Below are 123,062 nucleotides of genomic sequence, written 5' to 3'. Positions count from 1 at the left end.
ATATACCAACATTGTTTGTCAGGATCTTTCGTCCAGAACATATACCACCATTGTTTGTCGGGATCTTTCGTCCAGAACATATACCAACATTGTTTGTCAGGATCTTTCGTTCAGAACATATACCACCATTGTTTGTCAGGATCTTTCGTCCAGAACATATACCATCATTGTTTCTCGGGATCTGTCATCCAGAACATATACCACCATTGTTTCTCAGGATCTTTCGTTCAGAACATACACCATCATTGTTTGTCGGGATCTTTCGTCCAGAACATATACCACCATTGTTTGTCAGGATTTTTCGTCCAGAACATATACCACCATTGTTTGTCGGGATCTGTCGTCCAGAACATATACCACCATTGTTTGTCAGGATCTTTCGTTCAGAACATACACCACCATTGTTTGTCAGGTTCTTTCGTTCAGAACATATACCACCATTGTTTGTCAGGATCTTTCGTTCAGAACATATACCATCATTGTTTGTCAGGATCTTTCGTTCAGTACATATACCACCATTGTTTGTCGGGATCTTTCGTCCAGAACATACACCATCATTGTTTGTCAGGATCTGTCGTCCAGAACATATATCACCATTGTTTGTCAGGATCTTTCGTTCAGAACATATACCATCATTGTTTGTCAGGTTCTTTCGTTCAGAACATATACCACCATTGTTTGTCGGGATCTTTCGTCCAGAACATACACCATCATTGTTTGTCGGGATCTGTCGTCCAGAACATACACCATCATTGTTTGTCAGGATCTGTCGTCCAGAACATACACCATCATTGTTTGTCAGGTTCTTTCGTCCAGAACATACACCATCATTGTTTGTCAGGATCTGTCGTCCAGAACATATACCATCATTGTTTGTCAGGTTCTTTCGTCCAGAACATACACCATCATTGTTTGCCGGGATCTTTCGTCCAGAACATATACCATCATTGTGTGTCAGGATCTGTCGTTCAGAACATATATCACCATTGTTTGTCAGGATCTGTCGTCCAGAACATACACCATCATTGTTTGTCAGGATCTGTCGTCCAGAACATATACCACCATTGTTTGTCGGGATCTTTCGTCCAGAACATACACCATCATTGTTTGTCAGGATCTGTCGTCCAGAACATATATGACCATTGTTTGTCATGATCTTTCGTTCAGAACATATACCATCATTGTTTGTCAGGTTCTTTCGTTCATAACATATACCACCATTGTTTGTCGGGATCTTTCGTCCAGAACATACACCATCATTGTTTGTCGGGATCTTTCGTCCAGAACATACACCATCATTGTTTGTCAGGTTCTTTCGTCCAGAACATACACCATCATTGTTTGTCAGGATCTGTCGTCCAGAACATACACCATCATTGTTTGTCGGGATCTTTCGTCCAGAACAAATACCATCATTGTTTGTCAGGATCTGTCGTTCAGAACATATATCACCATTGTTTGTCAGGATCTGTCGTCCAGAACATACACCATCATTGTTTGTCAGGATCTGTCGTCCAGAACATATACCACCATTGTTTGTCGGGATCTGTCGTCCAGAACATACACCATCATTGTTTGTCGGGATCTGTCGTCCAGAACATACACCATCATTGTTTGTCGGGATCTTTCGTCCAGAACATACACCATCATTGTTTGTCAGGTTCTTTCGTCCAGAACATACACCATCATTGTTTGTCAGGATCTGTCGTCCAGAACATATACCACCATTGTTTGTCAGGTTCTTTCGTCCAGAACATATACCATCATTGTTTGTCGGGATCTTTCGTCCAGAACATATACCATCATTGTTTGTCAGGATCTGTCGTTCAGAACATATATCACCATTGTTTGTCGGGATCTTTCGTCCAGAACATACACCATCATTGTTTGTCGGGATCTTTCGTCCAGAACATATACCATCATTGTTTGTCAGGATCTGTCGTTCAGAACATATATCACCATTGTTCGTCAGGATCTTTCGTCCAGAACATACACCATCATTGTTTGTCAGGATCTGTCGTCCAGAACATACACCATCATTGTTTGTCAGGATCTGTCGTCCAGAACATATACCACCATTGTTTGTCAGGATCTGTCGTTCAGAACATATATCACCATTGTTTGTCAGGATCTGTCGTCCAGAACATACACCATCATTGTTTGTCAGGATCTGTCGTCCAGAACATATACCACCATTGTGTGTCAGGATCTTTCGTTCAGAACATACACCATCATTGTTTGTCAGGATCTGTCGTCCAGAACATATACCACCATTGTGTGTCAGGATCTTTCGTCCAGAACATATACCATCATTGTTTTTCAGGTTCTTTCGTTCAGAACATATACCACCATTGTTTGTCGGGATCTTTCGTCCAGAACATATACCATCATTGTTTGTCAGGATCTTTCGTTCAGAACATATACCATCATTGTTTGTCAGGATCTGTCGTCCAGAACATACTCCATCATTGTTTGTCGGGATCTTTCGTCCAGAACATACACCATCATTGTTTGTCGGGATCTGTCGTCCAGAACATACACCATCATTGTTTGTCAGGATCTGTCGTCCAGAACATATACCACCATTGTTTGTCAGGTTCTTTGGTTCAGAACATATACCACCATTGTTTTTCGGGATCTTTCCTCCAGAACATATATCACCATTGTTTGTCAGGTTCTTTCGTTCAGAACATATACCATCATTGTTTGTCAGGATCTTTGGTTCAGAACATATACCATCATTGTTTGTCAGGTTCTTTGGTTCAGAACATATACCACCATTGTTTGTCAGGATCTTTCGTCCAGAACATATATCACCATTGTTTGTCAGGTTCTTTCGTTCAGAACATATACCATCATTGTTTGTCAGGTTCTTTCGTTCAGAACATATACCACCATTGTTTTTCGGGATCTTTCGTCCAGAACATATATCACCATTGTTTGTCAGGTTCTTTCGTTCAGAACATACACCACCATTGTTTGTCAGGATCTGTCGTTCAGAACATACACCATCATTGTTTGTCAGGATCTGTCGTCCAGAACATATATCACCATTGTTTGTCAGGTTCTTTCGTTCAGAACATATACCATCATTGTTTGTCAGGATCTGTCGTCCAGAACATATATCACCATTGTTTGTCAGGTTCTTTCGTTCAGAACATATACCATCATTGTTTGTCAGGATCTGTCGTTCAGAACATATACCATCATTGTTTGTCAGGATCTGTCGTCCAGAACATATACCATCATTGTTTGTCGGGATCTGTCGTCCAGAACATATATCACCATTGTTTGTCAGGTTCTTTCGTTCAGAACATATACCATCATTGTTTGTCAGGATCTGTCGTCCAGAACATACACCATCATTGTTTGTCAGGATCTGTCGTCCAGAACATATACCACCATTGTTTGTCGGGGTCTGTCGTCCAGAACATACACCATCATTGTTTGTCGGGATCTGTCGTCCAGAACATACACCATCATTGTTTGTCGGGATCTTTCGTCCAGAACATACACCATCATTGTTTGTCAGGTTCTTTCGTCCAGAACATACACCATCATTGTTTGTCAGGATCTGTCGTCCAGAACATATATCACCATTGTTTGTCAGGATCTGTCGTTCAGAACATATACCATTATTGTTTGTCAGGATCTGTCGTCCAGAACATACACCATCATTGTTTGTCAGGATCTGTCGTCCAGAACATATACCATCATTGTTTGTCAGGATCTGTCGTCCAGAACATATATCACAATTGTTTGTCAGGATCTGTCGTTCAGAACATATACCATCATTGTTTGTCAGGATCTTTCGTCCAGAACATATACCATCATTGTTTGTCAGGATCTGTCGTCCAGAACATATATCACCATTGTTTGTCAGGTTCTTTCGTTCAGAACATATACCATCATTGTTTGTCAGGATCTGTCGTCCAGAACATATATCACCATTGTTTGTCAGGTTCTTTCGTTCAGAACATATACCATCATTGTTTGTCAGGATCTGTCGTTCAGAACATATACCATCATTGTTTGTCAGGATCTGTCGTCCAGAACATATACCATCATTGTTTGTCGGGATCTGTCGTACAGAACATATATCACCATTGTTTGTCAGGTTCTTTCGTTAAGAACATATACCATCATTGTTTGTCAGGATCTGTCATCCAGAACATACACCATCATTGTTTGTCAGGATCTGTCGTCCAGAACATATACCACCATTGTTTGTCGGGATCTGTCGTGCAGAACATACACCATCATTGTTTGTCGGGATCTGTCGTCCAGAACATACACCATCATTGTTTGTCGGGATCTTTCGTCCAGAACATACACCATCATTGTTTGTCAGGTTCTTTCGTCCAGAACATACACCATCATTGTTTGTCAGGATCTGTCGTCCAGAACATATACCACCATTGTTTGTCAGGTTCTTTCGTCCAGAACATATACCATCATTGTTTGTCAGGATCTTTCGTCCAGAACATACACATCATTGTTTGTCGGGATCTGTCGTCCAGAACATACACCATCTTTGTTTGTCGGGATCTGTCGTCCAGAACATACACCATCATTGTTTGTCAGGATCTGTCGTCCAGAACATATACCACCATTGTTTGTCGGTATCTGTCGTCCAGAACATACACCATCATTGTTTGTCGGGATCTTTCGTCCAGAACATACACCATCATTGTTTGTCAGGTTCTTTCGTCCAGAACATACACCATCATTGTTTGTCAGGATCTGTCGTCCAGAACATATACCACCATTGTTTGTCTGGTTCTTTCGTCCAGAACATATACCATCATTGTTTGTCAGGATCTTTCATCCAGAACACACACCATCATTGTTTGTCGGGATCTTTCGTCCAGAACATATACCATCATTGTTTGTCAGGATCTGTCGTTCAGAACATATATCACCATTGTTCATCAGGATCTTTCGTCCAGAACATACACCGTCATTGTTTGTCAGGATCTGTCGTCCAGAACATACACCATCATTGTTTGTCAGGATCTGTCGTCCAGAACATATACCACCATTGTTTGTCAGGATCTGTCGTTCAGAACATATACCACCATTGTTAGTCGGGATCTTTCGTCCAGAACATATACCATCATTGTTTGTCAGGATCTTTCGTTCAGAACATATACCATCATTGTTTGTCAGGATCTGTCGTCCAGAACATACACCATCATTGTTTGTCGGGATCTTTCGTCCAGAACATACACCATCATTGTTTGTCGGGATCTGTCGTCCAGAACATACACCACCATTGTTTGTCAGGATCTGTTGTCCAGAACATATACCACCATTGTTTGTCAGGTTCTTTGGTTCAGAACATATACCACCATTATTTTTCGGGATCTTTCGTCCAGAACATATATCACCATTGTTTGTCAGGTTCTTTCGTTCAGAACATATACCATCATTGTTTGTCAGGTTCTTTTGTTCAGAACATATACCATCATTGTTTGTCAGGATCTGTCGTCCAGAACATATACCAGCATTGTTTGTCAGGTTCTTTCGTTCAGAACATATACCACCATTGTTTGTCAGGATCTGACGTTCAGAACATATACCATCATTGTTTGTCAGGATCTGTCGTCCAGAACATATATCACCATTGTTTGTCAGGTTCTTTCGTTCAGAACATATACCATCATTGTTTGTCAGGATCTGTCGTCCAGAACATATATCACCATTGTTTGTCAGGATCTTTCGTCCAGAACATATACCATCATTGTTTGTCAGGATCTGTCGTCCAGAACATATATCACCATTGTTTGTCAGGTTCTTTCGTTCAGAACATATATCACCATTGTTTGTCAGGTTCTTTCGTTCAGAACATATACCATCATTGTTTGTCAGGATCTGTCGTTCAGAACATATACCATCATTGTTTGTCAGGATCTGTCGTCCAGAACATATACCATCATTGTTTGTCGGGATCTGTCGTCCAGAACATATATCACCATTGTTTGTCAGGTTCTTTCGTTCAGAAAATATACCATCATTGTTTGTCAGGATCTGTCGTCCAGAACATATATCACCATTGTTTGTCAGGTTCTTTCGTTCAGAACATATACCACCATTGTTTTTCGGGATCTTTCGTCCAGAACATATACCATCATTGTTTGTTGGAATCTTTCATCCAGAACATTTACCACCATTGTTTGTCGGGATCTTTCATCCAGAACATTTACCACCATTGTGTGTCAGGATCTGTCGTTCAGAACATATACCACCATTGTTTGTCGGGATCTTTCGTTCAGAACATACACCACCATTGTTTGTCAGGATCTGTCGTTCAGAACATATACCACCATTGTTTGTCGGGATCTTTCGTCCAGAACATACAACATCATTGTTTGTCAGGATCTGTCGTTCAGAACATATACCACCATTGTTTGTCGGGATCTGTCGTTCAGAACATACACCACCATTGTTTTTCGGGATCTTTCGTCCAGAACATATACCACCATTGTTTGTTGGAATCTTTCGTCCAGAACATATACCACCATTGTTTGTCAGGTTCTTTCGTTCAGAACATACACCATCATTGTTTGTCGGGATCTGTCGTCCAGATCATATATACCACCATTGTTTGTCAGGATCTGTCGTTCAGAACATATACCATCATTTTTTGTCGGGATCTGTCGTCCAGATCATATATACCACCATTGTGTGTCAGGATCTGTCGTTCAGAACATATACCACCATTGGTTGTCGGGATGTTTCGTTCAGAACATACACCATCATTGTTTGTCAGGATCTTTCGTTCAGAACATATACCACCATTGTTTGTCGGGATCTGTCGTTCAGAACATATACCATCATTGTTTGTCGGGATCTGTCGTTCAGAACATACACCACCATTGTTTGTCGGGATCTTTCGTTCAGAACATATATCACCATTGTTTGTCAGGATCTGTCGTTCAGAACATATACCATTATTGTTTGTCAGGATCTGTCGTCCAGAACATACACCATCATTGTTTGTCAGGATCTGTCGTCCAGAACATATACCATCATTGTTTGTCAGGATCTGTCGTCCAGAACATACACCATCATTGTTTGTCAGGATCTGTCGTCCAGAACATATATCACCATTGTTTGTCAGGATCTGTCGTTCAGAACATATACCATTATTGTTTGTCAGGATCTGTCGTCCAGAACATACACCATCATTGTTTGTCAGGATCTGTCGTCCAGAACATATACCATCATTGTTTGTCAGGATCTGTCGTCCAGAACATATATCACAATTGTTTGTCAGGATCTGTCGTTCAGAACATATACCATCATTGTTTGTCAGGATCTTTCGTCCAGAACATATACCATCATTGTTTGTCAGGATCTGTCGTCCAGAACATATATCACCATTGTTTGTCAGGTTCTTTCGTTCAGAACATATACCATCATTGTTTGTCAGGATCTGTCGTCCAGAACATATATCACCATTGTTTGTCAGGTTCTTTCGTTCAGAACATATACCATCATTGTTTGTCAGGATCTGTCGTTCAGAACATATACCATCATTGTTTGTCAGGATCTGTCGTCCAGAACATATACCATCATTGTTTGTCGGGATCTGTCGTACAGAACATATATCACCATTGTTTGTCAGGTTCTTTCGTTAAGAACATATACCATCATTGTTTGTCAGGATCTGTCATCCAGAACATACACCATCATTGTTTGTCAGGATCTGTCGTCCAGAACATATACCACCATTGTTTGTCGGGATCTGTCGTGCAGAACATACACCATCATTGTTTGTCGGGATCTGTCGTCCAGAACATACACCATCATTGTTTGTCGGGATCTTTCGTCCAGAACATACACCATCATTGTTTGTCAGGTTCTTTCGTCCAGAACATACACCATCATTGTTTGTCAGGATCTGTCGTCCAGAACATATACCACCATTGTTTGTCAGGTTCTTTCGTCCAGAACATATACCATCATTGTTTGTCAGGATCTTTCGTCCAGAACATACACATCATTGTTTGTCGGGATCTGTCGTTCAGAACATACACCATCTTTGTTTGTCGGGATCTGTCGTCCAGAACATACACCATCATTGTTTGTCAGGATCTGTCGTCCAGAACATATACCACCATTGTTTGTCGGTATCTGTCGTCCAGAACATACACCATCATTGTTTGTCGGGATCTTTCGTCCAGAACATACACCATCATTGTTTGTCAGGTTCTTTCGTCCAGAACATACACCATCATTGTTTGTCAGGATCTGTCGTCCAGAACATATACCACCATTGTTTGTCTGGTTCTTTCGTCCAGAACATATACCATCATTGTTTGTCAGGATCTTTCGTCCAGACCACACACCATCATTGTTTGTCGGGATCTTTCGTCCAGAACATATACCATCATTGTTTGTCAGGATCTGTCGTTCAGAACATATATCACCATTGTTCATCAGGATCTTTCGTCCAGAACATACACCGTCATTGTTTGTCAGGATCTGTCGTCCAGAACATACACCATCATTGTTTGTCAGGATCTGTCGTCCAGAACATATACCACCATTGTTTGTCAGGATCTGTCGTTCAGAACATATACCACCATTGTTAGTCGGGATCTTTCGTCCAGAACATATACCATCATTGTTTGTCAGGATCTTTCGTTCAGAACATATACCATCATTGTTTGTCAGGATCTGTCGTCCAGAACATACACCATCATTGTTTGTCGGGATCTTTCGTCCAGAACATACACCATCATTGTTTGTCGGGATCTGTCGTCCAGAACATACACCACCATTGTTTGTCAGGATCTGTTGTCCAGAACATATACCACCATTGTTTGTCAGGTTCTTTGGTTCAGAACATATACCACCATTATTTTTCGGGATCTTTCGTCCAGAACATATATCACCATTGTTTGTCAGGTTCTTTCGTTCAGAACATATACCATCATTGTTTGTCAGGTTCTTTCGTTCAGAACATATACCATCATTGTTTGTCAGGATCTGTCGTCCAGAACATATACCAGCATTGTTTGTCAGGTTCTTTCGTTCAGAACATATACCACCATTGTTTGTCAGGATCTGACGTTCAGAACATATACCATCATTGTTTGTCAGGATCTGTCGTCCAGAACATATATCACCATTGTTTGTCAGGTTCTTTCGTTCAGAACATATACCATCATTGTTTGTCAGGATCTGTCGTCCAGAACATATATCACCATTGTTTGTCAGGATCTTTCGTCCAGAACATATACCATCATTGTTTGTCAGGATCTGTCGTCCAGAACATATATCACCATTGTTTGTCAGGTTCTTTCGTTCAGAACATATATCACCATTGTTTGTCAGGTTCTTTCGTTCAGAACATATACCATCATTGTTTGTCAGGATCTGTCGTTCAGAACATATACCATCATTGTTTGTCAGGATCTGTCGTCCAGAACATATACCATCATTGTTTGTCGGGATCTGTCGTCCAGAACATATATCACCATTGTTTGTCAGGTTCTTTCGTTCAGAAAATATACCATCATTGTTTGTCAGGATCTGTCGTCCAGAACATATATCACCATTGTTTGTCAGGTTCTTTCGTTCAGAACATATACCACCATTGTTTTTCGGGATCTTTCGTCCAGAACATATACCATCATTGTTTGTTGGAATCTTTCATCCAGAACATTTACCACCATTGTTTGTCGGGATCTTTCGTCCAGAACATATACCACCATTGTTTGTCAGGTTCTTTCGTTCAGAACATACACCATCATTGTTTGTCGGGATCTGTCGTCGAGATCATATATACCACCATTGTGTGTCAGGATCTGTCGTTCAGAACATATACCACCATTGTTTGTCGGGATCTTTCGTTCAGAACATACACCACCATTGTTTGTCAGGATCTGTCGTTCAGAACATATACCACCATTGTTTGTCGGGATCTTTCGTCCAGAACATACAACATCATTGTTTGTCAGGATCTGTCGTTCAGAACATATACCACCATTGTTTGTCGGGATCTGTCGTTCAGAACATACACCACCATTGTTTTTCGGGATCTTTCGTCCAGAACATATACCACCATTGTTTGTTGGAATCTTTCGTCCAGAACATATACCACCATTGTTTGTCAGGTTCTTTCGTTCAGAACATACACCATCATTGTTTGTCGGGATCTGTCGTCCAGATCATATATACCACCATTGTTTGTCAGGATCTGTCGTTCAGAACATATACCATCATTTTTTGTCGGGATCTGTCGTCCAGATCATATATACCACCATTGTGTGTCAGGATCTGTCGTTCAGAACATATACCACCATTGGTTGTCGGGATCTTTCGTTCAGAACATACACCATCATTGTTTGTCAGGATCTGTCGTTCAAAACATATACCACCATTGTTTGTCGGGATCTGTCGTTCAGAACATATACCATCATTGTTTGTCGGGATCTGTCGTTCAGAACATACACCACCATTGTTTGTCGGGATCTTTCGTTCAGAACATATACCACAATTGTTTGTCAGGATCTTTCGTTCAGAACATACACCACCATTGTTTGTCGGGATCTTTCGTTCAGAACATATACCACCATTGTTTGTCAGGTTCTTTCGTTCAGAACATATATCACCATTGTTTGTCGGGATCTTTCGTTCAGAACATATACCACCATTGTTTGTCAGGATCTTTCGTTCAGAACATACACCACCATTGTTTGTCGGGATTTTTCGTTCAGAACATACACCATCATTGTTTGTCAGGATCTTTCGTTCAGAACATATATCACCATTGTTTGTCAGGTTCTTTCGTTCAGAACATATACCACCATTGTTTTTCGGGATCTTTCGTCCAGAACATATACCACCATTGTTTGTTGGAATCTTTCGTCCAGAACATATACCATCATTGTTTGTCAGGATCTGTCGTCCAGAACATACACCATCATTGTTTGTCAGGATCTGTCGTCCAGAACATATATCACCATTGTTTGTCAGGATCTGTCGTCCAGAACATATATCACCATTGTTTGTCAGGATCTTTCGTTCAGAACATATACCATCATTGTTTGTCAGGATCTGTCGTCCAGAACATACACCATCATTGTTTGTCAGGATCTGTCGTCCAGAACATATATCACCATTGTTTGTCAGGATCTGTCGTTCAGAACATATACCATCATTGTTTGTCAGGATCTTTCGTCCAGAACATATACCATCATTGTTTGTCAGGATCTGTCGTCCAGAACATATATCACCATTGTTTGTCAGGTTCTTTCGTTCAGAACATATACCATCATTGTTTGTCAGGATCTGTCGTCCAGAACATATACCACCATTGTTTGTCAGGATCTGTCGTTCAGAACATATACCACCATTGTTAGTCGGGATCCTTCGTCCAGAACATATACCATCATTGTTTGTCAGGATCTTTCGTTCAGAACATATACCATCATTGTTTGTCAGGATCTGTCGTCCAGAACATACACCATCATTGTTTGTCGGGATCTTTCGTCCAGAACATACACCATCATTGTTTGTCGGGATCTGTCGTCCAGAACATACACCACCATTGTTTGTCAGGATCTGTTGTCCAGAACATATACCACCATTGTTTGTCAGGTTCTTTGGTTCAGAACATATACCACCATTATTTTTCGGGATCTTTCGTCCAGAACATATATCACCATTGTTTGTCAGGTTCTTTCGTTCAGAACATATACCATCATTGTTTGTCAGGTTCTTTCGTTCAGAACATATACCATCATTGTTTGTCAGGATCTGTCGTCCAGAACATATACCAGCATTGTTTGTCAGGTTCTTTCGTTCAGAACATATACCACCATTGTTTGTCAGGATCTGACGTTCAGAACATATACCATCATTGTTTGTCAGGATCTGTCGTCCAGAACATATATCACCATTGTTTGTCAGGTTCTTTCGTTCAGAACATATACCATCATTGTTTGTCAGGATCTGTCGTCCAGAACATATATCACCATTGTTTGTCAGGATCTTTCGTCCAGAACATATACCATCATTGTTTGTCAGGATCTGTCGTCCAGAACATATATCACCATTGTTTGTCAGGTTCTTTCGTTCAGAACATATATCACCATTGTTTGTCAGGTTCTTTCGTTCAGAACATATACCATCATTGTTTGTCAGGATCTGTCGTTCAGAACATATACCATCATTGTTTGTCAGGATCTGTCGTCCAGAACATATACCATCATTGTTTGTCGGGATCTGTCGTCCAGAACATATATCACCATTGTTTGTCAAGTTCTTTCGTTCAGAAAATATACCATCATTGTTTGTCAGGATCTGTCGTCCAGAACATATATCACCATTGTTTGTCAGGTTCTTTCGTTCAGAACATATACCACCATTGTTTTTCGGGATCTTTCGTCCAGAACATATACCATCATTGTTTGTTGGAATCTTTCATCCAGAACATTTACCACCATTGTTTGTCGGGATCTTTCGTCCAGAACATATACCACCATTGTTTGTCAGGTTCTTTCGTTCAGAACATACACCATCATTGTTTGTCGGGATCTGTCGTCGAGATCATATATACCACCATTGTGTGTCAGGATCTGTCGTTCAGAACATATACCACCATTGTTTGTCGGGATCTTTCGTTCAGAACATACACCACCATTGTTTGTCAGGATCTGTCGTTCAGAACATATACCACCATTGTTTGTCGGGATCTTTCGTCCAGAACATACAACATCATTGTTTGTCAGGATCTGTCGTTCAGAACATATACCACCATTGTTTGTCGGGATCTGTCGTTCAGAACATACACCACCATTGTTTTTCGGGATCTTTCGTCCAGAACATATACCACCATTGTTTGTTGGAATCTTTCGTCCAGAACATATACCACCATTGTTTGTCAGGTTCTTTCGTTCAGAACATACACCATCATTGTTTGTCGGGATCTGTCGTCCAGATCATATATACCACCATTGTTTGTCAGGATCTGTCGTTCAGAACATATACCATCATTTTTTGTCGGGATCTGTCGTCCAGATCATATATACCACCATTGTGTGTCAGGATCTGTCGTTCAGAACATATACCACCATTGGTTGTCGGGATCTTTCGTTCAGAACATACACCATCATTGTTTGTCAGGATCTGTCGTTCAAAACATATACCACCATTGTTTGTCGGGATCTGTCGTTCAGAACATATACCATCATTGTTTGTCGGGATCTGTCGTTCAGAACATACACCACCATTGTTTGTCGGGATCTTTCGTTCAGAACATATACCACAATTGTTTGTCAGGATCTTTCGTTCAGAACATACACCACCATTGTTTGTCGGGATCTTTCGTTCAGAACATATACCACCATTGTTTGTCAGGTTCTTTCGTTCAGAACATATATCACCATTGTTTGTCGGGATCTTTCGTTCAGAACATATATCACCATTGTTTGTCAGGATCTTTCGTTCAGAACATACACCACCATTGTTTGTCGGGATTTTTCGTTCAGAACATACACCATCATTGTTTGTCAGGATCTTTCGTTCAGAACATATATCACCATTGTTTGTCAGGTTCTTTCGTTCAGAACATATACCACCATTGTTTTTCGGGATCTTTCGTCCAGAACATATACCACCATTGTTTGTTGGAATCTTTCGTCCAGAACATATACCATCATTGTTTGTCAGGATCTGTCGTCCAGAACATACACCATCATTGTTTGTCAGGATCTGTCGTCCAGAACATATATCACCATTGTTTGTCAGGATCTGTCGTCCAGAACATATATCACCATTGTTTGTCAGGATCTTTCGTTCAGAACATATACCATCATTGTTTGTCAGGATCTGTCGTCCAGAACATACACCATCATTGTTTGTCAGGATCTGTCGTCCAGAACATATATCACCATTGTTTGTCAGGATCTGTCGTTCAGAACATATACCATCATTGTTTGTCAGGATCTTTCGTCCAGAACATATACCATCATTGTTTGTCAGGATCTGTCGTCCAGAACATATATCACCATTGTTTGTCAGGTTCTTTCGTTCAGAACATATACCATCATTGTTTGTCAGGATCTGTCGTCCAGAACATATATCACCATTGTTTGTCAGGTTCTTTCGTTCAGAACATATACCATCATTGTTTGTCAGGATCTGTCGTCCAGAACATATACCATCATTGTTTGTCGGGATCTGTCGTCCAGAACATATATCACCATTGTTTGTCAGGTTCTTTCGTTCAGAACATATACCATCATTGTTTGTCAGGATCTGTCGTCCAGAACATACACCATCATTGTTTGTCAGGATCTGTCGTCCAGAACATATACCACCATTGTTTGTCGGGGTCTGTCGTCCAGAACATACACCATCATTGTTTGTCGGGATCTGTCGTCCAGAACATACACCATCATTGTTTGTCGGGATCTTTCGTCCAGAACATACACCATCATTGTTTGTCAGGTTCTTTCGTCCAGAACATACACCATCATTGTTTGTCAGGATCTGTCGTCCAGAACATATATCACCATTGTTTGTCAGGATCTGTCGTTCAGAACATATACCATTATTGTTTGTCAGGATCTGTCGTCCAGAACATACACCATCATTGTTTGTCAGGATCTGTCGTCCAGAACATATATCACAATTGTTTGTCAGGATCTGTCGTTCAGAACATATACCATCATTGTTTGTCAGGATCTTTCGTCCAGAACATATACCATCATTGTTTGTCAGGATCTGTCGTCCAGAACATATATCACCATTGTTTGTCAGGTTCTTTCGTTCAGAACATATACCATCATTGTTTGTCAGGATCTGTCGTCCAGAACATATATCACCATTGTTTGTCAGGTTCTTTCGTTCAGAACATATACCATCATTGTTTGTCAGGATCTGTCGTTCAGAACATATACCATCATTGTTTGTCAGGATCTGTCGTCCAGAACATATACCATCATTGTTTGTCGGGATCTGTCGTCCAGAACATATATCACCATTGTTTGTCAGGTTCTTTCGTTCAGAACATATACCATCATTGTTTGTCAGGATCTGTCGTCCAGAACATACACCATCATTGTTTGTCAGGATCTGTCGTCCAGAACATATACCACCATTGTTTGTCGGGATCTGTCGTGCAGAACATACACCATCATTGTTTGTCGGGATCTGTCGTCCAGAACATACACCATCATTGTTTGTCGGGATCTTTCGTCCAGAACATACACCATCATTGTTTGTCAGGTTCTTTCGTCCAGAACATACACCATCATTGTTTGTCAGGATCTGTCGTCCAGAACATATACCACCATTGTTTGTCAGGTTCTTTCGTCCAGAACATATACCATCATTGTTTGTCAGGATCTTTCGTCCAGAACATACACATCATTGTTTGTCGGGATCTGTCGTCCAGAACATACACCATCTTTGTTTGTCGGGATCTGTCGTCCAGAACATACACCATCATTGTTTGTCAGGATCTGTCGTCCAGAACATATACCACCATTGTTTGTCGGGATCTGTCGTCCAGAACATACACCATCATTGTTTGTCGGTATCTGTCGTCCAGAACATACACCATCATTGTTTGTCGGGATCTTTCGTCCAGAACATACACCATCATTGTTTGTCAGGTTCTTTCGTCCAGAACATACACCATCATTGTTTGTCAGGATCTGTCGTCCAGAACATATACCACCATTGTTTGTCTGGTTCTTTCGTCCAGAACATATACCATCATTGTTTGTCAGGATCTTTCGTCCAGAACACACACCATCATTGTTTGTCGGGATCTTTCGTCCAGAACATATACCATCATTGTTTGTCAGGATCTGTCGTTCAGAACATATATCACCATTGTTCATCAGGATCTTTCGTCCAGAACATACACCGTCATTGTTTGTCAGGATCTGTCGTCCAGAACATACACCATCATTGTTTGTCAGGATCTGTCGTCCAGAACATATACCACCATTGTTTGTCAGGATCTGTCGTTCAGAACATATATCACCATTGTTTGTCAGGATCTGTCGTCCAGAACATACACCATCATTGTTTGTCAGGATCTGTCGTCCAGAACATATACCACCATTGTGTGTCAGGATCTTTCGTTCAGAACATACACCATCATTGTTTGTCAGGATCTGTCGTCCAGAACATATACCACCATTGTGTGTCAGGATCTGTCGTCCAGAACATATACCATCATTGTTTGTCAGGTTCTTTCGTTCAGAACATATACCACCATTGTTAGTCGGGATCTTTCGTCCAGAACATATACCATCATTGTTTGTCAGGATCTTTCGTTCAGAACATATACCATCATTGTTTGTCAGGATCTGTCGTCCAGAACATACACCATCATTGTTTGTCGGGATCTTTCGTCCAGAACATACACCATCATTGTTTGTCGGGATCTGTCGTCCAGAACATACACCACCATTGTTTGTCAGGATCTGTTGTCCAGAACATATACCACCATTGTTTGTCAGGTTCTTTGGTTCAGAACATATACCACCATTATTTTTCGGGATCTTTCGTCCAGAACATATATCACCATTGTTTGTCAGGTTCTTTCGTTCAGAACATATACCATCATTGTTTGTCAGGTTCTTTCGTTCAGAACATATACCATCATTGTTTGTCAGGATCTGTCGTCCAGAACATATACCAGCATTGTTTGTCAGGTTCTTTCGTTCAGAACATATACCACCATTGTTTGTCAGGATCTGACGTTCAGAACATATACCATCATTGTTTGTCAGGATCTGTCGTCCAGAACATATATCACCATTGTTTGTCAGGTTCTTTCGTTCAGAACATATACCATCATTGTTTGTCAGGATCTGTCGTCCAGAACATATATCACCATTGTTTGTCAGGATCTTTCGTCCAGAACATATACCATCATTGTTTGTCAGGATCTGTCGTCCAGAACATATATCACCATTGTTTGTCAGGTTCTTTCGTTCAGAACATATACCATCATTGTTTGTCAGGATCTGTCGTTCAGAACATATACCATCATTGTTTGTCAGGATCTGTCGTTCAGAACATATACCATCATTGTTTGTCGGGATCTGTCGTCCAGAACATATATCACCATTGTTTGTCAGGTTCTTTCGTTCAGAAAATATACCATCATTGTTTGTCAGGATCTGTCGTCCAGAACATATATCACCATTGTTTGTCAGGTTCTTTCGTTCAGAACATATACCACCATTGTTTTTCGGGATCTTTCGTCCAGAACATATACCATCATTGTTTGTTGGAATCTTTCATCCAGAACATTTACCACCATTGTTTGTCGGGATCTTTCGTCCAGAACATATACCACCATTGTTTGTCAGGTTCTTTCGTTCAGAACATACACCATCATTGTTTGTCGGGATCTGTCGTCGAGATCATATATACCACCATTGTGTGTCAGGATCTGTCGTTCAGAACATATACCACCATTGTTTGTCGGGATCTTTCGTTCAGAACATACACCACCATTGTTTGTCAGGATCTGTCGTTCAGAACATATACCACCATTGTTTGTCGGGATCTTTCGTCCAGAACATACAACATCATTGTTTGTCAGGATCTGTCGTTCAGAACATATACCACCATTGTTTGTCGGGATCTGTCGTTCAGAACATACACCACCATTGTTTTTCGGGATCTTTCGTCCAGAACATATACCACCATTGTTTGTTGGAATCTTTCGTCCAGAACATATACCACCATTGTTTGTCAGGTTCTTTCGTTCAGAACATACACCATCATTGTTTGTCGGGATCTGTCGTCCAGATCATATATACCACCATTGTTTGTCAGGATCTGTCGTTCAGAACATATACCATCATTTTTTGTCGGGATCTGTCGTCCAGATCATATATACCACCATTGTGTGTCAGGATCTGTCGTTCAGAACATATACCACCATTGGTTGTCGGGATCTTTCGTTCAGAACATACACCATCATTGTTTGTCAGGATCTGTCGTTCAGAACATATACCACCATTGTTTGTCGGGATCTGTCGTTCAGAACATATACCATCATTGTTTGTCGGGATCTGTCGTTCAGAACATACACCACCATTGTTTGTCGGGATCTTTCGTTCAGAACATATACCACAATTGTTTGTCAGGATCTTTCGTTCAGAACATACACCACCATTGTTTGTCGGGATCTTTCGTTCAGAACATATACCACCATTGTTTGTCAGGTTCTTTCGTTCAGAACATATATCACCATTGTTTGTCGGGATCTTTCGTTCAGAACATATACCACCATTGTTTGTCAGGATCTTTCGTTCAGAACATACACCACCATTGTTTGTCGGGATTTTTCGTTCAGAACATACACCATCATTGTTTGTCAGGATCTTTCGTTCAGAACATATATCACCATTGTTTGTCAGGTTCTTTCGTTCAGAACATATACCACCATTGTTTTTCGGGATCTTTCGTCCAGAACATATACCACCATTGTTTGTTGGAATCTTTCGTCCAGAACATATACCACCATTGTTTGTCGGGATCTTTCGTCCAGAACATATACCACCATTGTTTGTCAGGATCTTTCGTTCAGAACATACACCATCATTGTTTGTCAGGATCTGTCGTTCAGAACATATACCACCATTGTTTGTCGGGATCTGTCGTTCAGAACATACACCACCATTGTTTGTCAGGTTCTTTCGTCCAGAACATACACCATCATTGTTTGTCAGGATCTTTCGTTCAGAACATACACCACCATTGTTTGTCAGGTTCTTTCGTTCAGAACATATACCACCATTGTTTGTCAGGAGCTTTCGTTCAGAACATATACCATCATTGTTTGTCAGGATCTTTCGTTCAGAACATATACCACCATTGTTTGTCGGGAACTTTCGTCCAGAACATACACCATCATTGTTTGTCAGGATCTTTCGTTCAGAACATATACCACCATTGTTTGTCGGGAACTTTCGTCCAGAACATACACCATCATTGTTTGTCAGGTTCTTTCGTTCAGAACATATACCACCATTGTTTGTCGGGAACTTTCGTTCAGAACATACACCATCATTGTTTGTCGGGATCTTTCGTCCAGAACATACACCATCATTGTTTGTCAGGATCTGTCGTCCAGAACATATATCACCATTGTTTGTCAGGATGTTTCGTTCAGAACATATACCATCATTGTTTATCAGGTTCTTTCGTTCAGAACATATACCACCATTGTTTGTCGGGATCTTTCGTCCAGAACATACACCATCATTGTTTGTCAGGATCTGTCGTCCAGAATATATACCACCATTGTGTGTCAGGATCTTTCGTCCAGAACATATACCATCATTGTTTGTCAGGATCTGTCGTCCAGAACATATATCACCATTGTTTGTCAGGATCTTTCGTCCAGAACATATACCATCATTGTTTGTCAGGTTCTTTCGTTCAGAAAATATACCACCATTGTTTGTCAGGATCTTTCGTTCAGAACATACACCATCATTGTTTGTCAGGATCTGTCGTCCAGAACATATACCATCATTGTTTGTCAGGTTCTTTCGTTCAGAACATATACCACCATTGTTTGTCGGGATCTTTCGTCCAGAACATACACCATCATTGTTTGTCAGGATCTGTCGTCCAGAACATATATCACCATTGTTTGTCGGGATCTTTCGTTCAGAACATATACCATCATTGTTTATCAGGTTCTTTCGTTCAGAACATATACCACCATTGTTTGTCGGGATCTTTCGTCCAGAACATACACCATCATTGTTTTATCAGGATCTGTCGTCCAGAACATATACCGCCATTGTGTGTCAGGATCTTTCGTTCAGAACATATACCATCATTGCTTGTCAGGATCTGTCGTCAAGAACATATATCACCATTGTTTGTCAGGATCTTTCGTCCAGAACATATACCATCATTGTTTGTCAGGTTCTTTCGTTCAGAAAATATACCACCATTGTTTGTCAGGATCTTTCGTTCAGAACATACACCATCATTGTTTGTCAGGATCTGTCGTCCAGAACATATACCATCATTGTTTGTCAGGTTCTTTCGTTCAGAACATATACCACCATTGTTTGTCGGGATCTTTCGTCCAGAACATACACCATCATTGTTTGTCAGGTTCTTTCGTTCAGAAAATATACCACCATTTGATGTCAGGATCTTTCGTCCAGAACATAAAATGGCCACCATTGTTTGTCGGGATCTGTCGTCCAGAACATATTCTGCTGTGTTGGGCGATTATCCCACCTCACACAATCTGGGTCAAATGTGAAAGGAACAAATGACCTATCCACAACAGCGTACATCGATGACGTATATACAATGTATCATTAACGTTCAAGTGTGTAAGCGGCCTGCAGGGATGTATGGAAGGTTCCTGAACGTATTTTGTTTCAATATCAATGTAACGGTACATCATGGCGACTAACGGGATCGGGTGGTCAGCCTCGCTGACATGGATGAAACTCAGGATGTCAATCACTGGATTGTCTGGATTGCCAGCAATATTCCAGCTAAATGACGGCGGTCTAGACCAGACAATCGAGTGATTGGCCGCATGATCATCGATCCACGTAATTGGGATACGATGACATACATCAACCAAGTCAGCGAGCCTGACCACCCGATCCCGTTAGTCGCCTCTTACGACCAATTCTGAGCTCAGAAGAGTCGTGTGATTTGGATACCACATAGTGTAAACGTTTCATATAACACCGTATACGGCAACTAAAGACACCAATACTCTTAAAATATCTAGATAAATAATTTAAGTCATTTACGCGACTTGTAGCAAAGAAATACTAGTAAGTGCTTTCACTTTATCACCTCTGTCAGCAGGAGAGCTGTACTAAAGGTTGTTTATGTATTTGGTAACACTGGACGTTCGTTGCGCCGTTGTGAAATTTGTGTCACCAAATGTGTTGCACTGCACTCTTGTAACTCACATACATGTTCGATTGTCTTTAAAACCTTCAAATTTATGTTAAAGGGGCTTTAATCTCTGGCTTCTCCTTGGCTGTCTGACACTGCCCGCTGGGTCTCACTAGCTGCGATTTGCTCGCAACTGTGCGTGACAAGAGACTGGGCTGCGGTCTGTAAGGACAGCGTAAATATACTTCGAAACAATATTTTTTTACGCATTTTGAACACAGATTGGATACCCGTGATGTATGAAGATGTCGAAAAAGGGTGCATGTTAATTAATTTCTTGAGCCTACACAAACATACAAAAACTCATCGGATGTCCTCATTTTGGAAATACCCTGATGGTTATAGTTTAATAATAATAAAACGTATCCCTGATGTGAAAGCATTTTCGGATTTCGGATTGCCTGGATAATACGGTTACTACGCTCTTGTTGTCACGCATGTTTCCTGGTATAACCCCACGCCTGTGTATGTGTTGTCATTGACTGAAAGCTTAGTTAATTAATTTATTACAGGTATAATTAGTGGTAGCTCCACTCGGATTACCAGACAAATGTTCCCATTTGGCATTTGGTAATTATTTAATCTGTATCCCGGTCTGAAGTGGGGTGAAATATATGTTATGTGCTATGCACGTGGCAGCCCAGCAAGAGGAGTTATGAGATGGTTTACTCTTTTGGTAAATCAACTGATCATTCCTTCCCATTTAAGGATCAGCAGAAAATACGTTGATTGAATAATCACTGTTATTTTGCACAGTGGATTTGTTAATAGTAAGTGTTTACATGTCTAGGTTTACGAAAGCAGACGGAATACCCCCATATCTGGGCGTGAAGCGACGATGCAAAAACAACATACTTAGTTCAAAGGATTAGCCGATAAAACGTTTATTGATTGTTCATTGTTATCTAACGCTATGTTTTTTTAAGAACCATGGACATTATGAAAATAGTTGTCACGTGGGCTGTCTCAGCTGGCCTTTGAGACTTGACATCTATATGAAACACTGCAAACAAACTAAGTGATCAGTTGGGAAACGAACACCAGTTATAATATCCCGAAAAGCTATATATAATTAAAATATTTGATTGTTACAGAGACACGTGACATCGAATAAAGTTATTTGTACAGTTCCAGACGTATGGGATATTGTTCTTTAATGTGGATATTCACGGATACATTCCTCAAACAAGGTAGCTGCCTAAATTTATGCATTTAACATTGGTAGGTTGTAATTATGATATTTGCATATGTTATTAATCATTTGCCATTGCATTGAATAGAATCATATTTGCTCCTCAACGTTTTCGTTGGGAAGTTCTTCGATGGGAGACAGACGCTGTTTTCACAAGCCTTTTCGTTTGGAGGCTTGTATTTGTTACAGTCAATGTGAAAATGTGATTCTATAAAATGTCTGAATATTTCAGTAACTTCCAAATTGACTGAAACATCTGTCCATTTATTTAACTGATTGTTTAACAATTATTAAGAGGTTTAAATGGGCTTAAAACATCAATAGACTAATTATGGTAGGACAAGAAGCCAAAACTATAGAAATGTTCTTTGAATTTCGATTGCTTTTAATCCTATCATTTTCAGTCACTGGGTGATGAAAGTAAAGTATAAAAATGTTTGGAATTCGTGATCATAAAAACAGAACGGGACAGATTGTTCAGTCAGTTTGTAAAATAACTGAATATTTAGGCGTTTAATAAATTGCCTAAGTGAAATTGTTACACATTTTGACTATAAAATATACACAAATAAGCAATGCACAGGTGAAATATTTTCAAAATAGTGTAAACGAAAATCGCACAATACGAAGCAAGTGACTTATCAAAATTTTGTCACCATCACCTTTGCAAAGATCAACATGTCGTTATTATTTTCAAGACTAAACCGTATTTCAGTTTGTTGATCAATATGACAATACGCTCTTACCCTATCAATAAAGGCGACAAATGCGCTTACGAATGGCGCAACACAGTTCGAGTACTAGTCTAGATTTCTGCTATATCATCCGGGTACTCACGGGGAATAAACAATAAAACAGGCAACACCCAGTCTCGGGGAATTGCTTGAGATCAGTGCCCCTTTAAGTATGCTATAAAAAGCTCAATACAAACTGATGGGTTACAAAGATAATTATGTGTGATATCCGACTGCTGTGTGTTATTATTCAGCGTTATCTGTATACACTGAATAACCCATTATCATTATCATGCACTCGCAACCTAATGACGTCGTAAATTGGACTGGGCAGCACTGATACACGCAGTGGCTAAAAAATCACATCAAAAAGTACCAGCGGTATGACAATCACTATAAGGAGAAAAGGTACAGATAATGGACGTGGAGATTGTAAGAATATGCGTGAAAGACAAAACTTATAATTATTATGTACATAATGTTAATATCTCATATAAAAATAAACGACTCGTGGTCGTTATTTACCGTTAAATAAAAACAACTGCAGTGAGAATAAACCATTCGGGACTTCGCAACTCATGGTTTATTCTCCCTGCAATGCTTTATTGTACCATGAACACCTCCTATTCTCCGTTTATTTCTTAAATCAAAGCGACATAACCCATTCCATAATAATAACAATGTCTGCTATCAGCAGAATCCATTGTAGGATAAAACAGGAACAAATGAGGAGAACATGATTGAAGTAGGATGAACATTAAGGGGTGGGGATTACACAATGAAACAGTCTGTGGGACACATCGTAAACAGCTTGATTCCTGGTGGGGATGTCCCCAACAAACTCATGATTTGTTCATCCAGACGATTTCACCTGAAGGTTTGTCTGGACAAAGAACGTCTCACTGTGTAGAGTCTGACGGTGTGATCTAGCTGTTAAATGGGTGACACTCGATATGATGTCTTTAGGCAAGCATGGTACATATGGGAGGATTTCACCTATGATCCAACCATCCCTCTCCGACGAGAAGTTCGTGAAAACGATATCTGAAATCCTCCCCAAGATTCTTCATAGCCTCGGCTACTTTTGATTTCTTAAGGCCATGAACTGTTGAACTCAAGGATTGCAGGAGAAACAGTGATATTGGTAAAGAGAGAACACCAAACATCAGTCCACCGAGTCCAACCATATGATGGTTATTGGTGTAGACTGCCAGAGGATGGTTATTGGTGTAGACTGCCAGGGGATGGGCAGATGTCTCTAAATTCAAGACTGCCGTGTCTGTAGCCTCTTCATGCCAGCAATGCAGAAACAGGGCGACATTTAGAATCAATGTTACCGCAATCAATATAAATTCACTGTTGCTAGATTTCATATACTCCCCAGCATGGATCTTGTGTTGAATTGTACAATGAAGAGAACGCACTTCAGCTCGAAGTGACGCATTTTCATCCATGCTGGTGCTATACTTGATTGAATTCACAAATTTGTCAAGTTTCGACTCCACATCATCCCAAATGGAGTTATCTGAAATGATCAAGTACATTTCTAACACAAGAATAACTAGTCCACACAAAACTACAGTTGCTGTGAATAATTTCAAGAGGGCAGAAGTTGAAAACCAAACATCCACGAAAACACACATCAGTCGAAGTATTATAACGGACAAATTGGCCGAGACCTGCAGACAGATACAGAACAGCTTGAGCAATGTAGGAAGGTAGTTGGATGTATCATACTTCTTGGCAAGTTCAGTTAGGTCAGCAGGTACTTTTTCTTCTATCTGTATCACGCGTTGTCGGCGAATTTTAGCTGAGGATAGAAATAAAAAGATAATTATTTACCATTTGATGATCAACAAGAAATTACCTTTTCTAGTGTTTTCAGGCTCAATGTGAACATGACACGGTGTTCGGTAACCTGATTAGACATTACGACTTTACACCGAGTTTAGTCACCACATGCTAACTTGCTGTTTCATCAATAAAATACGACGCTTTGTGTCCTTGATCCGTGTCAAAAAGAAGGTGAAATGAATAATCTAATCAAAAGTGGCTTAAGTGCTGATTCCCGATTAACGTCTGTGTGCTTCTGTTTTCAAAATGCGACATTTTGTTCTGTCCTAACAAGAAAGAAAGCGTCATTTTACATGTAGATAATATTTCAATAACCTAAAACACACAGCACACGTGCATGCAGATATCGTTTTCACTAAAATACTTCAGGGGGGCCCTCTTTTCAAAACTCAAGTGAGTCAAATTCAATAGTTTAGTCTAAACTCCTAACAGACAACCATCAACTATTTTGAAAATAATTTACAATTTAGAGTAACTAGATGTACTTGAAGTGTCCATTGCTATACAGCTGGGCAGAGGAAGGACAATAACTGTGATATTAACTCCCCTGGTCAATTACCCGTTCATATTCTATATTCAATACTCAACCCATCTATCGTGTTGGTTATCACTGATTCTATGCAATTGAACTTGCATGTTTGTTTTGACATAAATAAGACATTTCGTTAGCAGCAGGCAGTGAACCTGACGTAGCACCAACCATTTAGTTTCTCTAAATGTGTTGCCATATTTCGGATCAACTCTGCAGTTTGCGACGGCGTCTTCTTATGGATCTTTATGCTGTTGGAGATCAGAGTGTGCAGATCCAGTGGCACAGTCAACACCGACAGCACAACCCCTCCGATCTTCAAGACTTTGGCCCCCGTCGACAGCACGTCTATCATCGTCTTCCCCACTGCCAACGTGGCCCGAGCTGCGACTGCCCCTGCAACAGCTGTTGTCCTGGCAGCAGATCCGCCTGTCTCTGCTGCTGTCTTCAGCCCACTGAGGATCAGTTCCAGGGTTACCCGACTCTCACTTTCTCCCAGGCTGTCGATTTCCTGTAGTTGAAAGCATGTTGCTCTACTTAGCGACTTCTGATCTAGTTACGTGTGATATATATGAATTCCCATTTAGCAAAGAGGTTACATTAAACTCTTTCAAACATCTTCACAGTTTGATTCATGTAGGTTCTACGTTGTCATCTCAATTCTGAAACTATAACCTTGCTGCACTAACATACACGTGATTACGTGGTTGAAGAGAGGTTACAATGAAGTGTCTATAACTAAAAAGAAACATAAACTGACAGAAAAACATCAAAATATTTAAAAGGTGATTACTTCGGTAATCATATTGCGAAGTTCATGGTTGTTATTGGAATTCATTCTCTCAATGAGGCTGGCCAAGTGTGTCACAGTTTTCTGATAGTCATCAATCTTGGCTTGAGCTTCTTTCCTCGTTTTGCTGTTGATGATTTTGTCAGCAATGGTCGTCGCCAGTGCACCAAGACCGCTGGAGACACCGACAGCAACGCCCGCTATGGTGATCCCTAGGGATGCTCCAAAAGTGAATGGGGCCGCTGCTATTCCTGCTACAGTTAAGCCTGTAGCTGCGATCCCACCTGATGCGAAGGCAGTCTTGGCGATGTTCATGTCTCGTTGCTTGACATCCAGTTCATCTGCTAGGTGCTTCAGAGCGTCCACCACCTTCTGCTTCTTCCGTTCCTCATCCTGTATGCATCGCAGAATATCAGCCACGAGTTTCTGGACGGAGCCTCTGTCCATGGTGCTGTAAGATTAGATGTTGAAAGTGAGTTGACGCTTGAGGGCGTATCTAACAGAAAACGTTCCGCACCATGCGGCATCGAATAGTCTGAGTGTGAAATATGTTGTCAAAATACACCTGCTTTGAATTTAGATTTTCCAGCGTAGATTCAATAACAATGCCGTTTAGTTTATTGTCATCCTACCATGACAAAAAAACAAACTATGCGCGAACCCTTTGCTAATATGGAACCTGATGAGAAAATTGTCCAATTCAGAGATCAATGATGGTTGGTTTTAATCAGTAAACATTTGCTTTCATACTATCGGACAACCTCTATCATCAACTGCTTACACTTACACTTACATCACTGCACTGTGAGACAATTACATAATCATGTGCAAATACCATGACAAATCTGATTTCTTGAATATATTGATGAACAGCCGACAGAAATGGGGTAGATCCGTCCATCTTATTCACCCAGTTCGAATCACAGCACATTATCGCACGATATGATTGAATAAAGACAAACATGGCGGGTGTTACTCCTTGTCTATATGTAAATAGACGGGTGAGATTTTTTCTATAAGCTATAATGCTATACACGCTATCATCGAGTTCCTGTGGGGCGTATCCAGGTCAGTGATAGTAGCACCGTAGCAGCTACGTTGGGGAGTCAGGGGTACAGTGCAAACCCTGTTCACTCTATAAACTGAGGTCTGTTCTCACACATACTTCAATAAATCCGAATCATACTTATATCCGACCAAATAAAACCAGAGTGTGGTGCTTGTGTCGGTGTGTCCCTCTCCAGAACTGAGGCTATATGTGTAGCAGGCGACACATATTTAACAACGTGTATGTTATGTAACCTACCTCATCTCTGTCGGCTGTTCATCTATAAATTGAGTGATCGTAAAGAAAGGCCGATTTTACCCCAGGCACGGGTGCCCAGCGCGCTGATTGGTCAGTTGATGTGGCGCGGATGACGTCGCGCTAACAATAGTTCACCAGCGTCGTACATTACAGGCTGTGGTGCATTCTGGGAAAGACCACGCTAACAGTTATACATTTAAAGCTGATGGGCATGACAAACTTTTTTTATAAAACATGAACTTACGTTTTTATGAGCATTTCCAGAACCCTAAATAATTAATTTGTTATTTATAGCTAAACTAGCTCGCCTAGTGAGTTGAGCACAGGCAATCAAACTGTGTAAACAAACCTTCTACCGACCAATCTTCAAAATGTATAAATAGTGTGGTCAGAACAGGCTTGGAGTTTATTAACTGAGGTTGATTATGAACCTGAAATGAATCTGATTGTACTTTCCTTTCTTTCTCAAAATGAGATCCTGCAACATAAAATACATCTGCAGCTTCATTTATGTCCTCATTTACTAAGTTAGAAAATTCTGAATAATTGATTGTACTTTATCCGAAGAAGAAATTGCATTAAATTGCTGTTTTCCACCCAAATATTTCTTGGGATACCCGTTGTATGTACGATATCTTTTGGATATTGAGTTATTTGATTGGGACAATAACTAAATGACATGATATTGGTAAGTGATCACTCTCTGAATGACTATACACAAATATGTTGGTAATATGAACACATATAGTAGTTGATGCAAAAAAATAGTCTATCAACCTCAGTTCATTCAAGCTGATAAACGTAAAACATCCCCCACTGTCTCCAGGCTTTCTTTCATGAACTATATGGATAACCCAAAGTTTGTAGATGTGATCAAGTGATAAACCAAACTTATTTACTTTTTCATCCTGAGAAGTTCTAGGCATAAAACATAAATCAGAGCTATATATTTCACCTAGGTTAAGCAGATCTACATGTTCTTCATTTTAAATGATAAAATCGTCCTGCATTGCAACAGTGTTCGAATTTCCAAATATGAGTAGATCTATGTCACTATCATGTTCGGACTTAATGGCATCCATCTATTTTATCATCAAGATTTTCAATACCTTTACCTTTAAGATTTTCATGCAATGTGGAATCTTCTGTCAGAATATATACACAAAGAAATAAGTTAATCACACCCCTATTTCTGAACCATGACAAATGACAAAAAACATGGCATGGCATGACCAACCACAGGAGCTTGGCCATTCCAATTTCATCGGATAGAATAAACATTTGAGAACAAATAAAGAAGATATTGGTGAGTTGTGACTGACATTTACTGACAAAAATATCATGGTAACACAGATACTGTTTCTGACCTCAGACAATATCTAAAAAATGTATGGAGCTGCAGGAGTAAGTAAAAGAGTAACGTTTGATGTTTCATGTGAAAATGTTTCTCAAAGTCTATACTTGACATGACACGTGAAACATATTAGTAGCGGGTATGACCTCCACGTGCCCGGATGACGCATTCCACACCCAACGCATCATGCCTCCAGTCAGACGTTGGATCTGTTGACAACAACCACTCCTGTTGCAATGTTGCTTCCAATTGGCATAAATCTTGTTCAGGAGGATCTCGTGTCTTTATGCACCACCCTAGAATACCTCAAACGTGTTCAACGGGGTTCGAATCAGGGCTCATTGCTGGCCAGGGTAGAGTCGTTATTGCATTGGCCCTTATGTAATCCCCGACTGAATGCGAACGATGAGGCCTGCTATTGTCATCAATGTACTGAGGTCGAGTAGCAAGAAGGTGTTTGTCAAAATGAGGAACGACGACTGGCCTCAAAACGTCTAGGATGTACTGAGCCCCAGTTAAGTTGCCCCTCAAGGTGACCAAATCCAATCTGCAATCATGAGAGATACACCTCAAACCATTATCGAGTCCCTGCCGTATGCAACAGTCAGTTTTATGTTCCTGGGGGTGTAGGCTGTGCTCCGGTGCCTCCAAACTCATTCTTCCATCAGTGATGTGGAGCAGAAAGCGACTTTCGTCTGACCAATGGTCTCCAAGTTCTCAGATTCAAGTTCTGTCGCACAATACACCATGCAAAACGAGCAGCTTTGTGTTGATCTCTCAAGAAGGGACGCTTTATGACTCGTCTAGCCTTCAGTCCTGCTGCTTTCAGTCGGTTCCTGACGGTTCAGGTGCTGAAACGGCGATTGGGCACCCACAGCTGTTTCAGACGAGTACTTTTTAAAAAGGGTTCTCGGTGTATGAGACAAAGAAGGACCCTGTCTTTGCAATGTGTCTTCCTATCTCAACTAAACGGCTGACGACAGTATGATGATACCCCAAATTCCGACCAATGGCATTACAAGACATTCTTGCATTATGCATGCCGATTATGTGCCATCTTGTGGCGTTTGATAATCGCCTTTGTGGCCTGGTCACACAATGTCATGGAATAACTGTTTAAAACCGAGCTTAAGAGAGCAATTTTAACATTTGGATATATTGCTTTTAGCGATACCTGAGTGTAGCATGCTGCAAGGGCATACAATGCATGGCACGTGAGCTTCCTTAACGCATGACTGATTACATCATCTCGGGAAAACATAATTCTTCCCCTAATTATATCTTTCATGACTGTTGCTAATATTGGGACCAAACAATATTGAAATATATTCATCTGTGCTAAACCTTTTTCTTTGTGTATATATTCCTCCTAAAATAAAGGGTTCTCTACAGCCTAATGAGCTTACAAACACAGAGTTTTGCCATTCTGGGTGAATTCTCTTGAAATCGTGATCGTATGCCTTTCCTATGTACAGTGCTACGCCAACAGAAAATCTACCAAACGTACTGATACGTTTTGCCGGGACAGGGAAACAGATATAATCATTAAACAGATAACGGATTTCTTAATGGGTAGGTTTCTCAGCAAGATAAAGCCAACGGATTAAAACTTTATCCGTTGGGGTCATATGCAGATAGAGATGCAAATATCAAAGGTCAAGTAGGGACTACTTTCAGTGTTTATAAACAAACATGGCGTCCCCATTCGGCGATTGAGTGGAATCATTATCAAAAGAATGGTCTAATCTACTGAAAACCAGTGTCTAACTGTGACGCAGCTAAAGCATTTTATAAGTATTGGCAACTTTGGAGATATAAATTTTGCAAGGGCACTAGTCCTAGCCAAGTGGGATCAGTAGCCATATCTGTGCTTGTAGACCTCTGCGGCTTGAAATTTTCGACAAATTAAAATAATTGGATTTGGCCAAAATATGTTTTAATTGTTTCGTTTTGTCGCTGTGTGTACTTCTGACCGCACTTCTTAACGTTATGACAGGAGAGGCCGAGTGTCAACAACGTCTGAACGTCGCCGAGACGTCTCATAGGCTATAGTTAGAGTAGCTTCCCTTTGACAAAGGGCAGTTGCCCTAGCGGACAGACCGATGGATTACCACGAAAGGCAATTAAAAACAATTGTTGTTTTGCGTATATGTTGCTTCGTCACTGTATATAAAACAGATTTCAGTTGGAACTATATTGGCAACTGTCACTGTCCGACTGACACATTACTTACACTGTGACATAATTAATATTATTGCGCGCATTTCAGCAAAACTAGCAATGTTTCGGTAATGTTTGTGAGAAAGGGAAAGCGATTTTCAAGCACAGAATTAAAGAATGACAATATATGATAAAGAGGTTATCACGCTTGTGTGTTTGGGGATGGTAAATATCCTGTATTAGGAATAAACACTATGAAGATCTTAGTTAGGTCAGACAACAAACCTAGCGACCTCAAGTCACAGACCTTTTGATATGCGACCAGTTCCTTAAGTACATCAAATCCTATTATTAACATCGCCATCCTAATGATTGCCGCATCTATCTGTGACTCCAGGCCAATCGTTGTAAGGACAATAGTGCTGAACGTCCTCCAGCAACTCATGGCCAAGTTCCCCTTCGTACAACAAAGCGGGAATGCGCTGTATATAGACAACAGATGTGTATGTCTTCCTTGGTAGCGTGTCTGGGGACATGCTGTATGAAGACAACAGGTGTGTATGTCTTCCTTGGTAGCGTTGCTGGGGACATGCTGTTTAAAGACAACAGGTGTGTATGTCTTCCTTGGAGGGGTTGGCGGGAACCTGCTGTATAAAGACAACAGGTGTGTATGTCTTCCTTGGTAGCGTGGCTGGGGACATGCTGTATAAAGACAACAGGTGTGTATGTCTTCCTTGGAGGGGTTGGCGGGGACATGTTGTATATAGAAAACAGGTGTGTATGTCTTCCTTGGTAGCGTGGCTGGGGACATGCTGTATAAAGACAACAGGTGTGTATGTCTTCCTTGGAGGGGTTGGCGGGGACATGTTGTATATAGAAAACAGGTGTGTATGTCTTCCTTGGGTTGGGGGTGGGCAGGGACACGCTGTATTTATGCCGTCTTCCTTGGAGGGGTTGGCGTGACACGTTGTATATAGTAAACAAGTTCACGGATCAATGACATCATGAGCGTCCGTTCCCAAATCATGACAGCATATTGATTTGTGCATCAAACCAATATCTTATCTCTTGAAAATGAGTAATTCTTCATATATCAAGCAACCTGTATGGTAATCGCGGCGAGTATATTATTGTTGTACACTTGTATATCACTTCAATGTACTTGTGACAATCAATGGGAGTCCCACAGTCAGCTGGAAGTACCAATTCTTACAATCAAAAGTACCAACCTTCTCTCACGAGTTGCCTCCCTTGTTTCAGGCGGTTCTTCTTTATCTTCACGTACTTCATGTTCTTCTTCAACATCTTCCTCGGCCTCGTGTCCTGCCTCATGAGGATCATCAAGGCCATCGTCTTGGGGGCCTTGTTCATGCCACGCCTCGACCACAGCACCTTGTCCCAGACATTCCAGTTCTTCGATCCTGGTACTAAGCTTTCTGTTATTCATTGGGACTGTATTTGTATTTGTAGTGACATCCCGGTGAGTTACTCTACCTTTGCAACTATATACTGTTGGTCCTTTTGAGATGTATTTTATGCAGTTAAACCTCCCTAGACATCTCATATTCCGGGCAGAGTCCCATTGTACCCATGACTCGTGTGTGCAGGAAAGCGCTAGTGTGACGATGTCCCTGTGTGGATTAACAGCGTTCCACTGTATTTTGGACGAAACAAGAACATACTCATTACAAATTGGTCTGCATTAGGGATCAGTAGTAGTTCATATACATGATGCCATTTTCAACGTTGCTGTTTCTTTCTTTACTTTAATTTGTGAAAAGTGAAATCAAACTGAGAAAACAATATGTGAAATTGCATCCCCATGGTCATCGATGATCAGATATTGTTCAATAACAATCAAATAACCAATTCCCTTCCACTGATTAACCCACCTGAACTGAAATGAAGGAAACCCGTGAGACCACCTCATCTATTTCATACTTAGATTTACGCATAAAGACTCAGAGTGAAAAAACAAGAGGGTTGACCTCAGCTTTCCAATAATAAACTTTCCCTCCATGTCAAGCAATATGTCAAGTTACATTTCATAACTTACTCCTGTGGTAGACGTGTGGAATACATTTTCAAATTTGACGCATCAGTCACAAAAATGATGTTCGATGCAATTGCCTATTTTGACTTGTAGCATATGTTCCCATGTTTTTCAGATGATATTTCAGGATATTTTTCAGGATATGCTCACCTTTTCGTAAACTGCTGATATCCTTAATATTTGACAGTGATTCATGAACACACACTTATTATGTAGTCGGAATTGTACCATCGACTCTGCTTTATGCAGAGATTTCTATTGAATTTGGAAAGTGTTTTGTCGCCTTATTTAGGGTGAGATATTGAGATGGGTTTAACGCTGCTTTTATCAGTTTTTAAGTCATATCATGGGTGTCAGCTTAATTTCCGAATGGATGCAAGGCCTCGGAAGCTTACCACTATAGGCCGTGGGCTAGGTATGACCCACGAGCATCCCCCCCACATCCAAACCCCACTGAATTTTTTTAAAGCCCATAAACATACTAAACATGATTTGGAATGTTAACAAGAAAACAGTTGGGACGAACTTGTTGTTACAGCCTTTCAAAGTATGGTACCCTATATCGCGTTTTCGCCCGGTTTTGCCGTATATCACTTGGGGGTATGATTACATTTTGGGTTGTCATCTCACTAGTGATCCACTGATCTTCAAGTGTGATATACCACTGAAATCCATATATAAATACCTCTCCAATGAGGTATCAATAATTGGTATTGAGTGAATATGGACCAACCCATTGCAAATTGAACGTCATATATCCCGACAAAACTATTTTTTTCTCGCAGAAACCTTTAATCCGATATATGTTCTAGGTACGTGTACCTGATTCCACTAAAATCGTCTAACACGTGTTCCAGTACATCTCTTGAAGTACTTACTTAACATGTGATGTTACCAGGTGAAAATCTTTTGCACAATTTGGAACAAATTTACTCTTATAATGTCAGAGTAGGATACCTAATATTGCATTCTCGGCTTAGCTACATCGGAACAACGCTTGGATGTATGCTCAGGATTTGGCTTGTCATCTTGTGTGTTATTCACCGACCTTGATGTGTTATATGCCATAGGAAACCATATATAAACACCATAATTTGATGTAGGCTGATTATTGATCTACTTTTGGACAATCATTTAGAATACTTCTTGACATCTCTGATATCACTCACTTTGTATGCATATAAGGTTCACAGTATAATGCTCGAGTCGATTTCAGAACTTTGAATGAAATGGCAACCATATTCAAGATGGCAACCATAAAGCTGTGCAAAAAAACTGATCATAATGTAAATGTTATTTATTTCAGCAAATATACAAATCAATTTCTTGGACATAGGCTTGATATTTTGACAAATTTTGCCATTTCAAGTTGAGTTTCAGATGTTTTAGTACAGCTAGTAGTTAAGGTGAATTTGCAGGGGGCACCACCGAAGGTAAAAGACGAATTCACTTACAAACATTTAATTCATACATCACTTAGCTACTTAAGTTTCCAATTTACAGAAAATGTCCAAATGCGAATCGTCCAAATCGTATATGAATGGCTTGAAATGAACAGGGACCATGCATTCACAGAAATAAATTATATTCCAATTACATACTTAAGATTCTCTTACAGAATACCCAAGTTAATATATATGGAAATGTCCAACCTTGTAACAATGTCCCTGAGAGGATATCGAAGTCCATGTCATTCAAAGAATATTTCTGCCTACTACTATTTTAAACGTAGAATATTTGTATTTTTTACTTGTGGCTAACTTTGCATAGAATCGCCAGTTGATGAAGGGATGATGTAAATCATCCTGGGGTCCATGCAGGTAGCAAAGGTACTGTAAGTCCCCATGGTCCCCAGTATGGTGGTCTACCTTCAGTTGCTGACGATCTATAGCCCGTTTTTATCTTGTATCGATATGTATAGTGCTATTCTCTTTTATGATTCCGTACTAGTTTTACATCTTTTTCTGTGATAAATCTAGTTACTTTACTGTCCTTCGTTGACAGGTTTTTATATAAGTGTCAATATATGTATTATGATTAACTATTGATAGTCACGATATGGCTGAAATATTGCCGATTTGACTTAATATTTTAACTCACTCACTCACTCACTCATTGTAACAATGTCATCACCATGATTATGTGTCTTTTGAGGTTGAACTGTTGTGACTGAGACCAACAACGTATACAACCGGGAACAACTCGAAGACAGCTTTGACATGTCAACCTAAACGGAAACGTATCCCCAGTGATCCAGAGCCAGTGTGCATCATACATGTACCTGGCTTGAAGTATGGCCCACTACAACGTCTGAGCAAAGCCAAAGATCCTGATAAGAAGATGGAAAAGCTGAAGGAGTGATCAAGCGTAGAAGGATGGCAGAACCTCCAGAAATGCCAAATCAAATGGAAGTGTCATGTACAAGCCTGCCGGCAGTTCTGGAAGAAACCCATGGCTATCACAGAGAATATTGTCAGCGTTTTACAATGAACCTTGACAGTTTGTAACAACCTGAAATTGAATCTTAGGAACTAGCTTGCCGCCCAATTCGGCGTCCATCCTATGAGCCCATCATCTTCCAACCTGACTGCATCTTTTGAACTTCGTATTCATGAAAGAAATTCAAGTTAAAAGGAAGCTGGACAACAGAAGGGCTCACAAACTTCAGTCGGGATGGATGGCAGCATGTCATTGAAGTAGCTCAACGTCAAAACGATGAGCCTCTCCTGCTGCGGATCAGAGGGAAGGATCTATTTACCTGTGAAGCAAAATATCACAAGTCGTGCTGAACTGGTTACATACAGATTCCTGAGAAATGGCGGAGCTCTCAACCGTAGGAACACCTTAGACAGCATCAAATAGAAGAGACACACAAGAAAGCAATGATATCAGTGTCGGAAGTTATCAACAGCAAGATACCTAGCCCACGGCCTACAATTTTATATGGGTCATGTGATATCCCGACAGGTAACTCCAAATAGGTGTTTGTCATAATTAATACAGAACTCCAATCTCCCCGATCACCAGACGCACATTTCAATGGGCTGAAATCCTATTATGTTAGTAACGGAGTATTGCGCTCCACATATTTTGTGATTGTGGACACGTAGAAATCAAGGAGGGATGTGCATATAAATATATATGGATTCAAACATAAGAGCAACACGCATACCTTTTACACACTCAACACTAGCTCTTATCCCATTCTGTGTCTTCATCATCATGCATTGTTTTTTAAGTTGTTTGAGTGCCATATTTTGGTCTTTTTTACTGTGTTTATTATTTTCCGTACTCTTCACACATATGAATTAATCACTATGGTACTCAACACAATATGACATGCTTCATCGTTCACAATGTATGAAACTAAACGATGACTTATTTCTGGTGATTGCATAAAATAGTATCGTGGACATGTCGCGTTCCCAACATATATTTCTCCTCTAAATAATACAGTTATTCTTTATATAAACATAGTGAACGGTTTAGTTGGACGAACAGCTAAAATGTGTCAGATTTCTCTGGACGATCAGCGCTTTGTTGAATGGAACAGGTACAGAGAAGTATGAATACCTAAATGCATTGGCGATGTTTCACGTCATAAGTAAAGGGGAGATTTAACAATTACTGGCGTTGTTCATACAATAATTTTATGGACACGAATTAAGCAAATTATTCGTTTATATATATGTTACCAACCGTTTATATTTTCTTTACCTTTTCTTTGTTACCTGCCTTAGTATCACGCGCACTTTTATGGTCATTCTTGTCTCTGCTTTTACAAAATAATTATTTTCTCAATCACACTTTTAACAGGCTAAAACAAACAACGCCCCTCATCTCACATCGCTATAGGATGGGTCTTGAGTGATCATTATGTGAACGCCAAAATAAACCCAATTTCACTTGACCTCACCTTGTTACATGGACAGTATTAGCGGTAAGGTATTCGGGATTATCCCGGAAAACAGATTACATTGGGAGCAAAATGCAAGTTAGCGGGGAAACTTATGTTGAACGTAACACGGAAACACGTTTCTCACAAAACTGCCTGATGTTCTCAGTGAATGAACAATAGGGATATGTATATTATTACTTCTTATATCTGCATTTTGCCTTGTTTTACTAGAACAAATTCTGCATTTAAAACATCTAAATTATCCTGCTAACTACAGACATGTTTTCCCTTCGAGCCAAAACGCCACCTAAATGATGTATAACTGCCCAATCAGATAACTGTGAACTATGTTTTGTACATCTCAACGACAGTGATTTGCATTTGTAAGGGTGAAGCTAGTGGGAATGTTTCCCAATAACAATAACACACGACCATTTAGTATTGAAGACTCATATTAATACCCTGGCAAAGTCTTTACTGCCATAAGATAGATGAACCAAAACGCTCTCTTGATGGATAGGCTATATCTGTTTATCATAACGTTGGCTGTGTTATGATGTGCTTATGTTGAAAGTTGGCATGAAGTCACAGTATGATGAGGCATGTGTTTTAAAGGGTCTGTATAGTTATCATGTTTGCCATTACCTTACCTAGCTACTTTAGCCCCAATATAAATATCGTTATCTGTAGAAGAAATGTTCTCAAAAGAGGGTGTGGGGGCAATATTTTGTGTCCTACAACACATTAATTTGCGGACATATAATGGAAAATGGTATTATACATACTTTAAAGGTATATTTTGGTACAGGAAAAATGTTTAGTGTCCAGAAAAGTAGTTGCGTCTGTATCAAATACTTTAAGCTTAAGTAAAACGTCTTGCAGTTGGACAAATTCCCTTGTTCTGATTTTGGCAAACCGACCAGTATGCATTAAGGAACAGATCTGCAAGAAGGGGAGCTCAATTGTTGCCCATGGGGATGCCTACTTGCCTAAATGTCCTATTGCCAAATTTCACATGGATGTTATCAATGAGGAAGTTTATAACCTTTTTTTCTCTGTAAACTTGAGAGACGCCATGACGCTATGATCAAACTTTTGTCAATACATTGACCTGTGACCTGTGCAAGACCTGTGTAAATGAACAGGCATTTCTTAGTCGGCCACAGAGTACACATGTATTAACGTTTTCAATTAAGACTTGGTGTAGATATACAAGGATATATGAACGAAAAACATATATATTGGAAATGACATAAAATGATTGAAAATAACTGATAAAGATTGATTAATACACAACACGATCATAATCTGAGTGCGACAGTTGTATATGATTGACTTAAAAGTCTAGTATTTGCACACAATACATTAACACTCTGTATCTGAATACCTTACCCGAGTAGGTATTCGCAAGAGATATGGTATTTGTTAGGCATAATATATATTCTAACTAAAATTAAACACTGCAACAGGATTGGCATTATCTATTTAGAACAATACTACAAAGAGTATATCTATCCAATAATGACATGAACTTGCAGGTATTGCCAAAGGTAATAGCATATAGTTAAGATTAAACATGGTAAAGACTAGTAACGTTGCTTACCTGAGGGAATAAACAGGAGTTTATTAGTCAGCGACAGAATGATTTGTGACTGATTGTCGTTGGTATTAATACTTTTTCTAGCTATTACAGATAAACTCATTTTCTGATTAAATTGGTAATAGAGTTGTTATTGAGAATTTTATTGTGAATCTATCTCGACAAAATTGTATAACTTAATTTGAACGAGGAATTTGAGAAACGCGTTTCCGTGTAACGATCAGCATGGAGAAACCTAGCTGATGAGTTATTTGTAAAACACGACTGTTCATCACTAGTATTCAGTGATCCATTGATATAAGTTTCCCCGCTAACCTGCATTTCCCTCCCAATGGAATCTGTTTCTGTGGATCATCCCGACCGGTTTTTGTCTTTATTTGAACACAGTCATTAGTTATGTCGTTATGTCGCATCTGTATGACGTATCTGCTGTGAATACAGTCCACCGCCGGGCATATTTTGTAATCGGCATGGGAAAATATGCACATAATGTGGATATTAAAGGACATACACGGTGGATACCCCTGACTGTCAGATTGTTATGAGATGACACGAACTGTTACAGGAAGATAATGTTAAAACGGGTACCATCAAAATTCGCATACTTAGAGCTATATCAGCAGTTGTATGCCTGCCTTTACAAAATTTAGTTGTGGTATAGCATCTTTAAAATTCGAAACTGGCTGATATGTAAATTTAGATATTAAGACAGAGTTTGTTTTAACGACTATTTTATGCCTTAAGCGTTATATTGTTGTTAACTGCTAAAATATAACTCTTTAAACCTGCCAGAACATGGGGTTTATTCAAACATGCATGAGTATTTACTGCCAAAACCTGCTTTGTAACATTACAACACAAAGAGTATTTATTATATGGATAGATTTCTTACAACATATTTCATTTAGTCTTTTGTCTTCTCTCATGACAGGGGCGGTCGGGTAGCCCAGTGGTTAAAGCGTTCGCTCGTCACGCCGAAGACCCGGGTTCGATTCCCGACATGGGTACAATGTGTGAAGCCCATTTCTGGTGTCCCCCGCCGTAAAACCATACTCACTCCACTCTCTCATAACATAGTATGAGAGAATCTGTACTGTTTACTATTATTGTATTTATGTTCTTATGATGTGCAGTGGTGAATAAAATATATGTCTCTCTGTCCGTCATCCACAACTGGTGAATTTATAATCCATGCTGGAAGAATGCAGTGGTTAGTCCTGACAACGAACTATCGGATATGATGTATAATCTTCTTGTCAATGTTCTTGTGAGGTTGTTATAACGGATAAATGCCAGTCGTATTAGAGCGCAGTAACAATATCAAAGGAAGTATGTATTTATTCAAGGATCAAATGCTCCCTGACCGATAAAAAGCGCAAGATTTAACAAATCCGTACATGGTATGGTTATGACATATGTTTTTTCTATAAAAGACAAGTGTTATATAAATGTCCTCTCTCCGTACATAATACAATTTATTAATATTTGCGCCTTTTCTGCACATGCGACTTTATTAAGGTACAAGTTTTCTATCTCTTTTCAAACTAAAGGCATTTTGTTATCCGTTATGTGACAGGTAATTCCTATCATGTGTTTATCTTAATCAATACAGAGATCAAATAGCCCCCTATCTTTTTTCGGAAACATCTATGTAAATATAAGTGACTACAAATATTTAAATAATTTGAAATCGGTATACTACCATTCACTCATTATACATTAGCCTACATAACTCTGGAATCAACAAGCTTACACTAAAGTTACACTAGTATTCCTCTCTTTCACGTATGCAAGAATGCACTAACTACATATATAACTTGGTGAAAACGCTTATCCAAACACAACTGTGCGAAATGCATACAATAATTGCATACAGTGCTCAAGTCTTATTATATCGCATTTCAAAAACCTTTGTGACGGAATTTCTCTCTCTCTCTCTCTCTCTCTCTGACACAATTTTGAATGTCATCTGTTAAGGACGGATTTAGAATGCATCACATGGAACACGAATTAATCAAATTATTCAATTTATGTCTCTGTAACTCGTCCCTACTCGCCTACAACACAACCCTGCTCTCAGTATGCTCCAAAGTGAATCGATTGCAGTGCGCTCTAAAGGTGAAGCCAGTGCGAACATTTCTCAATAAGGGTACACCTGTATTAAATTTCAACATAACAGTATAAATCAGCATGAAAGACTCATACTATAAGACACGTTTGGCAAAGTGTTTACTCCCATAAGCTAAATAACGTTCAACCAAACCGGCCTTTTGATGTATGCGCCGTCCACATTTATCATTACTTTGGCTGTGTTATGATGTGATTGTGTTGAAAGTTTGCATGAATGTCATATTATAGGCTACAGTTCCGTCAGACCTTTTCGATATTTCAGTATTATAATGTGAAGGGGTGAAAGTTGATGTTACATGAAAGACTTGGAAAAGTTATTTTTTGTTAAGGACGATTTTTGGCCCCAAAGAACAAAAACTGAGAGTTGTCAGTTGTTAATGTGAATGAAAATTAGACCTCGTCATGTTCAACCCTTCAGTGTTGTTTTCGGGAAGCGTTTTTTTTTAATATTTGAAAATGAGCAAGTCTTATGCTGCAGCTTATTTTGTAATGCGATACTGTAAACCACGGGACAAACATGTTATGAAACAATCACAGTGCTTGCTCGTGGATATTGATTTTCTCCTGACGTTCCACCCATGTAAGCCTCAACTTTTTGAAAACTCCCCTGCTAAGATACGCATTTATGTAATTTCTAACGTCCAGAGTAAATAGAAAAGCTGATATATGACTCCCTCAGTGTTTACCCAGGGTCTCAAAAGGCAATAACGCTCTGTGCGGTAACTTTCGACATTAAACACAGGTCTTATTGATCGCATCTTATCTCACTTGTTAGGTTCTATTGAATCATATCTACGTTGTCAACCTTTCCACTGCAAAACATACTGACACTTGAAAAAAACGTACCTTTGTCAATATTGAAGAGTACTGCTATAAGTAAAAGTGCATTTGAATATTATAATTAAATATTAGTATCTGATGACATAATGAAAATCACGTGTCTGGGTGAGTAGGATTTAAAATAATGATTAAAGTTATTTCAAATTGCGCTTATCTCCACTCAGAGGCAGTATACCTTTAAGTGTTAAAATCGATATTGATTGCGAGATAATTCATAAGGCAGTACTCTCGCACATACTGGGTACTGTTACCATATACTATACACCTCTTTGGTCAGTATGGCGGTTGTATCACAGGATGTATGAGGAAGATAAAATCTAAGTGATGCATGTTTTAGATATTTACACATTTTGTGAAACCCTTGAGCACTGGTATGGTGGTGACAAACAGAAAATAACAATCAAGGCGAATGTGTGATTCGATCATTTTGATTCTTTGATGCATTGCCAAATAGCATCGAGTGAAAAGTAAATCACAAGTACCTTTCACAATTAATAATGGTGAGTGTAGCAATTCGGTTCTAGCCAACTTAATGGAAATTCAAAGAATGCGTTTTCACATGGCCCGCGACGTCAGCAGTTTAAAACTTTTCTAAATATATTTATTTTTAAATCACCATGCATTAATGTTGTATGCATGATGATACTTTTTCTGAGACCAAACAAGAAATTCAGCGGAACTGTAAATTTGTCCGTTCTTAAACGAGATTTCAATTACAAGATTTCAATATTCCTATGTTGAATGGGTAATGTATTCAACAATTCAATAGGTGATGGTATAAACAAGGATTCACAAGTTTGTTTATGTGATAAAGGCATTGTTGTGTTGTTAGCTGTTCTAAGGTTGTATATTGTGTTTGAACTGACAGAGTGAGGTACTAGATGTTTAAGGTTTGACGGTGTCATTTTGTTGTATATTTTATGAAATATAAACAATTTAACTCTTCTCGTGAGCTTCAATAAGGGCTCTCAAGACTTTTCCAAATGAGTAAACCAGTTACAATTCTTGTGCTTCAAGCTTTAGATCAACAAACCTGATTTTCACATGCACATTCAAAATGTGGTTGAATAAACAGTACATACATCTTGTTCAACACACTACGACTGATCATAAACTTAAGCTTTCCCATTGAATCAATCAACTGTGATGTAGTTTAATGTCTGACATGTCAACTTGCCTGGTGATGATACTATCCCACCGGGGTTTGTATGTTTTGACATTTTTAATGTATTAAAAAATTCTAAAAATAAGTTGTATGCTGATCTTTGTTGGAAAACGAATTGATTGTGTATTGCTGGGATTGTAAAGAGTTAGCCAGTTTTGAACCCATTTGTGAAAAACAAAATTGATCGCGTAACGCTCACACACACACACACACACACACACACACACACACACACACACACACACACACACACACACACAGACACACACACACACACACACATGTATTCATGTCAGTATATAAGTGTAGTAATTTTGAACGCGACGATAGACCCCTCACCTCACCTCATTGATGAACACACGAAAGAGGAAGTAAAGGGTCTAGGACAGATCCCTGTGGTACACCAGCTATTAACACTTCAGTATCAGACAATGAGTCATTTAAAATAGACATATTTGTTTGCGAGCTGTTACGTAATCAGCCAAACACTCTATTAATTCATAGCTACATAAAATTACCACAATATTTCACTGCCCCATACTCTATCAAAATGGTTTGGAAAAACAGAATACCATACGATAGAACTCGTTGTTATCGACTGCTTTGCATATTTGATTCTATAATTCTACTCATTACTGGGCGGTCGAGTGGCCGTCTTGGAATCCTGTTTGGTATTTGTACAATAACGAATTCTCATGAAAATACTTGTGCAAGTGCTTGAACACATCTCGTTCGTAGATTTTTTTCTGATGCAGCTGACAAAGTTATTTGTTTATAATTTGATGATAATGTTGGATAACCTTATTAAAAAGGTACATATTATGAATTAAGCGATCTGGGCACGAAACTCTATTAAATTGGAGAATCTTTATTGTACCACCTTTTTCATATTTCCTTATTATGAATATGCTAAATGCATCAACAATACATGTTGTCACATGTGGCAGCTTCACTTCACTGTCATCAACATCTGCTACCGACGAAAAATATGCGTTTTACTGAATAGTTTAACTAAATCAGAATATTGGCTTCCGCCATTACCATATCTGCCCAGAGGGGAAATAGATAATGGCGAAAACCCTCTTATATCTATGCATAAAGATTCACAAAACAACAAAACAAAAAATATCCACAAGACTGTATGACACGATGCATGACTTAAACATACCAAATAGTCAACTTTCCCTTTATGCCGAGCACCATTCAAGCAGCATCACAGCGTTTGAGGTGCAATCGAGCAACGAAGATTTCAAAGAGCTCCCGTGACTCTTGCTCAAGTTGTTGGATCAGAGTTACAACATTCAAGGGTTCAGTGAAGCTTTCAAAATGTTTTATTGTAGGACATTTCCAAATTTGACAAAGCAGTGACAAAACTGATGTTCAATGTAATTGCATATTTTATATCATATTTTACCATATTATGTTCACTGTCTTTTTAAGTGAACATTTGGCTTGCCTTTTCATGTGTTTGTGATGGGTGCCACCAGTGGGCCAGGATACACTCACATTTTCATTACCACCTGACATCATCATTTGTTTGTTCTTTATAAACATATTATATAGTTGGAATTTTAAATAGACCATATGCTTTTAACACAGATATATTATGATTATGGCAATAGGTTTGCTGCTTTTATTGCAATATAAACATTTATTTACACATGCAAAATAGAAGAAGAGTTCAAAATTGATGTATTTAGGGATGTGTCCAAAAGTCTTTTAGATATATATGTAAACTATGAGACCAGGTTTGGTGCTGACAAACCTAGAAACATCATTGGGACGAACCGGGAATCTAACACACAATCATATGTTTCTGACGGGCACAACAGAAGCAACATTACATTGCAGCACCTTTGATGACTGTTTCCTACTTTCTTTAGATCTGAAATATAGGCGTTTTTGGTATTTTATCAAAACAACCCAGGATTGGGGAGTTGAAGGCAGTGCTGAAAAAATAATCGGCGATGGAATGCAATCGACCAAGTATAATGTGTATAATTTCAATAATTACAGCTTTGTCTTCTCTATACTCAAATTTCACATGTAGCCTATTTATAGCTCGAATATTCTTGACTGCGGAGTCAAACATTATATCGTCACACACACTTATATGACAACCGACACATAGCATCTGAGTTTAGAATAATGTGTTTTTGTTCAGGTATTGCGGTGTATGTTGGCTAGATGCACGTGGAGAACCAACACACCCACCCGGTGATGATTGTATTCATCCGCCTCATGTTGATGAACCTGCACTTCCGGAAGCTTGGCGAGAGTAAATCCGTCGACCTGAATGGCGCCGTGAGAGTGGATGGGAAGACAGACAGCAGCCAGTGCGTCAGTAGAAGTAAGTAATTAAGGACACTTTGGCACTAAAAGGATCTCGTGAAATACCATATTTGTCTGAGGGGGCCGACCATTGGATCTTTGTGTGGCTGGCAGCATTGTGTGAGAGAGGGAACTGTTATTTTTTTAAGAAATTAAGATTTTCGAATATGCTGTTAAATGTAATTTACAGACATGAATTAAACGTTCGTGGGAGAGAAAAGGTCGTGAGTAACTCTGCCTGTATGTGTCTGTCTGTGTGAGGCTTTGACTGCAGCAATGGCCGTGAAAATGTTTGCATGTGTCAGTGACTGTGCGACTGTGTCTGAGTCTGCGGTCGTGTCTGATGCTGGGGCGTTGTCTGAGGCTGTGGTTGTGTCGGTGCCTGTTGCTGTCTGAGGCTGTGTCTTAGGCTGTGGCAGCGTCTGAGCCTGTTGCTGTGACACCAACGACAACCGCAACGGCAAGGACAGTACAGAAGACAAGCACGATTTCATAAGAGAAAGGATAAATCTCAATGCTAAAGTTTGTCCCGTGTGAAAAAAATACAAATATTTGCTTTGCAAAGATTACTTTGTTATAGTACCGTTTCACATATAACACATGTATCTGACTGTTCTGCAGAACGTAATGTATGGTTGTAAAACCTCCTTCAGGAGTTCAGTGAAACAGCGGTTAACCGCAGTCGTTGTTTCATCACATTCACTTGTATGCCTTATAGTCGAGACTGTCGAGGTGCTTTCCTTACTAGAATGATGTTTCTTAGAGAGCCTTTTCCATGTCCCGATCTTCCCAGGAGCAAGATTGACAGGCGGTAACCTTAGTGCCCATTCATCTAAAGAGATGACACGTGCTCTATGAAGGAATGACTAACTGTTGAAACGTTGTGGTGAAAGAAGAATATTAAATCCTGAAAGGTGTATGTTGATGATGACGTGAGAACAGGACATCTTGACACCGGACGGAAATATAGAAATACAGGATAGTTAGTTAATATGACTAACACCGGAGAGTGAGTGTGATGTGACGCCACTCGTAATAGTTCCCAGCCAATTCACAGCGGGTACACAAAGATGAATGGCTTTCACAAATTATATGTTATAAGTTAGTTAACATGACTAATACGAGGAGTGAGTGTGAAGTGACGCCACTCGTAGCATTCCAAGCCAAATCACAGCGGGGATTCTCATATTATACCTATATGTGGAATCGAAGAAGAATCGTCAGGGTCACTAGCGAAAACAGTAATCACTAATACATCGTTGATTGGTTTGCAATGACATGCATCAACTATCTCCGCGAGCCTGACCACCCGATCCCGTTCGTCGCCTCTTATGACAAGCATATTCACCTTTAACGGCAGGCATGGTTGCTGAAGACCTATTCTACCCCGGATCTTCACGGGTAGGATGCACAACGCTGGCTGTCTATGTATTACACTGGATGTCTATGTTCAAGCAACCAGTGTTAGTAAAATCTGGAAAGGATTTATATAATCACAGCATGAAATGACATCTTTCGAACATATCGTATTTGTTGATCATAAATGTAACAGGTCTCACTTCTTCACACATGCTACTCTGCGGTGATTTTAATGCCCGCACAGGCAGGGAAAATAATCCCATTTCTGAGAACAGTGATGACTTTGGACATGATGATTTATACATTGATGTAGACAATGCCGCTGTTGAACAGCGTGTATCTCACGATTACACTATCAATAGATTCGGGCGCATTTTATTGAATCTATGCTTTGTTCTTCGTATGTTTATACTAAATGGGAGAGTTAATGGTGATAGAGCAGGCGAGTTTACGTTTGTAGGAGATACTGGTTCTAGTGTTGTTGATTATCTTATTGCATCTGTTGATTTTTTTTCAGTATGTAGATATGTTAAATGTTGGTGATCGATCAGATTCAGACCATTTCCCTCTTGAGTTATCCTGCAGGTTTCCTTGTAGCAATCGTGCCATACATAGTTTAGACTGTGAGGATTATGTCTCTATGAATAGTACACTTTCATGGAACGAATCGAAAGAAAGTAGTTTTATCACAGCACTTAGAGGGTCCTTGCATATTCATGAAAATTCCTTGATGGTAAAAATTGTAGCTAATGCAGAGGAGGGGATTACATATTTGGTACAGTATGTTCTGGACTCGGCGTCCTGGATGAAGAAACTAAATATGGTGAAAATAAACACGATAAGCCAAAGTTGAATATGGCTTGTAGGGCAGCAAGATCTGAATCCAGGAAGGCTCTCAGAAGGTATAGGCGTTGCCGCAGTAAATGCAACACAAAACGCTACTGTAAACTGAGAAATGTGTATAAAATCTTTTGTAGGAAGTTCAAATATGATCTTAAATTGTCATGGCTAGTCCAAATAAACAGCACTTTACACAGTCCGATTTTTTTTGGGAAAACTATACATTCTCTTCAGAGAAATTTTATCCCAAGAGGAACTGTATCCCCAACAGAAAGGTTACATCATTTCAAGAAGTTATTCTCAAAGGAAGATTCTATATATATGGTAGACAATGAGTGCTTTGATGGCGTCAGTGAAAATTTTAGTGATGTTGATATGCTTCTGTTGGAATCGCCTATCACGGAGACGGAAATATTTAATGCTTTATCTCGCTTTAAAACTGGTAAATATGATGGGGTTGATTGTGTTATAGCTGAAATGTTTAAAGTACTCATTAGCTGATATTATGCCTTATCTGGTTAAAAGTTTCACTCAAATTTTGGATACAGGTGTTTTTCCTTCTGTCTGGCCAAAATCTATCCTTATCCCGTTATTAAAGAATGGTAATGTAAACAATCCTGACAATTACCGGGTTATATCTCTCACGAGTATTTTTGGTAAAGCATTTACTTCTATCATCAACAATAGATCAACACTGTTGTCAAATATGAGAGATTTGATCCCTGAAACACAAGCAGGATTTAAAAAGGACTGTTCGACTTTTGACCACACATATACTTCGTATGCAGTCATTGAGAAATATGTGGCCTTTTTTTATTTTAAACAGGCATTTGATTCTGTAAATAGAACTAAATTGTAGAGCTGTTTGAAAAATAAGGGTTTAGGAGGCAAAATGCTCGCCATTGTTAAATCAATGTATGCAATAATAAAATCATGTGTTCGCTGTGGTGATACTAAAAGTGACTTTTTGGATTGTCCGATAGGCTTATGTCAAGGATGTGTTTCAATTCCTTTACTTTTTTCATTTTCTATAAATGAGTGATATGTTGAGCGTCTAGCTCTTCTCTAACATATTAGAACTTTTCATGCTGCTTTTTGCAGATGACGAGATTTTGATGTCTGGTACTATTATTGGTCTAGAGAAGCAGCTTGACCTATTTTCGCAATATTCAGATAAATGGAAACTCAGTGTATAACAAATATTGTTATATTTCGTAGCGTGGACGCTTGGAGTTATTTCACTGAAAATGTATTTTAAATTATTTGATTCTCAAATACAACCTATTTTACTTTATGGGTCTGAGATATGGGGTTGTTAATAGTTCTGTACAAATGAAAAGGTTCATCTCCTCGCTTGTAAAAGGTTTTTGTCAATACCAAGTAATACAGTTTATGGAGAATGCAGGAGATTCCCATTGTACATTATATCTTACACTCGTTGCTTGAAGTATTGGTGTAAAATAATAATTATGCCTGAACACCGTTTACCTGAGAAAGCCTACAACATGCTTGTACACCTCGATAGTCTTGGAAAGAACACATGGCCTTCATGTATACGTGCATTGCTTTTAACATATGGCTTTGGTTTCATTTAGCTGTCCCAGACAATTGGTAATCCAAATGTTTTCATTAAGTACTTTCGTATGCATGCCATTGATATGTTGCATCAGAAATGGCATTCAGATATTTACGAAAGTTCAAGATATGATACTTATCGTAAGTTCAAGTCACTGCTTGAACCAGAATCTTATTTATCAAACTTACGGTGCAGGTGTTGTCGAAGATGAATTCCATTTTATGCTTATTTGCCCTTTTTACGAAAATCTAAGACGCGAAGTACTTACTGCAGTGGTCATTAACTCATCTTAATGCTAACATTGTCTTCATTACTGTCCTGCAAGGATCTTCTAACACAAAATCAACTGTCTTTGTACATACATCATGGGTTTTTTGTTACGATGTGACTTTGTATCTTATAAAATATGTTATGTAACTCCGTTGTATGTGGGCTTATGGCCTTTCATACAATGAAGAAATGAATATAACAGGTACAATGGATTGCGCCTTTTTGTTGCCCCAGTTGCTCTCTGTGTGTTCTTTGTTCTTTTGATGGCGTTCTCGATACAAGCTTTGTAATTTCACCGCTATATTTCACTTGATGGCGGTTTGGCCACAGTGGGTGTATACAAAGCATTCAAGTCGATTGCATTCACATGCAGCAATGAAAGAAGTAATTTCACGTTCTCAGCATAGCTTGTTGTGTAGTTTGTAACACTACACGTTCATTGCGTCGTTGTGGAATTTGTGTCACCAAATGTGTTGCACTACACTCTTGTAACTCACATACAGAGAGTGAGTGAGTTAAATTTTACATCGCATCGGCAATATTTCAGCCAAATAGCGATGAGAACAAGGTATTAGATGTAAAATATCTGTCGACAAAGGACAGTAAAATAGTAAGATATATCACAGTTTTATATAAAACAAACCAGATAATAATTTTTAAAAACCATATAGGTATACATAGATTAAGTCTTATCAATTAAAACATGGCTATAGACCACTAATAACCAAAGCTAGACCACCTAACTGGGGATCATGGGGACTTACAGTGCTTTTGCTTCCTGCATGATTCCATGCAGGATTTATGCCATCACTTTGGTCACGAGTGTTTGTACGAAATATTAACCAATATTAATAATCAAAAACAATCAAGGAATTAAAACACTAGTTGATATTAATTACTTCAATATAGATGGACTCATGTGCCACTGTCACGGGGACAATAATTTTACACTACGCATATACGTTTTGTATATACATGTGCGATTGTCTTTAAAACCTTCACACGTATGTAACATGAGCTACACGTGAGTTAGTGAGTGAGTATGTTTTTTTGCTGCTTTTAGCAATATTACCGGAATATCATTGAGGGGATACAATAAATTGTACCCATGTAGGGAATCGAACCCAGGTCTTCGGCATGACGAGCGAGCTTTTAGCACTAGGCTGCCCCGCCGCTCCAGTATGCTCCCAAGAGAATAGACTGTAATATTCTTAGACAAGGATTTTATAAAAAGGTACATTATATGTGATATACGACTGCTGTATGCTATTTTTCAGTGTTCATCTGTATACACTGCATAACCCATTATCATTTCACCACGAACATCTGTTCTAGTTTCTATTACCCTGTGTATGTCAACATGATTTAAATGCCGATTTCCCGTGTTTGTCAGTTGCGTTTGGTGTGTTAGTCATGCCAAGCACAGTGTTAGTCAGGAAACTTAGGCCACAATGTCCTGTAGCTCACCTGACTATTTCTGAAATGCAGTCTAGAGATATCGAAAATGTAACATTTAACCTCTTGCAGAATTTAAATGCAAAGTTAACAGAAGCAGTTACCGTGGAGTTGGCCCGATTGATTTGGCGTCTCACTGCGTTTCGTTCGTTAGCTGTGCCAGGATATGGTGGTCGTTAGGTCGAATCTTAGAATATGATCTATTGTGTGTCAACAAGGTATGAGTGAGCATCGAGTCGTCACAGCAGTTTGGCCTGTGCGACTCTCAGCCACAAGCCACATGATTAGTGCACTCATATAGCGACTTGCATGCAGGTGTGTGTGTGTGTGTGTGTGTGTGTGTGTGTGTGTGTGTGTGTGTGTGTGTGTCTGCTTGTACTAGTTGAAACGTATAAAAATTCTTTAGTTCTTGCCCAACGAGACACCATACCGCAGTTTAACATGAACAGCCCATTAACTCCGAGCCGACCAGTAGTTCTTTAAGCCCCTCAATGCCAAGCGCCAAGCAGGGTAACAATGCAACAAGTACCAACTTTTAACGTCTTTGAGTAATCGAACCCCGAACCTTCCGCCCTCTGGCCGCACGCTCCATTACTAGACAACAGAGGCGGTCGATATAGTATGTATATGGATACTGAAAGTAATAAGACGTGAGGTCATTACAGTTTAATATTTCTAATTAAAATGCAATTTAACCCATTTCATAATTATAAGAAATCTCTAGTCAATTGCCAATTGTAGGATAAACATGAACAAATAAGGAGAACATGATTGAAGTAGGATGAACATTAAGGGGTGGGGATTACACTACACAGTGAAACAGTCTGGACACATCGTAATCAGCCTGATTCCTGGTGGGGACGTCCTAATACAGTTACAATGTACTCATGATTTGTTTATCCGGTCATTTCTTAATTCGGTCGTTTTCACCTGAAAGTTTGTCTGGACAAACAGCGTCTCACTGTGTAGAGTCTGACGATGTGATCTAGCCATATAATTAGTGACACTCGATTTGATGTCTTTAGGCAAGCATGGTGCATATGGGACGATTTCGGCCATTCCGATCCCCCCTCTCCGACTAGCTAATTGGTATAAAACATATGCTGTTTTATTGCATTGACAATGCATTTCACGCTGGTCTGTATTTCTGTTTTTAATATAGCCTCGGTATCTATGTTTAAACTGGAGTCGAATTATAATCAGCTTGAACGAGAAGTTTGTTAAAGCGATGTCTGAAATCCTCCCCAAGATCCTCCATAGCCTCAGCTACTTTTGATTTCTTAAGGCCACGAACTGTTGAACTCAAGGATTGCAGGAGAAACAGTGATATCGGTAAAGAGAGAACACCAAACATCAGTCCACCGAGTCCAACCATATGATGGTTATTGGTGTAGACTGCCAGAGATTTGGCAGCGTCTTTGGATGTCTTGAAATTCAAGACTGCGGTTTCCGTAGCCTCTCCTTGTCCGCAATGCAGAAAAAGGCAGACATCGAGGATCAATGTTACTGCAATCAATATAAACTCACCATTGATACATTTCATATACTCCCCAGCATGGATCTTGCCTTGAATTGTACAATGTAATGAACGCACTTCAACTCGGAAATCATCATCGTCATCCATGCGGGTGACAAACGTAATTGCATTTACAAATTTGTCAAGTTTCGACTCCACATCATCCCAAATGGAATTATTTGAAATAATCAAGTACATTTCTAACACAAGATTGACTAGTCCACACACAACTACAGTTGTTGCACATGACTTCAAGAAGGCAGAAGTTGAAAACCAAACATCCATTAAAACACATGTCAGTGGAACAAGTATAACGAACACAATGGCGGAGACCTGCACACAGATACAGAACAGCTTGAGCAATGTAGGAAGGTAGTTGCATGTATCATACTTCTTGGCGAGTTCAGTGACATCAGTGGGTACTTTGTCTACTATCTGTATCAGGCGTTCTCGTCGAATTTCAGCTGAGGAAAGAAATAAACAACTAATTAATTACCATTTGAAAATACCATTACAAACAAGAAATTACCTTGAAAAGTTACCAATATACGGTTTAGGCTCAATATCAACATGACATGGTGTCGGTTAACCTGCCCAGACATCACGAATTTACGGCCAGTAAAGTCACCACATGCTAACTTGCTGTTAGATGAATCGAGGGAAATGTGTTTTGTCCTATGAGTGTTCGTTTCGGATTGGCTCACATACGATTAATAGTCTAAACAATAGTGCTGATTCACATCACACAAATCAAATCAATATTACGATTAACGTATGTGTCCTTCTGTTTTATTAGAAGCGGCATTTTTTTTGGTCAAAACAAGATAGTTTGTGTCCTAGTATATCTAGATAATTTCCCAATAAACTCGCAACACACGTGCATACAGAAATCGTTTTCACTAAACCTCTTCAAGAGGGCCCCTTTTCAAAAGTCAAGTAAGTCAAATTCAATAGTCAAGTCATAAGTCCTAACAGACAACCATGAACCATTTTGAAAGTATTTCAACACTTACAGTTACTACATGTACTTGAAGTGACTAATGCTATACAGCTGGAAAGGGGAAGGACAATAACTGTGACATTAACTCCACTAGTCAATTACTAGGCTCTTTTCTAAATTCAATTTATCTTGCAGGTTATCACTGATTCTATGCAAATGAACTTGCATGTTTGTTTTGACGTAAAGCAGACATTTATCATAACAGCAGGCAGTGACAATGGAAAGCACAAACCATTCATTTTCCCCAAATGTATTGCCATATTTCGGATCTCCACTGCAGTTTCAGATGGCGTGTTCTTGTGGATCTTTATGCTGTTGGAGATCATAGTGTGCAGATCCAGTGGCACAGTCAACACCGACAGCACAACTCCCCCGACCTTCATGGCTTTGGCCCCCGTCTCCATCACGTCCATCATCGTCTTCCCCACTGCCAACGTGGTCCGAGCTGCGACTGCCCCTACAACAGCTGTTGTCCTGGCAGCAGATCCGCCCGCCTCTGCTGCTGTCTTCAGCCCACTGAGGATCAGTTCCAGGGTCACCTGACTCTCACTTTCTCCCAGGCTGTCGATTTCCTGTAGTTGAAAGTATGTTGCTCTTTTTACCGACTTCTGATCAAGTTATGTTTGATATAAATAAATTCCCATTTAGCCAAGAGGTTACATTAAACTCCTTTATAATTCTTCACAGTTTGATCCCTGTATGTTCTACCTTGTCATCTCAATTCTGAAAGTATAACCTTGCTGCTCTAACAGACACGCGATTAAGTCGCTGAAGGGAGGTTAAAATACTAAGTCGATAACTAAAACGAAAGATTACAAACTGACAGAAAAACATTCAAATATTTAAAAGATTACTTCAGTGATCCTATTGCGAAGTTCATGGCTGTTATTGGAATTCACACTCTCAAGGAGGCTGGCCAAGTCTGTAACAGTTTTCTGATAGTCATCAATCTTGGCTTGAGCTTCTGTCATCGTCTTGCTGTTGATGATCTTGTCAGCAATGGTTGTCGCCAGTCCACCAAGACCACTGGACACACCAAGAGCAACGCCCGCTGCGGTCATCCCTAGGGATGCTCCAAAGGTGAATGGGGCTGCTGCTATTCCTGCGACAGTTAAGCCCGTAGCTGCGATCCCACCTGATGCGAAGGCAGTCTTGGCGATGTTCATGTCTCGTTGCTTGACATCCAGTTCATCTGCTAGGTGCTTCAGAGCGTCCATCACCTCCTGCTTCTTCCGTTCCTCGTCCTGAATGCATCGCAGTATATCAGCAACGAGCTTCTGGACGGAGGCTCTGTCCATGGTGCTGTAAGATTAGATGTTGAAAGTGACTTGACGCATGAGGGCGTATCTAGCTGAAAATTAACGATTGCGGCAGTGAACAGTCTGAGTGTGAAGATCAACTGAAATATGTTGTCAAAATAAACCTATGAAGACACAATGCCATTTAGAAAGTGGTCAAATGTAACAAATGTTATATTTGGGATAACACTTTCTGAGTAAAGTACAGATTCTCGTACTTTTTTGGGTTGAGTCCCCTCCGGGATTGAGGCATCTAATCGCCAGCACACAAAGTCAGTGATCTCACCCACCCAGCCACCGAGGCTTCCACTTGCGATTAGGTGCCTCACTCTGGCAGTGTGGGTTCGAATCCCGGACGGGACTCCACCCAAAGAAGTGCGAGAATCTGTATGTTACTCAGAAAGTGTTATCCCAAATATAACATTTGTTACAAAATAAACCTGCTTTGAATTTAGATGTTTCCAGCATAGATTCGCTAACAATGTCGGTTGGTTCATTGTCATTCTACCATGACAAAATAACAAAATATACGTAAACTCTTTGCTAATATTGGAAAGGATGATAGAATGGTCCAAATCAGAGATCAATGACGGTTGGTTTTAATCAGTTTGCTTTCATACTATCAGACAACGTTTATCATCAGAAAACTTACATCACTGCTAGAGGTGTAACGATACGGGAGGGTCGCGATACGATACGTATCGCGATACAGGGGTCGCGATACGATACGTATCACGATAGTGTTTACTGGTACAAGCTAAGCCAAGTTGATGTCTTTCTGCTCTCTAAAAGATGTGACAAGTACAGTTGAAGAAGATTTAAGGTGTTTATTTACTGTTATAGCATCTTGTCAGCAATACAGTATGTTTTACTGAAACAACAAAATTGAAACTGTTTAACGTATTTCATGTTTAAAAGTACCGTATTTTCTTGAGTATAGTGCTCACCCCCCTCTAGCGGGTTCAATATTTTGGAAAAAAAGAAATTTGAATATTATGCGCAGAAAAAAAATACACCGTACCCCTTCAGCGAAGTCCGGCAAACGAACGGGTGATGAGAAACTTCGTCAGTACAAATTCGAAATTTGAGATAAAAAATTACCAGACATGTTGATTTACCGTTTAAATTGTATTTTTTGTTCAGCTAGGCATTGTTTTATATCCAGGGATTAAGATTACCTTGTGTATTTTCTCGTAAACTTCGCCGGACACAGCAATCAGCAGTACACACGTTTTTTTTAAATCTACCGGTGATTCGGTCAAGACACACCAAATGATATAACTTAACAGGATTTTAATGCAGGGATCGGCAAAAGTTGTATCTGAAACTATTTTTTTTATCAGGAATAATATATTCCAATATCTTGTTAATTTAGATGCAGCTTTTACTAAACATATCTAAAATAATAATAACCCTAAGCGAAGCAGCTGATCGCTATTGCCGGGTATTATTTTTTACTTGGAACCAGTCTGACCAGTCACTGTCAAGGCTCCCGTGCGCGTGATCGCGAGAATTACGTGTTGACATAGAATCGTCCAACAATAACAAATATGGCTTTAAACGAATCAAAGTATGGCATTTATGATATATGTATCATTCTCTGTCAACTAGAGTTTGTTTCAAGGCGTCAATAGCGGTAACCTGACCGTGGTTGCTGTTAATAACGGTGAGTTGTGCGATCTTCCGATCGCTTCACGCACAATTTCGCCGAAATTTATTAAACAATATTAAAAGGAATTTTGAATAAAATTAATGAAATAAGTTACAAACATAAGTCCAAATATACAAAGAACACTTTCTAGCCAGACAGTGTAATTACATGAATAATTTGCGAACTTCAGTATGGATTTGTTGACATGGTATTTCCAGTGTTACGTGCTCACGGTAATGTCTTTCCGTGGGGGAAAATATATCAAAAATCATCGACACAGCTGTTTTTTGAAGAGAAAAAGTGCGCACTATACTCAAGAAAATACGTAAGTAAAACTGTGTTATAAAAAAAATATCGTATGTATCACGATACATGCTTTCAAAATCGATGCATCGTATCGTGGGCTGTGCATCAGTATACAATACTGTATCGCCGTATCGTTACACCACTAATCACTGCACTGTGAAACAATTACATGATCCTTTGGAGATACCTGTAAAAGAAATGAAACGACCGTTACAGCGTTTAGCTATAGCTTAGTTTTAGCTAAAGTTGAGTTATACACCTGGTGTCATCACTATTTTATAGTCATTCATAAACACATGATCATGACATAATCGGAATCGGACAATCGACTTAATGCATAGATAAATCGTGTCACAACTATTCTACCTATATCCACACACAGTAGGTCAGTATTCGCCGACTGAGTTGGTATATGTGTTTCATTTGATTCATAAGACTGATTGACTCCCTTTCTACACCCATGTTGTCCAGTAGATCAGACAGCAGGCAATATGGTTGCTTGAGCTTCATTGTACCCCATCGGCGTGTGACGTGGCTCGTAACATCACTGGAGTACAAAAGCTCGACTATTAACACACCGATGGATATAGCTGGCATATTACTTAGTGTGGCGTTAAACAACCTCATTTAAACGACGCAGTTGACATATGATAAATGATTAGTATTTACATCTGTCAGGATCTAGACCTTAAATATTATATTATATGAAACGTGTATGCAATTGATGGTACATGTATGTATCTATGCAAATACATAGCTTACGACCCGTGAAGTTCCGGGGTAGAATATGGGTCTTCAGCAACCCATGCTTGCCGTAAAAGGTGACTATGCTTGTCGTAAAAGGCGACTAACGGGATGGGGTGGTCAGGTTAGCCCGACTTGGTTGATGCATGTCATCGTATCCCAATTGCGTGGATCGATGCTCATGATTTCAATCACTGGACTGTCTGGTCCACACTCGATTATTTACAGACCGCCGCCATATAGCTGGAATAATGCTGAGTGCGGCGTTAAACAATAAACAAACAAAGCATAAAGTACACAATTTTGTTCAAATGACTAAACCGATTACTTTTGTAAACAATTTGAATGCAAGTGTTAGGACACATATGTTTCATAAAAGTTTGTAATGTTACCTGTCTATGTGGTACCACGTTGGTAATCAACCCTGAACTTCCAGTTTGGAGATGGCAGGACGTCCCCGGACATCTGCTGATCCCGGCAATATTGACACGTAACAGCTGCAGATTGACTGGGTGCGTCCAGGAATCGTTCAGCTAGGGGCGTATCCAGCTGTCAGTGATAGTAGCACCCTAGCAGCTCAGTTGGGGAGTCAGGCGTACAGTGCAACCCTGTTCACCGGATAAACCGAGGTCTGTTCTCACATGGTACACATTCTTCACAGAATCCGAATCATGGTGATATCCGGCGAAATGCAACCTGACTGTGGCGCGGGTGTCAGTGTGTCACACTCCAGGACTGAGGCTGTGTGGGTAGCGGGGGACACATGGTACACTACGTGTATGTCATGTAACCTACCTCATCCCCTTTGGCTGTTCATCGGTATATCAGACAGTCAGCAGAACTGATTTCTGTTTCGTGGGGATTTCCATATCCTAACACGATGGTCGAAGGGAAGGTTGTGTTTTGGCGCAGTGTTTAACGCAATTCATCTACAACATTGAAGGTTGAACCGCGAGGTGAGGTGAAATTAGGGTTTAACATCGCGTTCATGATTATTGCACTATATAGCGTGTGTGTGTGTGTGTGTGTGTGTTTGTGTGTGTGTGTGTGTCCGTGTGTGTGTGTGTCCGTGTGTCCGCGTGTTTATGGTTGTACTATGTTCGGAGATCATGGAGTCCTGCCGTAATAGGCAACTAACGGGGTCGGGTTGACAGGTTGACAGTGGATGTCTGGTCCAGACTTGATTATTTACATACCGCCGTCATTAAGCTGGAATAATGTTGAGTGCGGTATTTGACCAAAAAAAACACAAAAAAAACTAGTCCGCCCGCTATGACAACACGTCTCAGTTTTAACACGAACACCCAACTCAGACACGGTGTACTGACTACGGGCCGACCATGGCCAGTCCTTGTTTTCTCCCCTAATGCAGAGCGCCGGGCAGGGAAACACACATCTCATAACATCTTTTTGCGTGAGGCGACCGGGGAGCGAACCATCGACCTTCCGCTCTCTGGGATGACGGTCTCACGACGGACGTCATGAAGATTACAGCCTTACATTACTGTCAAGCTCTGACGTCTCTATGAGGTAACCTGGAAAAAATATATTTCAGTTTCGTTTCATTAACAGGTAAGGATTGCCTCAGGCAGGGCTAACTCAAGTATAAAGGGAAATAACGGTAGTAGCAGATCGCATTTCTAAAGATGGCATCATCCAGATATTACCACACGTTTGGTTCCTTCACATCGTATTTGTTTGCTGTTTCAATTACCTGTGATAAAAAAACAGCCTTCATTATTTAGCGTCTCCGATGAATGTTCAGATGTAGATGTAATCTGACACTGAATTCATGTTTGGTGTCGGCTCCAGGGGATGATTCAACTTTAGGATGGGATGCAACCTCACCTTGCTACGACAAACCGAGCCGCGAGGGTTAGCATTGGTCCCCAGCAACCCATTCTTGAGATAGGAGGGGACTACATGGATCAGGTAGTCATGCGCCATCACATTGGTGTTGCGTGTCATCTTACCGCGGCGACGCGGGACGTTGCTGATCATATCAATGAATGGTCCAGACTTGATTATGTACCGAACACATGCATATTGCTGAGTGCGATGTTAAACAACAAGAAAACACAGTAAAACGATGAGGTTCTAAACCTAAACGACATATTTTAAATCTCGAGAGTCCTTGTTGCCGAAACAGTGAGATGGTGATTATTGGGGTTTTTCGACAAAACGCCGGGCGTTCGCAGTTCAGGGCGATGTTCAGGTGGATGCGTCCATTGAATCGTCACGTCAATCATCATAAATAAAGACAAAGAGTTTTTTTGTTTCAAACGTCTTTATTCACAAGACACCGACGCGTATACTGTGATAGATGCAGAACCTATAACACCGTCAACTTCATAGTGTGGCGTGTTGGAACGTTGCGACCACGCCATCTACAACATCGTAGTAGCATCATGAATATCTAGCATACATGAACTAAACACGCATAGAAGCATCATGAATATCTAGCATACATGAACTAAACACGCATAGAAGCATCATGAATGTCTAGCATACACCATCAACAAAACCATAGTAGCATCATGGATTTATCATCCAAAACTGGCACCCACAGGAGATATCGCTTGGGTGAGATCAAGCGATATCTGCATTATTGATATCACTGCAAAGACTATTGTGGTGTCAAAATCAAATGACATCACTAATGGCTCTGCTACTGAAGCTGTTAGCAGTACTTTTTACACCTAAGACATTGCCTATTACTGACTACAAACTGAAAAAGTTAGAAGAATGATGTTGGATGATAAATAAATTTTAACCCTCGTGTCTTTTGATATCACTGTCTACACATACCTCTGCCAGAAATCACTGTCTACACATACATATGTCAGACATCACTGTCAACACATACCTATGTCAGACATCACTTTCTGCTTCAGCATTGATACCATCGTTTCCCCCTGAGTCAGCAGAGAGCGTATCTGGTCACTTGGCTGCGTGGATGAAGCGAACGTGTTTGACATCATCGTTTCAGATGTTTTAGAGAAAATGTCCCCGGCTTGTCTAACAATCTGCAATATGGAGGAAGATACGTTTAACAGTATTTTAGTGATGTCAGGGCAGACCAGATTATTGTGAGAATACATCCCAATTATAGTATACGGCATAATCCAAGTATCCTGGAATTCGAACCCCAAAGTATCTGACATGAAAAAGGGAAGCTACTCAGCTCTGACACATGGCAACGGGTGACCTCTTTAGGGAAGGGGGGATGGGGGGGGGGGGGGGGGGGGGGGGGGGGGCACGGGTGACCCAGTCGTCGAAGGCGCCACAATTTGCTGTGCAGAGTTGCGTCCCTTCGGCACGCCAGAAACCTATGGTTGTGGGTTCTAATCCCGGTTCGCCCCGATTATGTTTCTAGGTTTGTCAGCTCCATGCCCGTGCTCGTGGCTTTCACCGAAGTGGTAAACGTCCGAGACCTGCATCACTTCGGTCTTTCCTCCCACATTAAGCTGACACGCCACGATATAACTTGAATACTGTTAAAAGCGGCGTTAAACTCAACTCACTCACTCACTCTTTAGGGAAAGAACATCTGCTAAAACCTGGTTACAAGGTCCTTTGTCAGCCATCCGCGACAGAACCGTTGTTTTGCAACTTGCCATGAACACTTAATTGTTTGTGAGTGAATAATGATATTTTTGTCCCTTAGCTGCCAGGATCCGCGTGTTTATGACTTTCGATTCACCCTGTTAGCATCCATGGTCTATCAGCATCAATCCAGAGCTTGCTGGCTTACCCGAAGTGGTTAACATTACTGGGAATCAGCGCCGTGTGTCGTGAGTTACCGTTTTGAGCCCGTCTATCATCGGTGTCAGTGCTTGGGTGGCTCTCTGGCTCATGCTGCCGATGAAGTCGGTGAAGGCGCCACTTCCGGTCTTTTGATGATGCTGTATCACCAGCTTCTCCATCGCCATCACTGTTTCCCTGATGAAGGAGTCTGCATATTGGCTGTGAGACTCTGAACGAGAAACATATCTTATGCACCCTAACCATGAGAAATACAAGGATGTGTTCCAATAGCAAGAACAGACTGAAATGAGAAGCGGGGAACCACAATGGCTGTATGATCTGTTAGGCGTCAACAGAATATGCCCCGCAGTGTGTTATACCACCTCGAGTGCTTGGGACACTGTTTTCTAAATTAACTGCTGTTGTAACTATGGATTTAAAAGTCTTTGAAAGGCATTTAGAAGTGATACGCATAAGAAAGAGAATTTATGGATGTCAACTTCTATATTTTGAGAAACCCAACGTTTCGGAATGTGGGGTTACTCCTATCAGCGCCATTTATCTGTTGGCTTCCATTGTTAATTTCCCACCTTTTCTTATCTTATTACTTTTGTTGTTCTTACATTTACATATATATGATCTCTGGTTAATAGCATTCATTAACCTGACGAAGGAATAAGCATATACTCCGAAACGTAGTGTTCCTCATAATAAAGACGTTCACATCCATAAATTATCTTCCATGTGTGGATTTTTGTTAACCTGGTTGTGCCTTTTCCAATGAGTTGGCGTAACTGTCGACTGCTATGAACTGGAAGTGCTTTATGACATTCTGTTAGATTGTGATGGTGTAAGGGTTCTTTTCTGTGAAAGGAGAAGCCGAACAGCATAGGGCTAACTAAGTTTAATTGTGCATGTCTGCCTTTCTCCAACACCCCTCCCCCCCCCCCCCCCCCCCCCCCCACCCACCATCAGTTTTAGAGCGTTTTATGCACGCAATGCCCGCTTTAAATGTCTAAATAATACTTTGTGATTAAACATGTCTGCGCAGAGTTACATGTTTTATTGAATGGAAGATTAAGGGCGTACTTATTGTTTTCTCCAGCCTTTTCTTGACATCGTCTATGCCTGTTGCCATGGAAACAACATTCCTGATGGTCTGGTTAAGACTGTCGCCGAGAACGTTGTTGACGTAATGGAAGTCTTGTTCAGCGTTGTCCAGCATCCGGAGGATACGTGTAATAAGTTGAGTTGTCCCCTTGACATCATCACTGAAAAAGATAAGCCGGATGATATTCGCCATGTGCGCTTCAGAAACGTAATCACACACATGTACACGAGTTGAGGCGTTATGACGCATCATATGAAAATTATATCATGTATTGTTATGGTATGAATGGACGAAGGCCTGGGGTATATATATGCCTGGATATCCATGTACATCCTATCATAAACGTTACGCAAAGAGCATCTCGTATATCTACAAGGCAATGATGCCACCAGAAAACATACCATGAAAACATGTCTATCAAGTTCGTTAACTGCCATAGTCTCAGCACTGAAGCCGAAAAGGGACGATATTGGTATCCCATGTGTATTTCACCATAAGTTTTTGCATGTTTAGTTTTCAGTATGTTCGCATGTATGCAGCTATGCCGACAAAATAACCAGTGGTCAATAGTCCACTTTGTGGTTGAGGTTTCCCCTCAGGGATACGTATAATATAATGAGGGTAGGTTGGCTTTCTTGTGTCTGGTAAACATCTGACCTGCATCACGTCGGGCTTTTCTACCCTAAGCCGAAAAATGAAACTCAGCGGAAAGCGTTAAACCTAACTAACTCACCAAATCATACCATGCCGTTCAGGATGTAAAATGCCCTCCCTACCTTATATCTCTGCTTGTTTTCTGGTCCTTCTGTTTCTGTCGATCGTTCATGTAGTTTAGCACGAGAGCTGTGTGTGGTAAGAAAGATATCTTACTGATTATTATAATAATTGTAACCATTAATCAACGAAGGATCCAAAGGTAAAACATAATTTAATTCTTCGAAATGTAGTTGTAGATGCAATACGATGCATGGTCACTTGTGTAACATCACTAATCAGTTTTAAGATTTAGACGCAGTTTCAATCCCAATATCGCTGCTTGAAATTGTGGTAGGAATGATTTCATGTACAGGTGCAGCTGTATTGATTGTGATTCCATGGCATTCGATTGGTTACCAAATAACTGTTAATGCGTTTGTGTGTAGGTTTGGTTAATGCTTTTATATTTGCAATCTATGGAGTTGTAATTGTTGTTCATGTTGGGTAAATCCGCATTTTACTTTCGTGTCCCAATAAACGTATACAATATAAAATTCAAGGCTTAAATATGCATCGGTCTTATGTCGATTAACATATAAGTACACGAGGGCACGTCCAATACAACTGCTCATATAGCTGTGTTGCTATGGTGGTGCTATTGCAACTCTGTCAACGCCCTTCAGACAGTCATAGGCTGGTGATGCTATTCCTACACTATCAATGTACTGCAGCCAGTACTAGCCTGGTGTTGCAATTGATACTCTCTCAATTTGGGCAGTCCTATCCTTGTGATGTGTTTAATGCCCTGTCAATGTACACCAGACAGTCCTACCCTGATGCCGATATTACTTCTCTGTTAGTGTACATCAGACAGTCCTACCCTGATGCCAATATTGCTTCCCTGTCAATGTACATCAGACAGTCCTACCCTGATGCCCATATTGTATCACTCTTAGTGTACATCAGACAGTCCTACCCTGATGCCGATATTGCTACTATGGCAGTGTACATCAGACAGTCCTACCCTGATGCCGATATTGCTACTATGGCAGTGTACACCAGACAGTCCTACCCTGATGCCGATATTACTTCTCTGTTAGTGTACATCAGACAGTCCTACCCTGATGCCAATATTGCTTCCCTGTCAATGTACATCAGACAGTCCTACCCTGATGCCCATATTGTATCACTCTTAGTGTACATCAGACAGTCCTACCCTGATGCCGATATTGCTACTATGGCAGTGTACATCAGACAGTCCTACCCTGGAATCCCTGACTGGCCAGCATCTTGACGTCATCAACTCCTTTATGGACGACGTCCCTGACTGTCGAATTGAGCTTTTTCAGAAAATCTTCCCCAGTTGCCCGGAACACCTCTCCAAGGGTTTTGGACACATCCTTAAAGTTGACCGCCCCAGACAGACTGGGGATTACTGCAGCACCAACACAGATATAGAGCAGGAACAGCCTCATAGTCTCTGGCTGCAATAGAGATATATGTAGAACCCGAAATCAGTGTCTGGTGATGAACAAGGATGATGTCTGTCTTGGGATATGCGTTCAGTGTACAAGTATATGTGAATATCATTGTGACGCGAAGCAGCATTGACTTACTAACTTACTCACTAATACACGAGCATTGATACATACACTATACGTATATAAACTTACATCTGTTTAGAGGGTACCACTCCACATGTTTAAATTAAAAAGTAAGGGGGGAAATAGAGGTTATCACGCGAGTGTGTTTGGGGATGGTAAATATCCTGCATTAGGAATAAACATTGTATTTAGCGAGCCTTGGCGAGCCAAATACATAGTGTTTATTCCTAATAAAGGATATTTACCATCCCCAAACACACAAGCGTGATAACCTCTTTATCATATAATGTCATTCTTTAATTCTGTGCTTGAAAATAGCTCTCCCTCTCTCGCAAACATTACCGAAACATTGCGAGTTTTTTTGAATGCGCGCATTAATATTTATTACGTCACAGGGTAAGTGATGTGTCAGTCGGACTGTGACAGTAGCCAATATAGCTCTAACTAAAATCTGATTCTTATACAGTGGCGAAGCAACATATACGCAAAACAACAATTGTTTTTACTTGCATTTCGCGGCAATCCATCGGTCTGTCCGCTAGAGTAACTGCCCTTTGTCAAAGGGAAGCTACTCAAACCCTAGTCTTTGAGACGTCACGGCCACGTTCAGACTTTGTTGACAGTCGGTCTGTCCTATCATAACGTCAAGTACAGTCAGATGTACACAGAGCGACAAAACGAAACAAGGTAACAATTCAAACATATTTCGGCCAAATCCAACTATTTCAATTTGTGGAAAAGGTTTCAAGCCGCAGAGGTCGACAAGCACAGATATGGCTACTGATCCCGCTTGGCTGGGCCTAGTGCCCTCGCAAAATTGTTTCGAAATTTATATCTCCACAGTTGCCAAAAGTTATAAAATGCCTTAGCTACATCACAGTAAGACACTGATTTTCAGTATATTAGACTGTTCTTTTGATAATGATAGCAATTATCCCTTTAGTTTATCCAGATTCCCGATGGTTAATTCTGACTCGATCGCCGAATGACAAGGGCGACGCCATGTTGTTTGTAAACAGTGAAAGTAGTCCCTACTTTACCTTTGATATTTGCATCTCTATCCGCATATGACCCCAACGGATATCGTTTTTATCCGTTGGCTTTATCCTGCCGAGAAACCTACCCATTATATGATAAAACATTATATCACACTCATCACGACTGATGACGATGAAAGTATGGAAAAGCTGGTTGTGTGCTACTTTGCCCCGACGACGGAGATGGTTGCTCTCGCTATCAACTACAGATGCGCCTTAATTATTGACAAAATAACGTCATATGTTACTGCCTCGTGTGTAATTTAACATACACACACAATCATGCAATCTCCACGACAAATGACCGTTTCCTTGATCTCATGGATACAGCGTCTGGGCGATGGTTCGATTTCGGCTGCGTCATACCAAAATACATTACCAGATGGTACTTGTTGTTACCCTGCCTGCCTGGGAATGAACCACTGACTGGTTCGCTCGGCGTCAATAAACTGTATATGGGGTGTGGTATCCATGTTACAAAAGTGGTCTTGCATCAGTCTGGACAAGTACAAGCAGCCACATATACACATTCATACATTGAACCTCACCGACAAGTGGTAGTGCGGTAATAACATGAATACAGGATATAGTACTATTGTTGCTTTTTTGCCAATTCCTCGACCACTTTCTTGGAGCCATATAGTCAGTGCCACCTTCGTGAAGTTACTACGCATGTATGACCTTGACATGTATTCTACTGAGTGAAAATCTTAATTAAACTACATAATGTCTTTATCGATGACAATACGGTTCTTACCTGGTTATGTGTTAAACCAGCGTTAACGTATATCACACAACTAGCTTCACTTACCTTTCTTATCTCAGTGTCTTGTGAAGGACCAGGTGCTTATCTCGCACCGCCCTCATGATCATCGGATGTCTTTCCAGATAAAAGATATGTCGACATGTGACAGTTGAATATATATACTTCATGAGTTATGAAGCAGACGTTGCTCACACACGTAATCAATTGCATTTTTCCGTTCTTCTGACTTACGTTACCACTTTAATATTGGAAACATGGCAGGAATTAAACATATGGAGTCTTGGAGGTTCGGCCTCTCTGAAAAGGCTTGAACAGGGCTGTACAGCCTTCAAGTGACAGTGTCCATTGGGTGAAACATTTGAAGCATATCATTAACACATTTTATAAATGCTCTGTGTCTTTAGTTCGCCATAATATATTTATTACCTTGATTCAAAATAAGTAACTCCCGTTTTATTTACCAGCATGGTTTACAGTTTTTTACCCATAAGGGAAGGGTGATAATGGTCAGTTCTATCAGCTGATTGGTTGTTTCAGAAATGCTGCCGTTTGATTGGTTACTTCTTTCCTCATTGTTTGTTTAAGTTCAATCATCGTCTTTCCACAAGCAAATCGCACACACGCATGCACGCACCCACCATTAAAATTTAATATAAACATCTGCATCTGTGAGGAAAAGATCAAGGACAGAATAGGTTCAAGTGTCAGGATGTGAGTAGGTGCTTGCTTCGTCATTAAACTCACGTTGATTATTATCTGCATCAGCATGAAGATTAGTATGAATTAAAACAGGGCTGTGGATCACTCCCTGCTTCACCAAAACAAATAGATCCTCCTGAAGATTTAAAACTCGGTAAATGAACTAAAGGAAGTGTACTGAGGCATATCCGGGGCACGGTAGGCCCAGTCGTTTTAGGCCAAGGATTTGCTGTGCAGAGTTGCGTCCCTTGGACACGCGAGAAACCTATGATTGTGGGTTCGATTCCAGATTCGCCCCGATTATGTTTTTAGGTTTGTCAGCACCATACTCGTGCTCGTGGGTTTCACCGAAGTGGTAAACGTCTGAGACCTGCATCACTTGGGGCTTTCCGCCCACATTAAGCTGAAACGCCGTGATATAATAGAATACTGTTAAAAGCAGCGTTAAACCCAACTCACACACTCACTCATTGACGCGTATTAAAGTTGTCCATCTGCTTCAGATATGTCTCCTGTAGACAGATTGCTGACGGTGTTTGTCTAGCTATAAAAACTAGCTCCAGATACTTCTACATTTCCACTGAACTAATGGATCAGAAATGTTAATGTTACAGGTGGATGAACAGGAGATCTACTTCTCCCATTTCATAGCGACTTACTTTTGTAGGAATGAGAAGACCATGTCCTCCAAGGTTTGGAACCGAATATAAATATAGATAGAGTCATGCTGACCGTCTGGATTACGATCTGATTTTTTTAATAATGAACTTTTTCATATCAGGCGATGGTTTCGGTGTGGATGCCGGTGCCGGTGCTGCTGCAGCAAAGATTAGTTGTCTGCCAAAACACATGATTATTAAGACCTATTTTTTAAGGTTGGCGGTACATTGTCGTCGAGTAAGACTTTAACAAACTGGTGCTGGATTGTACACATTGGACATGGCTTCGAGGAAGCCACATGGCCTCCAGAGCAGTCTTCACATTTAGGCCGTCTGGTACATTATCCTCAGTTTCATGTTCTGCAGTTTGATGACATTTCATGCTATTGTCGCTTGGTTGTGCACCGTACCCAAACTGCTGGCATTTGAAACACCGAAGTAAGTTTTGAATGTACTTATCAACTTCTTTCCTGCTTTGATATGTCTTAAGGGAGTTGGTTTCTAAAAAGTCATTAAATACGTTTTCATTTAAAGATTGCATCTTCTCTTTTTTATGGAAGGTTGTAAGGTTGTAGATTGTGCTGTTGTTTTATATTCAACAACTAGCAATCAAAATCGAAGAAAAGCAATAAAGTGCCATGAATAAGGCAAAGAATTTAGCCTCAAATGTGTACCTTCAGCAGCGGAAACTTAAAAAAAAGTCGAGACCAACTATTTGAAAAATTATTTTGCGTGGCATGTTCCTCATAGGATGAATCATTTTATGCACTTTTGGGGAGGCTGAACCATTGTGTAAATAGTTCCCATCCCAGCTCCCCGCCCACCACGAACACATGGCAATGATGTAACAAGTGTATATTCAACTGGCCGCACCACGGATACTTCTGGGCATACGACTCAAGACAGTAATTATATTTCAGATTTGAAGATTTGTTACGTAAAAAAGCCAAATCGAAAGTCTCATAAAAACACAATAACTACTTAGGGCTCGCAATGGCCAGCCCATCCTACCAACCGTCTGGGTGAGGTGAGGGGCGAGGTGGATTATTCGGCAAAGGAACAATATTCCCGTACACGTTCTTCCATTGGTCCCAACAGGGTTGAGAAAAAGTAGTATTCTTCTACTTATCAGAAACCTGCTCTACAAAACAACACCAACAAAACTCAAAAACTTCGATTTGGTCTTGTGCAGCTGGGGGATCTGTTCCCGGTGACAGGATAACATTAACACAGTATGCCTTTTGATTGTAGTCCTCGTGTGGTCCTTCAGTATATCATCAAATCGACCAATGTTGAACGTGAAGGCAACTTCCATTTAAAACAAACGAAGATTCATGTTCAAACATCTTTAAATAATTTTCAGTCAAGTTGGTGGACACTTTTCTTTTCAACCCATCTCCATGCACAAATATATTCATGTGGCACACACTATTGCAAAATCTGTCCTAATTTGATAACCTATCATGAATTCAAATCTATCTTTACAGCTAAAACATACTGGACAAAACTAAAAACGTCATATATGGCATTGAATGTACCCTTTGTGGATAGATGTCTTTTGAGAGAGTTATCGTGTTGAGCCAGCAAAGATCAGGCATGGATTAACAGAAATGTTTCATGAGAGAAACATATCACCCATTTAATAGCCCTGAATGTCCTGAAAATATAATTAAATATAATTGAATATAATTGAATTCGACTGTTGTGTCCAGCAATGCCATATGGATATTATGACAAAATAAAAAAACATTGGCAGTCAAAATGTTCCGAATGGTCAAAAGCAATACTTTTTCCATTGCATTAAAAGGGTGATGAGGATAATATTGATACCTGTCGGGGAATATCTTTACTGAGTTGTTTGGGAAAATTATATCCCATGATTCTTAATGGCAGGTTAATGTTCGGTCAGATGCAATGGGAGACATTTATGAAGAACATGCAGGATTTAGAGCTGGATATTCCACAATCGACAATGTTTTCATTTTACAAGCTTTAATTACAAATTGGCTCTCTAAAAGGGGAGGTAAATTTTATGCATGTTTTGTCGATTTCGCTAAGGCATTTGATTCCGTTATAAAAAACAAAAAACTCTAGCACTGCAATATTTTCTAGTAATGTAATACTAGTATTTGAGGTAAACATGAGTATGCAAAACAAACTGATATTTGGATAAGATGTTAAATTCTTTGGAATATGCTTGTTTCTTAATTGAAGATAGATTTTACACACGAGCATAAAATGATCCTCTGGTAATTGGAAATCGGCTTCTTCCTTGAAAGCCTCCCAAGATATTTTGTAATGATTTGCTGCGAGACGACAAACTCACTATGCCAAATATTTCTGACTCTCTCTAAGAGTGTTGTTTCAAATCAAGGACATTAAGTATTAGAATGTATACTATTTATACACGGAAATTGCATCCGCAAATATTACATTTGTTATAGGAAATCTATTCTTCCTCTTCGCACTTTTTTCGCAGTACTTTATACACTGCATTTTTACCCTTATGTTTTGCAATCATGGCTGCTGTCTTACCACGACGGTTTTTTGCGTTAATGTCAAGAGTATTCTCTCTCAGAACATGTTGGACAATCTCCATACTTCCTATTTTACTGGCCAGATGAAGGACGTTGTTTCCTTTTTTATTCACTTGTGATAGATCAGCTCCTTTTTGCACAAGTAAGTCAAACACTGCTCTTTGTTCCCTCTGTGTGGCCAACATCAGCGGCGTCCTCCCATCTTGTCCTTGACTGTTGATATCCACTGTGACCATAGACAGGATATGCTGCACCATGCCAAGGTGTCCTCCCATGCAAGCCACATGTAGGATGTTTTTCCCCGTGTGACTAAGTAGTGAAGCATCAGCGTTCTTTCCCTTAAGGAACGCAAATACGTCCCGGTGTCCATTAAATGCTGCACACATAAGTGGAGTTATCCCATATTTCTCTCTACAGTTGATGTCAAAAGCGCCCTCTGAGAGGACACATTCCACCATGTCCACATGTCCTCCAAGACATGCCACATGGAGTATGTTTTTTCCTCGCTTATCGGTGTGAGATATGTCACTACTATTCTCGACAAGGAGGTCAAACACATCTTTATGTCCGTGCTCAGCTGCAACCATCATTGCTGTCCTTCCATATCTGTCACTACTGTTGATATCAATTCTGGTTTTGGAGATGACCTCATTCACAATTCCAGTGTGTCCTCCGCGGCAGGCACAGTGAAGGATGTTTTGTTCATCATTATCACTTAAAAACAAGTCAGCGTTTTCACTCGTAAGGTAGTTAAATACCTCAAGATTCCCTTGCAAAGCTGCCCACATCAGCGGAGTTCTCCCGTCTTTCCTTGGTCTATTGATGTTAGGAGCTGAGGACATCGTGAGAATACTCTTCACTATGTCTACGTGTCCCCCAACACAAGCCATGGTAAGCATGTTGTCTCCGTCACTGTCCAAAAGTAACAAATCAGCTCCCACAGACACAAGGAATTGAAAGACCTCACTGTGGCCATTCTGTGCGGCCCACATAACTGGTGTCACTCCATATGACTCTTGGGCATTGACATCTATTGAATTATTACTCATCAGTTCTTTCACGCGGTCCAGATCTCCAATTTGGCAGGCCCTATGGAATGTGGTATCAGCAATTCTTGTCCTCGTTTTTCCTGGTGGGATACAAAAGTAGTAAACCAGATTTTTATACACATTTATAGATAAAAGGGTTATTCAGAAATTGTTACTGCTGCAACAATACTGACATGTTTTCATTTTGAACTTTTTCGGCGGAGGAAACGTTAGATATTTCCACAGTTGTAGAATGATATATATATATATATATATGAGAGAGAGAGAGAGAGAGAGAGAGCGAGAGAGAGAGAGAGAGAGAGCATATTTGGTAATTCGCGAGATCACTCTCAATCTACGCTCTTTTACATGAACTACAATTCAGTCTTCACGATTATAATTTTTTATTTGTCTAATTGATTATAATGTATTATTGCTTGTTTAGTTAATGCCATGACCATTGATATTGGTATCTTCCGACAGGACATGTCCAAGTAAAATTCTTTGGCGTTCTGATTTTTCAACATAAAATACCCCAGCAATGTGGGCCATTATTTGCATTGCTTGTATTTTTGCCAATATGACAGGAAGTAGCCATTACCCTTAATGTCGGTGAATTCTACGCTTACCTGTGATTAATCCATCACTTTCCACATCTGAAAAAGAGACATGTTTAATCCTGTCATGAACGAAGTCTAATAAGTGTCTACGCCCTCTCATACCTGTTCTACAATAATAACTGCACATTAAATGGATAACACCATATTCGTCATACAAAGGATAAGTGCGAGTGAATTAAGGTTTATGGTCACATCGGCAATATTTCTGCCATATCGTGACTAAATCAAGGTATATATTAATATATTATTAATTAAGTTATTAGTAATATATCAACCAAAGGTAGGTCACGATACTAGGGAGCATGGGGACTTACGGTACTTCTGATACCTACATAGTACCCCAGCAGGATTTACCCCATCCCTGTGGCTTCTGGTGGTTGTTGGAAACGTAAGCAAATAATCAAAGGCTAAGAACAGCTATAAGATTTTCCAAAGGTATTTAATCATGTCCTGCAAGTTCAAAACTAAGAAAGCATGCATATGCTCATGAATATGGGAAGTGAACATTAAATAGCTTTAGTGCAGTAGTGAACGCTTGAGAAAGGCGAGTTGTCAGTGAAAGGAAGAATCACGTGAGAGTGAACGAGTCTAATCTAATCCAGAATATCACGGCAGGGGACACCAGAAATGGTGTCCAACATTGTACCCATGTGAGAAATCGAACCCGAGTCTTCGGCGTGACAAAGCTACCCCACCGCCCATAAATCACACGAGAAGAAGAATTCAGCACAGCTGCGTTCACATGCGAGAAAAATACCACATTCGTTCTGTTTCGGAGTAAAACTAGGGCTGAACATAGCCTGATAAATCCGTGAATGAGTGAGTGAACTATGTGTTCATGCAGTGTTGAAGAATATATCAGCTTTATACGAAACGCGTGTCAGGTTGATGCGAGTTGAAGCAAGAGCGATGCAGGTTTGAGTTGACCACAGCGTTAATGGAGGATCATTACCATAAATTGTGGCGCTGTAGTTTTTTCCAAAACTATATCAGGCACGTGCGCCAGTATGTAAACACTACCTATAGTATGCTAAATCATATTCGTTCCATTGATTGCTTTGCTGTTGGTTTCTATTAATCTAAATCATGTTGCCAAGTGCGGGTTTCAGTTCCATCTCTCGTGGCATTACAACTAGGGTCATATCGACTGCAGCGTCCATGCATAACTCAGATTAACAGTTCAGAGGGGGCCACCATCTTACTTTCAAAGGCCTTTGCTGTTTTTCGTTTCCGATCTTGAATCCTTTTTTATAATTCGTTTTCGACGAAGTAAAACATGTCCTGTATTCAGAAGCATGATTAACGAAGTGATAGTTGGTTATAGGCTTTAAGAATCTGGATCATTTGAACTTTTATGTCGTACAATGGCACAACAGCAAACTTGTCTGAAGGATGGCTCTGTAGCCCCCAGTAGTGGCATACAAAACAACCGAAGCTACCGGTCTGAGAATTATATTCTTACCTGCAATTAGGTCTTGTCTTCTGGCACCTGAGAACAAAGGAACATGTGAAATGTTGCCCAGATACACAGTGAAAGCCTATTCAGCATTATCTACTTTTTATGAGTGAGTGAGTATGGTTTTAGCAATATTCCAGCAATATCACGGCGGGGGACACCAAAAATAGGCATCACACATTGTACCCATTTTGGGAATCGGCGTGACGAGCGCCACCGATTATTAATGAAAACTTTAAATGTAAATCGGTTGTGTCGATTCACACATTTGGACCTGCCGACTTATCTAAATAAAAGCAATAAAACCCTTTTCATATTCAGGAGACATTGCTGCTAAAAGCTCAGTCGATTGAATTATTACGACTATGTCAAAGGCATGTGTTTTTGAATCTCCATCACATAGTGATGGTACCAGGTGTTCGTTAAAAGGTAAGCGTATCATGCAGAGTCAAGTCAATTATTCAAATTTTCATTGATGCGTCAAATTGTAAATAACCATATGTCTGTGATAAAACGTTTTGAAAGGTTTCCTGTGGCCGTGAAAGTGGTAATCCTGAACAAACAATTTCTTTGAGCAAGGGTCGTTTGAAATCGTCCCAGAAACAGCATACTTGATTGTACGTCAAACGTTGTGAAATGTGAACACCTAAGGCTAGAACTGCTAGACTATTGTTTGCCATAAAGGGTAAGTCTCGATTGCCTCTATTGATAAAATAGAGACGACTATATTCCACAGAAATTACTTCAGTTTTCAGACTGAAGATGTACGTGATTGAATGAACTGTTGACGATGTCCGTGTGTTGTTTGTAACCATAAAAGTTGAAAAACAACCTCAAGGGGTATGCTTTGTATTCCTAGCTTGAGAATATATCAATGTTTCAATATCTTTTAAGTTTTTTTATATTTTGTAGTTTAACTGGTGTCCAAGAAATCACATTGTGGGTTGTAGATTTGTGAATTAATTAAAAGTAGTGCGTCTCAAGTTGCATGTGTTATTGAACAAATCACATAACTGGAATGTGATAATTACCCATTAATTGTGCCCAGCACTCCCATTTGAGTAATAATATCTCTTCCCTTACGTATCATACGTGAGAACAAACATTCAGAGTATGCAACACTTACATTTTTGGTGTAGACTGAAATGGAAAGAAACTAAAAATGAAACAATTTCACATGTATAAGAAATTATTAAGTGATGGAATGTTGATTATCATTCATAACATATAGGCTAATATTTGTCACGTCCATCTTTTGTATCTTTTGTATTAAAGACGACAGCTGTTATGTTCAATGAATACATGAAAACTCTTATCACAACGTTACAAATTCGTAAGTATCAAGTAACTTTCAGTTGATTGTTTAGAGCATAGATAACATAGGGAAAAGTAGATGTCACGATGCAGCTGTACTGACGTATATGTTGCATATAGGCGTGAGTTCAGTGACATTGATTAGATTCCCGTGCACACAACTACACATTATCCAAAACTATGGCGTTGGTGGGGAGTGTTTTAAACAGGCATTTTATCTGAAATAGACATGTAGAATATTGGCTACTTTGTGAACCTTACTAGTTGTGTGTACTTCATTTTGTCACTTGAACAGTTATTGTGGTTTGTCCTGGTGAGCCATACTAGACATGTAGAGACAAAGGAGACAACTGCACACTGCAGTTGTACTGCTATATATATATTGTCACTACTGCACAGTTTGCACATGTTTAGTGGCATCGATTAAATAGACGTGCACACAGGCCAACACTATGTGATGACTAGGAAATATGCTGTATATGTAAGGTATTAGGCCAGGTGACAGTTATAGATACGACTTACATATGAGATGAGCTGCATGCTTACCAAACATATCCAATCACTACACTGATTAGAATCACGAGGGTTATCACCACCATTACAGTGATCAACACTGGTGTAGGATTCTTCCATGGGTCTGTTGTGCTCTCCGTGACCTTTGGTTCGTTTTCTTCCTCTGAAACTGTATACAGACCACTTGTTTTTCATCATAGAAAATATCACTCATTCTGGTGATTATCTCTAGATGGAAAGGAGTATTTGTTATATTTTACAATGATAAAGAATATAGTGATATGTGTCTTTCGCATCATCTGTATTACACGTCCCTGTTATCCTAGTAAACACAGAGATGACCATGAATAGTAATGCACTTTCTCGATACACTGATGAACTCGAGGGTCCCAGGTCAAAGACCTTCCCACACATTGTAAGGTAGAGATGTACATTTCAGTAAATGACAACAATGTTTTACGCACACGACAAGCTCCAGTCATTTAGGAGATGAACCCCACTGTAGAGTAGATACCTCTGTTTTAATTTGGAACAGAGTGATTTACATCAAATTTCAGAACACAGTAAGTTTATCTCCATTCTGCCATGACAACAACAACGATTGGTAAACGTGGTCTCTTGCAACGCGTAGTATCACAGGGTACAAAGTTCCCCAATCTTAGAACATTCTGAAAGGTGGTAACAGGTAGTAATATATGTAACAAATATTACTCAAGTTCAAGATTAAAAACACCATAGTGCGTGAGTAGTTCAAAATAAGTGTTCAAAACACATTGCTTTTCAAAAAGAAGTTAATAGATAATCCTCCAAAGATTTTTTTAAATTTCTACTGACCTGTTGTGCACTGTATGGACTCACCAAGTCATTTCTTTGAAATCAGCGAGAGAACTCATTTATTGAAATTGACAATGCCATTTTCATAGTAGGGGTGAGAGGTTGTAGAAATAGTTTTTAAAATGCTACACAAATATATTCGCTACAACAAACTTCATGAATTACAATTCTACTATTCATTTTGCATGTGTAAGTCTTATTAGTTATTTAGCAATAACCCGAAGGAAATAATAAATTGTTGCTCACACTTCAAAACTGTCAATATGGCTGCCAATGTTTACATTTTCCGTGCCTCAGCAGACAGGTTATGAAGAAAGATGGCGACCCCGATAAATCATGTGGTTCAACATTAACCTGTAGATGCACTGGGAATGAGCCTGCTGGTACAATGTGATTATCAATAGAACAGCCGCTTTTTAGGCTGCAGACAAGACGCTTTTTGCCGACAAGCCGGCTACTTTGACACGAGGAATATGCATGATTTGACCTGTCAATTTGAAGTTTTCAGGGATTCAACGCAAGAGTGAAAGAAAATTATTGTCACAGTTGAGGCACAGAAACAGTGGCTCATGAGGGATTTTCTTAATTGTGCCTGTTCTGAAATGAAACTCATCAAGTTTGAAAAGTTGCTATGATCAAGTGTGCTTTGAATTCGGTGATGTCGGGGACATTGTTTTTCGCCTTTGGAAGGGAGCTAGATAATCTAGGAGTGCTTTCTGACTGGCGTTTAAATACTCTCTTGCCAAATCCTTACGGTGGTGGTAGACGTAAATGGTGATGAATTTCGATCACAAACCTGTTTGTAAACAACATGTAGGTCTGATTGACAGGTTCGTTATGTGAATGTGTACAACGTGTAAACTGTGATCATCTACATTACATTTTGTAAAACATACCTTCACAAAATGTTCCCTTTTTGCCAGCAATGCATCCCAATGTACACACTCCATCTTGGTGATTGCAGGTGTTGTTGATACAGTTCTTGCTGCATTCTTTTCTGCATTTAGCATCATACCAGCCTGGAATGCATCCTTCAGAACAACTTCCACTGGTCCTGTCACAGTGAATAATGCCCAGATCAGGTGATTTCCTACAGTGATCAGAGCAGTTTTTGTCACAAGCATCTCCATATTTGCCCCATGGACAGTTTTGGTCACCTCTGACTTCCAGTTCTGCAAAAAGTATGAACAAATACATAGCCAATGCCACATTCTCACTGACTTCATTTTCAAATACATAGTTCAAATTCCGAATTCCGTTTTTTTTAATCCAAGAGGGGGCCCAGTGGTCTATGGCGCCGCGATTCGCTGTGCAGAGTTGCGTCCCTTCGGCACGCCAGAAACCTCTGATAGTTGGTTCGAATCCCGGTTCGCCCGGATTATGTTTCTAGGTTTGTCAGCACCATACCCGTGTTCGTTGGTTTCACCGAAGTGGTAAACGTCTGAGACCTGCATCACTTCGGGCTTTCCTCCCACATTAAGCTGACACGCTGTGATATAACTGGAATACTGTTAAAAGCGGCGTTAAACCCAACTCACTCACTTAAAATCCAAGAATAGGTGTAATGTACTTAAAAACAAACAAAAAACATAACAAAATTGTCTCAGTAATGTATAAGATATTGTGAATGGATATACTCACCCAATATGATTAGTAGCAAGCTTAACATCAATATTCCTGAATATATAGAATGCTCCTCCATCTTTCGCCTGCAACCATACATGGAACGGGTATGCTGAACAAATACAAATGATTTAAAAAACAAAACTGACATGTAAACTAACATTGATAACAAGCGAAATTAGATAGAAATTGAAGTAAACACGTAATATTCGGTTGGGGCTCGGAAGGGAATCATACAAGTTTAGGGATACTTTGAACATTACCATTCACGTTTGTGATTTTCATTTAAAAAGTGGATTGTATTTAGTGGATAGCAGTTCTTTTAGAAGTAGCCTGTAAAACAATCTCTTCTTGAGTGGGTTTCATGTAACATACACGAACCTGGCATGTGTATATATTTTTCGGTTTCATTTGAAAACTACAGGTAACCCAGCTCTTAATTGTATATGTTCTTTCCCCTAAGTGTTACATACATTGTAGATCCAAAGAGCTAATTTCTAGGATTATTGTTTTTTGGTATACATTCTCGTATCAACAGTTATATAATCATAATCAACTGCTAAATATTGGAGAAGGTGTCCATGTACCTTCATATTTGTTTGCCTGTTTGTTGTTTATCCCCGAACGCAGCAATATTCCAGCTACATGACGGCGGTCTGTAAATAATCGAGTCTAGACCAGACCACCCAGTGACGGATATCATGAGCATCGATCCACGTAATTTGGATAACATGCACCAACCAAGTCAGAAACCAAGCCTGACCACCCGATCCCGTTAGTCGCCTTGTTAATCAACGACAAGCATGGGTTGCTGAAGACCCGTGAAGATCCGGGGAAGAATAGGTCTTCAGCAACCAATGCTTGTCTCTCCCGTGAAGATCCGGGGTAGAATAGGTCTTTAGCAACCCATGCTTGCCGTCAAGGGTGACTGTGCCGGTCGTAAGAGGCGACTCACGGGATCGGGTGGTCAGGCTCGCTGACTTGGTTGATGTACATAATTCGAAATGTTATAAGAAGGTCAAAGCATATTTAGTGAAAACGCAAATTGAAACAATAACAATAACATAACTAAACTTTGTTGTGGGCGTTTGATTTTTCACCGCATCATAAACAGTATGTTAATATTTAAAACACTCTGAACACAGAGCATCTGATTAAAACTATGGATGATAGATAAAACCTATTAGGTGGAATCCAGTGATTGACATCTTAAACATCGATCGATGCAATTGGGATACAACGGTGTGCCTCAACCAAGTCAGCGGGCTTGACCGCACTAGTCGCCTTTTACTACAAGCATGGGTTGCTGAAGACCTATTCTACCCCGGATCTTCATGGGTCAAACATGGGTTGCCAAAGACCTATTCTACCCCGGATCTTCACGGGAGAGACAAGCATGGGTTGCTGAAGACCTATTCTACCCCGGATCTTCACGGGTCGCCATCGGTGGGACAGGATGCGCACTACACGTTCTATCATCACTATTTGATAGCGAGTCATAAAAACATGCTTATGACATATTCTGAATCATATATTGATTCTGCTTTTAGAAGAGATTCCAACGATTATGCAAACGGTTTTGTTGCTTTTACTCATCTCGGAAAGTGTATTTTGTAAAAATGTTAATAATCGTTTACACATCAAGAGATGTTAAATATGTTTCATATATACACCATTTTGTCCAGATTATCTTACGTTATATTCAGACTAAAACCTATGTCAGGTAGTGTGGGTTACCAGACATGCACTAAGTTGGTTAAGAGCTTTCAGGAAGGTCATTTTGGCCTTCAAAAGATTGTACGTGATTCTGTTCTAACCTAGTTGTATGATAGAGGTTATGGCCATATGATCACCCAACGTTTACAGTTTAAATAAATGTCGATATCAGTATCTGTAAGAAACGAACAGTAACAATTTTAATTAATGCATAACAGCATGCTATGGGAAATATAACTCGAGAATCCGAAATCAGCGAAACAGAGAATGTATAACAGTGACTTGTACATCAACTTTAGCAGAAACGTGACTATTGTGGCGCGATAGAATCGTATGATAATCGTCATGAGCCGTATTGTTTGATAATATAATTTTGGGCAAACAAAGTCAAAACCGATGGACGCCACTTAAACGATATTGTATGTGGACACTGAAGCAGTCGTATAATATAATACTGATGTCGTAACGTATGTGTCGTCCATAAAGAGAACTACGCTGTTCTTTTGTTTGTCGTTATGTATGTCATACGTTCTTGGCCATTGAAGATTACTTTTCGTACAACAAGTAAACAGATAGTGCATTTTAATAAGATCGTGATTTGTCATTAGCATTTATGACATTTTATAGAGACTTTCTATTGTAATAACGTTCAGCAAAACTTAATATTTCGAAACTACTGTATACAGCTTTGGACAAAACCATAGTGTTTTTTTCTAGAAACAGACTATTTGATACTCACGTAATGGACAATCCACCCTTACAGCCGTCCCATACTGCAATCAGGTCGATGTTTGTCTGTACAGTTCCAACTAAATGCATTTGTGTCAACGATAGCCTGTGCACGAGTGGTATGACATGTAACACAGTGATGCTGTCAAAGGAAAGAGTCAATTGTACGTACACCACTATAACCTTGCTGCGCTGACAGCCACTGTATTGCAACTGGATTTTCTGGTTTCAAACATATGCACAGTCATAGTTACCGTAGCGTGACTGGCTGGTAAAATTACATATCGTGAAATGTACGGTATGTAGATACAAATAAGCCAGTACACAATATCGTGTCATGTCTTGCTCACCCGAAAAGTTTACAATCTAAAATAGGATAACCATTGGACAAGTTGCTGTCAGCATTCATACCCACACACCAAGACTGAGCCAATAAAATAACAGAATGAAGTCATCAAAAGAAGGAACATGAATGCCATCGTTTCTCAGTCCGACAGTTTCACACTTTTAATGCAGAGGTCAAGTCAATGTCAAGATTAACAGATTATTGCAAACAGCAGAACCTGTCTGGAGACTTCCACTGATCGGTACATATAACATTGCAATTACAATCTGAACAAAGTTATAAAGATTCGGTCATATATAACGAATTCAGGGGCCATGGTTGAAAACATATCAAGGTTTTGCTCCATTGGTCTCATGGGTTTAAGGGGAGAAGGTCAAATCAAGGTCAGGATTAATATTATTCAGAAAGACGGGGGCTGTGTTGAGTCTGACTACGAACTACTAAACACATACCAAATTTGTCTACTTATAAAAGAAAGAATGCTAAATAGCCAAGAACAGATGCTAAATATAACTGCCAACAAATTGGGTAAGAACAAGTGAGTGAAGTTCCAGCCAGCCTCAACTGAGGTTTCAGAGACGATGTGGAAAAACAGGCGACGACATAAACTCACTTGACTTCCATTTGTCTATTTTGTTTTGTAACAGTAGGCTGTTCTGAAATCCATTTATTTCATCTTAAACCATGCAGCGTTAAAGATGTTTATGCTTCAAGGCGTTTATGGTGAGCTTCCATAATTGTAACATTGTAAGGCATAGGTGAGGTAAAATGGGGTTAAATAGCGTCACGTTCAAGTTTATTGCACTTATATGACGACGTGCTTGCGTGCGTGCATGCGTGCAAGGCTGCTTGTATTAATTGGGACTAATGCCAGTTCTATAGTGCTAGCCCACTTAGATACCATGCCTCTTTTTATTATTCTGACTTCGTGCCGACCTTGTTTCATTCTCTGAAACCAGGCACTAAACAGGGTAACACTACCATCTTTTATCTGATTTTAGTATGACTCGACCGATATTCCGCTCTTCGAGCAGATGCTCTATCCACTTGACCATGGGGGTTGTCTCATTAAGCACATTCAACAGGAAAAAGGTCAAACTAACACTACAGATGCAGTGGTTTTATTAATACAATAAGGAGCATATATTACAAATATACAATAAGAAACCCATTGTGTTGTTTACATTCAGTGTAGTAATAGATAAATATATAATGAAATATGTACTGGGACGTGCAAAAAGATTGTGGAGGATTCGAAACGCCGACGAAACCTCAAGGATAATTTATCAAAGCAGGAGGCGATAAAGAAAGTTAATGGGTTTCGTTCTGGGTGATGTCGACATTAAACAGTTTAATGAATCCTTCCCTGACATCTACTCAATGGGGACCCCAAAGCACCGACATTAAGTTCACAAGAAAGATACACGGATTGTGGGTACTTTCTTATGATGAGGATCAAGAGGATAAGGTCATAGTTTTACCATAAATGTAGAAGGACCACTTGAACATGGCATACACTATTGAAATATGTATATTTTAACACAATATAAGAGATAAGTATACTTTCTATATGCTAGTATGTATATATAAACATTCATAATTTCATATTTCTCAAAACAGTATACATGTATGGTAAATGTTACCAGGAAAGAGGTTACCATACATGGCAACAAGTAAAGGACAATGAAAAATACTAATCGGCAGTATATAAAACATAAAAAAACATTCCTTAGTCCCCTCAAAAGAGCAAACTGGTTAAAACACCAATATTTAAATTGCCTCCTGCACCAAGCCAAGCCAAGAATCCTGAGCATGTGTTGATGAATCACGGTAAAATGGTGATGGTACTAGGTGTTGTAACTAGGCATGCGTGGTTGTGAACTGTAGAGATCAAAGACAGGAGCCGCTGTGATATTGTTCGACAAAGAGTATTGGTATGTTTGTTGTTTAACGCCGCACTCAGCAATATTCCAGCTATATGACGGCGGTTTGTAAATAATCGAGTCTGGACCAGACAATCCAGTGATTAATATCATGAGCACCGATCCACGAAATTGGGACCGATGACATGTATCAACCAAGTCAGCGAGCCTGACCACCCGATCCCGTCAATCGCCTTTTGCGACAAGCATAGTCGCCTTTTACGGCAAGCATGGGTTGTTCAAGACCTATTCTACCCCGGAATCTTCACGGGTCGTTCGACAAAGAGAGAAAGTTGACTATTGGAGAGTGGAAATCATCCCTCTTTTCACTCTGAATCTACATGAATACATCTAAATAGTAAATAGATGAAGCCGTCTCTCATTTCCATTTCCATATATAAGAAAAATAGACAAAAACCACATCAAAACAATCAGCACAATTTGATGGACAGATATATCATTATATATACATAATATCCATATATACATAGGCTTCACGTGTAGCACACACAAATATAGCAAACTAAACCATCACAGGATCGGCAACTGTCCCACAACAAAGTCAAGTATTATTGCATACATTTCCAAAATCAAATCTATGAAACAATCGTTTTACTTTTTCAACCAAATATGCATGAAAACCAGTGAACTTGACCTTCAAAAATATGTCCCTTGTCACGACAAGCAGTCTTCAGTTCGTGTTTGAGAAAAACAATTGCAGGGGCGAATTTGAGAGTTCGAATTTGTGCAGTCACATTTGGCACAAGCACCCTACTGGTTCTCATTCTTACATTTGTGAAAGTGCTTCTTTTAGAATGCGTTATAATGGTGTGTGTTCCCATATTAATATATTTTGAAAACAAAATATTACAAAATATTACGTAATGTCCTCACTTGATGCAAATCCAATGATCAACCAGACTTTCCCTACTTCCAGTGTCTGGGAGAATGATCTAAAACAGATATATGAGGAGGTCCCCTTCAACCTCCACAAGTGGGAGGGATAGGGGTTGCCCTCGGTATTATAGTTTACTCCACATCCTTTTCCCCGGATGGTGTTATATATTTGATATCGGTTGTTTTATCATCGACACCGATGTCCCTCACTAGGTGAGTGTACGACGGGTTGTCTCCAGAAGTATCATCGGAGGAAATGTCACCGTGCGCCCCTCTACCGTATGACTCCTGAAGCTGTTTTGCCAAAACACCAGATGACTCATTTTCAGGGTAGTCACATTCTTGGTCCACATCTGATTCTCTTATTTCCCAATATCTGTTTGATGGAGGCTGGTACTCGACTATATAGTTGTTTGCTTCAGCGTCCCTGTGTATAAATTGAGAAGGTTAATGTAAATAACTGTGAAATACATAGCAAAAAGAAGACATGAACACTCAATAGCTTGGAAGACCTTTTCCATCGAGCTGAATGATACAACTTTGGTTACGCCCACGGACACGTGTATGATGTTGACAGACAATGATCATACTTTGGTCTATCCTGGGATTTGTATCCACCATATCTTGGGAGACTCACTAAGTAAGTACATCCTTGATCATTTCGGAAATACTCCTCCCTTAAAAGATTGTAGTTTTGTCTAACTGTCTTTCGATATGTAAATAGTTTATTGTCGCTTGTGTTCTGATGTTTATGCAGAGAAACATAAAATAACTCAAAATACGAGGAAAAAACAGTGGCGCAATGGAGGACTCACCTTCTTTTCGACCAGCGTTTTCCAAGACAAAATACACAGAGGATGCCAGTAAGAACAAGCAATGTTGACAGTCCTATTACGATATACTTGATATCCATCTGCGCCTGCTTGACTGCTGAATAACAACACATCAATAGTCAGGGAAACATGTGACAATAGGTCTGAGTATGTTGACAATGTGATTAACAGTTGAAAACATGCTGTTTTTGCTTCATTCCCACTGATTGGATGCTTTTATGAAACTGGAGGAGATCCACAACGACTATTAAAAAATTGAAAAGTGCAAGAATGTAGGTGATGGACGAAGCTACCCAAGCACACACGTTCAAACGCGAACAATGATTTACCCCATGCACGTGCAATACATGACAAGTAACAGTCAATGGTTAATTCCAGAGGCGATTGAACTGCACTCTGACTTTTTCAATAATGGTTAAATATGTCACATGATGTTAAAGGATGTTGCAGAGACGTCGTCGTATTTTGAGATGGATGGGATTGTTAACTGAATTGTGAATACAAATACACATTGGTCAATAAATACAACTTCAATGATATTTCTTTCCCCACATCCATCTTCAAACAACATCCTGGGTCCCGAAAAGACGTTCAGCATGGACAATGGATAAAGACACAAAGTCATGGTATATATGATTATTTGATCTATCTATAAATTCATATTTCAAGAACCTACCTTCACAAGACACATCAGTAAGGCAAACATCTAAGGGACAATCATGTGTACAGGTCGATTTGCATCGAAGGTCAGTAAAATTACATCCTCGAATGCAGGTTCCTAATTCCCAATCACATATGCCGTCAAGACAGATCTCACAGGTGTTGTTACAAAAGGCACCATAATAACCGTTGATGCATCCTTTCACACAGTGTCCGAAGTTGGGGTGACAAATATCTTGAATACAGTTCTCATAGCATGAGCAGTCAGTCCCAGCATACCCTGGTGCACAACCATCTACACACGCTCCTGACTCAGTGCAGGACAGATTTGCACAATTCGAGCTACAGCGACATGAGCAGTTAGTACCATACCACCCGACATTACAACCGTGGATACAATCTCCTGTGTTGTTGTCGCACTCCCGGATACAGTTGTTGGGCGTATTTCTGTCACATTCCAAGACAGAAACTGAATCTCTGTCGGGACCAGAGCGGCAGTTTTCACTGCACACCTCATCACACCAATGTCCATAGAAGCCAGGTTTACAGCCTCCTTCACATCCAGACTCACAAGATCCTGCACAGTTCTCACATGACTTCTCACAGTTCAGACCTCTGTATGGACGAGGACAACGGACACATATTCCTGTAGACCTGTTACATGATTTACATCTCTCAGAGCAGTGCTTACAGTCAAGGCCATAGTAGGAGTCAACACATCCAGAAACACACAACGTAGGACTCAGCATGCAGTACCCGCCATCACATCCACCTTCACACTCCGTACACTGTATCCCAGGGTTGCCACATGGTATCTTGCAGCTTGTACCCATGAATCCTGGAACACATCCCTCCGTGCAAGTCTCGATGCCTACCGCTGTGAGGTTACACGACTTATGTGTGCATCTGCTGCTGCACTCTGACCTGCATTTCTTCCCAAAGTATCCACGTTCACACTGTGTTGAGCAGTCTCCGTCATCGTCACATTCTCGGCAGTGCTGACCATTACGGCATGGCGTGGCTGAAAACATAGAATCAGGATGAAATTCCATATGAAATCAATAAGGGGACATAACTGTGACATGGTCAAGTTGAGGATGTCAAGTAATATAATTGTTTGATATGCACATTGCCATATACCTACACTTCAAATGCTTTTTGTTTAACCATAAGTTCACCAAGACGAATATTGCCGGGAACTCCTGGTGACTAGAGAAACAGTTCGACTTATCCGGGAGTTCGAAACATTCGACCCGACCCAACTAAGGTCCGGACTAGCCGTCAGATATCAGAAAGCATGTACGTACATACCTCTCGTTCCTTTCCTTTTCCTCAATCATGTTTCTACTCACGCCGACAAGCGGCGCAATTAAATGTCATAGTTAGAACAACATATTAATAAACATTATCCTGAACCGTCTCTCACATTTCGCTAATCCGTAGGCAAGTTCGAGACAACCGGAGGGTTAAAAGAGTTATAACCATGGTGCGAGTTTGCCGGAAACGGACAGTGATTTTGACAAATTTCACAAAGGATCATAAATAGGCTTTCTTACATCGACCCTGAGACGCCCATGTCCAAGGCCATGACACCCAAGGAACAAAGAGTATCCACAGTCCAATAAGCCCTTCTATTACTTGCCCGTGAAGAGATCACCCGTTTAATAAACATACAGCTGTATTACACATCGTGTAATACCAAAACGCGTGCTTATGTACTCTCGGAACACGTTTCACGAACAAATATTGAAAGCTCTCAACATCCCTTGGCTTATTCAACAACATTGCGTATGGAGTTGATAGATCACTGAGAGGAGCTTATGCACACCCGATGACCCAAGCAACCTTGTTGCTAGGCCAACGTCACATGGCATTGTTTCGCCAATGGATCTTGCAACAAAATTCCACAATTTACGTCATCGGGTATTGTGTCGTGATTGTAAACTTTAAGGTGCAAGGCCCGTTCCACAAGGCGATCGTATTGTAGCGCAACGACAGAAGTTAGTCTAAGTTAAAGTATGTGAGTTGCGATAATTTTGTGGAACGGACGCCTGAATTCTAAAGGTTGACCGTTGTATGGTATTAAATTCATACGTTCTAACTTTTGAAGTGTTTGAAGTAGTATTATGTTAAACTCAGTTGGACTCATTTGACTCAATCGGCCGTGGATCGTGTAGGTGTCGGCCTATTCATACTCAACAGTATAATTCTAAAAACGTTATAAATGGCAAGTAATAAATAAAATACTAAACTCGCTCCCGTGTTAAACCAATTTTATGAAACTCGTGAATAGTTGTGGTATCTAACTCGCTTTCGCTCGTCAGATACCACAACTTTTAACTCGTTTCATAAAATTGGTATTACACGGGAGCTCGTTTAGTATTCTATATATCTGTGTTGGATAAAATGTCTTCAGAAGAGATATTGTATTAGTCACATACTGGTCCTATGTGGCGGAGATCGTGACTAAACACTGTATATTTAACAAACTTACCTCGTATGGTTAGTACAATGAACGCCAAACACAGAATCGACAAAGAAGTCTTGAAGTGTCTGAAAATGGCAAGTGAGTGAGTGAGTTAAGATTTAACGTCACTTCGGCAGTATTGCAGCCTAATCGTGACGAGAAAATGGAAAGGAATATATACCTTATGAATCATCATAACATACCGATCATGATACTGAATAAGTGTGTGCATTAAACCTACTTACTGAGAGCGGAGCATTTCCAATGTTGGTGTATGACAGATGTAGCCGCGGTTTCAGGGTTATATTGTCGGTTGACTGTAACTGCTGACTGTCGGCGGACTTTATTCTTCCGTTAAGAGGGGGAAGTATCATTTGTGTTATTATGTTTCGATTTGCTATATATATACTCTGCAAAAAAAGAAACGCAAATGTAGTGTTGCCGATATCCAGACAAACTTTATACCAAAATTTACTGGTCATTTCTGCATGGATTGAGATTGATTTGTGAAAATCGCAAAAACACAAACACGTCAGAGCATGGCGCTGAAACACACCAACATGACATGCAGGTGCAACATCACTTGTTTGGATATAAAAAAGTTGGGTTTTCATTTGCTTCCGATCACAATCTTACAGCGAGTGAACAGCGAAAACATGCCACGACTGACGGAAGCCCAACGCAACAACGTCATCGGCCGACTGCATGGAAGCGAATCATCTTCGGCTGTAGCAATGATTTTCCACGAACCACCAAGCACCATTACAAGACTGTGGAACCGTTATCAGACACCCGTACTCGTGGGTTGTCAACACCGTACCCGTACTCGTGGGTTGTCACGTCATCCCCGTACTCGTGGGTTGTCAACATCATCCCCGTACTCGTGGGTTGTCAACATCATCCCCGTGCTCGTGGGTTGTCAACATCATCCCCGTACTCTTTGGTTGTCAACATCATCTCCGTACTCGTGGGTTGTCAACATCATCCCCGTACTCTTTGGTTGTCAACATCATCTCCGTACTCGTGGGTTGTCAACATCATCTCCGTATTCGTGGGTTGTCAACATCTTCTCCGTACTCGTGGGTTGTCAACATCATCCCCGTACTCGTGGGTTGTCAACATCATCCCCGTGCTCGTGGGTTGTCAACATTATCCCCGTGCTCGTGGGTTGTCAACATTATCCCCGTGCTCGTGGGTTATCAACATTATCCCCGTGCTCGTGGGTTGTCAACATTATCCCCGTGCTCGTGGGTTGTCAACATTATCCCCGTGCTCGTGGGTTGTCAACATTATCCCGTAATCGTGGGTTGTCAACATCATCCCCGTACTCGTGGGTTGTCAACATTATCCCCGTGCTCGTGGGTTGTCAACATTATCCCCGTGCTCGTGGGTTATCAACATTATCCCTGTACTCGTGGGTTGTCAACATTATCCCCGTACTAGTGGGTTGTCAACATTATCCCCGTACTCGTGGGTTGTCTACACCAAACCCGTACAATATTGGTACACAATATTTACATTCTGTTACATCTATGTGACCTCTATCTAGTTCATACTCTGCGATGAGCGAGTTCCTCACTGCGACATTATCTATGGTTCATCAGGTGTAATTTGACAGATGTGATTTACTATAGACAAAAAATTAAACAGTTGAAACAGTTTTTCCCAAACGATACTTAGAAAATGGTTTGTGAGATCAGTCATTTCAAATTTGAGATGCGTAGTAGGAAATATTATATATTAGTCATCCAACGCACATTGGCTTATGGCAAAATTCAATGTAATAAGGAAATAGGTCATATGGTCAACTTTACAACTCGCCGGTTGTCAACACTAAGCAGATGCCAGAGACTCAACATACTACACAAATCATTCTTTAACTTTCTTGATTAGCTTTTGTTTATTCATGCTCCAGTATATTTTATTTTCCGATGTTGCATTTTCCATGCATTATACACGTATTATCCATGTATTATCTAGGCATTATACACGTATTACCCATGTACTACCTAGGCACTATACACGTATTACCCATGTACTATCTAGGAATTATACACGTATTATCCATGTATTATCTAGGCATTATACGCGTATTACCCATGTACTATCTAGGCATTATACACGTATTACCCATGTACTATCAAGGCATTATACACGTATTACCCATGTACTATCTAGGCATTATACACGTATTACCCATGTACTATCTAGGCATTATACACGTATTACCCATGTACTATCTAGGAATTGTACACGTATTACCCATGTATTATCTAGGCATTATACATGTATTACCCATGTATTATCTAGGCATTATCTATGTAATACCTATGGCTTATCAGACGTATTATTACCAATACTTTTTACTTGAGAAATCAAACTGAAATGCAATTGTGACATTTTCCAAAAAGAACACCGCTCCAGTATATTATATTTCCCGATTACCAGGAAGATGGCACATCGCTAAAATATATTTAATCATCCACATGAAACGGACATGTTTTCACGTATCGCGCATTTCACAAGGCCTCAACGCCGCCAAAACTTTAAAACAATGCACAGTTACATGATTTTGCATCCGTTTTCATGTTTAATTTCCTTGTTAAATACTACTGACAGACTGACAGATGGGACTGTGGGTTGTGATCCTTGCAAAAAACAGTTACATTCAACGTTCCGTGAATGAACTATGGAATTGAAAAGGGATACGTGCTTGGCAATACTACTGCATGGTCTCGTGGACAAACAATGACAACAACAATGTCTTCACTAGATTCCTAGTTGCTGCAGCAACATAACTAGGTGTTCTGTTTTCAAACCATTTGTCTGTATTCAAATGACACATATGTTCACAATGAAGTGGTGCTAGTCTCCTTCTATGACATGATACAACATGTATACAGGGTTCCCCATTCCACAGCATAGTTTCTGACACCTCACACGGCGAGGCATTCCTGTTTATTTCATGGTTCGCCATCCTGAGATCATTGTGTGAAAGTGAGTCTGGTGGTTTAACCTCAGTATAATGGTTGCCCTAGGCAACTACTGAAGGGTCACCCATGTGTATGCAAGTTGAAAATAAATAAACCAAGATCACATGATAATAAAAACAACATGAGAACATGGACACACGATACAGAAGCGGGTAGACACTGACCAAAGAATGCGGTCAAATGTAACAAATATATAGTTAGGATAACACTTTCTTGTGTAGATCACGTACTTTGTGTACCCCTCTGACATTATAGATTGGCACGGATCCCATGGCCGAAAGCTACGTGATCTAGACTACCAGTTGTCGGACTTCCAAATCCGAGATGGGACTTTAACCAAATAAATGATAAACAACTGTACTTTACTAAGAAAGTGTTATCACAATCATAACTGTCACTGACCAAAGTGTCTTGTATGTAAGACGTGTGTGTCGTAACACTGGTCCCTGGACACATTAGCGTCAGAGTGAGCACAACCAAGTGTCAGATGTCTAGGGGCAGGTCGTGGCATGGACACATTTTGTCGAACCTCATAAACAATAGCAGGGGACAGGGTGCACCTGTAACGGTCAGTCGATTTCTGTGTCAATTTGAAACTCGTGCCGGAGCTATTTGATCGGAACGCTCCAAACGGCCGAAAGTCAAACTCAGGAAGCAGCACGTTATGATCACTGGAACTGTTACACATGCTCAACGACCAGGAGCATGTGGAGGTGGTAGTAGTAGAAGTAGTGTCGGCGGTAGAAGTAGTAATGCTGTCTTCACTCTTGCTTCAACGGTATACAGATTTATCTCAGTGGTGGTGGTGGAAGTGGTAGTGTTAGTTGTTGTAGCAGAAGTAGAAGAGGAAGTAGTAGTAGAAGCAGTAATAGTAGCACTAGTGAAGATAGCATAAGTAGTTGTAGAAGTAGTAGTAGGAGTAGTTGTAGTACCAGTAGTAGAAGTAGTGGTAGTAGTAAAAGTGGTGGTGCTGGTGGTAGTACTTATTGTGGTAGTAGTAGTGGTAGTAGTAGTAGTGGTGGTGGTAGTGGTGGCGGTGGCAGAAGTAGAAGTGGTGGTAATAGAGATAGTTGTAGTAGTAGTTTAAGTACCAGTAGTAGAAGTACCAGTAGTAATAGTGGTGGTGGTAGTAGTAGTAGTGGTGGTAGTAGTAGTAGTGGTGTGGTGGTAGTAGTAGTGGTGTGGTGGTAGTAGTAGTAGTGGTAGTGGTAGTGGTAGAAATGATGGTGGGCGTGTGTGCCTGCGTGTGTGTGGCTGCTTGTACTAGTCCGGACTGATGCCGATTTATAGTGCTCGCCTAGTGAGAAACCATGCCACGGAGGCGGTCTAGTAGTAGTGGTAATAGTAGTGGTAGTATTAGTGGTAGTACTTGTGTTGGTGGTAGTAGTAGTGTTGGGATTAGTAGAGGTAGTAGTGGCAGTAGTAGTAGTAATGGAGGTAGTAGTATTCGTGTAGTGTAGTGTAGTAGTGTTGGTGGTATTTGGCGTATATGGCGTAGTTTTTGCTTCAACGGTATGTAGATCTATCTAAGTGGCGGTAGTAGTAGTGGTGGTGGTAGTAGAGGTAGTAGTGTTAGTAGTAGTCGTAGTAGTAGTAGTAGAGGTTGTAGTGGTAGTAGCAGCAGTAGTAGTAGTTGCGGCGGTAGTAGCAGTAGTGGCGGTAGTGGTAGTAATAGTCGTGGTCCTTGTAGCAGTAGTGGTGGTAGTGGTTGTCGTAGTAGTAGTAATAGCGGTTGTGATAGTGGTAATAATAATAGTAGCTTCACTCCTCCGTAAAATATACCACATGAAGCTAGCATCGCCAGCGGATCAGCTGCCCCTGTGTGCATACGCCCCAAACCTACACATACCACACCGGCAGTGGACCAGTAAATCTGAGTCTCAATAGAAAGTTATGTAGCACAAATTCATGGAGGATAGACGGTCACAGTGACCCTATCTCTGAGTTGTGTGAATGGTTATATTCTTCTCATAAAAAAGTGACAAAGCCATTTCCACAATAATAGGAAATTGCTTTTCACCCACTTCGTCCTTGTCTCTAGTGTTGTCTAACGGTCATTGCGTCAGTGTCATTTGAAGCTGTATGCATAATTTGAAAGCCTTGTCACCGACCACATGACAGGATACATTACAAAGTAACCCACATACATTGCCGGATGTGTATAAGAATGAAAGCGGTTTCATATTATGTTATGTGATCGCAGTAGAGGGCGTGTGAACTATATATATTATATATAGACTATTCCTGGACAATAGCAAAATACATGAAATTTCACATTTTTTCTTCACTGTGAAAATTTAGATATGCTGCAAAGTTTAAAGAAATAAGCAATACATTCATGTCATGTTTTCTATATAACTGATTTTCGATTTACTTCGTTAGAAACGTTTCGAAATACACTTCAGGTTATATTAATCGGGGACGAGTTTAGTATATAATTATTATTTAATTAAACTTTTAAGTTGTTTTGGGATTAACGTTGTGATTAATGTTGTGTAAGCCAACAGTGCGTACATCTTGTGTCGACATGTTCAATATTGTCTGTCTACACAAGTAACACCTGGCATTGCGCTGTATGATGTCGACCATATGCAGCCTCTCCCCTGCAGTGAGAGGAGCACAAGCAGTATTCTGAGGGCGGCAGCGTCAAGGGCATGTCACAGCCCAAAGGAGACAACCCATACATGTCTGTAGCAGCACGTCCACCTCTTGAAAAGTGTTTGATAGTCAAGTGAGCGATTCACTCACGCTTACAGGTATGTTACCTATAGATTTGTCGAGGCTAAATTGAAATTGGAACTGATTTCTGAATTGAAAGTGTGTAATATAAGACAGAAAAGAGCCTGGCGTGATGTTCGGTGGCATTCTCTTACCCAGGAATAGCTGTCTGATCATGAAGTCACTTCCCTGAGTTGCACGGAAACAGAACCTGAGACATCAAAGACACCAATGTGGGGTTTGGACAGGTCTGCATCTGACTCAGTGTCCTTCATTTCCGTCTGCAGTGAATGGGGACTGAAACTGCCACAGGAAAGTCATATGACCTTGTGGACAATAGCACAACGAGATACCAGTGGGGCTTGGACATGACCAATCCATAATAGCAGCAAGGAAACGACGGTGATGTAGATAATGATAAAACATAAATGTTGCACTAAAAGTTGTAGTGGTAATTGGTGCTAGCAGACGACGATGTAATGTTTGTAGTACCCTCAAAAGCAATGACTATATATACTTAACCAAATTATAAACTTCACAATCCTAAATTTTTAACATTTTGACAAGTTATCATTGTGGGCCCTTATTGTGTATTTAAACAGTAATGGCCATATATACGTATTGTCTTCAGATAACATCCGTTTTTGTGCAGGTAAATCAATCAAAATCATGTGCACAGCACTATAGTGGCAAAAGTGGTCTTTCACGTGCAACTGGTCACGTGGCCATAACACCGCATGTGTTTTCAGCCATACTTGTTAGCAGTCATTAACAAAAAAAGAAAAACACAAGAAAACAAAAGTCTTGACGGCAAATTGCCATGCCACGCCTTTCAAATGTGCAACGTGAACGTGCCATCGGCATGTTGCAGACGGGAACGTCCGTAGGTGAAGTCGCAAGGACTATGGGTTGTAGTCGACGGACTGTTTATGATTTACAGATGCGTCTACAGCAAACGGGTACCACCGCTGATCGCCCTCGGCCAGGTCGACCACGTGTGACGTCACATGCAGAGGATCGTCAGATTGTCTTACGTTTTTGACGGCTACATCAACCAGAAATGAACTGTTTAAGGGTAGACTGAGTGCGCAAACTGTTCGAAACCGTCTGAGAACTGCTCACCTTCGAGCACGACGGCCATACTGCGGGCCGATTCTGACTCAATTACACAGGCGTCAACGTCAATTGTGGGCACAGCGACACTTACGATGGACTCAGAGGAATTGCAATCAAGTCGTCTTCAGTGATGAATCCCGATTTAATCTTCTATTTGCTCATGGTAGGGTGAGGGTGTGGAGGCGTCGTCATGAACGTTTCGCCCAGTGTTGTGTACAGGAAGTTGACAGATTTCGAGGCGGAAGTGTCATGGTGTGGGGTGCTTTCTGTGGCAATGCACGTTCCAGGCTTCTTGTCATCCGTGGCAACCTCAACACTGCTGCGTACCGCGACCAGGTTCTGGCACCAGAACGTCTGCCTTTTATAGCACATGGACCTGGTTTGATCTTCCAACAAGACATTGCCAGACCCCACATAGCAATTTTGACAAGGAATTTCCTTCAGAATGCCTTCAGAAAGGTCTCCCGACCTCAATCCCATCGAACACGTCTGGGATGCTCTTGGCAGAAGTCTGCGCACTCTCCAGAACCAACCACAGAATTTGCAAGATCTTGGCACCATTTTGCAGCAACAATGGCGTCGTCTTCCCAATCATGTGTTCACAAGCATCACAAGGTCCATGCGGAGGCGTTGTGTGGCAGTTGTCAACGCACATGGTGGCCATACACGCTACTGAACTTGTGTGCCATCAGATTCTCGTGCTTGGGACTTATGATTTAAACTGTTGATGTTATTACCGAATACCGTAGGTGATTGGAACAAATTATGGTTACCACCGTTTATTAAAATCCTTCTTTAGACATTAATGATTAAAAATTACCTTCTCTGATACATTTGTCCGTTGTATATCATATATGTGATTACTTTTAAAAATGTGAAGTTTTTAATTTGACTCAGTATATATATATTATCATATAATGGTCGGGTTTCTCGGCAGGATAAAGCCAACAGATAAAAACGATATCCGATGGGATCATATGCGGATAGAGATGCAAATATCAAAGGTCAAGTAGGGACTACTTTCACTGTTTATAAACAAACATGGCGTAACCCTTGTCATTCGGCGATCGAGTCAGAATTAACCATCGGGAATCTGGAGAAGCATCTGGGATAATTGCTATCATTATGAAACTAAACGTCTAATATACTGAAAACCAGTGTCTAACTGTGACGTAGCTAAGACATTTTAGAAGTTTTGGCAACTTTGGAGATATAAATTGCGAAACGATTTAGCGAGGGCACTTGCCAAGCGGGATCACTTTACATATCTGTGCTTGTAGACCTCTGCGGCTTGGAACCCTTTCGACAAATTAAAACAGTTAGATTTGCAGAAATATGTTCGAATTGATACCTTGTTTCGTTTTATCGCTGTGTGTACATCTGACTGCACTTCTTAACGTTATGACAGGACAGGCCGACAGTCAACAACGTCTGACTGTAGCCGTGACGTTTCGTAGGCTAGGATTAAACCAGCTTCTCTTTGATAAAGGGCAGTTACTTTATCGGACAGACCGATGGATTGCCGCGAAAGGCAAGGAAACAATTTGTGTAGCCAATTGTTTCGCATATATGTAGTTACGCCACTGTATAAGAAACAGATTTTATTGGGACTACTCTCTCTCTCTCTCTCTCTCTCTCTCTCTCTCTCTCTCTCTCTCTCTCACAGTCACAGGGTGTCACACACACACACACACACACGCACGCACGCACGCACGCACGCACGCACGCACGCACGCACGCACGCACACACACACACACGCACGCACACACACACGTGTATAAAGGAGTAGTCTCCCTTTCACCGTTCACAATGAGCACGACGGCACCTCCAACTCTGTGACAGTGTTGACTGACTTGACTGGAGAAACCTGCCCCCGGCGTGTGACCCGTCAAAATACCATTCACGAACAGTGCATTGTATCTGAGCCTGACGGAGTCGTCTCCCTTGGATCGTCCTCGGTGAACACTATTACACCTCCCACACTGTCACAGTGTTGACTTGAAATTATGTGGCGTAGCCCGCTCCCGGCATGCGTGTTGTCAATGTGTCATGTGTGGTCAATGTAGTGTACCTGAGACTGACGGAGTAGTCTCCCTTTTGCCGCTTACACACGCAAACACAAAAAGACACACACACCCTCACACACAAAAACAAACACATACACACTCAAAGAATCACACACAAACACACACTCAATTCAATCATTTCAATTCTTTATTGTGTGAAAGGCCACAGGCCCATATACAACGGAGTTGCATAACATATTTTATAAGATACAAAGTCAAGGTATCAATTCACCTCGTAACAAAAACGCATGATGTATGTACAAAGCCAGTTGTTTTTGTGTTAGAAGATCCTTGCAGGACAGTAATGAAGACAATCTTATAGCATTAAAATGAGATAAAGACCACTGCGGTAGGTTAGATTTTCGTATATAGGGCAAATATACAAAAAATGATATTCATCTTCGACAACAATGTCACAAAATGGGCATGACCTTGTCAACAGATGAAAATCTCCCTGTGTTAATTTTTAGATCATTCAGGCTAAGTCTCAAACGATGAATGATGTAACGGAAATTCCTGTACCGTAAACTTGATAAATAAGATTCTGGTTCAAGCAATGACTTGAACTGACGATACGTATCATATGTTGAACTTTCGTAAATATCTGAATGCCATTTCTGATGAAACATATCAATGGCACACATGCGAGAGTACTTAATGAAAAAATTGCGTTACCAATCGTCTGGGACAGCCAAATGAAATCAGAGCCATATGTAAAAAGCAATGTACGTATACAAGAAGCCCATGTGTTCTTTCCAAGACTATCGAGGTGAAGCCCATTTCTGGTGTACCCCGCCGTGATATTGCTAGAATATTGCTAAAAGCGGCGTAAAACCATACTCACTCACTTACTCACTCACTCAAGCAACGAGTTTAAGCTATAATGTACAATGGGAATCTCCCGCATTCTCCATCAACCGTATTACTTGGTATTGACATACCAACATTCAAAAAGATTTTACAAATGAGGAGATGAAACTGTATGTGTCAATTGTATAGAACTCTTTACAACCCCATATCTCAGACCCATATAGTAAAATAGGTTGTATTTGAGAATCAAATAATTTGAAATACATTTTCGGTGAAATAAGTCTAAGCTTAGACATAAAAGAGTGGACTTGTAACAGAGCTTTCTTTGCTCTGTTAGTGAGATTAATTACAGACTTATTCAGATTCAGTGTATAGGTAAACAATATACCAAGGTATTTGTATTAATTCACAACATTAATATAGTTACCTAAAAAAACAACATTTCTCTCTTGCGGCCACTCGACCACCTCTACGAAATCTAAAAAATTTTTCTTTATCAAGATTAACACTAAGTATCCATTTATCTGAATATTGCGAAAGTATGTCAAGCATGAAAATTTCTGGTATGTCACTCACGGACGTACACACTGCGGTTTTACATGTTAGTGTGAATGCATGGATGCTGTAGGATCACATGCGTGGTGACATCACAGCAACACAGAGTCAGTGTGTAATTAGTTCTGGATGGGGCAAAATGACAAACGTTGTGGTCTATGTATCTCTGTGACCCTCAGGTCTAGGCATTAACGTATTGTGTTGACAAGTTTTTAACGTGTTGCTCCATGCATGTGCGTATTGTGGTGATTCATGCTTGTATGACGTTACTAAACAAAGCGTGTGACGTGATCCATGCGTGTGTGACGTGATTTATGCGTGTGTGACGTGAACGTCCAATATGTGTGACCTGATCCATGCGTGTGTGTGACGTGATCCATGCGTGTGTAACGTGATCCATCAAGGTGTGTGACGTGATTTATGTGTGTGTGAAGTGATTCACTAATGTGTGTGACGTGATCCATGCGTGTGTGTGACGTGATCCATGCGTGTGTGACGTGATCCATCAAAGTGTGTGACGTGATTTATGTGTGTGCGTAGTGATTAACTAATGTGTGTGACGTGATCCAAGCGTGTGTGATGCGATTCACCTATGTGTGTGACGTGATCTATGCGTGTGTGTGACGTGATTCACTAATGTGTGTGACGTGATTCCCCTATGTATGTCATGTGATCCATGCATGTGTCTGACGTGATTCATGCGAGTGTGACGTGATACAGCAATGTGTGTGACGTGATCCACGCGAGTGTGACGCTGCGCGTGTGACTTGATCCACCCATGTGTGAGACGTGATTCACAAGTGCTTGTCGTGATTCACCCATGTGTGTGACGTGATAAACCTATGTGTGTGACGTGATAAACCTATGTGTGTGACGTGATCCATGCGTTTGTGACGTGATTCATCTATGTGTGTCACGTGAACATGCATGTGTGTCACGTGTTTCTTGCGTGTGTTAAGTTATTCATGCGCGTGTGACACGATCCGTCCGTGTATGACGTTATTTATGTGCGTGTTACGTGATCCATGCGTTTGTGACGTGATTCCCCATCTATGTCACGTGATCCATACATGTGTGTGACGTAATCCACGCGTGTGTGACGTTATTCACCTACGTTTGAAACGTGATCCACCAATGTGTTGGCCGTAATCCATGCGTGTGTGTCGTGATTCATGCTTGTGTGACGTGGTCCATGCTTGTGTGTGCCGTGATCCATGCGTGTGTGACGTGCTTCATATGTGTGTGACATGAGCCACCGATGTGTATGAAGTGATGAACCTATGTGTGTGATGTGATCCATGTGTGTGTGTGACGCGATCCATGCGTGTGTGACGTGCTTCATATGTGTGTGACATGAGCCACCGATGTGTGTGGCGTTAACCACCGATGTGTGTGCCGTGATCCATGCGTGTGGGTGCCGTGATCCATGCGTGTGTGACGTGCTTCATATGTGTGTGACATGAACCACCGTTGTGTGTTGCGTTATCCACCGATGTGTGTGACGTGATCCATGCGTGTGTGACGTGCTTCATATGTGTGTGACATGAACCACCGATGTGGGTGGCGTTAACCACCGATGTGTGTGCCGTGATCGAGGCGTGTGTGTGCCGTGATCCTTGCGTGTGTGACGTGCTTCATATGTGTGTGACATGAGCCACCGATGTGTATGACGTGATGAACCTATGTGTGTGATGTGATCCATGTGTGTGTGTGTGACGTGATCCATGCGTGTGTGTGACGTGATTCATGCATGTGTGAATTGATCCATGCGTATGTGACGTGATCCATGCGTTTCTGACATGATCCAACAATGTGTGCAACGTGTTTCATGTATGTTAGGTGATCCACTCAAGTGTGTGGCGTTATCCACCGATGTGTGTGACGTGATCCATGCGTGTATGACATGATCCACCCATGTGTGTGACGTGATCCATTCGTGTGTGAATTGATCCAAGCGTGTGTGACGTGATCCATGCGAGTGAGACGTGATCCATGCGTGTCACGTGACCCATACGTGTGTGACGTGATCCATGCATGCGTGACGTGATCCATTCGTGTGTGACGTGACCCATGCGTGTGTGACTTGATCCAGGAATGTGTGTGCCGTGATTCATGCATGTGTGACCTGATCCATGCGTTTGTGTGACGTGAGCCATGCGTTTGTGACGTGATTCATATGTGTGTGACATGTGCCACCAATGTGTGTGACGTGATAATTGTATGTGTGTTACGTGATCCATGCATGTTTCTGACGTGATCCACCTATGTATGTGATACAGCAATGTGTGTCACGTCAATCATGCTTGTGTGACGTGATCCATTCTTATGTGTGACGTGATCCATGCGTATGTGTGACGTGATCCATGCGTGAGACGTGATCCATGCGTATGTGTGACGTGATTCATATGTGTGTAACATGATCCACCAATGTCTGTGACGTGATAATTCTATGTGTGTGACGTGATCTGTGTGTGACGTGATCCATGCGTATGTGTGAATTGATCCATGCGTGTGTTGCATGATTGATCGATGTGTGAGACGTGATTCATTTACGAATTGACCTTCACTTTGTGTGAGTTCATTGGAGTATGAACCTTCATAGAGTGAGGGCCAAACTGTATGAACGTCGGAGCTTGTTATAATTTTTTAACACAATTTCTTACCTCAAAGGATAAACACAATTTTATTTAGTTAGTGTGACTTCATGTTTACACCGACAGCCATACAACAACCAGCTATATCGCGGAGTAAAAAAGTTCGTCAAAAGGAGAGGTGACATGGGCTTGCTCTTCAGAAACATCTTACGCAGCACATGTGTTCAAATCATATCCTCCTTAGATGAAAAAGGTCTGTAAAGAACTACCTCAGTAAGTCAGTCACAATGACAGCGCGTCGTACGTAATACATTTACATCAAGTACAAGACGTCAAAATGGCCGACTTGATAAACGTGACGGGAGAGATTTCCGATGTTGTTAATGACCCTATGGCGGTTACATGTGTTAATCATCATTGATCAACTGGCCGATCATTGAAAGGTGAATAAAGATACTAAGGTAAATTCATAGATTGCTGGAGACGGTCAATGTCAGCCTAGGTACGAATAAAGAATATAGGTTCTTAATGACCAGAAAGAAAGCTTATGTATGTTTTCGTGCTAGGGAATTCCCAGGGGTTTCTCCAGGAATGTGGAAGTAGTTCGTCAGTGTTTACGTCATTTCAAGAACACGATCTCGTGAAAAACGTATGAACGTCAAATTGTGTCGTTCATACACTTATGAACGTCAATTCCGCGGTCATGTGAACGACCTCTCGTCCAATGGAAAAGCCGTATATCGTGTAAACTTCAAATTGAAAAAATTATGTGTGTATGTGTGTGACGTGATCCATGCGTGTGACACGATTCATGTATATGACGTGATGCATGCGAGTCTTACGAGATCCATGCATGTGTGTTACGTGATCAAAGCTTACATGTGACGTGATCAATGCGTATGTGTGACGGTATCCATGCGTGTGTTACATGCTTCATCGATGTGTGAGACGTGATTCATGTGTGTGTGTGACGTTATTCATGCGTGTGACGCGATTAATGCGTTTGACGTGATTCATGCGAGTCTTACGCGATCCATGCGTATGTGTGACGTGATCCATGCGTGTGTTACATGATTGATCGATGTGTGAGACGTGATTCATGTGTGTGTGTGTGTGACGTGATTCACCCATGTGTTTTACGTGATTCATGCGTGTGACGCGATTCATGCGTGAGACTTGATTCATGCGAGTCTTATGCGATCCATGCATGTGTGTTAGGTGATCCATGCGTGCCTGGGACGTGATCCATGCGTGTATGGGACGTGATCCATGCGTGTGTGATGTGATCCAGTAATGTGTGTGCCGTGATTCATGCATGAGTGACGTGATCCATGCGTATGTGTGACGTGAGCCATGCGTGTGTCACGTGATTCATGCTTATGTGACGTGATCCATGCTTGTGTGTCACGTGATCCATGCGTATGTGGGACGTGACCCATGCGTGTGACGTTATTCATGCGTGTGTGATGTTATCCATCAAAGTGTGTGACGTGATCCATGCGTGTGGGACGTGATTCATATGTGTGTGTCATGAGTGTGTAACGTGATGAACCTATGTATGTGACGTGATCCATGCGTGTGTGTGACGTGATCTATGCGTGTGAGACTTGATCCGTGCGTGTGTGTGACGTGATCCATGCTTGTGTGTGACGTGATCCATGCGTGTGAGACATGATTCATATTTGTGTGACGTGAGCCACCAATGTGTGACGTGATATATCTATGTGTGTGACGTGATCTATTCATGTGTGTGACGTGATGCATGCGTATGTGTGACGTGATCCATGCGTGTGTTACATGATCGATCGATGTGTGAGACGTAATTTATGTGTGTGTGTGACGTGACTCACCCATGTGTGTGACGTGACCAGTGTGTGTATGGCGTGATTCATGCGAGTGTGGCGTGATCCACCTGTGTGTGACGTGATTCATGCGTGCGTGTGACGTGATTCATGCGAGTCTTACGCAATCCATCAATGTGTGTTACGTGATCAATGCGTGTGTGTGACGTGATCCATGCGTGTGTTACATCATCGATCGATGTGTGTGACGTGATTCATGTGTGTGACGTGATTCACCCATGTGTGTGACGTGATTCATGTGTGCGACGTGATCCACCCATGTGTGTGATGTGTTTCATGCGTTTGACGTTTTCCATGCATGTGTGTGACGTGACCATTGTGTGTGTGTGACGTGATTCATGCGATTGTGACGTGGTTCACATATGTGTGTGTGTGTTCATACGAGTCTTACGCGATCCATCAATGTGTGTTACGTGATCCATGCGTGTGTGTGACGTGATCCATGCGTGTGTTACATCATCGATCGATGTGTGTGACGTGATTCAATTACGTATGTGACGTGATCACCGTGATCCACAAGCGATATATACAAAGAATGATAATGACGTATGTAACTTACGAGCGATATTAACCCTCAACCCTGTGTTGTGATGATGACTTAATAATCAATCATTCAGTGTGTTGTTCTTTTTTATGGTGACAGCCTTTCATACGCAATGCACTTTTCACACTTTAAGGAAATATTTAGTTTCTGTTTGAATTGTCGCTGCAGGGAGTTCTGATGGGATCGCTTTGAAACATTGTAAGACAGTTCTGCAACAGTAATTACAAAAGGAAATCAACTCTGAACCTCCAGTCTAATTGACAGACGACCGACAGCGTTTCTGCACACGAAATCAACCAAGCCAACATAAACACAACAGCTCAGTGTTGTGTACGACACACTCTCTAGCTAGCACACCCATTACACAACCAGAACAAACCGATCTTTGTTTAGGTATCAAAGACACGCTGCCTTTCTGCATTTCATATTCGAGTATTTGTGACTTGAATATCTCTTTCATGGATGAAGGGTATAATGGTTCCCTGTAAAGAAGATTATTTCTATCTTAACAACAGCACGCATTACAACCAAACACAATATATAAAGGCTGAGGTGACAATTCTATTGTACAGTTTTGTAGCCTGATCACATTACAAAATGCAAGTCCAAATTCGTTATCCTGAGAAATAGAAATCATATTTGTAGAATCACTAACGCACGAGTGATATTTGAAGAGAAGGCAAATGGTCAATGTTTGTCAAATCCTACCATACAGACAACTGTCACAACAGCTCAACTGTCATTAACAAATCTCCTTTGTGTTTCAAAGCTATGGATGCAGGATTCAACATTGAAGGACACTTTAGTATTCAATGTGTAGCGGTCGAGCCACATTCAGGTGTTTATCAGCTTCAGCTGAATACCCATCACCTGCTATTACATGTAGGACAAGGGACACAAGCTTTCAGATTTCTGCATGTTTCTGCATGGTTCAGTTTGTACTACCACCTTAGCTGACAGATCAATGTTAAGCATTTCTCCCGAGCTCTATGTGGAAACAGTTTCATTAGAGAAGACAAGATAAGAGTATATCTGTTGCATAACATGCTGTTTGTTTTACGCCGCACTCAGCAATATTCCAGATATATAACGGCGGTCTGTAAATATTCGAGTCTTAACCAGACAATCCAGTGATTGATATCATGAGCATCGATTCACGCAATTAGGACAAGATGAGATTCATCAACTAAGTCAGCGACTCTGACCACCCGATCTCGATAGTCGCCTCTTACGACAAGCATTGTCATCTCTTCCGACAAGCATGGGTTGCTGAAGACCTATTCTTGAGATCGTTAGTGTTTGTAAGACTTGCTGACAACATGACCTCCTTGTGACACCAACCATTCATACAAATCCATGTGATGTTTACGCTTTGCAACCCTAGTGGCTGTTTCGCCTTTACTGTTTTTGGCGTTAATGTCAAGACTGTTCTGTGACACAACATGTTGCACGATCTCCATACTTCCTGTTTCACAGGCCAGATGAAGGACGTTGTTTCCTTTATCATTCATTTGTGATAGATCAACACCTGGACTCAGAAGGGTTTCACCACATCCCTGCAGCTCTGCCGACATCAGTGGCGTCCTCCCATCTTGATTTTGACTGTTGACGTCCCCAATGCCTTGTGACATGATGTGCTCCACCATCTCCACATGTCCTCCAATGCACGCCACGTGTAGGATGGTGTTCCCCTTGTTACAAACTACTGATGCATTAGCTCCATTTCTCACGAGTAGGTCAAATACCTCTCTGTGTCCACCAAATGCTGCCAACAATAGTGGCGTCCTCCCATCTTGATTTTGACTGTTGACGTCCCCAATGCCTTGTGACATGATGTGCTCCACCATCTCCACATGTCCTCCAATGCAAGCCACGTGTAGGATGGTGTTCCCCTTGTTACAAACTACTGATGCATTAGCTCCATTTCTCACGAGTAGGTCAAATACCTCTCTATGTCCACAAAATGCTGCCAACAATAGCGGCGTCCTCCCATCTTGTCTTTGGCTGTTGATGTCCACCATGCCCTGTGACAGAATGGGCTTCACCAGATCTACATGTCCTCCAATGCAAGCCACGTGTAGGATGGTGTTCCCCTTGTTACAAACAAGTGTTGCATCAGCTCCCTTCGTCACAAGTAGGTCAAATACCTCCCTGTGTCCATCAAATGCTGCCAACATCAGTGGTGTTCCCCCATACTGTCCTCTGCAGTTGATGTCAGTATCTTCCTGCGAGAGGATATGCTCTACTATCTTCACATGTCCTCCTAGACATGCCACATGGAGTATATTGTTTCCCGTTTTATCTATGTGTGACAAGTCACTTTCTTTCTTGAAAAGTAAGTCCACCATATCCTTATATCCGCATGCAGCCGCCACCATCACTGCCGTCCTTCCATATATATCACTAGTGTTGATATCAACTGAGGTGTTGGTGATGGCATCATTCACCATTCCAGTGTCTCCTCCAAAGCAGGCATAATGAAGCATGTTGTATCCATCAACATCCACTAACGACGAGTCAGCTCCTTCCTTGAGCAGATAGTCAAACACGGTTTTCTTCCGATGCCATGCTGCCCACATCAACGCGGTTCGTCCGTCTTTTCTCTGTTTGTTAATAAGGCTATGCTCCTTTAAGACAACATACTTTACAATGTCCATATTTCCCCCCACACAGGCCTTGCTGAGGATGTGGTCCCCGTCATGAGCAATTTGTGTCATATCAGCGCCTACACTGAGGAGATATTCAAAGACACCATAGTTCCCGTTCTGTGCTGCCAACATCAATGGTGTCAATCCGTTCAACCCTCGGGTGTTGACATGTATTTCACCATCATTCATGATCTGTTTCACGAGGTCTAGATCTCCATCAGCAGTGCTCTTATGGAGTGGAGTGTCAGCAGCTGGCCTTTTGAGTAACCCTGTGGGGAAATATGGACAACATGCAGTTATATTCTTGTGTATATATATATTGTTTATTATCTGTTTTAAACAGCTGAAGTGATACTTAACTGTTACAAAAGAAAGCATCATTTAGGAATTCATGACCTTACAGTGACTCTGTAGGTTGTGTTTCGTGCCGCGCCGCACGATATTTCAGTTACATCCTGGCGTGTCAACTCAATGTGTGAGGAAAGCCCATGCAGATGCTAGACGCTTACCACTTTGTTATAACCACTCACAGAACAGCAATGTAATCATAATCTGTGAGGGATGATAAGGGACGCAACTGGATACTCAACACTGGCGCATTTAACGACTGGGACACCCATGCTCGCTCATGATCATAAAACGTCATGGACATGTTTAACCATCAACAAAAAATAACTTTTTCTTAGCCCTTAATATAATAGTCATCATGAAGCTGCGTTTGTATTATTCACCTCACCTCTGACATCCTGGGTTCTCATCCATGTTTCTTCGCAGCTCACTGAGGAGAAAAGTATGATATTAAGATAAATCTGATTTAAGATGTGAAATCATCATCACATCATCAAACTATAAGCTAATTTAGATTGGCCGTCTCCACACTTCTGAGTGACCATGTTGAAAGGCCTGTACTTTTGTCAATGTTAAAAGGTACAATTAAATACCATCTACACTTTCAAATAAGAAGACTGTGGTCAATCCATCTATTAATTCTTCGCTTACCTGCACTATCAACTTCTCTTTTCAAACCTGTGAATAAAGCATATGTTATCTGTAGATATTTCCGACTTGTAATTCTTTTTAAACTTTATTTCGTTGTGCGAAAGGTACATATTACACGCTATCAAAATGCACTGTTATTTTTGTGTACAGTTGGACACTCAGAACTGTCATCGCATCATTTTACTTTAACTGCTACTGAATGTGCATTGACCTGTAGATGTGTGTATGTGGAAATTCGAATAAATATATGCATGTTACTTTCGGAAACTGATAAAGTAATATATGGCGTAATGTTTCTGACGTGCATTAATACTAGTACCTGTCGTACGTTCAGGTCAAAGTCACATAAAGACAAAACGTAAGATGACTTTCACATTCGATATGTAAGCTGACGTCTTTCTAAATAAAAGGCATAGGGCTAACACTAAATGACTTTGGCTTGAATATGTCAGTTCTGAGAAAGATCAACCATAAAACAATGCGTCACTTATGTAAGTATTTCAATTATGTTCAATTTGGTATGTCTGCTTAATATTGAAGGCAAGCGCAAAGCGATACAGGTGAAAGTTTATGATTGGAAAGTAAGCAGTGTGCTGTAAATCCCACATTGCGCATTGGCAGACTATCCTAATATCGATATATAGCCCTCAATAGTGACATACAGAATAACTATAAAGGCGACAAAACCATTTCCCTTCTCATACTGCTGCTACTACTACTACTACTACTACTACTGCCGCTGCTGCTAATACTAATGCTGTGATAGTCCATGACAAGAGGTCTCTGCCAAAAGCTTAACCGATTCATCATGAGCATGAGAATCACTATCAAATAGTAATGATACCAGATGTTCGCGAAAAGTGAGCGTAGACTGCACCACCGGTGGTAACGTCACAAACACATGCAAAATTGTTCACTCAAAAAAAGGGAACATACGGTGTACGTCAAAATAGCGAATTGCATCAGACATCAGGCATCAGGCATCAGACATCAGTTTTGTCAGTGATGCGTCCCATTTGGGAATATCCTCCACATGTCTCAACTATCTCGGTTTACTGAGGCCTTGAATGCTGTAACCCTGATCAAACTACCTTAGAGCAAAAGTGAAATATTCGTCGAAGATGCTTGCTCGATTTGTCCTCGAAAGTAAAACTATGAATATATGAGATGGTGGGTAACCACAAATACCTGTCGGTGAAAATAGAGTAATGAAGTGTGGTGCCTTCGCTACAAATTGAAAACGTGTTTTCAATATTTCGGTTTATGTAAAAGGCGCACATAACGCTGATGTTGTACAGTCACAAAACCTGACCTACCAACTAATCACCATAATTTGTTGCGTGTGCACGAGACGGGCTTTTCCAAGAGAAAAAGGCATCTGCCGACACAAACCAGATGTACATGAGAGTGAATGTTGTTTTATGCCAGAGCTAGTAATATACGAACAACATATATCTACTCAAGCAAAACAGTCAAAACAATATAGCTGTTAGCAGAGACCGCGGCCTCCAAGGAACAAGCAAGCACAAACGTACTCAGAAACGCACCTACGGCCTTGGAGTTTTTGTGGAACTATCTACATACGAATATTAAAACATAATCGGGAAACGGAGCGGACGAGAAACGATGCTTTCACAATGGTGTGGCTGTAGACAACACAAGAAACGACTGTTTTAAGTCCTCTAGCGCTATACGAAGGAGCTTCAGGGACTTTGAGTGAGTGAGTGAGTGAGTGAATGAGAGAATGAATGAATGAATGAATGGAGTTTACTGCCGAACCGGCTGAAAACTCAAATGCAGCTAATGACAGGAATCCCAGTTCCGCTTAGGACGAGCACGCCGACTCGGTCCGCTTAGGACATCGCCGCTACGAAATTGTTTGTTTGTTTGTTGTTTAACGCATTATTCATTATCCGCGCAATTAGCTGCATGCATATGACGGTAAACAATCGAGTCTCGACAAGACAATCCGGTGATTGACATCGTGAGCATAGATCCGCGCAATTAGGGTACGATGGCATGCATCAACGTCAGTGCGGCAGTGAGCCTGACAACCCGATCCCGTTAGTCGCCTCTTACGACACTTTATAAAATGAATTTATAACGATTGTATGATATCTTTAGCCATGGGCTCCATGACTTCAGGTTCATTTTTGTGTAATTCGTGTAGATATGGAGAGTATCGTAACATTTAAATCTATAAAAATATTCACATGTTGTAACCACATGTATGTAAGGGCAAGATTCTGCAAGCTCTATCTAATCAGTTTTTCTCGTGGCTATTCTGGGCATGTGGAACGTTAGCTATAGGATTATGGATGTATCTTGTTATCATTGTATTTTAATGCGATTTGAGTATTATTATTTACTATCTTACTTACAACGTGTTTTATCGACCGCCTCCATGGTCTAGTGGCCGCGTCATACCAAAAGACGTTAAAATATTGCATTTGTTGTTACCCTGTCTGGCGCGCGACATAAAGGGGTTAAAACAAAAACTGATCGGCTCGGAGTCAGCATACTGTGTCTGAGTGGGGTATTCATGTGTAAGTGCGGCATGGTATCTCAGCACTTAAATCGGCATCAGTCCGGACTAGATAGTACAAGCAGCCACACACACACACGTGCAATAATGTTGGACCCGATGTTATACCCCATTTCACCTCACCTCACATGTTTTATGCCACCACAAATTCCAATTGTTGCTTTTTAGCTCAACATTATTGACAAATAACTCATGATTGTAAACTAGTAATGAACATTAAAACAAAATTATTGTAAATGCCAAAACATGGTTGCGTTTTTTAAATGATGTATGAAGCATCGAGTAGATGATATATTGACCAAGTCCAAGCTAATATTTTATCTCTTGGCGGACTTTATGCAATGACCATCTAATGCCTCGTTCACATGCGCAACATTTTCTCACGTAGGTAATTTTGCACGTGTGTAACTGCACATACGTGTGTATATGTTACTTTACTATGTGTTCACATAAAAATTAGCTAAGGTGTGTAAATAAGGTACGTGAAAGGACTAAGGTACGTGAATATTGAACATGAAAATGTTGTTTTCCAAATAAAGTCACATGAGAAGATAGTTGCCTTACATAAATCTTCACATAGAGCAACATGTGTTTAATTTAATCTACACACATTTTTTTGTCTCCTGGAAACCCAAAGACAATACCGTCCGCTCAGCTCTGGATGTCCACATTAAAGTTGGTATTGCTGTATACTGAATAGAATACAGAACTGTTGGCAATGTGTTGGTGTTGGCAAATCCACAGATATAACAATTAGATCATCCTCTGACGTTGGCATAAACGTTCACATTACAGCATATACATAGGGTGCAAATTTATATTTACTTTTGCACCTGCTCCAGACATGATGTAAATGTGTTCCCGGTGTAAATATACATATATGAGTAAACGGGTTTACATGACAAGTATACTCACGTATGTATATTTACACTTATGCAAATATACACACATTTCTTTGATAGGCATTTAGAATTTGGAGTACTAAGTAAGGATAAGAATTTATGGATGAACAACTTCTTTATTACAATTAGGAGCGACGTTTCAGTGTAGGTTTTAACAACATTATCAAGCAGTGATATGTGAACGGGGTATTATACACAAACATAAGCGTCCTGTGGTACGACAATTCGAACCCTCTCCCTGATTTATATCCTCCATGATATAACCTACTTTCATTGATTAAATGTTGTTCCTTACCAGCGTTACGGCAATGGGGCCAAGTAAAAGAGGAGCACGTCATCACAAAGTAATATGGGCCCTCATAAATAAAATAAATCACTCCTAGTGACCAACGGGGTGCACACGGGTTGAGTCACGCGTTGCCCATACATGAAAGGGTAATGAACTTCAAGGAAGTAGTGTACGTTAGAGAAATAATTATTCAAGGTATGTTCACTTACTTCTTAATAGTGTGCGTCGACTGAAAACAAAGGAAACTACAAATTAAATCAAATACTTGTCACTGTCAATCCTGTCAGCTTAGTGCATGGCCGGTGTTTATGTTGACTTTGTTAACCTATCATCTTCAAGCCATCTATTGAATCAAGACACATCTAAATATGCTGTGATGGTCCATGCTTGTATGAGAAATTAGTTTTTGATTTATATCAAACATTCAACTTACTCTTGATTTTCTTAACAATGAGTCAGCATAGAGACAAAATAGACGTTATTAACGTTGCAGTTGTATGTATCCGTATTAGCATTACCTAAGTGACAGTGACATTGATTATGTAGGTAGATATGCACAAAACCACAGACTACCAAACACTATAGTGTGGCTTGAAACCCATTGAGTGATATTTGGTATGTGCATGCTTACCGGTACAAAAAACCCAATACTAATAATGGAATCCAGAAGATAATCGCCAATGTAACTATTATAGGCACGGCTGTGTTTGTTTTCCCCACTTTCATCTTGGTGTCGTTTATGTCCTCTGAAACTAAAAACAGATAATTAGTTTTTCATTTTACCGATTGCGATGTATATTGCTAGAATGCACGGAATATTTGTTTTATTTAAATTGTTTAAGAATCCAGCTATATGTTTCTTTTTCATCATCTGAACTGCATTTTCATATAGCCGTGGATAATAATGCAGCTTTCTCGGTCCATTAGTGAAATTGAGGTTACAAGTGTACTGGTATGCACAAAGGAAGACAACTGCAGGTTTCACGAATAAAAGTGTCTCAAACACACTCCTGCGTCCATCCTGATTTTGAATAAATAACTAATATAACATGGTGTCAGAAGTTAGATTGTGTCAAAACATGACCTAACGGACATCATACCGAAAAGGTACTCGAAACTTTAACTTTATTTTAAACTTTAATTTGAACTCAAACGAACTGTTTCAATATTGCAAATGACTTGCCAATCATCATCCTACAGGACACTCAAGTATTTTACAGTACATGACACAAAGTGAACAATCGTCCTGAAGTTTGCCCTCTGTTGATCGCCTCTCTCGCATGCAGTCATCGTCCTGGCGCAAGGCTTCACTGGCTCACGTTTTGCACGCTTTTTTCGCTCGACTTCCCAAATTGTTCACAACTGGTCTCACTCGTCGTCTGGCGGTCTCTTTGAAGTAATCTCTCACCACGCACATTGTATAGACTGTCAACCTGTGTTGGTTTGAGTTATAATGCATAATTTGAAACTAGGAGAAGACTACAGGCCATTCTCAAGGTCACAAGTCAAAGGCAACCATTAGAGACAAGCCCTCTCGTCAACCTCCTAGTCATGCTCGCCAGGCTCCTAAACGGAATGACAGGCCATGAAACGACAGCTGTTTGTATTGTGGCAAAAACGCACATGATAGAAAAGCCTGTCCAGCTTGGAATGCTATCTGCAATTCGTGCAAGAAGTGCGGACACAACTCATCAGATAATGTAGATGACGACGTCACCTACCCTACTGATGCTTCTGAATGTAAAGAATCATTGTTCTTGCGTTCGGCTGATGGTACCAGTTTAAACCGAAGAGAAAACCACTTTGTCGATATACTCATGGACAAAACAAAGGTCACTGTCAAAGTGGATACATGTACTGACATGAACGTTGTATCTGAACAACGCTATAACAAGTACTTCCCTCAGCAACCTCTAATACAAACCAAGAGGATCCTTCATTGAATCCAGTGTGAACTTGACTTTCTTGGTTACTTCAGTGTCAAGCTTGAGTGGAGAGACAAGACTTTAGAGGACTCTGGAGAGACATACTCACATCTCAGCTGCAATGCAAGTGAACAGCTGGGTCAAGTGAAGTTTTGTAGCAGTATCACTGCTGAAGAAGTGAAGTCTAAGTGAAGACTACATGAAGATGCCATACCTTACGCAGTCTCCACACCAAGGCGTGTTCATAGTTCCAGTTCTCCCTAGGCTCAAGGAAAATCTGCAGAAATTGGAAGAATTAGGTGTCATCACCAAAGCCTACAGACTGATGTGCTCCTTTGGTAGTAGTGCCTAAGCCTCGAGGGGATGTCAGGGTATGTGTGGAGTTATGTCGTTTGAATCAGTCTGTGCAGCTGGAACGTCAAATGCTTCCCACAGTTAAATTACACTCCAGTTCAGTTAGTTGCTGCTAAGATCTTTTCGAAGATGGACGCCAACTCAGAATTTCATCAAGTGAAGCTGACTTAGAGAACCGCACTGTTGAAAACATTTATGACACCTAAAGGGAGATAGCCATAAAAGGCTCACATTCGGAATATCTTCCGCTCCAGAATACTACCAGAAGCAAGTGATGAAAACTCTTGATGGTTGGGATGGAACAGCTGGCATCATGGATGATGTGATAATTTATGGTGCTTCTGAAGGTCAGCATACTAAACGTTTAAAGAACACTCTGACAGCTTTTCGCAAAGCTGGCATCATGCTCAACCAGGATAAGTGTGAATTTTGAAAGTCACAGATCCAGTTCCTAGGACAAACTGTGAGTGCCAAGGGAATAGAAGTCTGTGAGGCGAAGTCTCAGCAATGAAAGACAGGCCAGAACCTAAGAATGTAGGCGATGTCAGACGCTTTCTTGGAATGGTAAATCAACTCAGAAAGTTTGTCGTCAATCTTGCTGATATGACAAAGCCACTCAGAAATTCTCAACAAGAATCATTCTCTCGGATCAAGCAAGCTCTCAGTAGCCGTCCAGTGCCAGTTCTATTCAATCCGAACTGACCAACCAAGGTTACAGCTGATGCATCTTCGTTTGGTCTTGGTGCAGTCCTCACTCAGAAGATCACAAGTCGCTGGAGACCAGTTATATATGCATCAAGGTCCCTCTCTGGAACTGCATCATGCTATGCACAGATAAAAAAAAGAAGCATTGGCGCTGACTTGGTGTGTGAAAGATTTCAGGACTATCTTGTTGGTATAGACAGATCACAAACCTCTCGTCCCTCTGCTAGGGTCTGAAAGATCTTGATCAACTCCCTCCAAGGATCCAAAGATTCAGGATGAGACAATTGCTGTTCTCCTATCCGGTTAAACATGTGCCTGGTCGTGATCTCTATACAGCTGATGCTCTATCTCGAGCTCCAGTAGCATCTCAGTCTAGTTCAGACTGGACGAAATCAGACTTCATAAAAAAGAAGATGACATCTACAGGGTGATCACTCGATATTGTCTGGAAGGATGGCCTGAAAAACACATGATCAAAGGCGCTTCTTAACACTATTGGCCTTCTTCCTCTGCGGTGAAAGGCTTGTGATTCCTGAAACACTAAGGCCAACCATCCTGGAAAAGCTTCATGACTGACATCGAGGCATCACAAAGACTCGTGAACGTACAAATCAATGTGTTTGCTGGCCACATTTAAGCAAACAGATAGCTGAATTTGTGTCTTAGTGTTATGTGTGCTGTAAGAAAATGGACAACCACTCTGAACCATTGATAACTTCTGAAACTCCTGAAAGACCTTGGCAAAAAGTTGCCTCCAATCTCTTTGAGATTAAAAAGAACCAGTATGTTCCCGTGGTGGACTATAACTCCAGTTTCATAGAAATTGTGCTACTGTCAAGTACATCTTCAAAAGAAGTATTTAACTTGCTCAAAAGTATCTTTGCAAGACATGGTGTGCCAGAGACTCTAGTTTCTGACAACGGTCCTCAGTACAGTGCTTCAGAGTTTGACAACTTCAGTCGAGACTATGGTATTTCATGTTACCAGCAGTCCTGGACATGCATATGGGATAGGAAAAGCTGAACGTGCTGTGGGCACTACAAAGACTCATTCAGGAGAAGATCCATATTCAGTTCTTCTCAGCTACCGATCAACCCCACTCAGTTGTGGTTACAGCCCAGCTGAACTGCTGATGTCAAGGAAACTGCGCACAGAACTGTCAATCCTGAAAAAAGAAACTTGAAGTTCATCCCCCTGTAAGACAAAAGTTTTTTTAACTTTGAGAAACATCAACAGCAAAAACAGGAATATAACTTCAATCGTCGCCATGCTGTGCGCTCACTTCCTGTTCTCCAAAGGGGAGGTAATACATGGGTACACACATATTCACGGCATTCCCAAATCCGCCCGATGCTTTTATTAAGAAATTAGATAAAATATATTTAGAGTTTCTTTGGAACGGAAAAACAGATAAAATAAAAAGAGAAAATATTAAGAGAGAATATAAAAATGGGGGACTCAGAATGCTCGATATTAAAACTTTTGTGAAATCTCTAAAAATCTCCTTTTTAATTAAATGTATTAAACGTCAGAAATGTCAGCAATATGACATTTCAGTAAAAGATTTACTAAGATTAGGTTCAAATGCTTTTATTTATACAAAAGCTTCTAACCCTTATTGGAACGATGTTATTAAAGCTTGGTGTGAATATTTTGGAAAATATGAATTAGACATTTCTCTTATTGAAAACATTATGAATCAACCATTATGGTTAAACCACTCCTTAAATTCCCCAAAGTTTTTCATAAAAGATTGGTATAATAAGGGTATTTGGTCCCTAAAACATATTTGTCAGGGAAATAGATTTATTCCATTTGAAATTCTAAAAGAAGGTACAATATTAAAGGGACCTTTTTGCATTATGTTCAACTTATTTCAATTATTCCCCAAGCATAGAAAAACAGCAATTAAAAAACAATTTTATGTAGATTTTTACTTTGACATGTATATTCTACCTTGTTATCAGGACTTATTGATTTGTAAAAAAGGTTCAAGACACTTTTATGATAAACTTATTTTTTCTGACTCACAACCTAAAATATGTAAGCAATGGGAAATTGAATTTGGTGAATGCTTAGTATGGGCTAATTTTTTTTCTCTTTTAGAAAAGACATTAGAGATGTAAAATCGATAGATTTTCAATTTAGATTTCTGCATAGAATGATATATACAAAAAAAGAACTTTATAAAATGAAACTTGTCGATGATGATTTATGTGAATTTTGCAAAATAGAGAAAGAAAACTTGATGCATGTATTTTATGACTGTAAATATGTGTTCGAATTCTCGCAAAACTTGGAGTCTTTCTTGAATTCTGTTGGAAATAATCATACACTTTTTACAAGATTTAATGTATGTTTTGGTGAAATAAGTGCAAAACCTGCAAATAATCATAGTATTATGTTAGCTAAGAGACACATTTTTATTTCTAGTTTAAAGAAAAGGAAACCCTCATCGGACGTTTTTAAACAAGTATTAAAAGATGCTATTTATTTGGAATATCTGTCAGCAAAACTAATAATAAGCTTGGCACTTATAACAAAAAGTTGATATTGTATTATGGTTTACATGATGCCTTGAATCTTACATAGATTGCTGACTGTGTGTTATTATGGAGTGTTTCCAATCTCTCTCACTCTATTGCCAAAGAAAGACTGCAATGTTTTTCCAAGATAAGGATTACAATACTATAATATGGTACTGTTTATTCTTTTATTATTAGCTTATCTTTCTATGATTGCTCATAAATATGGTGTTAACTACTTTCATGCCAGAACATCTTGCTCGATCCTACACGATCAAGGCCTATCCTCCAAATATGACGTGTCAAAATGTTAATAATGCTATATATGTATATATCACTGTGTATGTTGCCACTGAAACTGGAATAAAAATGATTTGAAAAAAAAAATACATGGGTACCAGACAGGAAAGAAATATGTACTGTGCTCAAACAGCGAGGTCCTCGGTCATACCGCGTAAAGACTGACGCCGGAACCTAAAGGCGGAATAGACGTGACATTAGGAACACTCTCCTGAACCAAATCCTCAACCATGTCTGAAACAAAGAAATGACTGCTCAGTTTAAAGAACACGATCTGGCAGAGTCCCAAGATAGCCAGATAGATACTAAGACTTTCTCTCATGTAAAGTTTGACGAGTGAGTCAATATTCATTGTGTATGGTTGAGAGTGTTATTATTCTGTAACCCTAAGGTCATGGGTATGCTAAAGCTGTGTTCACAATGTTGTGTTAGTGAATCTTGATTTGGTTTGTTTATATGCAATGTAATGTGTCATTGTTCAGGCACAGTTGAATTGTATTGTTAACTTGCTTTCCCCTGGAATGGGAGATGTAGTGGTATGCACAAAGGGGGACAACTACAGTTGTCATGATGTAGCCCTCACGAATAAATGTTTCTCAAACATACTCCTGCAGTCGTCCTGATTTTGAAGGAATAACAGATGTGCATCGAGGTGCATGAAGACTATATTTAATAATGTCCCACAGGACAAGCCCCTACCAGTGTCACACGTATTGGTAAACTTCGTCTTGACTTTAAGCTTCATGGATGGTTAAGGTTCATGCATTTTGGTGACGTTTGATAATTATGAGCTAAAAGACGAACAGAAATCCTGACGTGTATGGTTTTCTGGGGTATAGTAAACACATCAAGTATTTTTTGTTAACTTGATGTTTCATCAACACATATCCCTGCCAGAATTCCTGGGTAGAAATATATGGCTTCTTCTGATTGTGTCGTTTAAATATATGCTATGGCTGATTGGCTGTCATTGTGCTCCAATGGCACCGATCTTCATGCTGTACCTGGGTCATGCCGACAACGGTGTAAAACAATCGTCACTCGAGTTTGATATTAAGGGGCAACGACCTACATGCACTGATACGGCTGTGAACATTATTTACGCTGGATTGCATGTGGAAGCGTCGTTGAATTTTGTTTTCAAAATAAGGGGTTTCGTTTTCTGCCATCTGTCAATTTAGTACTTTCACTTTTTATATTTAAATCTAACCTATCGCCAGATCGGACCACATACCATACAATCAGGGGAGCTAACTCACAAAATGTCAAAAAACTTAATGTGAATAACGGCTGCATTCCGAGACATAACGGCACATTACTAGTGACTCCTCACCAATGTGATTACTTCAGGCTCCTACACTTCGATATAGCAATATGGCATAACCGCAAACAAATATGTATCACCCACAATTGTTTGCATTTTATATGAATTTGAGATGAAACAGTGGCGTCTCGATCATATCGGTTTATGGTAAATGGATTCTGGCTGAAATAAACCAGATCCAGTGACATTCATGGAAACAGTTCCATGGAACTCCTGAGAACAGCACGAATCTTTGTCCAGTCATGGAACATTTAATATAAATTCAAGGTTGATATGGTAATACGGTTATCATTAGTCATCCATGTATATTGAGAAATCAAGACACCAGAAATGGGCTTCACACATTGTACTAATGTCGGGAATCGAACCCGGGTCTTCGGCGTGACGAGCGAACGCTTTAACCACTAGGCTACCCGACCGCCCCCATATATATTGTTTCTCAGCATGTTAACTGCTCAGTATATGACATGTTACATTTCCAGTGATATAAATGCACACTACACCATGAACTGTGGGGGGATCATATAGAAACTACTTTTCACCATCTAAACATTTATCAAAAACTGAGGTAACTTCTTTCAACTCACTAATTGCTCGAAAGGTGGTTTGCAATTGTGGTGCACACAAAACGATAGATAACAAATAAAGAAGACTCCAAAATACAACATAGTCATATATATTGACCGATCCTTTGAACATAATCCTAAAACGTTGTTGAAATAGTTAGCTTCAAGAGATAATAATGGATTTAAGATAGATGATTATATTCACATTGCCGAATAATGAAACCAATACTCAAGGAGACATATTCATATTGTCTTATGATATATAGTTGATATTTTTGCTGGAAGAATGAATATTTGAAATTACGAATACAAAATGTCGGATTCAGAGAGGTATCCCGCCCGATTCACTGTTTGGTCGATCAAGTGTTGTGGATGACAGGTGATGATCGATTAATTTGGGGAACATGTGTACATATGTCCTGTGATTAGCTCAATTGTATTTGTATCTAATTCATACCTTCACAAAAGTTTCCCGTTTGGCCATGTTTACAACCCCCTGTACACATTCCATCTTGCTGATTGCAGGTGTTGTTGATACAGTTCTTGCCACACTCCTTATTGCATGTATCATCATAAAAGCCTTGAACGCATCCTTCCGAACATCTTCCACTGGTCCTGTGACAGTGAACAATTTCCAGACCAGGAAATTTCCTACAGTGTTTAGAACACTTTTTGTCACATGTATCTCCATATTTGCCCCAGGGACATATTTGGTCCCCTCTGACATTCCATACTGCAACAAAGTATAAACCGATACATAATTGAATAAAGGAAATAATGTTTTATAGTATAAATGGTGTCTTCTTGACAACATTTTCAAATACATAGTTCGAATAATCAGCAACTCATTTGCGTGTTTTAAGTCAAAGCATATTTGTAGTTTACTTTCAAAACAAAAAAACATAAGAACAATTTTTATTCACATGTTTAATCAAGTTATGTCACAATTTATACCGAATATATTTTTGAATGACATACTTACCTAATATGATAAGTATTAAGTTAAACATTACTATTTCCTTTCTGTAGTCTACCCTTTCCTCTGTCACCTGCAAAGATACATCGAACATCTGACAACACAATTTGACATGTGAAATTAATCAAATGCTATTTTCTAACCCACAAAAACTAATTATTCATAATACATTTACATTGATAAAGCATACGAAAAGGTTAGAAATGTGAAGTGACACGAGCTAGGTTGACCCTCAGGGAGGAATCCTACAATGTCGGGGACAATGTTTTCAGTTCATTGCCCTTTAAGTTTTTGAATTTTCTCTGAGACGTATCCTACGTAAATGGTAGTTGATAGCAGTTCTGTCATACACAAGCTTCAATCAATCTCTTTTTGAAAAGGTTTCTTGTAACATACATATATATCATTCTTTAATGTGCGCTGCGCGTTCAATTTCAAATTCAATTTAACAGAATAAATCTACACGTAACCTAGCTCTAAATTGTCTAAATGCCGTGCAGGGATACGTGTAAAAAGAAAATTTAGAAATATATTTTCTAAGATTAGTATTTCTTCATACATATTTTAGTATCACTATCTTATATAGCAGAATCAACTGCTAAAGAAGAAAGATGATGTCAGTGCAATGTCACGTAACACACGTATGTTTTAAGTTTCAACTCCCCTTTGCCGTATGATATTGATCATAAGCCATATCTTTTGAAATCAGGATAAATATCATTTTGAGAAATAAATACCCCGCACCAACCTATTATTTTAATGTAACAGTACTAGCATGTAAGGATAGTATCGATACGTGTTTAAGGCTTTTGTTCGTCGGAATATGTAATATTTATGCTGAACTATGTGCTAGCCAGATCTTATATTTCCAAACTACTGTAAATATATTTGGTCAAAAGAATACTGTTTGGTCACATTCTTACAAATAGAATATTATTCTTGATACTCACTTTTTGAAGAACAATCCGCCCTTACAGCCGTCCCTTCTACACTCACATTCATTCCAATGTGCATTTGCCAAGGCCTGTATATGTTTTGAAATGTTAGCCAGTGACGTTCTCAGAGAAAATCGTGTCAATTGGATTCTTTCAGTCAGTGTAAATACGCAGCTATAGCTTTGCTGCGCTGAAAGTTACTGTTCAATGAATTATTATATGAATTATTCATACAGTCATAACCGGTAATATAGCCTTCGTCCTTGTTGCCTGGCCAAGATACGAACTGCGACAAGAAGGAATGCCACTCTAGCTCACCTGAATACTCGTATGTATTCAACAGTTAAAACCCACTGTATTAAATTTGCCCCATTCTGAAAAAAATACAACACTTGTTAATGCAACATCGTCAGTATCTGCAGACGTTAAATGCCTTGATTGATAGCCTGGATCACCCTAAGACAACTATCATGCATAGAAAAAAATGTTTGTGATTCTTTACACTGACATGTATACATGTTTGAACTTTTAACAAAATACTATAATAAAAAAAAATGAAGTCATCAAAATAAGAAACATAAATGCCAAAGTTCTGTTTTCTCAGTTCGGCAGTTTCACGTAATATGTTTTACAGAAAAATGTTAAATTTGAAGATATTATATTTATAACATTAAATATATCTGGTAAGTTCCGCTAATGAGAAAACATTACATTTTCCCGAACACCTGGTGTCATCTCTGATTTCAAGTGATCTACGAAGGTTAATTTACACTTTAGGTGTATCGATAATCTGATATCGTTCAATAACCTTGAAATAATCAATTCGCTTCCACTTATTTACCAAACTGAACTGGAAATAAAGGAGACCACTGAGACTGACTTATCTGTTCCAAAATTAGATATATGCATAAAGATTCAGCGTGACCAAACACTCTCCACAAGACGATATGACAATTGGAATGACTTCAACTTTGTCTACATTTTTTCACAAATTTTGAGATGCAATCGAGCATGCTCTTTCTACACAGATTTCAAAGGACGTCATTCTAGCTTAGAAATTGTTTGATCAAGGTTACAACATTCAAGGCATCCGTAAAGTTTTATGATGTCCGATGCAATTCCCTAATTTGACTTGCACCATATGTTCCCGGGTTGTTGTTATCTTAAGGTGAACAATTTACTTTGCATGTGTTTGTGATGGCTGGCACCAGTTGGGCGGGATACGCTCACCTTTTCACGAACACCCGGTGTCATCACGGCTTGAAAGTTATTCATAAACACATGCTCATGATAAGTCTGAACAGTACAATCGACTCGGTTTTATCGCTTTTATTTAACTTCGCCTTCAAGACTATTGCACTTGTATAGAGAAATGCATGCAAAGGAGTGCGCGGGCGTATGAATGTATGTATGTGTGTTTATATATGCTTGTATAAGTGCGTGCCACTCTCCTACCCAGAGTTCCATGCGGCCGGCAGCCAGCCAGCATAGTACCTCTGCCACAGGCCAGCGCCATGTGACGATTCGTCACATCTTTCACAGTCCATTCAAGATATTGAATATGCTTTTCATCCGTTTCATGTGTGACACATGTCTACACATTTTCATAAACAAATGTCAAAGAATGGTTACGGTTCATTAAGGAAGTATCCTAATACGTGAAAATCCAAATTATTTTTGCGTAGTTATCCTTTGTTTACATTGGTTGTACGGCTCCGCGTGCTGTCAGTGGTGTTATGCTGAGTCACCACTGCGCCGGAGTGTGCGTGCGTGCGTTTGTATGGGTTTTCGACTGCATGTGATAGTCGGAACAAATACCAGTTTTATCGTCCAAGCCTACTGAGATATCATAGCTCAATTTAACATCGATACCCAACGCAGACATATTATTCTTACTCCGAAACTACCAGGCCATGTTTTAACACCGAGCACCAGACTAGTACTACCTTTTAACATCTTTTGGTGTGACGTGGTCATGATCGAACTACCGTTCTATCTAGTGAATCACGGAGACATTCCCATCAAGCACAGAATTCATCAAGAAGGTGAAACCACAAATTCAGAGGTTTTATTCATACCATAGTTAATTATTAATTACAACTGTACAGAAATAAAACATCATATTGAATACATTCATAGTATTAATAGATAACTAGATTATGAAATATGTACTGGGACGTGCATTGATTTAGATGGCGGAGGCTTGGAAATGACAACACGAATGTTATTTAAAAGGTACACATAACGCTTATGTATAGCAAAACAAAACAAAACCACAAAAATAAACCGCACAACAAACTAATGAATATACAACTAGGCTCCACGTTGAGCACACACAAATAAAGCAAATACGTCAACGCCAGAGTATAACCGGTTTCAATTGTCCAACGAAACAGATTTCATTGGGCGTAAAAGGCAAAATAGCAGTGAAAATGTTTTGAGTGGATCACTGAAAATCAGTGATGACACAAGGTGTTCAGAAAAAGGATAAGCATGTCCTGCGCTAAACCAACACATGATCACTCAACAATTTATTCGAAAAATTTGAACAATCACATTAAACATTTTACTTTTCATAATATTCTTTCTCAGTCATAGCAGTTTGCTGAATTCATTCTCGGAGCCATTGCTTTAAAACATATATTTGTGAAAATAGGCCTTTGTTCCCACATTATTTTTTTCTAAAAGAATACGTAACATTGCGATCGTTCTGGCCTCATTGTCACATCGAAAAATAAACCACACTCCCACTTCACGTGTCCACGAACGGTGCCTTGGACCTTGGGAAGTCGGAGGGATGGGGTTGTCTTCGAAATTAATTTTCATTTTCCTCAGCTGGTTTTATATACTTGATATAAGTTGTTGGATCATCGACACAGATATCCCTCACTAGATGCGAGTACGACGGGTTGTCTTCAGAAGTGCCATCGGATGAAAGGTCATCGTATGTCCCACGTCTGTTTGCTTCCTGGAGCTGTTCTGCCAGAACATCATTCGACTCAATTTGTGGGGAATCACATTCTTGGTTCACATCTGAATCTCTAATTTCCCAATATCTGTTTGATGGAGGCTGGTATTCGACTATGTAGGTGTCTGCTTCATCGCCCCTGTGTATAGATTGAGAAGGTTAATGTAATTAATCGTAAAATGCATAAGAGAAAGAATACATATTGGTTATCTAGTTGCATCTAACACTGGCATGACTGGTATTCATCATTGTCTACAATGTTGCATTGTGCTGCAATGCAGTGACATCATACATAGCAGATACTAGAAGAAAAAGTAACTGTGCTCCGTATAAATCGGTGTCAATGTTCTGCTCTTGTACATAACAACATAATATTTAGTAATTTGACTGATCAATGTTTGATGATAAGAAATGCATTGACAAAACTGATACCTAGTAACAAGAAATAGAGCGATACGCCCTAAAAGAGGGTAGGAGTGGCAACTCAATTAACAATATCAATATCGAGTCAGTGTAACCACCATTTGTGTTCACAGAGGCGAGGCAGCAGCGGTGGATTGAAGACACCAGATGAGCTAGCGTTACCATACATGTTCAATGGGGGAGAGGTCGGGAGAAATAGCCGAGCATGGCAGTACAGCCATATTTTGCTGCCTCTCAATGTCTTTGTGTGTCTTGCACAAAGGATATCGAACGATGATCTCGAACGATGTCAGTCCTACGGCATACACCATCCAAATAGCCATTAACAATGATGACTAGCTGTGATCTCGCATGAGTTGTGATACGACCCCATACCATTCAACTTCCACCCCAAACCGAACGACGTTGTGTAGCACAAGGATCGCTACAACGTTCTCATGGACAGCTCTAGACACTTGCACGACCATCAGAGCTGTCCATGTGAAACCTGGACTCATCTGCTAACAGCATACTGCCACAGGCTTCTCTTCCGAACCACAGATGCTGACTACGGTGACGTGGAAGAAGAAATTGGAAGTATCGCTGGACGTCGGGACCAGATGTTGTGCTCCTTCAAATGGTTCTGTCACTAATTGGCTTCAACCCTAGCATAGTCCGAGTTATTAATGGTGGTATCAGTGATGCAGCAACCGAAAATGGTTGTCTTGTTGACAT

The 123,062-nt window shown here is 40.2% G+C and overlaps 6 protein-coding genes across 9 annotated transcripts; all 6 read right to left on the bottom strand.

Annotated features, from left to right (window-relative positions):
- Positions 1–21,981: 21,981 nt before the first annotated feature.
- LOC125371620 lies at positions 21,982–27,467 on the bottom strand. 2 transcript variants are annotated; one of them, XM_046521807.2, is made up of 4 exons: positions 27,346–27,467; positions 26,043–26,490; positions 25,421–25,760; positions 21,982–24,676 (listed from the first exon to the last, which is right to left on the bottom strand). In XM_046521807.2, the coding sequence occupies exons 1-4, from the start codon at positions 27,348–27,350 to the stop codon at positions 23,859–23,861; spliced, it is 1,611 nt and encodes a 536-aa protein (XP_046377763.2). In that variant the 5' UTR covers positions 27,351–27,467; the 3' UTR covers positions 21,982–23,858. The 2 variants fall into 2 exon arrangements, with proteins under 2 accessions (XP_046377763.2, XP_046377765.2); XM_046521809.2 differs by having other exon boundaries at positions 27,205–27,346.
- A 23,560-nt stretch (positions 27,468–51,027) lies between these two features.
- On the bottom strand, positions 51,028–57,824 carry LOC124149957. 2 transcript variants are annotated; one of them, XM_048391483.1, is made up of 4 exons: positions 57,284–57,824; positions 53,747–54,243; positions 53,125–53,464; positions 51,028–52,356 (listed from the first exon to the last, which is right to left on the bottom strand). In XM_048391483.1, exons 2-4 carry the CDS (start codon positions 54,188–54,190, stop codon positions 51,554–51,556), a joined length of 1,587 nt encoding a protein of 528 aa, XP_048247440.1. In that variant the 5' UTR covers positions 54,191–54,243; positions 57,284–57,824; the 3' UTR covers positions 51,028–51,553. The 2 variants fall into 2 exon arrangements, with proteins under 2 accessions (XP_048247440.1, XP_046377767.2); XM_046521811.2 differs by having other exon boundaries at positions 53,747–54,194; positions 57,284–57,822.
- Positions 57,825–59,159: 1,335 nt separating this feature from the next.
- LOC124149959 lies at positions 59,160–65,917 on the bottom strand. The gene is made up of 7 exons (XM_046521813.2): positions 65,898–65,917; positions 63,710–63,929; positions 62,526–62,592; positions 61,728–61,909; positions 60,695–60,867; positions 59,758–59,917; positions 59,160–59,278 (listed from the first exon to the last, which is right to left on the bottom strand). Exons 2-7 carry the CDS (start codon positions 63,918–63,920, stop codon positions 59,241–59,243), a joined length of 831 nt encoding a protein of 276 aa, XP_046377769.2. The 5' UTR covers positions 63,921–63,929; positions 65,898–65,917; the 3' UTR covers positions 59,160–59,240.
- Positions 65,918–69,312: 3,395 nt separating this feature from the next.
- LOC124149954 (ankyrin repeat domain-containing protein 50-like) lies at positions 69,313–79,825 on the bottom strand. Of its 2 annotated transcripts, XM_046521804.2 has the most exons (8): positions 79,591–79,825; positions 77,154–77,221; positions 76,409–76,684; positions 74,712–74,847; positions 73,978–73,991; positions 72,858–72,884; positions 71,405–71,431; positions 69,313–70,876 (listed from the first exon to the last, which is right to left on the bottom strand). In XM_046521804.2, the coding sequence occupies exons 1-8, from the start codon at positions 79,668–79,670 to the stop codon at positions 69,660–69,662; spliced, it is 1,845 nt and encodes a 614-aa protein (XP_046377760.2). In that variant the 5' UTR covers positions 79,671–79,825; the 3' UTR covers positions 69,313–69,659. The 2 variants fall into 2 exon arrangements, with proteins under 2 accessions (XP_046377760.2, XP_048247436.1); XM_048391479.1 differs by lacking the exon at positions 71,405–71,431.
- A 2,206-nt stretch (positions 79,826–82,031) lies between these two features.
- LOC124149928 (multiple epidermal growth factor-like domains protein 11) lies at positions 82,032–87,010 on the bottom strand. The gene is made up of 5 exons (XM_048391487.1): positions 86,951–87,010; positions 86,733–86,791; positions 84,255–85,259; positions 83,561–83,675; positions 82,032–83,172 (listed from the first exon to the last, which is right to left on the bottom strand). Exons 1-5 carry the CDS (start codon positions 86,962–86,964, stop codon positions 82,878–82,880), a joined length of 1,488 nt encoding a protein of 495 aa, XP_048247444.1. The 5' UTR covers positions 86,965–87,010; the 3' UTR covers positions 82,032–82,877.
- Positions 87,011–103,217: 16,207 nt separating this feature from the next.
- Positions 103,218–105,374, bottom strand: LOC125377385 (ankyrin repeat domain-containing protein 50-like). Its single transcript, XM_048390448.1, has 2 exons — positions 105,356–105,374; positions 103,218–104,881 (listed from the first exon to the last, which is right to left on the bottom strand). Exons 1-2 carry the CDS (start codon positions 105,372–105,374, stop codon positions 103,257–103,259), a joined length of 1,644 nt encoding a protein of 547 aa, XP_048246405.1. The 3' UTR covers positions 103,218–103,256.
- Positions 105,375–123,062: the final 17,688 nt, after the last annotated feature.

This window comes from Haliotis rufescens, unplaced genomic scaffold (assembly GCF_023055435.1).
Source record: "Haliotis rufescens isolate VD_foot unplaced genomic scaffold, xgHalRufe1.0.p SCAF_9, whole genome shotgun sequence".
NCBI classification, from domain to species: domain Eukaryota; kingdom Metazoa; phylum Mollusca; class Gastropoda; order Lepetellida; family Haliotidae; genus Haliotis; species Haliotis rufescens.
Note: the sequence above shows the minus strand (reverse complement) of the source record. Positions and strands in the feature narration are given on the sequence as shown.

Coding starts and splice junctions, on each gene's coding strand:
- LOC124149954 (XM_046521804.2), bottom strand. CDS start 79,670: ATGCATTTAGTTGGAACTGTACAGACAAACATCGACCTGATTGCAGTA. Junction 76,685..77,153: donor CTTGCTACTAATCATATTGG/GTGAGTATATCC, acceptor TACTTTTTGCAG/AACTGGAAGTCAGAGGTGAC. Junction 70,877..71,404: donor AAGTGATGGATTAATCACAG/GTAAGCGTAGAA, acceptor GTATCCCACCAG/GAAAAACGAGGACAAGAATT.
- LOC124149959 (XM_046521813.2), bottom strand. CDS start 63,920: ATGAGGCTGTTCCTGCTCTATATCTGTGTTGGTGCTGCAGTAATCCCC. Junction 62,593..63,709: donor GGCCAGTCAGGGATTCCAGG/GTAGGACTGTCT, acceptor TACCACACACAG/CTCTCGTGCTAAACTACATG. Junction 59,279..59,757: donor GAAAGTGATGTCTGACATAG/GTATGTGTTGAC, acceptor ACGATGTTGTAG/ATGGCGTGGTCGCAACGTTC.
- LOC124149957 (XM_048391483.1), bottom strand. CDS start 54,190: ATGGACAGAGCCTCCGTCCAGAAGCTCGTTGCTGATATACTGCGATGC. Junction 53,465..53,746: donor TTCGCAATAGGATCACTGAA/GTAATCTTTTAA, acceptor TTTCAACTACAG/GAAATCGACAGCCTGGGAGA. Junction 52,357..53,124: donor ACATTTGGGGAAAATGAATG/GTTTGTGCTTTC, acceptor TTCTTTCCTCAG/CTGAAATTCGACGAGAACGC.
- LOC124149928 (XM_048391487.1), bottom strand. Junction 83,676..84,254: donor TACTGATGTGTCTTGTGAAG/GTAGGTTCTTGA, acceptor GTTGTTATTCAG/CAGTCAAGCAGGCGCAGATG. Junction 83,173..83,560: donor AAACGCTGGTCGAAAAGAAG/GTGAGTCCTCCA, acceptor ATTTATACACAG/GGACGCTGAAGCAAACAACT.
- LOC125371620 (XM_046521807.2), bottom strand. Junction 25,761..26,042: donor TTCGCAATATGATTACCGAA/GTAATCACCTTT, acceptor TTTCAACTACAG/GAAATCGACAGCCTGGGAGA. Junction 24,677..25,420: donor ACATTTAGAGAAACTAAATG/GTTGGTGCTACG, acceptor TTCTATCCTCAG/CTAAAATTCGCCGACAACGC.